The sequence below is a fragment of the Perca flavescens genome, chromosome 11 (assembly GCF_004354835.1).
Source record: "Perca flavescens isolate YP-PL-M2 chromosome 11, PFLA_1.0, whole genome shotgun sequence".
Lineage (NCBI taxonomy): Eukaryota > Metazoa > Chordata > Actinopteri > Perciformes > Percidae > Perca > Perca flavescens.
The window spans coordinates 15,263,904-15,397,394 of NC_041341.1; the positions used below are offsets into that span (position 1 = coordinate 15,263,904).

Genomic DNA, 133,491 nt, shown 5'->3' on the forward strand with positions numbered 1-133,491 from the left:
TAGGTTCTTTTCTTTACTTTGTTTACATGCACCCCACAACACGGTTTCTCTACTCTCATGCACACCCTTCAGTACTGATTCCACTGACCTCCACTCTCTGTGTGCTTTTTGTGCTTTTGTTGTGTAGCCTATTTCATTAATCTCAGTTTGTTTAATAAATTACTTTGTTTAATTTTTAAAAAACTGTGTGTCTCCCACTTTGTCATGGCCTTTATGAGCCAGGTTGTTCTTTATTCTTTATTCCTCTGTAATTGTCCAGATTTGTATCTCTCTGTCATACATTCTTATGTACCTCCATATTATTCTTGTTTGACACAGATTTCCTATGACCTTACCATCTTATTAATTCACACCCTGATGTCCTTAAATCACAATTAACAGAACATTGACTATATACAGTGTATACAACATACTTTATGTGATTGAGATTGATGATTGATGATGAATCTGCTACAGATGTACAGGTCCTTTTAGTTACTGATTAAGTCGAAAAAGCCAAACATGTCTGGGTTTCATTAAATTAAACTTACGGATTGCCTTCTTCCTTTTATTCTTTTATATGTTGTGTTTTCTCTGATCCTGCAGCAGATTCACATGATGCAATGCCTTGGTGACTTGTAATTGTGATGATTTTTTTTCAAAACAGATTGCTGAATTTTCACAGTGAATGAGGGTTTGGATATGGAAGTGGATGCAGTGCATACAGTATAACTCAAGAGTATGTGCTATACAACATCAGTGTGTGGCTGATCTTAAGTTTGTACCTCCACTGGGACCTCCACATCAGATCTATCTATCTTCCCAGATGTATTGGCCTCTCTTAATCTGATACATGGATATTATAAAAATGAAGACTGGTGAAGAGAGCTTTAAGAAGTAAATTACTAATTCATACATGCATTTATATATATATATATATATATATATATATATATATATATATATATATATATATATACAGATGCACATGAATATATATATATATATATATATATATATATATATATATATATATATATATATATATATATATATATATATATATGTGCATCTGTCATCAACTAATAGATTCCAAGCAGGCAGCAATGTATGGTCTGACATTGGCTGGTACATTAAACTAACAGAAAAGAATAGCTGAAATGCTCTTGTGTTTAAACAATAAAACACACTATTGGAATGTCACACTTTAAAAGTACGATTTAGCCACGTTTCTATTGCCTTCAATGTTCCACTATGTGGCATTGCGTATATGCGGCTGCAAGTAGAAGAAAGGAATACAGTAAGATAGTGACAAATGAGAAGGAGATAGAAGAGGAAATGAACACCAGAGAAATCCAGAAGAAAAGCAAAACAGAGAAATGGAGTGTTAGGACATCTGCTTGCTCCGGGAGCCTCCCCAGGTCTAGTGGCCATGCATGCATGTGTCTGTGTGCATGCATGTGTTTGTCCAGGCGTCAGTACACCTGCACAGACTGAGTGGGTTGGCTCAGTGGGTTGGCTCAGTGGGCTGGCGTGGAGCTCCGTGGATCCCCCTCCAGGCCAGCTCTCTGTCAGGCCCTGCCAAGGTCAGCCTCCTGCCAGGGGGGGGGGACGCTTCAGCATGACCACCAGGGCCTCTGCACACTGTGTCTAATAGCAACCGCAAAGCTCTTGCACACACACACACACACACACACACACTGTCCTAAAATGAACTTTAACGTCAATACAGAAACACACAATAAATTCCCAAACAAGCAAGTGCTGATAGACATAGAGACACATTCAAGGAAGGGGGTGCCTGTAGCAAGCCTCTCGCATTTTTTACTCTACAAATAAGACAAACGAAAAGTGACTGGAAATTAGCCGACAAAGTAACTATAGCTGCAGAGCTTAAGAGGAAGAAAGGGTAGCTTGGAAAGTAACAAGGCATCCTGTGTGTTTTATAACTGCTAGCTCCGTATTATGTCCATTCCATAGCTATTCATTACCTGGATCAGCTTACTAGGTGGCTAGACCCAGGGTGGAGCCTGGGACACAAAAGCCACCCTGAAATTCCAGAGTCACTTATGTACACACAAGAATTGCTGCAAGGAATATCATGCAAAGGCTTTAAATTAGATATCAGGCATCAGCGAAACCACCGAGTGACAATGCAACACCTCGACACTAATGTGGGGAAGGTTCACCATTGGCATCAGTGGCAGCAACTTGAGCCAAATATGTAATGGTGTGAAATATGACAATATCGATTTTCTGGTTTACTCTACGTTGCTCTGAGTTTTGACCAGGAGATACAGCAGTGCTTAGAGATAAGCTTCCTCACATAGCAATGGAGACACCTGAATTCTATGGCAGCATTGAAGCAATTATCCACTGCCACTCCTCCACATCCCCCCCCTTGCTGTCGAGGCTGTCATCACACACTGGTGTGTGTGTGTGTGTGTGTGTGTGTGTGTGTGTGTGTGTGTGTGTGTGTGTTTGTGTGTGTGAGTGTGTGGAGCAGAGGCTGATCAGCCACCAGAGCCCTCAATGTTGCTCTTTTGTTGCTCTTTTCCCAGCCAGCAGCCCTTTGGTTTTGTTGCGGCGAGACCTCGTGTTGTTCCCCTTTGGCAGCTCGACCCCTCCCAGACTCTCCCCCCCTCACCTCCTTCCTCCCCTCACCTCCCTCTGCCTCACCTCCCTCAACTCCCTCCCAGGCGTTTGGGTATAGAGGGAACAGCCAGTGCTCTCCAAACACAAGGACAGAAGCTGCCAGCAGGTAGCCATGGCAACAGCTTCTCTCTCACCCGCCACTTCCCCGCTCAGTAAAAGGGAGTGTGGAAAATTGCTGGGCCCCTCTCTCCTCTCTACGCTCTCACACAGTCCAAATTAGACGGGTCACAGTGTTTTTCTGGCACCCGTTTAAATAATCATAGAGATGGATGTGCGTAGAGGGAGAAGGAGGAAGAAAGAGAGGTGAGGCGGGGGCATGCCAAGGAAGTAGAATGGGGGTGTTAATCAAAAAGACGCAGATTGCTGCACAACAAATTTTTTTTTCCAGACATAAGACTGTGGTGGGTGTAGACAAGGATGCTTGAGATATTTGCAAGCCATGGTGCAGAACTTATCTTGCTAATGCAAGTGCAGGAGGGAAGGCTCAAGTCGTAATAATTTCAATAACTGCATCTCAGTGAGAGGATGTGAATGTCTGGGAGACAAATCAATTCCTTTTTTCGGAGCTGAAGGTTCTTTTGCAGATCCATCTGTGTAACTTGCAGTTTAGTGTCTGAAACATCGGAACAAAGTACATGAACAGTACTGCCTAGCCAGACCTCTCTAACTCTTGTTTGCTTATACATTGCCATTGGCAGATATACTGTACAGCAGAGGTCTTACACACTTTTTATGGCACACATGTTTCTGTACACTTCTGCAGCCAGCTGATGTAAAGCTCTTGGTGTCCTTCTGACAGTTTATGTATCTAGGCAGAGGTGCTGATATTAGGAAACAAGAAATTGTATGATGGAAAACCCAGAAATGTTTTCTTTTCATGAGCTCCTGCCACAGGCCTGCTCTGGCTTAATAGCATGCTGGCTTTTGAAAATAATTCAACCCTGCTTATTTTTTACTTGATTTACTCTGTGCAAACCTTCCCTCATCAGGCCAGGTTTTGATATTAAGCCAACTTCAGCAATATGTTGAGTCTGCACCAGCAGCAGAAAGAAAACTTTAGAATACAGCCACAGGATTACATCACAGCCAAACAATGTCTATTTTTATCCCAGCTCAAGTTTTTCTTACTTCCAGGAATTTCCAAAACAGGAGAAATCTGAAAGATTGAGCACAGTGCTGCAAAAATTGAATTAAACCGCAGTCATAAAAGCAGGGTCATGTCAGGGATTAAACATCATCCAGGGGTGTTTGGAGTTGTAATCTATGAGGGTTGGGACAGGGCAGGTCTGTGTAAAAACAACTAGTTCCAGGTTTTTATCCCAGAAGGTTTTATTGTTGAAAATGCTATAATACTTTTGAAATATACACTAACATTCTAATAATAATCTAACTTGAAATACAGTATTTTATTGAATTGGTTTAGTCTGTCCGGTTTGGTCCCTTATAAGAAAAGTGTTAGAAACCTTTCAACGAATGCTCTTGCTTTAACAATTTGTCAGTTTGACTGTTTTATGGTTTTATTGAGAAGACGAACGATTGATGAATAATTTTCAAAGAGAAGCAAAGGTGCAGATGTAAATGCATATGTCATTACAATAATGTTTTCATCAAATGGACATGCTGTTTGCATTAGTCAAGCAACAGACAGCTGTAGCTTACTTAGCGTATCTAAGTTGAATGGTGGAAAAGGTCTCACTATTGGGAGGCACAAAATGATGTCTGCTGTGTGTGTGGGTGTGAATGTGTGTGCTCTCACAAGCTTGCTTGACTTCCCCACATTAATACCAGATGGCCCTTCCCATCATGGCCAATTGAGGAATTCAGCTGGCAGGACCCCTTCTTGTTCATGGTCAGTGTGTGTGTGTGTGTGTGTGTGTGTGTGTGTGTGTGTGTGTGTGTGTGTGTGTGTGTGTGTGTGTGTGTGTGTGTGTGTGTGTCTCCTTGTGCTCCTCCTCTCCCACCACACACTGACCTATTTGTATTCTGGGCAGAGCAGATGAGGCTCCAGGCCCGCTGCCCTGCTCCCCTCTAGCCTGTCCCCCCGGGAGGGCATCTGTGGGTCTGCACTGGGCAGATAGGGCAGACCCAGCATGGCAGCACTTTAAAGACCACCTCACTGGTCCGCAGAGAGGTTATGTGTTTGGATTTGGGTGTGTGGGCCTCAGTGTTGGCCTGCTGAGATATCCTTCCTTCCATTTCTTTGTTTTGAGCGGTTTCTTTTTCTGACCAGAATTCTGGGGGAAAATAAATCCCCTGACTCCAATGTGAATCTTGGAAAAACTTCCATCCAGTGGTAGCCATTGCTTACTATTATCAAAAAAACATAATGACAATTAAATGTATGGTAACACATACTAAAACTGTATGATTTAAAAATGAACTGATAACTGAAAGCCTGTTGGAGTTATTGAGACTCTCCATTGCACACTGAGTAGTCACTCAGAGAGGGCACGTCTCCACAGAAGTCTCCGAGAAGATGCGTGGTCAGTCCATGAGTGTTGTGTGAGTGTGTATTTCAATTCAAACTTAGATTGGCTCATTTGAAATAACCCAAGCATCACTGATAGACCCCTATTTTTAACCCCCACCCCCTCTCCACAGCCATTCACCCTACAAACATTATTTGTTGATTTGCAGTAACACACTTAAAACCATGAACACACACTCGCACTGCAAAATTGTGTATGTGTAGAAGTCTCAGCACACGCACACACAGACAGAGGGTGCCGAGCCATAAAGGAATGCAGAGCGGTATAATCACAGCATCATCAGCTCTGTCCTCTGAGAGAGCGGGCCAATAATGCCCCTCTAATTGAATAACTTATCCACAGCTATTTCCCAGGGGGCCGAGCTGCAAGGCACAGTCGCAGAGAGAGGGGGGCAGATGGCGCTGAACAGAGCAGATCAGCATCCTCCAAGTACCACAATGAAAGGTGGAGTTAGACAAACACACATAATCACTCAGTATATTGCATTCTCGTTTACGGGCGGCAACTTTCTGTCCATTTTATTTCAAATTTCCAACAATTGACAAATAAACCAACCCACATTGTGTACATGCACTTCAAGTCAGCGCTACTGTATCTGATAAATAAACAAGCACTGAATCGTCTGCTTCTATTAAAGCACATAGCTCAGTCTTTCTTGCCTTTTTTTCTTTCAGCGTTGTTGAATCTCACTGTGTATGTCGATGAGAGCAGGGCTTCTCTCTTATGTGAGGCTGAAAAGCCTGCTATATCCCCAAGCCTCAGGGTGAGGATAATTCCCCTTAAGACCTCCCAAATTCTGGATCCTTGTTCAACCACCCTTGGGCTCACAACAGGGGGTAACTATACATTCTGTTTCCTTTTCTCCCATCAGACAGCATACCGCCCTGGGAGAGAACACACATGCTGTACATAATACTTTCCATGTAAGCATTGCTGCATTTCAATCATTACATCGCTCTGATTCTCAGTTGCTGTGGGAAGAAACTGTATCTCCAGACTGATGGGAAATGTATTGTCCGATCATTCTACAGCCTTACAGTATGGAGGCCTACAGTAAAGCTGAGCTCAGTAGGAACTATGCCACATGGCGACTCCTCATGGTGCCATTTTGATTGAACAGAGATCTTGAGTCCTGATGATTCAGTATGTTTTTTGCCGGCTAACTTGCTGAACTCCTCTCTGGTGAGCTGTACCTCATCAGCATGCATGATATCTACCCAGGTCGATACCTTTATGCCCACAAGCATAGTTGAAGTCAATGGAATTTTTATTAGGAAACAATAATGGGAGGAGGGTGTATGAGATGGAGAAATAGAAAGCGAGGTGTAGGGAGAGGTAGTACATTGATTTACCCTTCATAGTTCGTTGCACTACATTTACCCAGCAGAGTGCTCAAATTAGTGCCCTCCAGCTCTCTCCCAATTAGTTTCCACAGAGACAAGGTGTAAAGCCAGTCACTGGCCTCATTACCTCTCCTCTCTCCTTTCTCTCTCTCCCCTTCTCTCTCGCTGAGTAAACCACCCTCCAACTCTTTGTCTCTCTGTTTTTAGTTTTCCCCTCTCTCTCCACTTCAGCCTCTCTCATCTCCTCTACTTTTTTTTTCCATTTCAGTCCTCCCCAGCCTTTGTTTGTGCTCTCTCTGTCTGTCTCTCCAGTTCAACATTTGTTTCCCTGTGTTTAAAGTGCAGAGCAGACTGAGGAGAGTACATTCATCTGTAGGCAAAGGAAGTGGGGTTGGCTGCCAGAGACTCAACCACCTGATGAAGAATAGATGATGTTTTTCTTTTGCTGCCTGAAGTTTGCTGTAGTTCAGCACAGTCAAGGATACTGTATGAAATTTCCTGCTAATACAAAAGAGAAATCTTTCTAGCATATTATTGTATTAACTTTACTGAAAGATGAACATGCAATACAATAACCATTTCTGATTTGTGTTAAAGGAACACGCCGACTTATTGGGAATTTAGCTTATTCACCGTAACCCCCAGAGTTAGATAAGTCGATACATACCCTTCTCATCTCCGTGCGTGCTGTAATGCTGTCTGACGGCTCTAGCGGCATCAGGCCAGCACAGAACATGCAGGTGAATGGTTCCAACAATCCTACTGCTCCGAATAACGCCAACATGTTCCTATTTACATGTTGTGATTTGTAGAGTCACAGCGTGTACAAAAAACAACGTAACATGAGACACAGCCACCTTCTATCCCCAAACAAACCAGGAACTATATTCTTAGGCGGAAGAATATAGTACTTTGGCGGAGTGATATGCTCGCAGCAAGCCTGTCTGAGAATATAGGTCCCGGCTTGTTTACGGTTAGAAGATGGCTGTGTCTCATGTTACGTTGTTTTTTCTACACGCTGTGACTCTACAAATCACAACATGTAAATAGGAACATGTTGGCGTTATTTTGTCACTTTTGTCACAATTCGGAGCAGTGGGCTAGTTGGAACCAGTTACCTGCAGGATCTGTGCTAGGCTAAGCTAATGCTGGAGCCGTCAGACAGCGTTACAGCACGCACGGAGATGAGAAGGGTATGTATCAACTTGTCTAACTCTTGGGGTTACGGTGAATAAGCTAAAGTCCCAATAAGTCGGCGTGTTCCTTTAAGAATGTAAATGGTTCATAAAGTTTATAGATTTGTTGTTTGTTTTGACAGCCTTTGTATCCCTTGTTTTTTTCCATGTTATCCAACTAGAGAATACTTTTTATATTCTGACAGTGATGTATTTACTCTTGATTTTCTATCTAGAGGCATCTAGTGGCATTCTTCTAGTTGTCTGTTCCCAGGCTGGATTTACAAGCGACGAAACTGTCCTGTGGCCTCAGACCCCAACGTACCCAGTTACACTGTCTTTAAATTATTTTTTGGAATATACACCACTAAAGCACAATATCCACTCACATTATAGACATTTTTATAACACTTATGGATCACTGTCATTTTGTGTCATCACTGCCAGGTGTCCAATCACACAGCAGTGATTTCTTTGCATCTATAAAATGCAATGTATTGCATTGCATTTTTTTGTTCTACTTAAATTTCGAGGGTACAGTGGATCATTTTCACAAGGAGGGAGATGTAGTGCACTATATATTAAAATTAAAATATATTAAATAGGGTGTGATTTCGGACAGAGCCACAGTTGCAAGAGTGTGGAGAGCCGATAGGGGGCCGCAGCTAAACTTTGCCTTGGAGGTCCTTTGCAGGTTATCTATAGGTCGCTATCGGTGTTAATTCCAGCTACCCAACCTTTAAGCTATCTGATTTTTTTTTGTTTGGGAAGTTTTCCTTAACAAAAGGGCTTGATACTATTTTAGATATTTTACTGTCTATCATTAAAATGTTATCTAATGCTACTTTATTACCTACTTTATTTGAATAAGGACAGTGCACAAAGAACATTAACCTTATTAAAAACAAATAGAGATGTCATGTACTGGGTTTTAGCAAATTGCTATTTCTGCCCTGAGCCCCGTGGCAGGTAGGTAGAACAAAAAACAGTGAGAAAGATAAAATATTACAAGAAGATTAGACAACTCCCGAGTGGTTGACCTTATGGCTCGCATTGTTATTTCTGAGCTGAGTGTAACGAAGTTCCTCAGGGGAGGCAGAGCATTATGAATGATCTTAAAGATTAAGCACACATTTTCAAAAATTTACAGATTATATGTAGTGAGTATACTACAGTAGTGATATTGACATGTTTTTGAATCATTCCAAGAACATTTTTATTTAATGATTCAAGTGGTCATAAGCTTTTAGCTGCCTGAGACTTGTCATACAGTACATGAAAGACTCATTGCATGTAAATAGGTATGTGATGCCTCAACTATATTTGCAAGGTAAGATTTTATTGTGTTACCAAGCTTTTTAATATGCTTTTTGTGGTCAAGAGTTGGATCAAGAGTGACACCCAAGTATTTAAACATTTTTGTATTCTTTGCCCGTTTACACAGATTTCAAGACAGTTTCTATTTTGTATCTATTGGAAAAGTACATAGTTACTGTCTTTCCAACATTTAGATTTAGACAGGAGTCATTTAGGTATTCAGCAACATTTTCCATTTCCTTTGATAATTTCGTGGCGACTTCTAATGTGTTTTTCACATGGGTGTTTAGCACAGTGTCATCTGCATACATCATTATTTCAAGATCATTGCAAACAGATGGGAGATCATACTTAAGAGCAGTGGTTCTAAAATCGAGCCTTGTGGCATCCAATGGTGCAGGTTTTTAGGGGTTGTTTATCCGCACACACTGTTGTCAGCCACTTAGGTATGATTTAATCCAGTTGTGTGTAGTTATGGAAAGGTTGCATTCAGCCAGTTTGTTGAGTAGTATTTGATGGTTTACTATGTCAAACACATTTTGCATGTCAAGGAAGACTGCTTCCACCACCCCTCCTTTAATATAAGTTTACTTTAATGACTTCAAGGTAGTAGCAGCATGCAGTGTCAGTTTTTCTGAAACCTAATTGCATAGGGTGTAAAAAGGAATCAAGAAGTAAAATCCGTTGTTCTGCTACAACCTTACCAATGACCATTGAGATGGCATGGAGTATGTTAATTGGTTTATAGTTGCTTAACTCCTGTTTGTCTCCGGATTTGTATACAGGGGTTATTATAGCCAGTTTCAAAGCACAAGTGCTCTCATTAATAGATATGTTTATTATTTGAGTTATAAGGGAGGTTATGCAGTACTGTATATGTCCTTTGCTTTTCTGTTCAATATGGTTGAGCGGATTTTGTTAACCTTTGTCTCATTTGTCTGTGTCAGAATTAAAGCAGATACAGCCTAAAATAGCTACGTCTTAATTGAAAACAGAAAGTAACAAAACAAATGTAGATTTCTATCTAAAAAATAGAATAAATTTCCTACAATTACTAATGTATGATCACTCTTGGTAATACCTTGGCCTTCCCTTGGCACACACATTTTGCCTGCAGAAAAGCAAACACCTTCTCTTGCCCAATCGCAACCCCCAACATTTCTCCTCCCTTCCCTCCCTCTATGTATAAACCCAGAGAGAATCTGGGTGAGGTGTCAGGCCAATGTACTGCCTGCAACAAAAAAAATCCGCCCTGTCCACCCCAGACCCAGATGTTCCTTATTGATCCCCCTGTGGTTTTGGCTGAATGTAACCGCTATCTCTCTCTCTCTCTCTCTCTCTCTCTCTCTCTCTCTCTCTCTCTCTCTCTCTCTCTCTCTCTCTCTCTTAAAGCATGTCCAGTCAAAGCTGGAAGTGCTGTTTCCCCTCTGAAGTTTATAATGCAACAACCAGCAGTTTGGGACTTGTACTCCCCGTATTCTCTTTCTCCCTCAATCCCTCCCTCATGTCCACAATGCTGTCCTCGACAGCCCCTCTTGGCTGTTTCTGGTTACATTAATAATGTAGCATGCTTCACTGTCTGATGTTGCATTGGGTTGCTGTGGCACCACAGAGAGGCTGTCTACCTTTCTGGGAGACGCTGCAACTGGTTGCCAAGGAGTTGGTTTCAGGGAGAAGGCGAGGGAGGAGGAGGAGTGTAAAGTAGAGGTCTGGCAAAGAGAGACATAGCAAGAGAAAACGGCAAAGACAAAGAGAGTGAGAGGAAACAGACCGGGAGTAAGGGAGGGAAAAAAGAGAGAGAAAGCATATCAGTTGGAAAAAAGGCAGATTGAGCAAGACAAGCCAGCACTAGCTCATACTAAACCATTGCTAAAAACAGAACAGGTGGGATACTTCTGAAGGCAGGTTTAGTGTAAGAGGTACAACACAGGAATGCTGGTGGTGTTGTCAAATGTCCTTTGGTTTAATGTGGTTGGTACTGTGGGGTTGTGTGGATTACACAGACACTAGAAAAAATTTGACTGAGCTCACCAGGTAGTATAAAATGGCCCTTGAATTCCCAAAAGAGATGGCCAAGTTTACGTTTTAACTTTCTTTGTAAATTATGTTTTCACATGAGAAAAGAAATACCATAAAGTATTTAGTATTTAGTGTAGTTGTATACTGCATTGTGGGTGGAACATGTCATTCACTGTGCATATTTATGGCATTACAAGCATAGACATGGTTCCTGAAGGAATTGATGGATTGAGCTGCTTGTCAATTTTTCACTTAAAGGTATTTCCCTACAACCACCAGGTTTAAGGCTGGGTACACACACATATTGGCATATACAGATCCACCATAACTGCTTGATATGTATGTGAAAGCTGACTCTACGCCTTCCAGCCTTAGCACAATATTTTTGCGGTGGTTAATCTGATTCTGTAGCAAGGGTAACGCAAACAAGGGTTGTGTCAGAGATGTCTCTTTTTACCAGTGAGCTGCTCCTACATCAATGAGATTGTCTTTATCTGCCTGCTTGCAGCTTGGGCTCAGATTCTGCCCTCTATATACGGGCGCTGGGTCGTGGGAGGCATGTGGGCGAAGGTGCGTGGCATCCGGCCTAATGCACAGCCTGGAGAGAAATACTAACACTTCATATTCACTGTGACTTCAACACTGCCACAGTTGAGGCTCTCACATTTGGATAGAGATTTTCAGTGAATGAGTCACAGGTTTGAAAGATATTTCATGGGACATGGTCTTCTAATTTAGTGGTGGTGTAAAATGAAAAGAGTCAAATGCAAACCGATTGCAGGCATCCATGTAGCACTGTCAGCCGCACAAGAGAATGGTGTGCTGGGTGTCATCTATCTTAATATAAAAATACTGTTTATGAAAGTCTTGCCACAAACTGCTCGTCCTCAGACCCCAGGACTGCCTCGTGTTTGACTCAGGATATTTCCCGCTGTACCACATTCCACTGTTGTTCCATTATTCTGGACCAGGTCCCTGCTTCTTCCTGCCAAAACGCTCCCATAAACACACATCCAACCCCGAAGTCCTCACTCTGCAGGGGGCATTCCAGAAGTGTTAGTTTTCTGAGCCTTTCACCCCATTCAAAGACACACACATACACATACTGTACATGCAGACACACTGTGCTGTTACCCTTGCCCTAAAAATACAAGAAAAAAAACTCACTTGTGTTTTTAATACTGTAACCGACCATACAACAGGAATCATACACTATTATAACCCTGATTTGGTTAATTTTATACAACTTTTGGCTGCATTATATGAATCCGTAATACCCAATGCTGTATGTTTCTTGCTCTAGGACAGTCTGTCAAATGGAGATCTACTATCAGTGTGTCCGTGATCTTTTTAGCCCACAAACTATTGAAAAAAAAGACTATTCACATAACATCACATTTAGGAACAGCTGTTGCTTCACTTCTCACTTAACTTCATAAACAATGCATGTTTCCTCAACTCAGTTAATCTACACTATACGGAACTTTTATTGAGAACATTTGTGAGATTGCTTTTGACTTTTTTATCATTAAAGGGAGATATTGTGTTTAACATGTCTTCACTTCATACTGCCTCATGTCTCTTGGCTGTTTTACACTGTCAACTCCCATTACCCATGAGGTAATGGGAGGTTCCCTATTAGCAGTACACGTTTGAGTTTGGTGTCTCTTATCAGTCTAGGCAGGGGAAGGATATCACTACTTATTATGCTGTTTACATTAATTACCGTATACCCTAATTGGATGCTGGTGGTAATTTGATATTTAGTAATCAGTGACATTTTGTAATGAGCAAATCTCTGTGTTTCAAGTTTTATATAAGGTACAACAAGTCTGGCAAATGCCTGCCACCCAAAAGTTTGAACTCATACACCATCTTAACATTTTCTCCTTAAAATCTGTATAGGAGCAAGTGCACATATGGTGGTCAGTGTGTTCAGACAAACTCTTGAGGTGTTCCCGAGTGAACTCTGCACATCAATTATTCAGTTCGATCACCTAGCCTTCCTTCCTGCTGTAGAGGGACCTACTTTGCCGTACAGGCAGGCACAGACAGGGAGGATGGGGGCAGCCCTGTAGATAGCCTGACTGGAGTCGAAAGAGGGCTGGAACAGGAGCATTCATTAAAGTTGCCCCAAGAGCATAGACATAGTAGAGGATAACAAGACCCTAGGGTGACTGGTGTGGGCCCTCACTCCTCAAAAACCATAAATATATTCCCCTTCATCCAGACATATCTACAGTCTGTGTCAGCAAAAATATATACACACAAACATCCACCTTTGTTGGAACATAGACTTTTCACTTTTTGTTTTACCTTATACTTTGTTCATAACTTGAAATATAGGATAAGATAAGGAAATATTTTACAAATTGGTTCTTTTTTTTCTTTTTTTGGCTACCAATCTGATACAGTGACTATTTTACTATGCCAAACTTTTGCAAGGCAACCAAATGAGCATCAGACACACTATATTATCCAAAACACTTATCACAAACCTTGTTTTTGCTGACCTCAAGTGGTTTACTGCTTACTGCAGTGATGTAGAGATGTACCCCAGGGTGTGTCAGTACACTGTGATGTCAATCTTAAGTGATATTTGGCTTAAGGTGCCACAAAGTCAACTTCTGACCTAGTCTCGCTTTGCCAGACCCTCCTGCAAAGCACGCTGAAGGAGGGTCTGGCTACTCCACATAGCATTCAGGGATGGGAAGAAAACATACTCTGGTTTAATGGCATTTCTTTAAACCAATCAGAATCGTCAAGGGCGGTGTTAAACTCTGCACAGAGCAGCGGCAAAATAGTTGTGCGAGAGAAAACTCAGATTGGACAGATAGTCTAGCTAGCTGTCTCAATTTACCATGCAGAGATCTGAGGAGCAGTCAAACATAGTCCTCATAAATCCACAGAATTTATAATTCCAACACAAAGAAAGCGGAAGGAAACAGAAAAGACATGAATCCGGCGGAATTTCCTGCCGCACCAGAGCAATCCCGGAAGTGTAACGTCAAGGATATAAACTACTTCTGACCTAACCCAACCGCACCAATCATTGAAGGTGCAACAGATTTCAAACTTTCAATGAGGGCAATGAAACACTGCTTTTCAGTCTGTTATATAGTTCAAGATTTTGGGATATATGCTTATTTGCTATTTACCATGTCTGTATGATAATTATGTAGGCTAACTGGAGTCAGCAGCCAGTTAGCTTAGCTTAGCGTTGAGACTGAGCTCACAAACACATTATATCTCTCTTGTTTTAATATGTACTAAACGTGTAAAAAGGACAACTCCCCGTTATAAAGGGTTATGAGCTGAACTATTTTTTGGTTGGAATTAGTTGCCAAGCAACCAGCAGAGCCTTCAGAAAGTTACTGGTCCTGGCTAAGATACCAGAGTACTGTTTTTTGTTTTTGTTTTGTTTTTTACCTTTGGACAGAGCCAAGCTAGCTGTGTCCGCCTGTTTTCAGTCTGTATGCTAAGCTAAGCTAAAGAGCTGCTAGCTCTAGCTGTATATTTGATGTACAGACATGAGAGTGGTATCCATCTTCTCATCTAACTGTTGGCAAAAAAAATATTTCCCAAAATGTAAAACTAATAAGTTACTCTTTCATCTACGCACCTGCCCGACAAAAGAGGTGTGCAGAAAGCTTTCCTACGTTTGCACTCTTTCATGTTGTAAAATAACACAATGAATGTCACTTTTTACTTGCAAAGCTACTTCCTGGTTCATCTTTGTCCCTAGTGTACTTTCAAGAAGCGCAACACAGTTTCACAATGCAGAGCATTTACTCTCATTTTCGTTTATTTGGTTAAACTGGAGATTTGTTTTAAATCTGCCTGGTTTTCAGAAAACTTGTGTTACTTGAGCAATGCCAAGCCAGTGGTGTCACCACATCCCCATTTCCATGCAATCAAATGCGGTGTGTAAAATTATATTAAATTACATTTAGCTGACGCTTTTATCCAAAGTGGCTTCAAAGGAGCAACTCAGGCTTCAGTGTCTTGCTCAAGGACACTTCAGCACGGGACTGCAGGGCCAGGGATTGAACCACCAACCTTCCGATTGTTAGATGACCACCTGAACCACATCATAAATGCTTGAAATGATGGGTAGAGTTAAAACAGACAGAGGAAAGCAGACTCAGGTTTTTTCTTCCTTTTAAGCACACCAAAAATTGTCATGTGAAAAAAAATACAGCAGGCAAAACACTCCAAAGATGTTAAGTTTTTAAATAAAAATGTATGCAGCAGTTTACTTGGCGATCCAACAACCTCACCTTTGTGTATTGTGCAGATGTACAGAGAGCCATAACTAACTGAATGACTCCTGAGGGAGGCTGTTCTGACTGACGTATGCGTCTCTGGGGTCTCTGAGATCTAACTGCACAGGGCTGTTGTTCTCCCTTGTCTGCCTGCCTGGCCTGTTGGGCCCAATACCACGGCTTTCCAGAAAGACCCCCAAGCGATGCTGCATTCAGCCAAGCTGAGCAGTAAGCTGAAATTAAAGCTGTTTCACTGCGGTTAGTTAAATAGTTGGACAGTGAGAGCATGGGGTGGCCCCGAGTCAAGGCTGTCTGGGCTAGTGAGTGGAAATCTCAAAAAAGGCTAAGGGTTGGGGAGGAGAGAGGGAAACATGCAAAATAAAGGATTAGGGTACCTGGTTAGAAGGATTTCTGGGATTCTGATGAGAAGGAAAGGATAGGAAATGTATGTAGGTGTTTTCTGTAGTACTGCAAATCTACATACTGTACTGTCACTGCTCTGTTGCCTGCTTGGATAGCAGCACACTGGGAAGGAATGCATTACATAAGATGATAAGATATTTGCTCAACAGGACATACACAGAGATAGTGTTAGCATGTCCAGTGGTTGTCTAAATGTAAACAGGAGAAGGCTGAAAGATATTTGTTAATGTTTTACAAAGAAGAAATATATATCTTCAGTTCTATGTTATCCAGATCAGCATCTATCATCCACAAATTTTAATAATTGCTTTCAGTTTTTCCAATTGTTCTATAATTAGTTGGTAGTAATACAGCTGGAAATGCTGATCATGTGGTTGTCTGAGGGTTAGATTGCCTGTGGCTGGACTTCAGCCACAGAGTTGGAAGTGTTTATTGAATTATATAACTGCTTGGCATAAATCTGGGCTAAGGAGCAAGGGGTGGATCTACAAGGTCCCTCTACCCCCCATGACTTGCTGGGTTTGACCACAAGTCCAGCCCACATTCTTTGGCCTCTGTTCACTGAGTTTTGAGGGGATCTGTGTGTTTTTCACAGGCCATACTCTTAAGGGGGCTCAATACAAAAATGAATCAAACAGCAAGTTTACTTACAGATGATTTCATCCCTGGGGCCTAGAGCACACACCGTGAGTATCATGCATGATTGTAATCACAACATTGCATTTGCTTTTATTTTCTATTTTATGCATATTGGATTCTGTACAAGAGAAACATTTTCCTAATGTTTCCAGGCCACTGTGAATTGGCCACACATAATGACTGGAATGGAGGAGAGTGCATTCCTAAGCCAAGTTCCTTTAAATCCACAGGGGTTCATGCAATGTATGGATCAGTCTTCCAGGAGGAACAGGAGCCAAGACATCTGTGTGACTAGCAGGGATTGATCCCTTCTACCAGAACACTGGGAATAAGGAAAACCAGAATTATCTGGTCACATTGCATATCCCAGGCATATATACTCTGCATAATAAGTACATGCCCTGCCTCGCTGATATCCATTAAGTGCTCTGTGTAATATTTATAATGCAATTCGAATAATGCATCCCAAAGCATTACTGTTAGATGGGCACACATATTTGTGAGGTAGAACTCTTCTGTGGACAAGCATTTATAATCTTATCCAAAATTGTGTAGAAAGGGAAACTCTCAGTGAGAATGTATCTTTCCCTACAATAATCCACACTGTGTGGTTTTCATTATCCACTATCCACTGTGTTCCTGTTCAGTGGGGTCTCTGTGCCCTGTTGAGAATCCCACTAGCCTGAGGGTAAAAGGGATGGTAATGGGGATGACGGGAAAGCAGGTTTAAACTATTTCACTGCATTATGTTTTACACTTGCAATAATGCAGTAAAAGAGAAGATTATTTCATCACCGCATGATTGCGATATCCACCATGCTTGTAAATTGACTTTGTAGTATGAGTAAATCAGCGATTTGGGCAATGGTGGATGGCTATTGGGAGATACAGTGAATTCATGCCTGAAACGATGACATCAGGCAGTACTGTGCTAGTGATTTAGAGCTTTACTGAGATTTGTCAGTGGACAGAGGTTTCATTTGATATTGTTGCATGCAGAATATCTACAGTATATTGTGCAAGTACATGTGATGTGTACATGACAAGAGTCTGTTTGTACGTGCAGGAACGTACAGGAATGGAAGCTTGTGTTCTCACATATGTGACCTCCTGTGACCTAGAATATTGCCTCCACCCAACCACACCCCCGTTACACACATACACACACCGCACACACAAACACTCACACGTATTCCACCCTAGACAGGCCAGGTTGCCAGAGCTACACAAACTCCCACCCATTAGCGGCAGGATTCCAGGATAACCATGGCAACCAGTCTCTCACCCCCGGGGAGACGAGCAGTAGAACTGAAAGGCTCCATTCAATTTCCACATCCCAGTACAGCACACACAAAAGGACACACATGCACACTTTTTCACACACTAACACACACTCACTGACAAGAACACACACACTCACTGACAAGCACACGCACACACACACACACACAGACATGGACACGTCCAACGCAACCCACTTGCTCTAACAGCCTCGCAGTCACTCCAGCCTTCCCTGCCTGCCTCCACCGGGGTGAGTGGGAGCTTGTTAGAGAGACCGCACACTACATCCTCTCACCCACGGTCCTGGACTGCACATACACGGCGCACCAGTGAAGCATTAATTACACCTCACTCATTGTGATTAGACACACTTTTAGAGGAAGCCGACAGACTCTTTATTTCATACATAAAGATTACCTTCTTCTCTCTCTGTCACATGGCAGACATGGGGAGGTGAGATTGGTATCATGTAGAGTAATTTTCTTTGACACTTTTTTTACATTATCTCTTCCGTGCACAGACATTAAAACAAAGGTTTGAGAGAAATTATATAACATAGAGCAAGGCAGAAGGAAATATTGGTATATGTTAAGTGCGGTTACAGTATCGATTCAGTGGCTAATAAGGATGAAGTTATGATCGCTGGTGAAACCCCCACCATCCCACTTGAGTAAGGGCAGTATGCTCCCCAAGTCTCAAACAGCCAAATGTACTCGCTGGGTTTAACCAAGAGGAGAGAGAAAAGGTCAATGACGCACAGTGGGAAATCAACTTCTAAGTATCGCAGATAGTATCACAAGAAATGAGGTAGAGAGGCAAAGGGGTGGAAGAGAATTGGTAGAAATCGGTTATTATGAAAATGAAGGAAGGCAATGAGGAGGTACGGGCAGAAAGAGACTGTCATAGAAATATAAATGATGGACAAACAGAGCTCAGAATCACAGGGTGTTGATTATCTCCTGTTCACATTAGAGCCCACACAAACCATTAGATGTGAGCCCAGCTTGAATCAATTTGGAAATGATCTATTCAAGAAGATCTTGAATGGCAAGCACACATCATTCAGCCTCTTATCAGCACAATACTTCTGTTATCTTGGTGGCAGATAGTGAGGAGGTGAAGATGTGCGAGGGTGCACTGCAGTGTCTTGTTAAGATGGATGGACAGGTGGGAAGACTGGCATAACTTAGGTCAGCAAATATAATAAAAGGGTGTGGTGTTGTTTTGGAAACAATGCAGGGAGGGAGGAAGTGAGATCTGGAACAAGGGAGGGAGGAAGGGAGAGTGAAGTTAGGCTGGCACTAATGACGGGTGTGCCCAGGGCCACACAAGTACAGCTGTCTACCCTACCAAATTCAGCAATGTCAGATCAACATAATAAAACCCAGTGTGTTAGTCTGTGCTTACAGGAACAGCTGGGTGGCTTGGTGAAAAGGAAAAAAAGTGAGGGAGGAGAATTGTAAATCACCAAATCCTATCATCTCTGCCTTGAGCTTGTAGAGTTCCTTGAACAAAACCCGGTGATGCTCAGGGAGACTGGTTCAGAAATGAGCTAGTGGTGGGGGGGACACTTAAACCCCTGGCAGCCTCTGCTTGAACAAATCATTTTGCTTTCATCAAGTTTCAAGAGGCTGACGTCAGACTGTGTCCAGAGTGCACTGAGTCACACACATGCAGGCTCCGCCCACCACCTTGTCTTTGTGTTTGTGCCCTTAGTGGCCTTTTGAAAAGGATGTGCGTACAAACATTGCATGATGTCAAAAGTACTGCACCAACCTCACCTCACTTTAGAGAGAGTCCCTTATCACTGATATCATACACCCATGTCCTGCAGGGCTTAACCCTGAAAACACAAACAGATAAAGTCAGCTCAAAGACTTGATCTTTACATATTATTTGCACTTTTATTGGACGGACCTACATGTAGGAGGATTTCTGCCTGTCTGACTCACTCCTTGTCTGTCTGACCACCCCCTCCTTCCAGCCTGCCAGCAATCTCTTTGTCTCTCACTGTCTCTTTCTCCTCCTCTCTCGCCTGTGTTTGTCTTAAACATTGCTGAGGTGATGTGGGCCAGGCAGAGCCAGTGGATAATGTGATTAGAAGGGTCTCAGGCGCAAAGTCTCTACTCTGATCGTTCCAGTCACCTGGGACTTCAGTCACATTTGTTGAGGCTCTCCAGGTGGAAAATGTCCTCAATAAGATATTCTTGTTACTTACGGTGTTTGAGCCTCACCTCTTTCTGGCCTTTTATTTTTTATTTTTTAAGTGTCAGTATGTATGCAACAACCCTGCCCAAGATGTCTGTGAGCACGGTCATGGAGCATAGAGACCAGAGGGAATAGAGGGTTTGGTTAGCACGTCTTTGGCGATTTAAAATGCATATGTGTGTAGTATAGACACATATATTTGTAATCTCCATTTGTGTGTGTGTGTGTGTGTGTGTGTGTGTGTGTGTGTCTAAGGATGCTGAGTGTGTTTTTCAGGCCTCCAGAGGCTACACAGATGAATGAAGCATTGGATCAGGTAAGCCGGGCGATACTCCCCAGCATGTGCTATAGCTGGTCCCGGGGGATTTTGAGTAGTGTGTCTGCCAGACCGTTGGGGGGCAGGGTGGGGGGAGTGGCTCTTAACAGGAAAAAGATGAAGATGGTTTAGACATGACATGCGTGTCATTAATCACAAAATTCTCCAGGCAGTGTTTGTGGATCAACCTGCTCTCAATGGAGGGAACCAAAGGAATGGACTTGAGTAGTCATAGGAATACGGGGTGTGTGTGTGTGTGTGTGTGTGTGTTTAGTTCTGTGTTACTTCTGTGACTTCATTATTGCCAAATTCTCTATTTCTTCTTCCTTTCCTGGCTATGATCATCTACCATGAGCCCCTCTGGCAGCTATATCCATGACAGGTACAGAGAGAGAAAAGACTCTGTAGGAAGCAAATCTGTCACCGCGCTAACTAAAACATGTCAGTGCGGTGATGGTAGTGCTGTGTGTCTGGGTGCATCCTTGTGCGTTCCTGTGCAGTGTGGATAGCTGATTGGAACCCAAGGCTGCTGCAGTGGAGAATTTATTTCATAGCTTCCGAGAAGGAAGAGACAAGGAAGGAGCTTTGAAAGACCTGGAGCAGCCGGTGTATCTGCAAAGTAGGGGGACAGGGGGAAAGATGGGGAGAGAAATCAAGGCGTAGCTAAACTATGAGATGCAGTGAAATGTGTCTGTGAGTGTGTGTTCCTGGCCTCTGGGGAGCCAACTCCTCTCTCCGGACTAGACTGAGCCCACCTGAGTCTCTTTCCCACCCCTCCAGCTGTTTCCCTCTCCACCTCCAACCCCCCACCCCCCATCACCCTCTTCTCCATCCTCCAAAGTCAGTAACTCCCAATCTCTGCAGCTAAGCCTGGTGCTGCTCAAATTAGCTCATTCACTGTACAGTGTTGATGTATTTCTGCAGTTGCGTAATGTTTTTGTATTTGCATTACAACCACATTATTGCTTTGAATTGCAGATAACCGTGCTGCAAAGTAAAAGTTCAGCTGTTGCATAGATATTCCATGACCTGGAATACTTTGCAGTGACAGCTGTAGCCCAGTGTTTTCTACTGAAACAACTCCAGCTTTTATACTGCGCCACAAGCAGAGCAGTATGAATTCCCATATAAGGCAGGAGGACCCTTTCTAACCCCTTCTCCCTCCTCCTTCTCCTCCTCCACGCTCCCTCTTCTACCCCATCACTTTCAGCAACCAGCTCACACTGTCAGCTCACTCTTCCCTTTCTACAAAGGCCAGGGTCTAATGCCCTTAAGACACACACACACATATATGTACACACATATATATATATATATATATATATATATATGCAAATATGGGGCTGCCGGAGTCCTGTGTCAAACACTGGACTTTCAGTTTGAGTAGTGATATTGTCATTTTGTGTTTCCAGTCTGTCATTCACTGCAATACCTGTCTGGACATCTGCATTGCTACATTTTCATCTGTAAGCGCCACATTACAGTAAATATTATACCAGAGTTTCAGATCAAGCCTCATAATACCAATGGGAGGGATGAGGAGAGCAGGAAGCAGAGTGGGAGGTAGAGATGGATTGAAAGATGAAGACAGTGAAGACGAAGAGAGAGTCGAAAACACAAACAGAGCTGATAAGACCTTCGGCAGAGGAAGTGTCGTTCTCAGCCAATCCCCAGTGACTCCCAGTATCCCACTCTTCCCCTGCTGCAGGATGTGTCCTCGTGTGGGAATACGCAAGGAATGTAGCCCCTTTTGTTTAGTGTGCGATAGGCTCCTGGTTGGCGGTCATTTGTGTGTCTTACTGTATGTGTGACAAGCTCCAGGCTTGGCAGAGGCTGATCAGAGCAACACTCAACAGGCCTTTCTGGGTAAGACCCTCCTAGGAAAACAATGACTGGTCTTATGGCTGCTATCTTTCAAAGCCTCTCCTTGGCCGATGGAGCTCCTGCTGGGCTCTCACTGTGGTTTATAATCATAGACTACAGATTAAACAAAGGGCTAAGAAGGCATCAGTGGCTGCCAACCTTTTTTGTCAGATGTACCCCTAAAGCCATGTCAGATGAAGACTAGCTATTTCAACCATTCATCAGTTGTTTTCACCATTTATCCAATACTTTTAATGTTGGCTAACTATTTCAAGTATTTCAGTTTATCAAATGTGTTTACTATTGGTACACTTTCCATACACTTTTGCCTATTTCAACCATTTATCCATTTCTTTTAGCTAACGGTTTAGACTTGCTAAATCGTTTACTAATTTTCATGCACTCTCAAGCGCAATGCAATACATAGTAGTCTGGTTGGGAGTCCCTGATCTACATCAAAGAGGTTTTATAAAAAATTAAAAGAAATTCTGTATTTGTCAGAAATCAAGCATGTGAGGAAAATTTATTTAATTCACAACAATATGGCCAATTCAGAAATGTACACATGGTTGAACGTTTCAGATACTTTGTAAAGGGTAACATTTTACAGAGGATTTTTGTTTCCCACTGGAGACCTGTAGTTCTCTTTGCCCAAAGCGTTAACAAAGGCCTTTAAATAGACTCTCTAAAACTGTCGAAGCCTACCTTGGCCTTTTACGCAATAATACGTCTACACACAGAGACCATTTCAGCTTGAGGCAACGTCCTACACTTGAAGTGCTACCTTGTAGAGCAGGAAAGGAACATGAGTTCTTTATGAGAGCTTACTGAGCAGTAAAGACATTCAGACATGAGTAGACAGAAAACAAGGCAAGGTTTATTGAAGAATTCATGACAGTGTCTTTGTTTTTGTGTAGCCCTGATGTTGACAGAAAAACAATCCATCTATTATTTAGTGTCTTTCCTTACAACACAGTGATACAAGCACTATTTAGTAGTCAGGAGGACTCCGAGCACCGGTAAAATAAAGACCCTTTGCTAACCACAAGGATGTGCTTAACATTAGATTATTGACAACATGGTCTCATATTGCTGATGAATGGAGAATAAAGACCATTATTTATTTTTGGCACAACGGAATAAGATGAGAATGAGGAGTAAAGTCTGCCAAAGGTCTTTTTTTTTTTTTTTTTTTTTTTTTTTTTCAAGTTTTTATTACCAATATTTGGTGTCTTTTTTAAGCTTTTGTCTTAGTACAAACCTAAAGAAAGCTGAAAGGGTGTAGTGACAAAAAAAGTTATCACATTTCACATAATACATCACAGCATTTTGGATGAATTCATTCATTCATTTTTGAAAAGCAACCACATCTTTGGTTCAATTGTCAATTTATATAATGCAAAAATACTGTAGATGAGCAAAAGTTGTTTGATATGTTTCACTTTCTGAACGGTTGAGAGAACCACTGCTGTTCAGAGATGAACATTTCTCTACTATTTAGACAAAGGTTTGGTGCAAACCTTTACAATGTCACCTCAATTACAACAAGAACAGAATTCCTGCATCTCCTGTGACTTAGCAAAGGTAAGCAAATCTCTGGGTATATGCAAAGACCCAGGAGTGCTGAACGTATTGCATTGTATGCCAAAGGATATGTCTGCTTCGACTACATTTTGAGAATAAAAACTTTACAATGAAACAGACACAAATGTGTCACCACAACATGTCACCAAGGACAGAAGGCCTGATAGACGCTGTTAGTAAGTACTTTTCATCACCTTGGTTTCAATGTAAGGGTGCTATGAAAGCGGAGTCGAGCCCATGTCTGTTTTGCTTTCAATAAGAACTGGCGATGGTGAGTCAGACAAGGAGGTGGGATAAAACAAAACTAATGAGAGAGCCAGGGAACCCTCATTGAACTCATTTAAACTGTCTGTCCATACAGTCAGACAGTTCACTGCACAGCTTGTTTGTATGCAAGAGAGCATGTGTGTGTGTGTGTGTGTGTGTGTGTGTGTGTGTGTGTGTGTGTGTGTGTGTGTGTGTGTGTGTGTGTGTGTGTGTGTACACATATACTGTACATATTACCCAGCATCAGGGGAGACTCCCCCCACTCAAAAGGAAACTGATTAGGTTCTTCTTATTTTCTTTGCGGTCTCTCTACTCACCTAAACATGTGTTGTCTTGAATTCCTTAGCCAAACAACACTAGCTGCTTGTAGACCCACCTTCCAGAAATACAGGAAGAGAGGGTGTTGCTACTTTTGTCAAACCTCTGGCTGACAAAAACAAAAATGTCATACAAACTTTTGGAACAGAAGCATGTGGTGTACATTCAGATCACCCTTCTTTTCGGCGCCTCCTGGGGTTCTTAAACTCTGCCTCAGTGTCTGAACGTGTTGCTTAAACGAGGCAACACCGCGGTCAGTCACACAGGAAACTGAGAAGGCAGACGACCTCACATCCTGCCTGAGCTTTGGAAGAAACACTTCCTCCTTAAAAAGCAGCAAGTGCACATTTTAGAGACCTCTCACGTGAAGGCAGTGGTGCGGTGCAGGGGGATGAGCAACAAGATACCATATATGTCTGCCGAAATTTAAAGCCTAATATGGCAGACAGGCAGTCAGATGTCTCTGCTGTGAAAAACAGAATGTTATCACAATGATCTTTGGAGAGACATTGCATTCACACATTTCAAGTGAATACAAGGAAATGACAAAGCAATGTGATTACTCTGAGGCAGAGTTTCCATCACAGACACAAGTTCAAAAACAACAAAAACAATGGGGCATCAACTCCTGGATCATGCACACTGGTAATGGCTATAAGTTGAACCTGAAGTCCAAAGGATTGTTTGCTAACAGGCAACTTCTGTTGAATGCTTTTGTGGTGCTACAGAGATTGATAGTAACTACATCAAGGCAGTGCTCAAAAAAGATTAGCAGAGGCAGACGTATTTCTCTCGTGTCAATCTAGAAAATTCCCCCGTGATTACAAAAAAGATCTGAATAAGGAAGTGCATCTTGATTTCACCTTCAAACTGGCAGTGAAGCAGATCAGACAGAACAGCAGCTTTGATGCACTGATAGAACAGTTGGTTTGCTAATATAACTGAAACCATCCTCCCACTGCTCGGATATAAGCTGACGAATACCATGTAGATTCCCATGCAGTCTGCACATCTTAAGTCCACGTCACACATTTACAAAACCCTGCTACTCTTGTGCAGCAGTACAACAATAGCTGTGGAGCTCAGCAGCCTTCGACTAAAGCAGGCACCATTTGTTCACTTCAGTCTCTGCCTGTGCATCTGTCCAGAGCAGCCAGCCCCCTGGTTGCCATCAGGGCTTCTTGGCTGCAGTTTTGGCTTTCCCGTTGGGTCCTGTTTTGATCTGGGTCATCTCCACATCTGTCAGGGCGTCAGGGGGAAGGCATGAGCGCATGCGTTCAATGGTCTTCTGGTAAGCTGCCCTCTCCTGCTCCAGAGAGCGAATCATGTGCTTCATTTTGCTCTCCCGAGAAAGGAAGCTTTCTACACTCGTCTCCAGTGTCTGAATCTTCTGCCGTGCAGCCTGGAGGACACAAACATTGTACCTCAGTAAATACAGGGCGCACCACAAAGACAGACATTTGGACAGAGGGTAAACAAAAAGCAGAGTCGGCAGTCGGCACATGACTTTGTACCAGAACCATAGCACAAAATCTCAACAAAAGTGCTTTCAAATATGATTGCAGTTCATACAGAATCCAGGCTTTGTGTAATTCCCTTGTTAAATGCCGTAGTAACAGTTATCCAACACAATAAGTCTAAGAGTCCACTGATTTTTCTTTGTCACATCAGATATGAGAGCAGCTCAACTCTTTGAACCTCATTAATACGAGGGCCGTCAGGTATGATTTAGTATGACAAGTCCCGCTACACAGATTCACAAACTACTTATCAAAATGTTAAGAGCATTTAGAGAGAATACAGTGTACAATCCCTTTGTCTTGCTATCATTTTCGATGAATTTTTATCTTGTGTTTTAGTGCCATCTATGGGTAGTCTGAAGCACTATCAATGACATCAGTGTGGATCTCTAAAACAAATTTGACAGAGCCGTTCACCAGCCCATCAAAAGAAGGAATTAGAAACTGACCAATAAACTAAATACCTCCTACATATGACACATTAAGTCCCTTAATAATCAAGTATTCAAATAATGAATATCATTACAAATTATAGTCCAAGCATTTGCAGTTGTTTCCCAAAATTACTGACGATGAAAGGTAACAATTGAGGAGTGCGATGCTTCTCTTCCTTACCTGAAGTTTTTCCAGCAGGTCCATGTTCTGTTTCTTTAACTGCACATTGGTCTTTTCAAGTTTGTCGAGCCGGTCGGAGTCATCAGGCAGCGGCCCGGCATCCAACATCTCATCCTGCAGGACATGGTACTCCACCTCGTACGCATGCAGCTGCTTGGAGATGTCCATCTCCATTACCTGGCAAGCAACAGGTTACACAGTGAGACAGATGCCAACAACAGACAAGTCATTATAGTCTATTGATACGGTTACAACAACTGAATGCAAGGTATGTATAAAGAGTTTAAAGTCAGTGATTTGAAAGATTTACATCTTTAGGAGGAATAAATGGGCTTGGAGTTGAATGCCACACCTGCTGGGGAAGCTGGAAGTATTGACAGACGGCCCAACACACTGTTGATTTGGGTATTTTCATGACAAAATAAAAAAGGGTACAACATTGCCAACATTATCCACTTCTGTGTAATTGCTGGATATTATTTGACCACAGTCAAATCCTGAAAAAGTGACAACCAAAAGTGTATTTTCGAAAAAAGAAAACTATTGTGATAAAAGTAAATGGGTTTTAAAATCGGTTTTATTTATGACTAAACCCATGTGGCAATAGTACTTTTGTCAGGAGGTACTGTAAGAGAGAACGTGCAAGTGCTATGTATTATCTTAAAGACTGCACATCACCAAAGCAATTATACTATATACTGCAAATACACATACAATCAAAATGTTATGGTTATAGTTTTCTTTGCAGTACAATCAGAAAATTTACATTTTATTTGTATTTTTTATTTGTTTTCCTCTCCAGATTTATCTAATCCTTTACTTAAACATGTCTCATTAAGATTGTGTCTTGCATTACAGTAAGTATGAATACTGGATCTTTAACAACGTGACACCCCTAAACAGTATCAAGAAGCTATCAGCTTACCACTACAATAAAGCCTATTAAGTTGACATGCGTCATTGTCCCCAATGATCTGGAAACCCAGGACTGTATTTCATACTTTTTTTAAACTTCCTACTCTGTACCTTTGCAATGGTCTGCTCCATCTGCGTCTGAGTGAGGGCGGGAAGTGTAGTTTTCAGATAGTCCACAATGCTCTCAAAGGTGTCACACTCCACTATCTCCCCCTCATGGCTGCTCAGCAGACAGAGGGCCACTTTAAAGATGGCCCCAGTCCCTTGCACAAATACAAAATCTGAAAAAACAAAACACAGCACAATAAAAACACCAATGTTTAACAAACTTTTTCTTTAAGCTATAATTATTACAGGGCTATTTAAATGTCAACCTCTTTTGAAAAAAAACATTGTGCTTTCTGGTAAGCATTTGTTTGTCAGCATACAGGAGCCATTATTCTAAAAAAAAAATTATATATATATATATATACCAAAGACGCGGGACACAAAGTTGAGGGGGAACTGTGAGGCGAAGAGAGTGAGGAACCACGGCGCTGCGTAGAGGCTCGGGCAGATCTCGTGCTCCTCGAAGTGATTGTACAACTCGCGATGGTAGTCGTGTAACAGTCTGGAGAGCTGGTACATCTGAACCTGGGATAACACAGACAGTGTGCATGGGAATAAACAGACATTTAAACAGATAATAATGAAACAGGACAAAACATGTTGTGTTGTGCCAGAAAAAACTGGTATATCTGGATCTGCAGGGGACAGAGTACCACTGAGCAATCTGAGAATTATTAGCTGGCAGATGAACATTTACCCACGCTGGGAGCTCCTTAAAGTATGACCAGTGTTGTTTTAGAGACTTGCTCAGACACGCATCAAAACCCAGCATTTGATGAGCTGTACTAACTCTCTAACAATGTATTACAGTAATCCTGACAAGTGCGACCGTGAAATGCACAGCAGACCGAAATGAGAAGCAGAAGTTAGCTCAAGCTAAAATTAAGCTGTTATCAGTCTCACAATTTCCTGACTGTTACAAAGAAGATCCATAATACCTTAACCTCCTCGCACTGAACCACTGCACAGAGAAAATGGCACAATTTCCTTTTTTTGCTTTGCAACCTTAGGATAGGTCTAAAAAGAACAGAACTGCAGTGTAGAAAGAGCCAAGAGAGCTCTGCTTGGCTAAATGGTAACCTGATATAGATTAAGCATTACCACGCCTGCTGATGTGTTCACAGGTCAGCTGATGTTTAACAGAAGCTAACAGAGCAGGCATGCAGGTGTGGTTTAAATAAGAGGTGGAGACACTTGACTACAGTTTGCTGTTGCTAACTAACTATCTAACTCCCCCCACAAGGTATTTTATAGCAGGCAGATGACAGCTAAAATGTGAATGTTAAAGTCCATTGTGCTTGTTACTCACATACTGTTTTTAACAGGTTGGAAACATACTGTACACATTTTATAACACTTACATGTAAAGCCACTATATGTAGATTCTTTATGTGATTAAAGCCGTTTCATTATTCCAGTTATTTTACAACTAAAAGTTTTTTGATACTACCAGTGCCACCATTTCTATTCATAATGGCTTTAATGTTTAGAGGATTTCATTTCCTGCAATTCCCAATGTTCAAGTGAACACCACTTTATTTACAGTATGGTAAACGCTGTAATTTCGCTACCTTTGAGATTTTGAGCTATGGTTCTGGTACAAAGCCATCCTAGTGCCGACTTTGTGCTTTATGTTTACCCTCGACCAAATGTCTGTCTTTGTGTATTTACTTGGGTACAATGTCTGTGTCCTCCAGGCTGCACGGCAGAAGATTCAGACACTGTGGCTGGGTAAGCTCAGTTGGAAGAGCAGGCGCACATACTGTATATAGAGGTGTATACCTCGACGCAGAAGGTCCAGGGTTCGAGTCTGACCGGAGACGATTTTCCTGCATGTCATCTCCCTCTCTCTCCCCTTTCATATCTAGCCGTTCTTTCCATTAAAGGCTGAAATGCCCCCAAAAAATCTTTTAAAAGTGCCTGCCCTTTTCCAATAGTGGCTAATCAGATGGTGATGTGCAACAAACCATCTCGTGCTTCAGATTACTAATTTGGCTATAATTTGACCTTTTTGAAATTGAATGTTGGTGGAACATGTAAAATATGTCTAACGCTGTCCCCAAAATTATCTTGCAGGATATTGTAGACGATTCTGTAGGTAAACTGTTACCACATAGTAACAAGATCCCTCATATTCTAATAACATGTTCTAACATCAACATGTTCTAACATGTGGTCCCCCCACCCATTCATGTACTGACCTGCAGAGAGACCATGTCAGGTCTGAACTGCTGCCTGACGCCGAGGTCATACATGAGGAACTTCAGCATGTCAAAGGCCTGTTCTTCGCTCATGTGCAGCAGCAGCACCCCAGCCACAAAGCTGATACCCTGGCAGTAGCCAACCTGTGTGGCAAAAAAAAAGAAAAGAAAAAAAGAGCACAAAATATGTACTACCAAATGTCATGACATTTACCACACTTTGGCATTACAGTGATGCACTGTGGGGAGAAGAAACAGGATTACACTATGTACCTCTGTATCCAGCAGAGAATAGGCTTTCAGGAGGTTGTAGAGGGAAAGTTGCCCTGCGCCCAGCTGGGCTGAGAAGTACTGGTGGGTGGGGAAGGTCCGGCCTGAGCAGGTATGCAGAAAGAATATTTGCATCTGAACATTTACAACAAATATTCAGTTTCTGTGAGATTTCAATGTGATAAGAAGCATTAATAGATAATCTTTCTAAATAAAAGTAAGAAGAGTAACAACCAAACTCCTACGTCAACTACTTCCCCGGAAAAATTAAACAAATTCCACGACTTTTCTTAGTTTTTCGCGAGTGTGGGGACCCCTTTTTTTTTACAATTATGTGCACACCTAGATCCACCAGAATTGAATGCTGCTGCGCGGTGAGCTGCTTGAGCAGGTCATGGTAGGGGGTGTCCGGGGCTTGCTGACGCTGGGGCAGCCTGTGACGCAGCCGGTGCTGATGGGACAGGAGCAACCAGACCTCCCCACGCCTGCTCTTGGAAACACCTGCACACAAAAATGGAGACTACATGTGTTCATTCAAAACTTCACACGCGTACCGCTGTATGGTTATAGATACACAAATACATAAGAATGTCTTCATAACCAATCTCTCTCATCTCTTACACACACACACACACACACACACACACACACACACACACACACACACACACACACACACACACACACACACACACACACACACACACACACACACACACACACACACACACACACACACACACACACACACACACACACACACACACACACACACACACACACACACACACACACACACACACACACCTCACCTTGGCAGAGTGCACGATACATCTCCTCCTGGTCCTGTGGGACTGTTGTCCTGCCCGGGGCTGTCAGCTTTCTCTCCCACAATGCCTGCACCTCTTTGGAGCACTGGCCCACTTCCTGGTAGTTCAGCTTTATCTTGCGGATGTGCAGCTCATCCCTGCTCGCTACAACACAATCACCAGGATAAAAAGAGACAAAAGAACATATTTAACATCAGTTAAGATTCTCTTGTTGCACCAGAAAAATCAACACAATCAACAAAAGGAGGCCTGTACTTAATCAAAAATGAAACATTTTTTTTGGTTCTGTAAAACGTAGCCGATTAAACACCAGATGTGAGAGCAAGCGTGGATATAGTATACTAAGGCCTTTTGTCACCAGTTACCATGGAAAGCCTACCACGTAAACACAAGCCATAATACCCACATTAACATCAAAGATCCATCCTTATTATGTTGGAGGCATGGAGAAGCTCCATCAAGATGGAGTGGGGAGAGGCACAGCGGACAAAAGAAACAAAAACACCACCATAAAGGTACGATCGTCCCTGAACATGCAACACCCGAAGTCATGCAAAACATCCATCTGCTTTGATCCCAAGGACTGCTTTTATATTTCTTACCTTCTATTGAAAATGGTTATTCACAGTTAGGTCCTCAGACCAGCATTGGTGTCATAGTAACAAACAAAGGGAAAGAGATGTGTTGGTATAATATAATGTAATGGCTACAAATAGCTACAGCTTTTATTCCATCTCCTCACCTTTCTCTGAAAGCAAGCTGTTCATTTGTCCATTTGTTTAAGCTAGGCATCCATAAAACTGACAGACATTATGGTCTTAGACTTTATAATTTACAAGATGGGGTTTACTTCGCTGTAAACATGCATTTTTGATAGTAAGTGTCTCAAATGGCCTCTACTTCTCCTTCTCTACTCCATGCCTCCTCTTGCCACTTAACTTCCTGTTTAGACACAAGTGGTTTTCAGGGGAGGACAGGAAAAAAAGAAATCCCCCCCCAAAAAATACACCCTAAATAAGCTGGGCCATTAGATGGCAATATTCCAAATGCTATATCCAGTTAGTTTAACAATTACGGTCTGTTTCTCATATATTCACTGCTTGTTTGTTTAAGTATGCTTACATATCTGCATGTGCTCATAATGTGTGTGTACTGTATATGCAACACCAAAGCATGTTGCTTTAAATATATTGCAACATTGGACTTCTCAAAATAAACAGAAATGACGCGGAAGGAGTAGCTGAGTCTCCTATCCCTTTCCATGCTCATAAAGCTTCAGTTAGTAATAACAAGACTTTAAGTGTTAGAGTTTGTGGTGAAGGCTGAACGTAAAAAAGGGAGGAAAAGGTACAGGAATGAAAGTTACCAGTAACAAGTATCTTTACGACCTTAACAATAAGGCCCAGTGTGAGCAAATTTCAAGAAGAACAGTCCCATGATAGATTATAAATACCACCATTGTCTGCTGAGAAACAAATACACTAGACATCCAGAAATACTGAATGATCTAGCAGCAACAAGACTACCTCACTTAATCATGTTTTTCAGATTTATCATTTATGTGACCAAAGGAAGGATTCGTTTTAGGGCAATTATCATACTTTATGTGTACAGTAGTAACTGCAACTCACCCTCCAGTCTCTGGTTCTCCTTTTCCATGCGCAGAAGAAGGATCTGCTGGTGGATGGCAGTCTTCCAGAGGGCCCGGTAGTCAGCCCCCGTCCTCTTAGGCCTCTCCCCAGACAGGGGGTCACCTGCCGGTGGAAGCAGACGCCCGAAAGGATCCAGGCCACGGGGAGAGAGAGGCAACAGCTCCCTGCCATCAGAGTGGTCTGAAACACGACATCCAAAAACATAAGAAAGACACAATATTTGATATGAAAAATGTATCTAATGACTATGTGTACTAGTTTGTAATGCTTGTTGGCCAATATGCTATTAATGTCTTGCATCTGGAAATAATCTGGCCGCTACATTTTTTAAGCTCTCTTGAGTAAGCAAAGAAAGACTATGCTAAAGGCAGGAAAACTGGCAGTGAGAACAGGTAGGAGGATCACTTTCACAAGCTTTGTTATCAGTGTTTATCTGACCAGGATGAAGTGGGAAAATTCCTCTTTCATTTCAGCCCTTACTGCTTTCCCCATTTATGCAGCCAGGAATCAAATGTCCTCCCTGCCTTGTACTCATTTTCTATGCACTTTATTCATTATTCAGAGCGTATTAATTGTGCATCATGTTGCGCCTTGCCTGAACAAACTGCATGTGGGATTGTGTTACCAGACCTTGTTGCTGCATCGATGCAGATGGCTTGTTCATAGGTGAAGCGACCCTCAGGAAGATCTTCTGTCTCCAGGAGACCCTGCGTGGGGTCTGAGGGAGACTCACTGAGTCACTGCTGCAGCCCGACAGGGTCCTCTTCCTGCCTTCCCCATTGCTACGAGAGAAGATGCAGCGTCACAAACACACGATAAATGACTCAGGTATCATCTTGCACCAAAACTCTTTCAGCAAACACACATCCTTCAGTTTACAAGTGCACATACACCTAACCTCTCCACTCAGGAAACCTTATACAAGCTTCAGATCAACAAACTCTCTGAGAAATGGTCAAGATGAACCTTAAACATGACTTTAAAAGAAACATGTACCAAGCATTGACTGATTCCCAATGTCCATGTTATTAGGGCAAAAGGTAGTGTTATGTAAAATGACAACAGATATCAGCCACACAAACAGCCATAGCTGAGGCACATGCACGTTTTCTGGAAAAGAAGTTGCTTTTGTTAGTGGAGAAGAAAACTTGGTTACTGAGCCGCTGGAGGTACTGAAAAACCTCATGTTCACTGCTTCATGTTACTTGTGTTTCACATTTATCAGAGTCATAATACCCTGGCCTTGAAATTCACACCTTCCAGCACAACAATGCTGACAATGTAGCGAACATGGTAGGTACTGTACCAGATCCTAAAAGGTCCCATGTTAATGGTGAAATTGCAATAACCCAAAAATGTGCTTTGTTATATGTGGAAAGTTAACGCATCATCAATAAAAGATGGGTGGAATGGAAAGTAGAGCATAGCCCGGCTTCTCCAAGTTGGAAAGTTGTCTTAATATTACATTTTTTTTAATTTTATTTACATATATAACAATGCACTATGCAATTAGGGACTCTGCAGCACAACATAATCAGTGCAGAAGCAGGAGAAATTCAGGTCTATATTATGTTGCAAGTTGGGTTGTTTTACTTAATTTGTAAGGCTGCATTCAACTATATTTAATTATGTACAGTACAGGCCAAAAGTTTGGACACACCTTCTCATTCAATGAGTTTCCTTTATTTTCATGACTATTTACATTGTAGATTCTCACTGAAGGCATCAAAACTATGAATAAACACAAATGGAATTATGTACTTAACAAAAAAGTGTGAAATAACTGAAAACATGTCTTATATTTTAGATTCCTCAAAGAAGCCACCCTTTGCTTTTTTGATAGCGCTGCAAACCCTGGGTGTTCTCTCAATGAGCTTCATGAAGTAGTCACCTGAAATGGTTTTCACTTCACAGGTGTGCCTTGTCAGGGTTAATTAGCGGAATTTTTTCCCTTATTAATGGGGTTGGGACCATCAGTTGTGTTGTGCAGAAGTCAAGTTGATACACAGCCCACAGCCCTATTGGAAAACTGTTAGAATTCATATTATGGCAAGAACCAATCAGCTAAGTAAAGAGAAACGAGTGGCCATCATTACTTTAACAAATGAAGGTCAGTCAGTCCAGAAAATTGCAAAAACTTTGAATGTGTCCCCAAGTGCAGTCACAAAAACCATCAAGTGCTACAACGAAACTGGCTCACATGGACCGCCCCAGGAAAGGAAGACCAAGAGTCACCTCTGCTGCTGAGGATAAGTTAATCCGAGTCACCAGCCTCAGAAATCGCAAGTTAACAGTAGCTCAGATTAGAGACCAGATGAATGCCACACAAAGTTCTAACAGCAGACACATCTCTAGAACAACTGTTAGGAGGAGACTGGCCGAATCAGGCCTTCATGGTCAAGTAGCTGCTAGGAAACCACTGCTAAGGAGAGGCAACAAGCAGAAGAGATTTGTTTGGGCCAAGAAACACAAGGAATGGACATTAGACCAGGGGAAATCTGTGCTTTGTTCTGATGAGTCCAAATTTGAGATCTTTGGTTCCTTTGTCTTTGTGCGACGCAGAAAAGGTGAACGGATGGATTCTACATGCCTGGTTCCCACCGTGAAGCATGGAGGAGGAGGTGTGATGGTGTGGGGGTGCTTTGCTGGTGACACTGTTGGGGATTTATTCAAAATTGAAGGCCTACTGAACCAGCATGGCTACCACAGCATCCTGCAGCGACATGCCATCCCATCCGGTTTGCGTTTAGTTTGACCATCATTTATTTTTCAACAGGACAATGACCCCAAACACACCTCCAGGCTGTGTAAGGGCTATTTGACCAAGAAGGAGAGCGATGGAGTGCTGCGCCAGATGACCTGGCCTCCAGGTCACCGGACCTGAACCCAATTGAGATAGTTTGGGGTGAGCTGGACCGCAGAGTGAAGGCAAAAGGACCAACAAGTGCTAAGCATCTCTGGGAACTCCTTCAAGACTGTTGGAAAACCATTTCAGGTGACTACCTCTTGAAGCTCATCAAGAGAATGTCAAGAGTGTACAAAGCAGTAATCAGAGCAAAGGGTGGCTACTTTGAGGAATCTAAAATATTTAGTTATTTCACACTTTTTTGTTAAGTACATCATTCCATATGTGTTCATTCATAGTTTTGATCTCTTCAGTGAGAATCTACAATATAAATACTCATGAAAATAAAGGCAACGCACTGACTGAGCTGCGTCCAAACTTTTGGCCTGTACTGTATATATGGGATATTAATATAAATAATGTAACAGTCGCTAAAACATTGGGTCCGTTTTTATTCCTGTTTTATTCTTTAGTCTTGTTTTTTTGAATAGGATTATTTTATAGCAGTGCATTCTGCATTGCAGTTTATGAGCACCAGTGAAATGACTTGTTATACATTATGACATACTGTATATGTACAAATACATTTAAATCCTGGTACCAAAAATTTGTTTTAAAGACAATTTTTGTTAGTGAAAAATGTATTTATATAATATATATACCAAAGCTGTTGGTTCAAACTAGTTCAAATGGCACTTTTCCTCCGTTAAAGAAACCAGATTGTTATGTTACCCATTGAGGATCACTTGGTAGCTACAGTAGTTAATAAGCTTGGTAAGCACACAAGCGCCAGTCTGATCACGTGGACACTGAAAAACAGGAAGTGACCTTTATTGAGGCAAATGTCACTGAGATCACGACTTTACTCTCACAGCTGTTCTGCACATCGCCTCCTTAACAGATAAAAAATCCTCACTTGATATATAACCTCTTATTATGTTTTTCTGCCAGCAAAAGTCACAAAGAGTCATATAAAAGACATCACTGTTAGTTCACAGTACAACAGACAAAACAAACCTAGCTGTGAACAGGTTGGCAAATATTCAGATTCAAATACCCAGCAAGTTGTCTTTAAACCTGCTCTTATTCATCATCAGAGGCAATGTGCTCCTTTTGCCCCATTATCAACAAATGTGCTCAGAGGATTGGACTGTTGTCAGAGGCGAAAAACATCCTGTGGAAATGGCATTTTACAATGGTCCGCCTCACTGCATCTCATTTATAATGGAAATGTTAACCTTTACTTTCTGCCATCCAGACACCTAGTAGACCCAGTCAAGGTAGCGCTGAGAGAGAGGAGACTCTGGGGTACACAGCGGTATGTCTTGTTTTCCTGAACATACTATATTAGCTGATTGATTAGAGCAGCTGATCATCAACGGCAACCTTTCAAAATAAATAGATCACTGAACTGAGTCAGTATGATGCATGATGGGTAGCACTGGTCAGGAAAGCTAATGGCACGAGTATGAAGTGCAGTTAATAAAGGCTATACATCCAGGTTAAATACCGTTCTGCCATGCAAAAGGGATTAAAATTCACATGCAAATACAAGAAGAGAGGGGGGGGGATCAGCATCCCCTTCTACTTCTGAGAGAAACAGGAAGAGGGCGGGTCCACCTGCAAGGACGATGGGGAAAAAAAGAAACAGCTGCAAAGTTCTTTTACCAATAAAAAACTTGCCCTTGGATAGACAGAAAAAAGGTATGAATATACAGGGACAAAAAAGCTGGGGGTTAAAAGGTTTGGACAGCCAACAAGTATGCGGCATTTGCCATCCCAGCAAAGATCAGTATGCCCTTCCCACCCATCTCATCCCCTCTGTCCCTGGTCGATGTGCTTGGATCTAAGTAGGGAGGGTTTGTCTTAGCACCCCCTCTCACCTCTTGAGGCTCCCACTGTCTGCCAGGGAGCTCAGGGAGCCCAGTGAGCCCTGGTAAAAGCTTTTCAGGAAAGTAGGGGTGGAGAAGGAGGAAGGGAGGCTGAAGGTTGACTCGCTCTCCGAAACGCTGCGTTTTCTCGAGACAGCTACGGGACTGGGCGAGCCAAACATGATATGCCCACAAATAAAAAACAAAACACATTACACAAAAGAAAGGAGCTTGTGGTCAGAGCACAGAAAAAAAACAGAGGAACACATGAGGGATCAAACAGTGACAGGAAACTTGTGATGCTATTGTTGAAGGATAGTGGAGCAGGAAGTGGAGAGATTTTGGACTGATCAAAGCGCTGTCAAGAGATTGCATTGTCTGTGTGTACAAAGGTTAACTAACTATTTAGCTGGTGTTAAACCGATTAAAAGGGAAGCAACAGGTGCTGATTTTCTAAGCATAGTTAGCATTTGCCATATCTTCAAACAAAAAGCTCGCTCCCATAGAAACATTTTAGTACAGTTCACATCCACTCCTGCAACATTACCAAACAGATGCATATTCTGCACATGTTCAAATTAGGGAGGCAGTGACTGATAAGTGAAGTGTAAGTTACCTGCCCTGCAGCAGTTCTGGGTTAACAGACTGTTGTCTGCGCAGTGGAGCCTGTTTGCTCTGGCTGGCCAGCTGGCCCTCGAAGGAGATGCGTTTCTTTACAGGTGGATGGCTGAAAGTGTGGGCACGCCGGCGGAAATGCAGGCCGTCTTCCGGGTCGTCGTCAGGGAAAGCAGGAGGGGAACCTGGAGGGGAGTGACCGGGAGATTCCTCATCTTGCTGAGGAGGACAGAACGTAAAAGGGGAAAAGATGTCAGTGCATAAGTAAAAACCTTTTATAGAGATTTCATATCTCGATATTTGAGCGTGGTTGGATTTTCTGATGTGTCCGACTGTTCAACTGAGTGACAGGGAGAAATGATGAGATAATGGTAAGTAATAATAAATTCCACTCAAATATTCTGTCCTGCTATGCAGGTCAATAACTTAGGTGTAAGCAGGCAAAATTAAAATGGCAATAATCACGCTAAATGTTTTTGGATGTGAAACCATGCACAGCACAGCCCCCCAAAAAAAACTCAAATTACAGGTCTGCACTCACCTAGCCAACGTAACCCCACAGCAAGACTCGTTCCAGGTTTAATGGTCTACTCAATACTCTTGGACTCGGCGTTGCCTCATGCCTGGCAGTACAACTCCCACATCTATTGTATTCTAATGGACAATGTCCTGTGACTCACAGCATTACACACTATTGGTGGGCTCAAATCCACATGAAAACCCTCCAATCTCCTCCCTTCGTGCTTTTACAGACCTCCCTCTCTAAGATCTGACAAGACAGGAGAAATTCAGCAATGTTTGTGCTGATTTTGTTCAATACGCATAGAAAAAAACAAAAACAAAAAACAACTGCAAGGTCTAATAGAGCTACCGCTAATCCACTGTTAACGACATTGCAGATTGGTTGCAAAAGGTCTGTTTGTCTGCTGTGCATGTGTTAATTAATCACGCTAGATGTCACTGTCAGCTGAATGGCTTAATTGTGATTTGTAGATTTCAGGAAAACACTGATAAGATAAAGTGACTCAGTGGCACTCGTATAGTGCCGTGTCCTTTGACAGGACTAAGGAAGAGGAAGCCAGGACAGGCATGGCTCAGCAGACACACAACTGGACATCCTGACTTGAATTTCCTGCTCGACATCGGCATCCTGACACAATCCCCAAATGACTACTTATTTGCTTCATCGCAGGGCAAACAACATTCTTCTGACTGCCAATAATATAACAAAGAGGGGCACATGTGAGCCTTGGAAGCGAAGACACCAGATTTTCCTTGTACATCCAGAATACTCACATACAGTGTAATGACATAATGATGTTTTTGCATAGAACCACAACAGAAGAGCATCTTAATGACAAGATGCCTATGAAAATACCAATACTTGGTCCTCATGTGTAGGGTTGTTTGTGTCGTTGTGACTACGACTGATATACTTCTTCTTTTTTTAATCTGCAACAGCCAGTATAAGTGAATTTGTTGAAAGTTTAATGAAATCCACATTACTCGGAGCTGCCACTAGAGGGTCTTTTCAAATTTCTAGTAAAGCTGACATGAAATGACTGGTGCAACAGGCACAAGTAAGTCATATTACAGCTACAGTGACGGTCTATTTCATATCTCTGTGCGGTAAATACTATAAGCAGCACTAGGCGAAGGTTTTGACAAGGAAAAAGTGAGGTAAAAAAAGACAATATCTCTGGTTCTGATGCATCAATTTGGATCCATTTCTTTTAAACCGTGAGTCCAACAATGTTCCAGGAGTGTAATGCTAAATCGGTGGCATACTCTTAACTCCATCATGACTGATGGGAAGTCATAGGGACTACATCGCAAAATCACTTCACATTCTGCACAGCAGTGACACAGTGGAACAAACAACCCCAAATGATTCCCTGACAGCTCTGTAAACGCACCCCCTGCTGTACTGTTCTGTCTTTTGGCCAATGCAGCTGCATCATGAATCAATGTGGGAATAATGCAGTGCAGACTCATGCAGACTCATGTCTCCATGTGAGAAAAGAAATGTTGGCAGCCTCCAGCTACTGACACTGATGAAGTGAAAGCACATGCCTGTCACACTTGCCCTTTCCTGAGGACAGAGGTGGAATAACATGCTTTTAAAAAGCCACTGGGTAAAAAGTGAGAATTCCCAGTCCCTCGAGTAAAGTTATGGGAATTCTCGTGCTCCCCCTCAAGGACACTTACTCTTTCAAAACCGCCGATGCTTCCCATGCTTCCCAAGCGGCCCCGCATCCGGCTGGCACCCTGGTGACAGAGATGATTATACAATTTTTCTGTAGTTCCGAAAAAACAATATACATAAATGATAACAATCCGTTTTCAAAAGTGTACCAATTGCTCATGACAAACAGTGCAGTTGGGATTGTCAAGAAGGTTGTAAAACATTGATTAGCAATGAATCAGAAAATCATAAATGGCAAGAAAAAAAAATAAAAAAGGACTAATGTTTCCTGACTTGATGAAATGAACAGTGTCATTGTTTGGCTAAGTCTCTGAGACAATAACAGATGGCAGCAGAGGTCTCAGATTGCCTGGATCCCTTTACTAAGGAATTATTCTGCTGTCTCACTGGCAGATATGGGTCAATTCAAATCCCCTGGATGACAATGACACAGAAACAGCAACTGATACAAAGGGAAAGCAGAGAGGCACAAAGGTACACAGCACAGTGGCTATATTCTGCCAGGGGTAGAGAAAAACTAGAGTCAGAGACAGGGACTAAACTTAGAGAAAGAGACAGGAAAGTGGTAGATAAAATAAAAGCAGGATAATAAATTAAGATAGAGGCGGGGGCAGAAAAGAAAACGTGTTCTATAAAAAAACTCTTGTGACCCACCTTTGAAAAGATGTTCTCCAGGGAGCTGGTAAGGGAGGTGCGTGCTTTATTCTTAAGAAGATCAAGTTTAAAGCGACTGCTGGTGGCTGTGCCGTCTCCCGCGGATGAGCTGTTTGCTGAATTCTGTCAGAGAAAATGGGCAGAATGAAGAAGAAAAAAAAATAATCACAGAAATAATTAATAAAATGCAACTTTCACTGTGAGCCTTCAGTACACAAAATCAGTAAGCAGACAGTAGTAGTAAAATAATACTGATCTGTTGTTCTGCCATTTAAATGTTTCATATTTAAATACAATCCCTCAGGCTAGATCATGCCAATGTAATAATCTACAACCTTTTCATACTTTAATGTCATGCTTTTCCCGCAGCAACTTATGGAATGTAACAGTGATTCAATTGATAACCAGCTTAGGTCTTTTCTAGGAATATTACACTTCCAAATGGGAATTTATATTTAGGGAATTTATATAGCAGCAAAGAGCTAGCAGCAATAGCAGCCATCACAGGGAACTAAAATCTTTAAACATTCTATGCAACCCTACAATCACTCACAACACAAGAAAAGTTGCATCAACAATAGAAAACCCAGTTTGACTTGCTTGTTGGGATTCAAGAACTCAACCTGTCTTGTTTTGGAGTAAATAACTATGTTGATTTTTTTTCTTTACTCAATGTTTTCTGTGGCCTTTTCTATTTAAAGTTGCTACTATACCAACCCAAAAATCCAAAAGAAAATCTGAGGTCCAGAGGGCTGAGACACAGGTCTAAATTGACTTTTGTCAAATGTCGAGGATGTTGAAAGGCCCCTGTAAATGTTTTAGGCATTGACACTATACCATTTCAGTTCTTAGGTAAAGTTAAAATAAAATCTCAAGAATTAAATCTACTGTGACGGACTATTATTTACCTGTGGTGCCTCTCTGATGTGGAGGTGGGACTTCTGTTTGGTTCCACAGAGCTGTCTCAGATGGAGAATCACCAGCTCATTCTCCTCTTGGTCTGACCCGGGCTTCAATTTCTGCAGACATGGATACACAAACACTTAAAACCCAAGATGAGGAAAAAACATGGCTTTAGTCTTGAGAAATTAATCAACAAAAAACTGTCAATATGTCACACTTTTTCCAGATACTGAAGTGTGCTTTCTCTAAGCATAGCTGAACCTTACCTGAACTCGCTCAAAGATCTCAGCCTGCTCATTGTCAGTCAGCTGGGAGAGATATTTTTGGATAGCTAGCTTTGCTCGGGGTGGGTAGAGACCTGGAAACAGAAGAGGAAATAAGAATGCTCTTTTATGTTGCTTTAACTCTGAGTAACAGTCCATGCATCAATATATTCATGAGTCAAGCCAGAGAGAGTTTTACATGACTGACCTTCAATCCGCTCGCAGAGCTTGTGCAGGCCATGCATGGGGCAGGCTTCACACAACTGGATCTCGGTCTTGTTGCTCTGTAAGGCGGCTGCTGTAGTGAAGGCCTGCTTCAGGGTCAGCATCACTTCATCTACCTGACACATACAAGCAAACATAGGGAAAAGACACACACATACACACAAAAAGACAAAAACAGATTAAAATAAAAGTTTCGGGTTAAGAGCGAAAACTAAAGCAATTTTAATGCACATGTTTTGTGTGACTCACCAGGGACTCACTGGCACACTGGAAAACGTAGCACACATACTGACTGGGACCAGACTCTGATGGGTCCCGACAGATGAATCCAAAATGGTCAGACTGCTTAACACCCTGAGTCAAATTTAAGAAAAAACAGGAAACTTTGTAATCAGTCCAGCAGTACAAATCATAAAACAAAATTGTAAAATTTAAAATATCCACTTTGCAGTACAAAAAAGAACATATTTCTACATCACTAATAAAGATGTAATTTGCCATCAAATTAAGGCTTGAAGACAAAAGGCTTGCTGTGCGGTAAATACAGGCAGTGATGCATTAGATGTCTAGTAAAGAAATGCATAAAATGAGTCTCATCGCTATAGGACTGCAGAGACAGAAAAGAGAGGCTTTTAGTTTAAATACAGCAAGTAAAAATAAACCAACCTGACAGCAGGATGAGATATCTTTGAAGTTCTTCTCCAGCACCACTGTTTTGCTGTCTGGACTTATGAGATTTACTTCAAAACGGCCGACCTGTGAAACACACAAGTATATTATGGTCAGATAGATACATGCATAAAGACATAAAAAAGAACTCACACAAAACAATATCTTAATGCTGTTTGTGGATCATGGATATAAATTAAGATGAAGACAATTTCAGTGTCAAGTATCTCATGACTATTCTGAGACCCGTTCAATGACATACATAAACACACTCGCGCACTCTCAAAATCAAGGTCAACAAGTCTGCACCAACGATTTTTCCCCATAATTGACTGCTATGTGGAGTATCATATTGAGCGTTGTGCTCTAGTTTTTAAAATTAGCTTCAGAAAAGGAAATGGACATGATGTGTGAGGAATGGCAGCTGGCTCACTCTGTAGCCTGCATGCTTTTCACAAAGCGGTGGATTTACATTCACACAGAAGTAGCGCTGAAGTCACAAATTCTACTAAGGAGTTCCTGCCCTCTAACTGAGGCGGTAACACTGGACCGAGCTAGTCTGTACATAACTGCCAGCCATGTGCACATAAAAATGATTTGCAATAGCAAGAACTTTAGAACTAGATGCAGACAGGGTTTCATTGACAGATGGCCTGAAGCAAGCAAGCATTTGGTTTTGTGCTGTGACAGATGGGAGTCAAGTGAAAGAAAACATCCATCCATCTTATTGACAAAAGGGAGTATATACAGAGTTCTGCCCATAAACCAAACATCCACTACTCTTTTGGAGAGAACATGAGAGAACATTGCTGTTATGATAAAGCTCCTCAGGGCTGTGTTTTACCAACGGACTCAGCTTCTACGGTCAGCTGGACACAGAGATAAGAAACCTCTGCTACACTCATTCTAAGACCAAGACATTGGCAGAAGTACAGCACAGCATTAGGGCAGAACGATTTGGGGAAAAAAATCTAATTGTGATTCTCCTGCAAGATAAAGCGATTATAATTTTTAGCTACATATTGCACCTTCTACGAACATGTTAAATAAAGTAGTACAAAATAAATTAAAAATCCACTGAAAATAGGATCTTTCTGTAAACAATCTGTGATATGTAACATTATTCCAGCCTTTATCTTATGTAAAAATAATAATAAAAAGAGGAATAATAAATGTTAAACCAAATGTTACGCCAAACACGTAACTAAACATTTCCCATTCGATTAATCGCATTCTTTCAAATCGCGATTTTGATTTGAAAACGATTAATCACTCAGCCCTACACAGCATTATTAAATGTCCCCTACCTGGAAGAGCATAGTACGGTTCTTGTCTGAATCAGATGGCTGAACGTGGTTTGGTGCGCTCGAGTGCCTGCGGCGTGTGGGACCCATGATGACGCCTTCCCCCGGCTTCTTGTGCAGACTCCCTGCCAGGCTGCTGCAGCGCGCACGGAACTCCTGGGGCTCCTCAAACCCAGAATCCTCCAGGATGCACTCGGGGAACGCTCCTCGCAGGCTGCTCTGACTGGCACTGTTACACAGGCCTTTACCTGAAACCGCATACAGCAAAGACACATGCTGTTTATTTAGATTAACATACCGGACACTTTTAGTCACTATTGTTACTGGTGAACAGGGCCACCACACATCAATCAGACAAGTTTGATAAAGTCATCATCTAATTTCCCCATATCATACTTACATACTAAAATATGATATTACAGAATAAAAAGAATAATACAATTATAATATATACTAACTAGCTCCATACTGCAATACAAGAGCAATGTGGTTTCTTTATTCAGGATTACATCTACTACATGAATGATCAACTGGTGAGGATGCTGACTTTTTGCCTGGAAAATGAGTCTGCTGGAAAGATTAAAAATCACCAACAGACAGGGTTCTCAACCAACTCATGGCACTACTGTCAATTAGCTCGTAGGGCTGTCACTGACATGGACTTTGCTGGCCACACATGCTTATGTGACATTTAACACTCATACTTACTTGTATCTCAGACTTTAGCTAGACTTTTAGTATTACGCTATACAGGTTGCATTCAAATTAATTTGAACAAATTACATGTTAGTTAAAATCACAACCCTATTAGCTAGTTTAATGACTAGTTTCCAAATTTAGAACTTTCTTTTTTTTTTTATTGTAAATTGCATATGCCGTGCATGAACAGAAATCTCTCTTGACAAGCGTAGCAACAGTAACAAAGGGGTGCGGGGCTTAGCAAACGGTCAATCCTGTGCTGTAAACATCTGACTAAAGCTACTTGCAGATTCAGCTTTGACCTTCTGTAGTAATGTGCATATACGTTATTTCGATAAAACAGCTAATGCTAATCGTCAATCTGCATGAGGCTCTTACCTCCACCTCCGGTCATGTCCTCCACTCCAGGGCCTCCGTGGTCTTCTATACTCTCAGTCAGAACAGAGGAGAGAGGGTCTCCTTCTTCCCCTATTAACAGCTCCACAGGGGTACTCTCTGCGGACCCTCGCTGACCGTTGAGTAGCCTCAGGCGCTTGCGCTCACCCTCATGCAGACGAAACTTGTCGATGCAGTCATCGATGAGGGTGACGGGAGCCTTTTTGTGCAGAACTGTCACCTGGAATTAGTTTTAATTCAGCAACATTAATACAACTGCCCAATTAAAAACACTTCATATTTGAGGAGCGCATTCATTTCTACCTTGCCACAGTAAAGCACTTCAAACTTCTGGGAGTTGTAGAAGGCCTCGTCAGCTTCCTGTTTGGGCTTGGCATCTTCCTTTAGGGCTGATTTGGACACTTGGCGAATACTGCTGATCACCTCAGGGACCTGTAAGAAAGGAGAGTGGATCGAGTAGATAAGATGAATAGGAAGACATTAACGAGGAAAACCATAACAAAAGAGTAAGGGAAGTGAACTGGAACGCCAGAAGGTTTGCTCTGCAGCTCTTCCTACAACTGAACAACAACATCAACTGCAATTAGCTCCAAAGTCACAGTTTGCGACTTGTTTCCAGTTTCTACACTATTTAAAAATAAATAAATCACATCTCATTAATGCACAGACAGAAGTAAAAGTATGTTTAGCTGACAGTTGCAGTTCAGCCAAGAACTTGCTTTGATTGACAAATAATATGACCTTACTTCATATTGCGACTTTAAATAACTCAAGGCTAAAATAAACAACAGCACAATATTTGATCTAACTAAGGCTAGTCAACAGCAGACAGACCAAACACTATGGTAACAGAAGTAGGTGAGGAGACAGGAAACACCCACACACTATAGGACAAAAGACAAAACAAAGAGCTGGACAGAATGAGAGACTTGGAAGGTCACTGAGCCGGTTTCTGCTCTACTGTGTGAGGCACTTGCACCTTGTTCAACTCGTGCAGGAACGGCTTGTGCCATGCAAGCAGGGTAACTGCTTCGGTAACATGCATCCAGGAAGAAAAAAAAAAAAAACAAGTCAAGACATAAAATGTAAGTCTTTCAAAGCACACTCTTAAGCAATACTTGGGAATTTGAAGCCAGACCGTCCCTCAATCATGGGACACTTAGAATTGAGATGCCAAATCATTTTGGCAGACACAACGCGACTGACATCCTCGGAGTCCCAGCTCTCTAAAAAGCGAGAGTTCCGAGAACCAGGGCCGCAGCCAAGGTCAGCCAAATACCGCATTTAAGACAACAATGAGCGCTTAAACAAACAGTGGCTCCACACACTGCACACATCTCCTATCGCATCTCTGATAAGAGTTGCTCACAGACTGTTGAGCATATATTTATTTATTTTGTAGACCAGGGAGGGAAGTTATGTAACAAAAATCAGTCTTACTTCAGAGGTGTGACCAGAACAACAAGATAGAAGCGGGAGGTCAGGCAAACAGGAAAGGAATGATCGTGAATAAAAGAAAACATGAGAAAGTGTATCCCTGCTTTTCATGGAGGCTAGTTTATGTATGAGACACAGAGATCAAATTCTTGTCTGCCATATTGACCTGAGGCTACATGAGCTATTTTAAAAGTCCTATTTTCCAAGTGCCTGCCTGCCCAATGGTTGAGCTGTGGGTGGCTGGTGACAGGGGGCTACATTGAGATGAGGAAGAGGGCAGGTTGGTGGGTGGTTGGTCATACATACTCGGCCATCTGTTCACTCTAACAAAATTGACCTGTCTAATTGATTTTGAAATCGTCGGTTTATTTTTCTGGAATGCTTGAAAACTTTCAAAGAATCTTTTGAGATAACGGAAAACTTCAAGGTGCAGAGACCAATGTCTACACATAAATGTAAGCACAAAATACCGTAAAACATGTCACCCCTATTTACTAAAAACAATGTGAGATCAGGCCTGCTACCTTTCTGAAAAAAAAAAAATTGGCAAAAGCAGTGCGGACACAAGGTCAAGGTAATTCAGAGGCCTTGGTGCATCACAGCTGCACTGGTCTGATCTGTCATGCAACTAAGCCTGTGTAGGAAAGAAATAATAGCGCTGTCTTAACATTTAAAGGCACTGCTGGTTTATACATGAGTAAGATGACGCCACAGCATCATTTGAGCCGATTAATTATTTGTAGTCAACCCAATATCGAGCCAGTAAAAGGTGCTCATTCTTTGGGTGAAGACAGGCACAGACAGGCAAAAACTGTTAGGGAATAGAGAATAGCTGTGTGTTACCCACATAGACTGTATGGTTTTTCCACTGGAAATCTATTTAAAAACATAGCCTCCCACTGTGGCGGTTCTTCGAACTGGTTTTCACATCTAACCTTCACCCATCATTGCCTGGCTTTATCAAACAATATCAGCGACACTGGCTGTGATCCAAAGCCTGTCTACATAAACGGTAACAGCTTTAGAGCTTAGGAGAAAACAAACACGAGGATTGTCCCACCAGAGCTGGTGGAGTCCTCACTCTCAGTGCATGGCTCGTGTTTTGTCAAACCTCCCTACAATAGGCCCTGATAATATCTGATCAAACAGCAGCTGGCAAAGTCTGTTGCCCTTATTGGAACCATTAAGCCAAATCAGGGTGAGGGCCCAACACACCTGCACACACCATCTGCAATTAGGCCAAATTAGACTTCTTTTAGAGACACACAGATTATCAATGTGTCAATACAAGATAAGAATGAAAGCAGACAGAAACAGAGCCATGGAAGATAATTCTCCTTCATCATGTCAGAGAAGAAACAATCCAAGATTACATGCTTTTTAAGTTAAGTAATCAATGTAAGTTCTTGCAAAGTTACTCAAAAAGATTTAAAAAAAAGAAAAGAAAAGCCAATTGCAGCTGGACTTTATTTGCCCGAACTTCAAATGTCAACGTATACCTGTTTAACCCAATAAGCCACAAAAAAAACATTGAATCAGAAACCGCCTTATGAAATATAGGAAACTGATTTATATAAAAAAATAAAATAAATACCTTATTGTTCTCACTACAGCTGTGAAGTCTTCCCAGTGATTTTCCAACTGCCTAAGATCAAACTGGACACCATAGTTAAACGAAGTTCATGTCCTAACTCAAGAAAAAAAGCAAGACTAGGGCTCTTATGTCAAGTGAAAATAACGTGTCAAAACTTTCCTTTACATCCTCCCGTAAACTTTTTTTGTTGCATTAAAACAAAAAGAATTCCATGGAAGACCATGTTATGTGTCATTACAGTACAATGTCAGAACAAAACAAATTATATGTCTGTTATAAAAAATGATCAGGGGCAGTCAGTTCTCTATTAGCACAAGTTTACTCACAATCAAACAGATACATCCTGCAATTTTGCACTGTCAAAATCAATGTATTATATTACTGCTAATTAGAGAATCAACTGCAAATAATGTTAACAGTTGACTGTGTTTAGTGACCATATGGAGGTTAAAAGGTCCCATGACATGGTGCTCTTTGGATGCTTTTATATAGACCTTAGTGGTCCCCTAATACTGTATCTGAAGTCTCTTTCCAAAATTCAGCCTTGGTGCAGAATTACAGCCTTATGACCTCATAAGGAGCAGATTCCAGATCGGCCCATCTGAGCTTTCATTTTCTCAAAAGGCAGAGCAGGATACCCAGGGCTCGGTTTACACCTATCGCCATTTCTAGCCACTGGGGGACCATAGCCAGGCTGGGGGAAATCATATTAATGTTAAAAAACCTCAAAGTGAAATTTTCATGCCATGGGACCTTTAAGACATGAAAATTTTTCAAGCATGCACTGCTACTATAACTTGAATAAATTCAATGTGTTCCCAATGCACTGTTACCGGGCAGATTAAGCACTTTGTCATCTCTCATGACAACCAGATAATAATCAAAGCACTTTAGTTTTCATTCTGCAAGAAACGTGATAATGTTCGCAGTCACCTCACCTCTCCTGGCTAACCAAAACTAGCACACTTTTTTATTCTCTGCTTATGAGATGTGTTAATATACTTGTTAAGTCCCACAAGTATATTAACGCCTCTCAAAAGCAGAGAATAAAAAAGTAATGTCTGTTTTTTAATGTTACTCCATAGCACAGATAGTTTACTAAATGCTGATTTAGACTTTTATAGCCCAGACAAGTATGTCACTCTTGCCCTGACTTGGCTCATGAGTGTGTCCCACTGTCAGTACACGTCGCTTAATGATGACCAGCACCCACCCGACAGCAGAGTCACCCAGTGAGAGATTCCACTGTGGTCTAGTTCCAAGTGAGAGCAGAGGACACGTGCAGGCTCGGACTGTCTGGTGCAGGCTTGATCACGGCACAATGAAGATGACTGGAGTCACTGTTAAATTTGTGTCATGAGAGTCTCACTGAGGACGTAGATGAGTATCCCTAACTTTATCCAAGTAAAATGTTACAATTAAACTCTAAATCAGAGTGTCTGGCAAAATATGGTGTGTAGCCTTTTGTCATGGATACATCAATCAAGATTACATAAATGCCAGAATGGCTGCACCTTATGCAAAATATCCAATTACGGCTGAATCAAAAATGTTTACAATATATAAGTTAGTTGTATTTCAAGTTAAGGAAGTCAAACTTGATTTTAAGTACCCAACCTTTCAAACAAAGGAACACACACACAATGAGACATTCCATGTTTACGTACACTATGCTTTGTTCACATTTCCTTTTGTTAAAAAACTTGATTTTGTTTTCTATGCCTAAACAAAATCTAATAGGCCAACTAAGCTTCTCTGCTTGTCAAGACATCATAAGCGTCATTTTAACCTTTCACATCATATTGGGAGATGCCAGGGGTCTTTCCTCAGGCTTTACACAATCTACCTATGTCCCATCTACAGCTAAGAATAGATTTTCCAAACATGCCTGCCATTAAAAAACAAAGCAAAGACTTATTATCATGTCTTCAAACTAACTTGGAATGAATAGAAAAGTCACGGTATCACAAAAAGAAGGCCTGTATTATAAACAGAAAATACCTGGTAAATAATCAAATCATTAACAATGACTGCAACCAGGTTTTTTTTTTTTTTTTTTAACATGGCAGCAGTGCACTGGTAGAATAACCTATGAATTCCACATGGCCCACCTTGCACATGTTGCTAGCATGCTGGCTGCCAAACCAGTTCTTGTTGCGTAATAATGCTGAATGAGGCATGTTCAAGATGCCTTTCTGACTGGCCAGACACCTCGAAAGTACATCTGTGTGTTGCCTCTTCAGCTCTCAGCTTTCACCAGTAGAGAAACCGCCTGCCAGAGCCCTGCACATACCACAGGAAACATGATATAACGCAGGCGTATTTGAGATCAATGCAAAACGTGAGCATAACTGGATATCTGTTTGTGACAACATTACTTATGAAGGTGTCCTTGTTCATTTGGGAAACGACAATAAAATGTAAAAGTGCAAGACTTCAGTTTCAACAGGTACATACTCGTGTTGGCCCAACCCCAAACCACCAGATTCATAAATAAACAAACAAAACATGTATTAAGCATTTCTCATTCACTACCGCAAACTCTCACTCACACACAAGCAAACATACAGACACAGACATCAGTGCCACTGGGGTGAGCTCTTGAGCACAGTGCCTTACACATACACTATGACTTAAGATGAATTTCAGCAAAGACCAGAAAAACATGAGTGCATGTTCTTTTTCAAACACTGACTCCCACGTTCCTGATTTTGGACTGTTTACCACATTTCAGTAGATTACTCAAGAGTGGCATCATGCTGATCAGCATGTAAATGTGCTGACTCGATATTGTGCCTATTCAGTTGTTGTCACACCACAGTCACCAAAGACATTTCTGATCAAATAAAGACAATAGCACAGAGATGGATTAACTTTGCCAAAAATCCAGGGTGCTCTGTTTATTATTCCCACCAACTGGTGGCCTAAATACTTAATACCAAAGAAAACATGTTTCGACCATGGACTAATCTACTGTGCGTTAGAGATTAAATTAGTTGTCACCTAAAGGAGATTTGGATATTCCTTTGTGTTGTGTTTACATTTGGACAGTACATTTTATGATGGGTGTCCATCATAAAATGTACACAGGTGGCCCTCAATGTAAATCCTGACATCATAGTAGATTTACTGTTAAAGACCCAGATTTTTACATTATAAATATAAATACCTTTTGGAATATTATGAAAACATTACACTGAGAGGTTTGTATTGTTTATACTGGACTTTTGAGCAGTATGTGGTCACTGAAACTCACTTCTTAAATGCCTTTAGCAATATGTATTATTTGAGTGATTACAGTTCTGATCCCCTTATTATCTCTTGATCAACATTGTTCTTTGCATGCTATAGATGTACTTCAATCTTCCTGGTAAAAGTATTGTTGTCATGTGTCATGGATATTTTGACACGTGGACATGCCTACCTGGTTGGGGTCGGAGGCCTTAAAGACGTGACAGGACATCTCGGACTCAGGGTTGTCAGGCTGGCCCCGCAGCAGATAGGCAAAATAGGTGAGGTCATTGCTGTTGTGTATGAAGCGAGAGATGAGCTGTGCTTTGTGCTCGAATATGAAGACTGAAGAGTTGTTGCTGCTGGAAGGGACACATCGGACGAAGGGGGGGTTGAGGACCAGCTGAACTTCTCTTGGCTGCACCATGGGGCCGCAGTCTCCTTTCTCACTTCTCCTGCGGATCTCAGCCACCAGCCACGGCAGCATGGGCAGGGTGGTCCGCCTGTCGAGCGAGGACCAGCCGATGTAAGTCAGGGCGAACCTCCTGTCGGACTTCGGAGGGCTGTTCTCCCTCTCCTCCTGACTCTCCATGTCGACGCAGCAGACTTTCGGCTGAAGCTCGGTGACACAGATGTGGGACTAAAGACTACTTTCAAAAATGATGCCGAGCCGATCTGTACCATTTGCAACCAAGGTCAGGCGTAGTTGTGGTTAGTTTGCAACAGTTTTCATGTCCACATCCACGGTGAAATATCATACAACAAAGCGATTAGCTACATGCACACGTGCTCGCCCTGTCGATCAACGGCAATACTCCAGGTTATCAAAATCTCACCGATGGACAGTTTTTTTTTTTCTAGGATGTCAAGGAAATTCACTAATACTGATGGATTTGTAGCTTGCTTCCCTGCACTGGTTGTTCACTGTTTGCATGGGCAGTGACTTAAATGCTAAACAGTCATACTGTCCCAACCAAGCTTGCTTAAAACGTGGCTTTGGTTGGCTCCTGTGTAAACAAGTCGCCGAGAAATCGGAATTCTTTGACGCGCTACGTTGCTCCAGAGCGCACAACGGCGCGGCGCATTGATACAGTCCCAGCCCTAAAATCCTATGAGCTTAGTAGGCGTGGTCGCATTTTATTTTTCTTTCTAAAATACATACATTGATGTCTGTTTATCGCCTTTTAATGTAGTGTCCCGACTGTGATCCTTTCTTCCACAACGCCTTGAAGGCGGAGCAGCTGTGCGCGTTGATGACCCGCCCAACCATCCCATGTGCTGGAGGAGTGGGCAGGGCAGAGCCGCCGTACAAAACGTGACAGCACGAAGCTCCACCTTTCTCGACAGTGCATAATAGCAGTGGTGGAATATAACTAAGCACATTTACTCAAGTACTGTATATACTTTATACTTGAGTTTTCTTTCCATGCCACTTTCTACTTCTACTCCACTACATTTCAGGAGGGAAATTTTGTACTTTTTACTCCACTACATTAGCCTGACAGTTGAACACAAAACACATTGTTTATCAAATACGGTTTATTATAAATTAAACTACCCAACAATATAGGCTTACAAGTACAGCTGAAATGATTAGAAGGATTTCTCTGCATTAAGTACTTTGACTTGTATTCATTTATGTAGATGTTCCTGATGATATACATACTTAAGTAACATTTTCAATGCAGGACTTTTACTTGTAACAGTATTTTTACAGTGTGTTATTAGTATGTTTACTTAAGGATCTAAATTTGTCTTCCACCACTGCACAATAGCCTAGCAGTGTATAGTAATAATGGAAAGCCACTTTTATGGTAGTGTAGAAAGTGTTCCGGGCCCATAACTTTGTTTGCTGTCATCCTACCTACCTGGTAAAATGAGCGGAGGTTGTGAAGACCAGACTTGGCCAAATACTATGTTGGCAGCACAATATGCAATACTTCACTGAGGCAGTTCACAGCTAACTGTTTACAAGCAGGCTGTGCTGATTCATAGTCTTGGAAAGCTGTAATCCTATCTGATATGCTCTATGCACTAGAGAAGCTACCATCTACAGAATGCCATAATTCCAAGCACTCCTCCTATCCCCAAAATAGAAGCTGTGCCATATATAACCTCATCACCGAGGCAGTAGCCACTGGAGTTCTGCAGCCTACTAAACCCCACAGTACTGGTGAGGATTTATGTGTATACCTCTATGATGTATACATATTTAAACTGTAGACTTTTATATAATACAGGGCAGGCCATCAAATAGACCCCCACTTGATGAAATCACGTGGTTGTATTTCGGTTCTTTGAGTGTTGACATTGTATTGAATTAACTGTCTACAATGGATTGTGGCGAAAATGGAAATTAATGAGATCCATCCATCTAGAAATGCAATCAAAGACAATCGGCACACCAGATAATTAAAGCATCCCTAAATTTGCTGCAGAAACTGTGGACTCCCCACTAGAACCAATATTAAGACTACAAAACTACCCAAAGGTAGGTCAGAATTATTTCTCTCGGGATTCTACATTAGTTGGATGGTAAACAGGGACACTAAGCATTTCATTGATTTAGTGTATACATGCTTTTACTTTGATTTGCTCTAAGCTGTGAAGTTGGAATCAAATAGCCATACAATGGTTTACATTTAATGATTGTTATTGTATCATTGTTGTGTAGCATCAAAGTGGAAGTAGAAAAAAGGGCAAAGGTCTCCTCATAACCACACAGTATACATTTCAGTATTAACCGGGGAAAAAACACAAACGGCAAAAGTAAGTCCTCATAATTCAGAAGTTAACAAAAAGCCCCAGGACTGTTCAGTAAATCATTTAGGAGCTTGTGCAACCTGTAAAAAAATGCAAAGTGAAAAGCAGACAATTGACATTTGCAATAATTGGTATCCACATGTTAAACAGCCAGAAGACACACACCTGTGTCAAGCAGTTCTTCGGTTGGGTAACAAGTTAACTGGAGTGTTATTTCGACAAGCACTTAGGTGAACTTGCAACCGTCACACAGTCTCCATAACGGCTGCCATCTCCTTGAACTGCTTGTGAAAGTTCTGCAGAGGACAAACAAATAATTAACGTAAATAATTACACCAACACCACTACATTCACATCCAGTAATGCAGACCTGGAACTGTGGAATGGTCATTTCAAAAGACCTCTGACAAATCTGCCCGGAGGGCTCAACGATCTTTAGCAGTAGAGACACGTAGGGGGAGTTGAGAGATCGGCAGGTGTCTGAGCTCACGGCCATGCCGAGCTTCCACTGCATGTCCACTAACTAGAAAGATACAGCAAAACAACAAAGTCTCATCTGCCTTAATATAGACACAGTCTGTGAAATATAGAAACTATATTGAAAATGAGATGTATACATACCTGGTTGATGCTGAGCATGGCCTGGACCTCCTGCTGAGCATGGACTAATGCACCATGTTCGCTCCACAACCTGTGCAACACCTGAAGGGAAGCTTTGGGCCACTTGTTACTGCCTTCTTCCAGTCTTGACACAAGGTCATCCCCAGAGAAGTTGCTCTTCCCAGCTGACCTGATGAAAAAAATCTAAACTATTACACTTTTGGGTACAACAAAGTCCTTCTTTATGTATGATTTAACCTTTTGCCAGGCGCATAACCCAGGATAAACGCTGTTAAAGCTCTGTTACACAATGCTATAGGCATGATCTTATTTAGGGGATTTAGAATGAACATGCAACTACATCAAACTGGACAAACAAATCAATATGTTGGGCCTTAAAAAATAACAAAGAATAAATGTGGGCTACACAGGAGAAGACACATTCACCAGCTAACAAACCACATTCAGAGGCAAAATAATAAAATAGGACAGAAGATACCTGAATGTTAACAGGAGAAATCTGATAATGTCCTGTTGAGCTTCATGGTCAAGTCTGACTCCAGCTCTTTGGAATTTCTGCCCAGAAAAAAAAAAAAAAAAAGTAATGAAAGAGGAACCTGGGAAGATGGGTTACTACAAGTTAAAAAATATTCTAAGGAAATATTGACTCACATGAGAAATTTCAGCTGAATCTACTCCTTTAGTTTGTCCTTGAAGATAAATCAGAATGTGCTGACACTGTGGAGATTATACGATTCGTTATCACAACTACTAGAACCTCTATGGCAACAAAACCACATCCTGTGTAAAATGTGCAGAGTATGGCTGCTAATAGCCCTACAATGAACACTGTTATATTGTATTTAACATGCAGTTGTTAATCCCACTGAGAGGTTTGTACCACGACAACTTCGTGCTGTTGCATAGCTTAAAAATGAAGCGTGAAGAGGCATGTTGGGTTTACATTATTGTCATTTCCGAAATTAATTATTTTGTGCCTGTGGTAATTTGACAAATACTACAGGCCAACAATAACATGATGTGCGGTGCTTCTCTTCTAAGCACTTTACTCACATAAATTATAATCGTCAATCAATTCTATGCTAGAGATAAAATATACTTACTGCTTCAGCCAACAGATCTGGAGAAAGCTTACAGATGTTGTCCACAACTTTGTTGACACCTGAAGTACAGAAGTTAAGTAAGTCACAGTGTCATGTGAATCTATGTTAATCATGGCTCTCTGTTCAAGACCAGGCAAGCAACTTCAACTGCAATAGCATTTATGATGTTAATTATGCATTTATGATCAAACTATTACAAATATGGCAGTCTAGCTAGCGTTATCAGTCTTCTTTGACCTAAAGGAATCTCAGTAGAAATCTTTTTTTTTCTCAGAACTTTATTTAGTAAACATACAAAATTTAACATGTTCAGGACAGGCATGAAGAGAAGACACCAGAAGCCGCGCCAATACACAGAGAAAGAGATTTAAAAAATAAAAAATAGCAATACGTACAAGAAAAAAGACAAATTCAAAAAATGTTGGGGGTACAACATACATTTGTCAATTTAAGTGTTTGCACTGTCACAGGAAATAATTGTTTGCATATATTGGAAAAAATAAAAAATAAAATATTTAAGCACGGTTTTACCTTAAATTATAATTTTGCTCCTATAATTATAGAATGTATCCAAAATAATAATTAGGTTAATATTAGTGTTTTGACTTAATTTAAGTTTTCATATCACAGATATGAAAACCAAACAGTAAATGTTCAAAACACAACAAACTCAGGAAGGACATGATAAAAAATGAAAGCACTAACATCTGAAATGAATGTACACCAGAGTAGTTCCAAAATTAGCAAAAAAACACTTTCAGCACAAAAGGTGCATTTATTAGTCATGTCACTTACTTTTAAATATCTTTAAATAAAAAAGGTTAGTGGGGTAACATTTATGTAAAAGCTTAAAAGATGTTTTTCTCTGACAACTCCGTTGTAGAATAAAGTTAGCTATTTCCAGTAATGGTTAGAAGTATCCAGATCTTTTACTTTAGTAAAAGTAGCAATACTATAATGTAGAAATACTAGTAGTAAAGTAGTAGTAGTAGTAGTAAAAGTCCTGCATTCAAACTCTTAGTAAGTAAAAGTAGAAAAGTATTAGCATCTAAATCAAGTTAAAGTGCCAAAAGTAAAGGTGCTAATTATGCAGAATTGCCAATTCCATATTGTTACTGGATTATAATTAGTGATGCATTAATGTGCATTAATTCATTACTTTAATGTTACAGTAGGGCGGAATTTATTTTAATTAGCCTACTTGATTAAAGGTGCTCTAAGTGATGTGACGCGTTTTTTAGGCTACAACATTTTTTGTCACATACAGCAAACATCTTGACAAGAAGGAGCTGGTTGAGCCATCACTGCAGCAGCGTTAGCACGTAGGCTACTTCCACAATGCGTATTCATGATTCAACCAACTCCTTCTTGTCGGTTATTGTCTGTAACACTGTTTGTTATGGTTCGTTGTGCAGGTTGGCGCAGTTTGTTTTTGTTGCCGTTTGTGGAGCCTGAGCTGTCTACAGAGACCGCAGTTTTTTTTTACAGTGTGTTCAGGGGACAGCTGGCAGCTAGTGGATAGTGAGATGTTTGCTGTATGTGACAAAAAAATTTGTAGCTTAAAAAACGCGTCACATCACTTAGAGCACCTTTAACTTCAGGGTAGCTTAATCTACATATCATGTAGACTATTTGTCTATTAGTTGATTTATATTTGAATCTGCAAATAAACAATATAGTGACTAAAGTTGTCAAATAATGGTAGTGGAGTAAAAATATAAAATAGTTGCCTCCAAATGTAGTAGAGTAGATGTTGAAAGTATCATAAAATGGAAATGCTCTAGTAAGTGGCTAGCTAGCTAGCTAGGCTACAAGTTTTTTTTTTTTTTTTTTTTTAGGCTACAAGTTGGCCTACCTCAAAATTGTACTTGAATGTACTTGTTTAGCTAGCTACATTCCACCACAGGCTATTTCAGCTAACTTAATGACGAAGCTACCAAAGTCTCTTTTTAACTTAATGGATAAAAACATGTTCGTTCCGCTGAATAATTAAGCAGGTTTTAGGTTTTAACCAGTTTCCCCAAGGAAACATCACAAACAAAGATGGCAGAGCGTCTTTGGACAATCTGTAAATGTCATCAGGACAGCAGTGTGTTTAAGCGAATTTCTGGATGTTTTTAATAACGCTGGTTAGGTATCGCTAGAGAAACCGATGGTTGATGGTTTGTGTGCGAGAGGCACGAACTTGAGCTAGGCTTCCGTTATGATTAATGTTATGCGTGTTATTGGCAGAATAACTGGTATCGGTTGGAGTCAGGTGTTCAGCATCTTATAAAAAAAGTCAGATTGGGGTAGCTATGGATATTGTTCGGCTCAACAATCAGTTAGGGGAAACGCGTATCGACAGGTAAACAGTCACACCGCTAATGAGTAACTAATACATTTCCTGGATAGTGCCCAATGCTACCCTGCCTCTCCCTCCGTCTAGTCAAACTACAATCTACTGGAAAATGAAAAGGCTACTACGTGATGCAAGTTAAAAAACCCACCATGCGATTCCTCTGCTGCTGGCATCTTCTCTCAGTCTGGTTTGGCAGTGTTCCCTATTTAGGGACTTGCTCTGTTGGCAACCCTTAAGACCCCTTTAGCGACTTATATATCAAATCTGTATTATTATTATTTTCAAACCTCCTAGTGACAAACTGAGTGACTTTATGACGGATGTATAATAAGAATAAGACCGACTTTATTGGCAGAGAATAGATCCTCCTGTCTTTGCAGTGAATCTTCTTCTATCTTTTTTAAGGGTGGATCGTAACCATCGTAAAAGGTGCATACCGCCACCTACTGTATTGGAGCATTGACATACAACCCCGTTGCTCTGGACGGAGACTAAGGGGGTAGCGATATTACGAATCCCACTATGGCCACGCCAAGTCCCGCCCTTCACACACTACTATTGGCCAGGCGTCCATGCTTACATGTACAGGTCCTATCCCCTGAACAATCCCCTAACCCTAACCTTAACCACTCGAGGTGAAATGCCTAACCCCAACCAATCGAGCTGTTTCGTAGGGCGGGTCTTGGCGTGGCCATAGTGGGATTCGTAATTTTGCAAGGGGGTAAGCTCATTGACATAGCTATATACAATCATAGACAGTATATATATAGGTTAGGGTTAGACATGGACGCCTGGCCAATAGTAGTGTGTGAACGCTATTGAAGGGCGGGTCTTGGCGTGGCCATAGTGGGATTCGTAATATCGCGCCCCGTCTTCCTCAACTTTCTATAATAATAATAATGTTAATGATAATAATACATTTTATTTATATAGCGCTTTACGCTTTACATTTAGCACATTGAAAAACAGATGAAGCAATAAAACCAACATATAAAACAAGCATATTAAAAGCAATTAAAACAATAACTAACAGTAGATAATATGTAAAACTATTGTAGTTGGAAGGCTGATCTGAAGAGGTGTGTTTTGATGAGTGATTTGAATGTGTCCAGGTCAGTACAGTCCAGGCTTTAGCCTATAGTCAGCCTTCCTGATTTGCACATCATGTCACTTTACTTTGTCTTTAATGGTTTTTGTATAGTTTATATTTTTTAATTATTCTAGTTTATATAGCTCTTATTATTTATTTATTTTTACTTTTCCTATTTGATCTACTTATTTCTGCCTTTGTGCTGCTGCAACCAAAATCCCCCTCATGGAATCTATAAAGGCTTATCTTATTTCTTTTTATCACCTGCTATTTCATTTCCAGTGTTAGCGACAGGAATGTATTGCAAAAATTGATTCAATGTTGCCAATAGGCTATTTCTTACTGCTGAAACAGGTTTTGGTTGCTGTAATGTAATCATTCCTCCTGTTCATAGTGGCCCTGAAGATATCATTCCTAATGTGTTTTTAATGTAAGTGCTGTGGGATAAAATCCACAGGCCTCATTCCTTGCAAAAATGTATTCCAAAGTTTATCTGAAGCAAATGTGACATTCCAGCAGTCTTTGTTAGACAAATGATGAGAATATATTCCACAGTCAATAGTCTTTTAGTACCAAATTACCCTTTAACTCTAAATTCTAAAAAGTCATGCTAAACTTGAACTGAAATGTATTTTTGCACAGAATGAAAGCCATGTTAAGGCATTCAAACTTCAATAAAATAAGACTGTAACATTGTTGCTGTGAAAAAGTGTGACAAATAAGACATTGGTGAGTTTGGATCTAGTTTCAGAGCTAAATATGTATTTGCTTACACACAAGTTAAATGATTAACTGAATACAGAATACAAATAAACAATGGTCTCTTTTCAGATTAAGAGTGAGATGTCTGGCTCTATGTTTCAGTCAAGTGGCGTCTCCATGAAGTGGGGTGGATGATGAAGTTTGATGCAGCATCTTTACTCAAGGTATACATTGCCTTACACCAGAGTACATACTCCTCTATAAATTACATTAGCCCCTTGGACAGTTGGAGACCGCTGAACGGTATTCACCCAGAGTTATACTCACATGATGGGGACGGTTTAATAGAGTGCTGTCTTGGTGTTGGACTTGACTTGAACACACTTGCTTATGGTTTACTAAGACGACTGGTTTATCAAAAATAAAGGAAAACCTTAGCTTAAAAAGACACGCATATCAAGATTAAACACTCCCTGTTGAATGAACAAAAAACTACTGACAGAATTTAGCAAAAGAAGTAATTCCATCTTGCCTTTAGAGAATGATCACTAGATAGATTATTGTGCAATTACTTCAATCACACACTGCTCACACAGACCTCTTTGGTTGTCCTATTGCTGTGTGATATGGTGAAAAAAGGCTGTGCTTGCACATGTTGCTGGCTGTGGCTAATACCCTGCTTTGCACTCATTTGAACAGCAGAGTGACAAACACCTGTTGGCTGCATGTGACTGATAGCCTACGTTTGATGTCAAGTGGAGACTTATTTTTGACTAAATTAGTCTTTAATATATATATATATATATATATATATATGCTTACAATTATGTTGCCCACACAGGTAATATTGCTGATTAAGTTACATGCTGAAATCTGTAAAACACTTGTTGGATACGTTTAGACCAGGGGTGGCGAACCTGTGGCTCTTGAGCTGTATGCGGCTCTTTGCCTGCTCCTTTGAGGCTCTTACTGTGTGGCTGGGGGCTGTGTTATTGGTAGATTTTTATTTACTTTTTGAAACATTTCAGATAAGTCAAAAAAAAAGCATTTGAATGCATCTGCCGATACATTTGCCAATTATTTTAAAATAAAACATAATGCAGCAGAGTTTTTTTATGGACAGATCCTGCAACCTGAGGAAAGATCACCTCCCTCATTAACCCTTTCACTGCTGAATCAGATTGTTTGAAAGCCCCTCTAGTGACAAGTGAGTGAAAGTCGCTTCGAGTGGCCACAACTGAGTACAACCAGACCTAAATAGGATTGTGGATAACAAAGACTGTCAGGTTTCCCACTGAGTCAATCTAAGTAAGAAAAAAAACCCTGTTGCTGTTGTAATGTGGACCTGCATGTGTTGTGTGGCTTTTTGCTATGGTGCGTGTTTTTTTGTGGCTCTTAATGCTGAACTGGTTGGCCACCCCTGATTTAGACTTTTCTGTAACGGGTGTGAATGGATGTGGGTGTGGAACAACAACCACAACCGCTGATCTCTCTGAAACACGCCCATGACCCTGGAATGATCCACTGTTGGGCTGGTGGTGTGAGTTATACATTCCAAAATCCTTTATTTTGCAGACAAAGAGCCATGGCACAACTATCTATGGCAGAAAAACACTTTAATTGTATTTTCAATATATGTAAAGTGTCTATTCATATCGAAAAGTAGTTGGTGTGGTGTATGTATGGTTTATTAAAAAAAGTCAATACCCCTGCGCATCACCTAATGGTCAAGGTGCACTTTTCTGACGCGGAAGCGATTTCCAGCTGTCAAACAGATTTTGGGAAATCAGTTTCAGCTGTCGGTTAAAAATAAAATAACAGTCGACATTACTTCAAAATGGATAGTCCACGCTGGTTGCCCCTGGAGTCGAATCCAGAAGTATGTAATGTTGATAATTCTTCAAACTATATTGTTTAATTGAAGTCATTCATTCACAAGCATGTTATGGCTAGCTAGCTAGCTAACTTGTAGCTAACGTTAACAGTTAGAACAAAAGCTAGAGCCGGTGTGGCTGCTTTGCTAAATCCAAAAGCAATTTGATTCATATTTTTATTTGTGTCTTTTCATTTCAGGTCATGACAAAGGTGAGCATTTCCTTCTGATTTAATTTAACACCAGATGGGTCTGAATAATCAGCGGCAATGCGACTTGCAGAGGGACAAGGCCTACCCAGAATCAATGCTACAACCAACGTAACGTTATCATTAAAGAGTTAAAGTTCTGAAATAAAGTAGCTACTGTCTGATAAACATAACATAATACAATAGGCCGCGAAGAATTTGGCACAGCTATTAACAGAAATTATTGTTAGTATCATACTGTAATTGTATGTCCAATAATATATATTTTATAAAGTTGTCTTACCCTATTTCCCGAGTTTCATACATGAAAAAAAAAAAATTGCATGGTTAGTTACACTCCGTACAGCTGTACATTACATTTTCTCTAACATTATCCTGACAATGTAGCTTCTGACCTAAAGTAAAAATGTCCAACTTAAAGAAGCCAAAACATCTGAATAGTAACCCTAGACTAATTGCTGTCCACATTTAACAATGTCAAGAGGTTGAAAAATCCCTGTAAAATAAGGCGTTACCCATATATTTTACATAAGTATTTTATATAAATAGGGGACAGCTGTTTTTATTTTTATTTTCCAAGGATTCCTAACAGAAGTTTTAGTATGCTGGCATGCAGTGATTATTTATTGTTACAGACAGGCATTCTAGCCTTTTTTGGGGTTGGGTAGGAATTAGTTGTTCCTAATGGTAATCAGGAGCCAGCGAGCTATGTACAACCTTACTTTGAGTTAAACTTGTCTGGCAGGTATTGTTAGGTTAGCTTTCTTGTCTTTTTGTATGCATACAAATTTACTCTCAGCTTTTGTGCAGTTTGTAAATTGCTTGGGTATGAGACCAACCTGGCAATTTGGAGATGTATATGGATTGGATCCAGAGCTTCTCAGCATGGTACCAAGACCAGTGTGCGCAGTGCTACTTCTCTTCCCAGTGACCGAGAAGGTACATCTTTGGTGTAAAATGTATTAACCGCATGTTCATGAACCATAATGGCTATCTCCACATTATGTATGCACACAATGTTCAACAGATAGTTCTCTTCTCTCCTACTTGTTTCCAGTATGAAGCATTCAAGCAAGAAGAGGAGGAGAAACTCAAGGGTCAGAAACAGGAGGTCTCTCCTGACGTCTACTTCATCAAGCAAACTATTGGAAACGCCTGTGGAACTATAGGATTAATTCATGCAGTGGCAAACAACCAGGCTCACCTGGATTTTGGTTAGTATTTAATCTGTTCACGTTAGGGCTGGGCTATATAGATATATTTATATTTCTATATATCGTCAAAACGGTGTAAAATTGTATATCATATTTTTATTATTTCATTTCTATCGCAATGGCGAAAAACCAGCGGCGGAGTTGTGTTATGGCAATGTTTGTCATTTAGACGACACTTTATGTTCTGATCCTTGCATGTTATGTTCATTTTGCACTAAAGTTCTTAACAAAATGAGAAAATTCTCAGTACTTTTCATTTGTCAAGTATTTAATTCCTCTACTATGCAACAGTAAGTTGCTTGGTTTTGACACAATCGTTAGCCTATTTTTACAAAAGCGTCTGCTACGGGGCCATAACGTGAGGTACGAGGTAATGGAGCCTTTTATACATTGTCATGTTTCTTTAGAAATAAACAATGGGCAAATAGTCTTTAAACACTTCAGATGTAAAATTATTCGCTGTCAAAGTGATGGCAAAATGAATGCTAGTCAGTGAAATGCAAATGGGAGGTGATGGCTTTGTAGCATCAAAATGGCGCCATAGGAGGTTTGAGTTCTGAAGCGAAGCTTACCCCCTTGGTTGCTGCACTTCGATGGCCGCCATGTTGAATCTAAACAAAAAGCTGCTTGCTCGCTTCTCTATCGTCATCGTGTTAAACCCGCCAATAGCGCGCCAGGTGGATAAGCCAGTTTGTGATTGGTCCCTGCAAATTTGTAACAGTAGCAGGATAGAATAACGTACAGGTTTCCAGCCTGAGCTGCAGGGCAAAATCAAATCGCCGGCAGATCGGGCTGGGTTTACCCAGTCTAGGCAGTTGTATGATTGCGGAGTTGATCGAGTGTGGGTTAAAATGACTGAGTTGCCAATATAACCCTATATATCCATTAAATTTGGGTTTTATTACATTTTGAGAAAAACACAACAAAAGTCTCCTATTGACATGTCACCCAGTGTTTTGTATAGATTTTACTGCATGTTGTCCTTTCTCCTCAGAGCCCGATTCTCCTCTTAAGAAGTTTATTGAGCAAACCTCTAAAATGACCTCAGAGGAAAGGGCCACTTTCCTGGAAAAAGATGAGGTAAGAAAACACTGAAAAAGTCTTTGCTCAAGGACTGGGTGGGAAGTGCGCAGTTAAGTGTAAGTTATTTATTTATTTATTTATTTATTTATTTTTTTTTATTTTTTTTTGTCTGATTTTCTCAAAAAGGTTTAAGGGTTTGTGCTCATTGTATATTTTCCTGTTATGTTAGTCTGTGTTTTGGCCCCAGACCTTTTTATCAGTGTTGAGTGATTACACCATGGGAAACAAATCCTCTATATTTCCTGGTACCTCTTAGGCATTTACAATTTTGTATAGCAATTCTGTAGCTGTCATTTGTTTAACAATACTAGCCTTGTGTACATAAAATTCGTAAATGTGTAGGAGATTGGCCAAATTACCATGAAGGACGATACATTTAAAAAAAAAAAAAAAAAAAAAAAAAAAAAACTACCAGTGGCCACTGCTTACCCAGCAAATCATTGGCTTTTTTTCCTACTCTCCGTTTCAGAGTATACGGGTTACACATGAATCCAGTGCACAAGAGGGACAGACTGAGGTTTGTATTGCGTTTTAGACTCTCCGTGTTGTCTGAGGATGCTTGTGCCAAACCAACGCCACTATTTCTGTGTTGAATTTCAACGAATGTTTGACTGAAAAGCTGTTTGTGTTTATTTCTTCTGTGTTTTAGGCCCCAAGTTTAGATGAGAAAGTGAATCTGCATTTTATAGCTTTTGTGAATGTTGCAGGACAGTTATATGAACTGGGTGAGTTAACCACTGTTCTATCAAATGTATTGAGTAGCATTTGTGTCCTTGTTGATGGTAATTACTTTAATTCCATATTTAGTGGTTGCAGGTTTGAAGCAAACAGAAAACTACCTGATGATCTCGCTCTCTCTTTTTCTTTTTATAAACCTAGATGGCCGAAAGCCTTTCCCGATTGGCCACGGAAAAACTTCAGAAGATACTTTCCTCGAGGTAAGACATCACAGAATAAAACCGACAAATTGTCATTAAAAAAATATCTTAAGTTGCAATTTTCTGACGTGTTTGATTGCACTGCAGGATGCTGTCGAAGTTTGTAAGGTCTTCATGGCTCGCGACCCTCAAGAGGTTCGTTTCACCATCATTGCCCTTTCTAAAGATGCATACTGAGAAAACTCTTGGGTCCCCAGAAAACAAAAAACCTTACTGCCAAACATTCTCAAGTGCTGACTTTATTGGGAAATTTTATTTTTATTTTCTTTCAAAATACTTGTGGAGGAAATAAAATGTCAGGGATATCCTTCTGAAGTAATGTTCCATTGTGGTTATACAGTACATCATTTGTTACGACTTGGATGAAATTCTAAGAGAGTCGAAGTACTCCTGTGCGACTTCCAGTTCCCCACTGCTGAACCATCTCGATAACTGTAATACAGATATCAGCTGTACGACCCTGACACTGCACTATAGTTTGTTTACATGGCATGTTTGGCTTTCAATTAAGTAAGAAATGAAACAAATTGTCCACGTAACTAAGGGAAACTCACCTTCTTTATTACTCTTGGTTCAATGATACATACTGTTTGTAGTGATTTTTGATCATGCGTCTAACCACATGGTCAAATCCAGCTGAAGAAACATGTTTTGCAAGGCTTTAATTGCATTAATAGTTTTTGGAAGAAAAAATAAACAGGCAAAATGGTTTTGTATCTAGTAATGTTCTGAAAGGTTATCCAATAAAAAGTCTCCAGTAAGTGAGGCTAACTGAACGAAACGGACTGTGTGGAAGGTGCCTACATTTTTGTAATAAGAATTATAAATTCTGTCAAATAAAAGGCAAAAGTATTAAACATTTCTCTTGTGGTTCTTCTCTGTAACACCAACATTTTCGTTACAAGTATTTATCTATTTACCTTTTTGTATAAATTTTAACTTTGATGGGTTTATTGTCTGGTGTATACAACTTGATCAGGCATACTGAAGAGAATTTAAAAAAACAAACATGACAAACTGAATTGGCAAAATGAAATACTATTAAGAAATCAGAAGTGTGAAACATGCCTCTCCCGTGGAAATGCAAAATATAGATTTTGAATGAAACCAGAACCTGCACTAAAAGTTGCCAAAACCACCCAAATCTTGCTGAATCTCATTTTCATTAGTATGCCACTCTACTAATGTATGCCAGACAATGGAAAAATATTCAAAATACCTCCTGTTAGGAGTATGCTTTTTCTCAAAATGTAAAGGATATGTTCACTTTTTTTTTTTAAGTCTCTTAATACAGAAGGTGACCATATGATAGTGATTATCATTTCTTTTGTTCATATTGGGCCCATACACCTGATGAGTTTCTTTTACATTTTACAGAAAAGGTTGACTTTTGCAAATTGCTCATGATTTCTTTGTTATATTCAGTCAAAGCCAACTGTGTGCTCCACCAAAGGTGGACTTCTTCAGAGGCTACTCCTTAGACAGTTGTGAAAGAAGTACTCGGATCCTTTTAGGGAAAGTAAAAATACTAATATAGAAAATGTACTCCATTAGAAGTAAAAGTCCTACATTCAAAATGTTATCCGCAAAATATCAGTAATATCACTTAGTTAGGGGTTAGGTTAGTCACTTACCAATTGATGGAATTACATTTTTCACTAAGTCAGTTGTTTTCCAGGCCCTGCATTGCACTCTAACCGCCGCTGCGTGGCGTTGCAGGAAAGAGATTTGTTTTAACAGGAGAGACTAACTCCTTCAAGTAGAGGAATTTATCCAGGGACGCAAACTTTTTTTTTTTAACATTTGGTTAAACAGTTGCTACTCAGCAACCCACATATTTAATACTATTTTGACCTGAGGAATAGTAATGTGAGAATATGTTGTAGCTGGTTATGATCCAGTGTAGACTGTACGGGCAGCAGTGAAAACCTGGGATCAAAATAATCTTCAGAGAGGGAAATAGCCAACTTGTTTTCACCTGGAAGCCGCTCAAAGGACCCTTGGGTGGTCCTCGGACCCCATTTTGGAAACTCTCCTGCCACAGCCTAATGCAGCTTAAACTTCACGAGAAGAGAATCCTGTCAGTGCCTCTACCAGACGAGGTCGAGCCCGGCTCGGATTTTGAAGACTCGTTAGACCGCTGCATAGCTGCGCGTAGAGTGTGAAAACAGCCCTAAGAAACTAACCACAGGTGTGTCGGATGAAAGAACAGGTAAGCAACAGCAAGGTGACGCAAAGGGAATGCATAACTGTTACACCTTGCTTTCAATCAGGGATGAGCTGTTGGACATGAACAATAGGAGGCATTTTTCCTGAATGAGTAGTGTGATTACACGTTCACCTGTGATGCTCTAGATATTGCTTGACGAGTTCTGAGTGCGTTTTATTGAGTCTGCTTGTTTGGACTGGCCCACATTTTATGTCGCTGGACTTTAAATGCGGGCCACTAGGAAGCGATTTGGCCCCAGCTCGGATAATACGTGTTTGTGATGGAGTGGCGTCAGCAGTCCACTGTCAGCTACGACGAAGCCTACTTGGAGGCGCAGAGATGGATTGAGGTGAGTAGAAACTATCTCAACACCTTTCTTTACAACAACTGACAATAATATTGGAAATCATAAGGTGTAAATCAAATTGGCAACTGCTTGTGATCACCATATTGCAATTCAGGACAGATTTTACCCTCATATACTATATGATAGTGTTTGGCTACTATGATACCTGACATGAGCCTATTCAGGTGTAAAGATGAGTTTGACTATCCAATAAATGTCTGATTTAGAAGTATGTTGCTTGGGTTTCACTCAGCTGCTTAGCCCAAAGTTTCAGATAATGGTAGTCTGGACCAATAGATGCATGGATGCATGTGTCACCCTTGACGTCATGTCTCAGGTAACTGGTAAAATAGAATCAAGTCTATTATTTCAGCCACTAGAAATCATCCAAGCATTAGCCATGCCCCTCTATTTTATCCGTCTCAGAATACAAGTACATTGATTTGAACGCATTCATCATTATTGTTTGCTTGCTGCTTCCTTTGTTGGCTCTTGCCTATACCAGCTTATCGGTTTGTTTCCCAGGGTTTAATTTGAGGCTACAGTTTCAAGCATGTACTGTAGTGAGAAAATAACCATAGCAATTAAGAAAAACAATCTATTTTACCACACACCTGCTCTAACCACAGATCAACCCAGATTAGAACAGACCAATTGACTGGGTTTGAGGTTTCCACCTTGTTTATGACACTTGCTATAAAATGTAATACTCGTAACCATACACAGAATATTCATATTGCTATTTCAGATGTCGGAAATGAATCAAAAACTTAAAAAAGGAATCACACGCTATGGCTCCTGTGATGTTTGTGACAATTTCTTAACAATATGTAATAGTAGTAGAGGTTTCAACAGGTGATTCCTTTTCTGAGGCAGAAAAAGTTTATTTTTATGGTCATAATGTACCCAGTAATCAAAATACAAAACAGCTACCAACTCAACAAAAACCTATCCACCAGCTCTTTTATTTCCAAAATGTCAAATTATTTAAAGTTTCCATCCAACCTCCAGCCAGACTCTCATTCCTTCTTTTCTTTTTACAAGCGGGTACAATTATGTTTTCCCCATCTCGCAAATTCTCTTCCGAGCAGGGTGGCGTGGATCTGCTGCACGGCTGTAACTAAACAAATATTGTTCTAATTTCATGAGGGGTGAATCTGAATTCTTCTGATGTGACATCAGTGTCTCTCCCACTTGCACACTGGCCCATTGTAGTGGCTTACCTCGTGGATGGTGGTGGGGGCATGTAATCTCAGGCAGGGTCAGGAATATTAGTGAGAGAGAGCAGGAAGCTGAATAGGTAAAGGTACCGGCCATGCTACGAGTATATTTACTGTGTAGGTATGAGAGATTTTGCCGTAGGGGAAATACAATAGCAATCAGAGACCAAGTTCTGGCACGAGACAAACACTTTCCCCTCAAAGACCAAGTTTTGTGGCTATTGGATTCTGCCACTGAATGATTAACAAGCTGCTTGGCTTCATAGCACTTTAAACAGAGGCATGTGTGCATGGCGAGGTTGGTGGTATTGTTAAAAACTAGAAGAAATGGTCTGGAGCCTGTCACATGGACACATTCCGGCATTAGCTGCCATGGCTGTGATCATAGTCCCCTCAGAGCTGGCCTGCTGTCAGCACAGGGCACTGTGTCCTACAACCACAGGGCTGAGTAGAATAATAGAAGTCCTTGTTAATTGAATAGAAAGGCTATACGTCTGAATGTTTTGACAATCGAGAACAAGTGGCAGTGTTTATGCAACTTACAGGTCAGAAGGTCACGCATATGCCCGTCTTGTAAACACAAACACAGTCTGTTATGAGTAATAATTAAGTTAATTTGCTTGTTAGTAAACTAATCAATGCTTATTTAATAGATGTGATCTGTTCTAGTGCTTTTTATGGTTTCACTGATGGTTTTAGCAAATATAGCTTGTTGTATTAAAGTGCTCATATTATGCTTTTTGGCTTTTTCCCTTTCCTTTATTGTGTTATATATATTTTTTTGTGCACGTTATAGGTTTACAAAGTGAAAAAGCCGAAAGTCCATCCCAAAGGCACTTACCATCTTCCAGAGAAAACACTGTTTACAAACTGCTCCAAACAGCTCTATTGTAGTCCAGCCTTTACTTCTGTGACGAACGTGCATCACTTTGTAACACACGTTATAATGCTTGCCTAGCTTATACTCATACTCTGCTAAAAAATATGGTGTTATATTGAAAATTAAACCATGTAAACCTTTTCTCATATAACCTCTAATTACAATTATGAACCTGAAAATGGGCATAATATGAGCACTTTAATACATCACAAGCATAGTGCAGCAGTGTCAGACATGTCATGCTAGTTTTTCTTTTGTTAAGGTTCTAATGGATATTATTATTATTATTATTATTTTCTCAAAGAGCCACTCAGGAAGGTGTTACCCTAAATACTTAGAATACCTCTTTAAACAGGTTTTAGGTAGGGCTTCACTACAGCCATTGATTTGCTTTAAGGTCATGTAATAACCCAGGCCATAATCTGTATAGGATTTCAGCTCTAGTTTTGGTTTTACTCCCCTGCGTTTGTGTGTGGCTGGTTGAAAAGGACTGCATTGTGTTCCTCACATACTCTGGAACAAAGCAGTCAATCAAAGGTAACACGATCCGGTGGATTTCTTGTAGTGTTGTTACTTATCTTCATCTTGTTGTTGCTGAAGCAACTCCAAGCATCCTTATGGTTTTGGTGTATGTTTTTGGGGAAACAATGTAACACAATGCCACATTGGCAATTGACATTGCTTGAATGCATTATTTTCATTTTCAATCAATCTGCTGAATATATTCTCACAATTGATTGTTGTTGTCCATAAATGTCAGAAAATAGTGCGATGTGCCCATTTTAATAACCCAGAGCCCATGGTAAAATCTTTAGATTGTTTGTTTTGTTCTATCAACAGTCCAAAACTCAAAGATATTCAATTTGCAATGAAATAAAACAGAGGAAAGTAGCAATTCTACTTTTTTTTCCCCCTCTTTCCTTGAATTTGTGTTGTGTTTTTCCCCACTTATCTATTTCTAGTAACTTATGGTGGTCCTGCAGCCAATACTCATGAATGGCCTTCTGTGACCATTGTTTCTGTGTTGTTTTATCATACCATGAAGTGTGTGACTGGACCGGATCATTAGTCACCTCACTGTAGTGCCCTTTGGGTTTTTTGACTGTTTAGATAAAGAGCAATTAGAAACTAGGACGCATGCATTCAGATGTACTCACGTGAAACAGGACCTCACACATATGCCGATGTAGTTCTATGTTTCGGATATGTTAATGGGGTTGATACTGATTCCTTCTACAGTAGTATATTTTCCTTGAGTCAGATCCCTGAAATATTTGCAGAAAGTCCCAGTTGCCCTCTGATGACCCATGCCCCTGTCCTCTGCAAAAATGTTTTAGGAACAATTAGTGGAAAGGGGGGGGATACTTCAATACTGGTTTGACTCAGTGCCCTGCATGAATAAACAATAGTTGTGGTCACAGACCCAGACCAAAGACTACTCAAATCATCTGATCGGTTTTGTTCTACCGAGACACAATTTTTGGTTCACTGCAATAATAATAATAATTTGAATTTTAATAATTTTGTAACTTTAAGAGCCCGTAATGAATTCTGAATACCACATTCTATCTTTTAATGTCGGGGTGGGGGTGAGTCGTAACAAGACCCAGTTCTTCAACATGTTTAGCAGCACATTCTTAAGGGGAGCGATGGTTTGGTTTTGCAGGAAGGCAAGCTGTTTTTGAAATTTCTGCTCCTGCTTTAAATCTCCCGTGTTAAGTCAGAGTAGCAGTATGTTGTTGCAGATTAGAGTTGTTATCCCACATGGCGGATTCAACAAGAGAGAGAGGGCACAGCAGGCTGGATCTAAGGGGAGTTAATACCTCTAATGATGACGATCGAGAGGAGAAAGCTATTCTGTTACAGCCAGCTTAGTGCAAGCTTCAGTGCTAGGGTGGGTCCCACCTTCCACACGCCAGCTAGGAGATAATATCTTAATTATCACATTCATTCTGTTTCTTTGTTACTTTGATGTTTTTTCTTACACATTTTCTTATCAAACATCTTAAGTCAGCACCAATATAGATGTAATCTATGATTGGTGCTGTGATTGTGCTCTTTCCATCTGCATTGTTTGTTTGCATACATTAATCCTAGCGGTTGCCCCTGCTTACAGAACAGCAGGGGTCAGGATTTCATATGCCAACTGCAGCACCTGACTGTTTATACACTGTACTGTGAAGTTTTTTTTCTGCGTATGTGAATATGTTTGCGGCTTTGCTTGTCTGTGTGCCTGTTTATTGTGTCTGGTTATGATTTTATTTTTGTCAGTGAAGGAGGAGTAGGCCAAGATTCCATTATGTTTTGTAAACGAACAAGTATTTCCCAACCATAGCTTCATCGCATTGTGCGTTATTCATCTATCACAACATGGTCTAATTCTCTTGGCATGATGGATATTTAAGCCTATCTCAGGTTACCCAGGGTGCGGTCTTAGGTGTAAAACGACTTTGTGTGAAATAATAACAGTGTCCTCTAGGCAGTCTATCTAATTGCTCTGGTTTCTCCTGCCCTCCACAAAATGATGGCCTGTGCTTAGCTATGCCAGTAATTGTCCCAGCTTTGGTCCCTTTTCCTTGAAAGGGAAACGGCACATCCGACCAATTTGGTTTGTGCGACCCATTCGACTTGTTTTGCCTTCGGCGTAAGTGTGTGCTTGTGTGTGTGTGTGTGTGTGCGCTTTGGTTATTGGCAAGCTGTCTTATCTTACTGGGTACTTACAATATAATATGTGTTCCTCTGCCCTATTGGTAATGTTAATTAATGAATTTCCATGCAGTCAGTTTCAATAATATTAATAATTAGCGACTGTTATGAAACTAATTCTGCAACAATGTAGCTGCCAGTCCTCCCAGTTTGTTTCTTTTACTGGGATCATTTAGCACAGGGGTGGCGAACCTGTGGCTCTTGAGCCGTATGCGGCTCTGTGCCAGCTCCTTTGAGGCTCTTACTGTGTGGCTGTGTTATTGGTGGATTTTTTTTTTTTTTTACTTTTTGAAACATTTCAGATTGGTAAAAAAAAAAGCACTTGAATGCATCTGCCAATTATTTTAAAATAAAAAATAATGCGGCAGAGTTTTTTTTATGGACAGATTCCGCAACCTGAGGAAAAAAAGTGGCCACAGATCACCTTCCTCATTATTAACCCTTTCACTGCTGAATCAGATTGTTTGAAAGCCCCTCTAGTGACAAATGAGTGAAAGAGTGGCCACAACCGAGTACAACCAGACCTAAATAGGATTGTGGATAACAAAGACTGTCAGGTTCCCCACTGAGTCAATCTAAGTAAGAAAAAAACCTATGAAAACTGCTATGTATTATGACTTTCATTAGATATGGAAGTCACTGTTGCTGTTGTAATGTGGACCTGCATGTGTTGTGTGGCTTTTTGCTATGGTGCGTGTTTTATTGTGGCTCTTTATGCTGAACTGGTTGGCCACCCCTGATTTAGCAGGATATCTCAAAATCTTGTCTAAGTGAAATATGTTGGAGAGTTAGGCCATGGGCCAAGTGATTAGTGTTTGATACAGATCCAGGATGTTTCAGAAAGTTTTCTAGAGCATTACACAGCATTTTTGAGCATTTTTGCTATTTACTCATGAAGTACTGCATTTACTAGAATGCAACATGTATACATGTCTATGTCTATAAAAAACTGAACATTTTCTAAAATAATAAATATAGAGGATTGTGTAGAATTAGTAGAAGTATGCACTCCAATTGCTTTCTAAGGTTATGATTTGTGTTGGATATAGTAGCTTGGGTACTGATTGTTTAAGACGTTGATGGTGGAGACATTCCAGCAAAACAGAACAGGAAGCTCTATTAAGGTGTGGACATGAAAACTTTAAAAAGCATACCAGTGTTGCCTTTTTGCGGAAATTCAGATTGCCTATATGAAAGGCTACAAATTGTGGATGTAATAAAACTACAGATGAGGAGGTTGTTTGTTTCTGTGTGTCTACTGTATATGTTCATGCGTTTAAGTGTGTAAGCTTGACGTCACGCATGCAGTGTGTGTATGTTTTCCTGCATAATGACTCTTGGTGTTCGTGCAGTGGTGGTTTGAGATCATGGGAAAGGCATGAGGCTATAACACAGCGCTGTGTCCCTCCAGCGCTCCAGATGCTCCCATAGCCTTGCGGCTTGGGCAGCCTGGCTCCAGCACAGTTTTAGCACAGCTCTCCCATTTCCCAGCAGCTTTTAGCGTTAAAGTGAGAGGAACGGAGCCACTCGAGAGCCCCTGGGGAATACCTGAAGAATTGTGCTCAACTCTGTCCCACAGACACTGTAGTAACTATGGAGGAAATACCTCTGACTTCCTCTGCTACTGTTCTCAACATCCTACCTTTCTTCTCCAACCTCCCCACCCCACCACACACACACTAACCCCCGCCTCCTCTCCTCACCCAACCCTTCTCGCTATTTTGCTCACTGTTTTTGTATCCCTTTTTTCCAGGCAGTAACCAAGAAAACATTTGGGAGCGACGACTTCCGATCAGCGCTGGAGAATGGGGTTCTGTTGTGTGAGTAAGTACTGTGCTGTTCCCAGGCACCTCTCTTAAGCCACTCATTCATATGGAAGCCCTCTGCTCTCCTCCAGGTCTGCGCTCCAATGTAAGTGTTACTGATATTTCCCAGCCAGACCCCCTGCCGGGTCACTGTTTGTTTGTCAGCCACATAAAGTGAGCCAGTGTTTCCAGACAGCACAATAGAGATTGTATTGTGTAGTCATTTGATGTTTCCAGTGTCAGATCTGCCCTCTGTGGTCTTGAGAATATGAAGTGTGATCTATTTCAAGAGGAGTTGGGTTGCCTGTTTGACAGATGTTATAGATCTGTGGATGGGCAGAGTGCCATCCTTTACTTTAATGAGAGCTGTGAGAAGCCGTGTAGTGAATGGAAAGCCTCCAGCTGAAACCACATCGGAGAGCCAGGGCACCCTGCTTTCTCATTAACCCGGATGCATCAAGAGTTTTGATGAGTTAGAGGAACAAATTTATTTAGAATTGGTTTTTGCATTGATTCACCAACTGCTCTTTTAAGACTTGTGGTGTGTGTGTGTGTGTGTGTGTGTGTGTGTGTGTGTGTGTGTGTGTGTGTGTGTGTGTGTGTGTGTGTGTGTGTGTGTGTGTGTGTGTGTGTTTGTGTGATGTCCCTCTTATACATGTATATGTGGGCAGCCCTGGTGTATGGACACAGTGATGTGATTTGCACGAATCAGCAGGAAGCTGTAATTGCCAGCAGCCCATGCAGAATCTTCCAAACCCCTATTGGCATCGTTTCAAAGAAGAAGCCCATCGTTCTGCTGATTTGAGCCTGACTCCACTGTTTGCTCGCTCTCAGAACAACAGTGACACGTTCATTCAGGGAGCTGTCCATGTTTTCTCAGCGTGAGGAACAGGAAGACCGAGATCAAATCGCTTTCACTTAGAAACTCAGCCTCCATTCCCATTGTGTCGTGGTTATCACAACTGCTTGGAAGGGAATGTTTAGTGTGGGTCGCACACATGATTACATCCTACTTAGGTTGCAGTGTGTTATCTGATGAAATATTACCGCTTTCTATTGTTTCACCACTAAATGAGTAACTTAAATTCACATTCCTTTTGCATTCTTTCTCTGCATCTATTGTCAACCTATTCTCAAACCCCCCATCCACCCTCAGTCTGTCTGCTGAGAGAGCAGAATATACTCACTGCAAACACCCTAACTCATTTAGTCTCATGTTGAGCAAGTATAAAAAACAGTTAATATTAGCTTGACCAAGTACGACAGTAAATGCTGTTTACTTGTTAGTGCATCCATCCATCCATTAATATATGTGAGAATATAGTCGTTCAATCTGCAACAATTTTGATAATCAATTAATCAGTCAATTGCAGCCCTACTCTGAGTATACTGTATTATAAAGTATGTAATGTGAATGCAAGACCTGCACAACAGAGTATTTTTTTTACACTGTGGCATTGTTTGTATTATTTGGGGAATTTCTACCTTCCCTTTTTAAGACCCTTTGAATAAATGCATCATCATCTATCAAAACCCATTACTGTTAAGTTAATATGTGGTTATTGCAGGTTTGTTTGGGGTTGTTCCAGTTGAATAGGGTATGTTTTAGGAGAGTGTTTACATCATGGTGCAGCACTAACCATTTACTAAACTGAAACCAGGTGGCCATCATTAAACAAAGTCGTAAACACAAAACACCAAGACTTTGCAACACTTTTTTTTCATTCCTTTTTAATTAGACTAGCCTAGCCAATGACAAAGTGCTTTCACTTACCCTCTTCCTTTCCCTAATATTCTCTCTCTCTTTCTTTTGCTCGCAGTCTGATCAACAAGATCAAGCCTGGTATAATCAAGAGGGTTAACAGACTGCCCACACCTATTGCTGGACTGGTAAGTCTCTTTTTTATTCAGCTTAAATGTGGGACATAGGACATTGCATGTACATTTTGTCAACAGCTCCTTCTAGTTTTTCTTTTACACAGCTTTGTGTCCTGTTATTACTGTTGTAAACATGTCTGTTGGGTTGAGTATGTGTTAAGATGTGAGGAAACAAAGTGAGGTGCAGCAGCAGCAGTCGACCCAACTGGTGACAGGTCTGAGGCATGGCTGCCAATGAGGGAGAGGTGTTTGCCTCAGTGACTTGTCGCTCCTCATAACCATCCACACTAATAAGTTCAGTGAACGTGGAGCTGCTTGAAAGGCCACTAGCCGCATTTGAGTGCATCCTAAATATGATGTCTACCATGCTTGAGGCTGCGTTCAATCAGTCATTTAAGACAAAAAGTCTTTGTACTGGTATATAATTAGGTTTTTGATTGAGTGACGGGAGGTCAGAAGGGGGCAGAGTTTTGGTTTACTTAATAACCTGTTATTGAATCACAAACTTCTTCACCTTTTCAGGCCTGGCAATGTCTTCAAATTGAAGCAGCTTGTGGCAGAGGCCTTCTGGGCCACAGTGGCTCAGTTGTTTTGGGAGTGTCTGCATGCAAGTGCTCGGGAAGTAGAGGTTTGAAAACCCTACCTTAAACCCATCCCTCACAAAGCTCTCTCTTGTGGGAGTAATTGAGTCCAGCTGTCTAGGGGAATTATGGAGAACCCCAACCTTAACCCAGCCAGTCTGAGTGTATGTCGGTGGGCTCAGTAACACTCAACATGTTTGGCAAGACAATGACAAGTTTGCAGTAGAAGAAACAGTCTGGCATTCATGCTAGATGTAAACAGCAAACATGGTATTTGCTGTACCAAACACTGTATCATCATATCTGTGTTATGACATAAATCAAATGTCCTGTCAGTTTGTTTTGGACTGTTAGTAATTTAACTGGCTGGGCACCTGCTGAGGTAATGAGGTAAAGTATCTCCTCCATCAGTAGCGCTGGTGTGGTATTTCCGAGACTTGGACACAAACCTGAAACCACCTGATCATAAATTCTCCAGCAAATGTGAAAGCTCTTGGTTGGCCAGCGGCTATCAGTTACTGCCAACCACATGGAGAAAAGTGGGGAGCTCTCTAAACAAACATTACTTACTCTCACTCTGCTGTGAGAATAGAAGTCAAGTAGTGTGCTAAGATTGTCCTCTATCTCTCATCTCTATAAATAGTAACGTGTCTGTTCTTTAAGTGATGGAATTAAGTAATTGAAATTTTCTAATTGGATTTTAGCTGTGTTCTTTGAAATTGGGAAATAATTTAAGCATTAAATGTATATGTTTAGCCACTTTTGTCTTCATGTATGCTATTCATCTCCCCTGAATGTTGTCAGGGAAGAAGAAACTGGTAAAATGCTGCTTTTCTACTAGCCTATGCCTAATTTCCAAAATGTTGCATTGCATGTGGAAGAAGGACAAAGAACAAGAGTAATGTTGATGGTGCCTTTAAAAAGAAAATTTAGATACAGTATCACTTGAATCTGTGCTGAATGCAAAGTTCTTTGCAAACATGCCTCATTGACACTCAAATATGAACATTTCATGTCATAGTCTTGCTATCTGAAAGATTTCAGGACCCAAATCGTTACCAGGCTTCAGCTCTGGTGGAATAAACAGCCCAGGGAGGGAAAAAAGGGGAAGAAAATGGAAATCTCTGGTTTTTCGGAATATTTAGCAACATTGGCTTCAGACCTGGGCTTATTCTTTGGCTTCACTTGTGTCCAAGGGAATGTTTCCCATGTCAGCACACTTCTCTGCCTGTTGCCAATCAGTCAGTGAATTGTGGGTTTGGGTCAAGGCACCCTGGTTTGGTCCCGGTTCTGCTTTTACCAGTGCTGGGCAGGAAGCCGACAAGTTGTGTGGTGGGTCGGCCAGCTACGTGAGCGGGGGCCTGGATTTGAGGCCCACTGGTATGAATCCAGAGGGAGGGAGTTAAAGATGACTCCATCAGCATCTGCCCACCGTAAATACATTGTAATTGACATGGTGCTGGATGTTCCCGCATACACCAACTCCTTGGTGAGTTGAGGTAGAAGTGGGAGGAGATAAACAGACAGTCTCATGACCCTGAGTGTGTCTTTACTCATCTAAATGCCTGTGTAATCATACATGCAATGACCATGTTTTGTTACTGTATTTGTATGTATGGGTGCATGTTATGACTGGATCTGTTGGGAAAGGAGGGTATTTTATAGGGTCTGTTTCAGGAGACGCAGCATTTCAAGTATTCTTCTTGGTTTATTTTCACAGGACTGAATGTGTAGCCTGATATTTTAACCATAGCTTTGCTTGGTGTTTGAAGGATTGCCAAGGGTCAGTTGAGGGTAATTGTAGAGTATGCCCATCTTAGACAAAGAATACAGTGGAAGAAATAGCGTGACCACAATGTGACCAGTATGGACGGAGATCCTTTTTAAAAAAAACAAATCCGACACCTTATGAGTCAAATCTATTTGTCTCTCGGTGTGAAATGCTTAAATCAGGGTCCTCAAGTCGGCATGAGAGGATTAGAGGCTGCTGGATGGTTTCAGCATATTTAGCAGGATTATGTGCAGGCACAAGTCAGCATAACATTCCTTCATCATTATCTCTGCAGGTTCTGGGACTGGTTGTTAAGGTGGGGGGAGGGCTTTAATTGTGTTCATAATGCTCTTTGAGGTTAAATGACATTCATACCTACGTAAGTGATATTAATTATTATTTTCATATAGGCCATGATTACATTAAGGTGGGTTTTAGGCTAACGTCCTTTGTGAGATTTTCATCTACATTGCTGCAATAAGGCTCAGTTGCCTTTTATGGCCTGCATTCTTTCAGAGTATAGAAATAGTTGCCTAGTTTGTCCACCAGAGAGGACTGACAAGTTTGTTATTACCTCTGCCAAGGAGATTATGTTTTCAGTTTGTGTTTGTCCATTTGTTTGTTGGTTCATTTTGTTTGTTTGTTTTGTCTGTCAAACTTGGTGGAAGGGTATAGCATGGGCCAAGGAGGAACCCATTCAATTTTGGAGCGGATCTGAATCATGGGGCGGATACAGAAATTATCTTTCACTTTCGTTTACATAGCGAGATGGTATACTTTGAACTACATGTAAACTATTTTACACAGACAAGTGAGAGAGATAAAGGTCTGTATGAGATAACCCAAAACCCATGTAATTAATGTCAGTTACTCAATCCTATTCTGTATCAGTCTGGAAAATTACATTATTACGTATATTGCCAAGACAAAGAGGAAGAAGGGAAGATCTCTTCTGTGTTATAATGAATAAAGGGAGGCCCTAGCGACTGTATACAGAATTGGGGTGTTTGATCCTTGGCCTGTAGGGGCCCACAGTGACCTGTAGGGCCCGTCAAAGTGCCGTTCAGGGACAAGCAAAGCTGTTAGTAAGGGATTCCTGCAAACAGAGGTCAGCTCTGTCCTACCATTTGCTAATAAGCATGTTTGCCATTTAAATATAGAACTAGCTACCCCTTAATTATTCCAGCCCATGTTGAAGCCATGTGTCAGATCTGTCCCAATGGGAAGTGCAGATTTACAAACAAGACAGTTGGAAATACAGCTGGAAAAAGTCATAACCCCGGATAGAAATTGTGTTTTCAAGGTTGAAGATTACTTTGAAATACATGAGATGTGTGTATTTTTATAGATTTAAAAAAAAAAAAAAAAAAAATATATATATATATATATATATATATTATCTTTTTTGCTATTGTGCTTTAAACTTCCACATCTGTGCAAATCATGTGCACACATATAAACTTTATGCAATATGAAATGATTGACATAGTGTAGGACGCTCCCATGTCCTCTTGAGTTGTTTCAGGAGAAATATTTCTCAGTTTCTGTCACTCGACCAATGTTTCATAGCAACGAAATGTCTCCAAAATACTCCACCGCCCCACAGATTCCACAGGTATTCTCGACTAAAGGGCATGGCAGAGAGGGGAGGGGACAGTTTCAGGGTGTGAAGAGAAGGAGACTGCAGTAGGCATTGTGCTCCTATGTGTGTCAGTTTTGCACTTGCATGGCCGGTTGGGTGGGACTTGTGCAAAACTCTGATGACATACTTCCTCGTTTTGGTTTTGGTCCCCATCCTAACCCAGCCCACAGGTAGCTTTGCTGCTGTCAATCTGCTCCTGTCACGCAGCCTCTCCCCCCTTCCATGTGTGTTTGTGTGTTCTGCGCTGGATCACTCCTTATTTGCTACACACATGCTCCTCCCCGTCCCTCTCTGTTCTCTGCCGATATGAACTTTGGAAGCAATGAGTTGCAGGCTGTGTCCCTGCCAGAAAATTCTTGAGTGACTATTCTTTGCCTCTGCCTCTGAAGGTGGACAACCCTCATCCCTGCTTTGTTCTTTGTCCAGGACAACCTTAACGTCTTCCTCAAGGCCTGCGGGAAGCTCGGACTAAAGGAAGCACAGCTCTTTCACCCAGGAGATCTTCAGGACTTATCCACAAGAGTTACAGTCAAGTAAGTGTTGAACTTGTGAGCGTTGTAATATATTAATACTACTGTGATGTTTTGATACCTGTCCTTGCCATTCACAGAGTTTAGGTCCTTCTGTAAGCTGAGTCCAACTCATGTTTCTTCCTTGATTGAACAAATTCTCACCTTCTAATTATGGTCCCATTGAACACAAAAGTATATATGACATTTAAATGTAACTTTCAAACTATACTGTATTTCAGAGCATGTGTCTCCTTATGTAAGGGATGATTTAAGCTGCAGTTAAAAAAGGTCAGGACTATTTTCAGTGTGTGTGTGTGTGTGTGTGTGTGTGTGTGTGTGTTCTTGTGTTGGTAAGCACTTGGTTAAGCACAGCTCTGTGTATTTCTTTAAAATATGACAATTGACTCAGAAGTTTCTGACAGTTGCTCTACTGTTAGTTGCGTTCCGGCCAGAGCTGTATGAAGTATGTAGAACAACCTGTTCAGTTTTTACACAGGTCTGCCCTCAGGAGGGAGTGAGGTAAGGCAGAGCCTTGAGCACAGTCCATCCACTGTGACACAGCACCGCTGTGCAAGCACAAAGAAAGGTGCTTTAGCAGCAATACATGCAGGTTTTTAAACTTAAAGTAGATAGGCACCTAAAAACAAATACATCACTTTTGGTGTCAAAATAATGCAAAATGATGTCATGAAGTTGTGAGCTTTTTCACAATGCTGCATACCAGTGGTGCTCCTGTTTGTTTCTGCAACTCTATGTTACTTAGTTGTGCAATTAAAGTCAGTTTGGATGTTCCGTTAAGATGTTGCCACAACGTCTAGGAACATTTTTCCGATGACCCACCCACTCATTTATTCTTCAGTAACACTGACAATGGTTTCGAAACCACAGCCGTCTCATAAACACACGAGGCAGATGCACTGTACATTGGAATATGAACTCTAAATAAACAAATCTGCCTTCCTTTTATCAATACACACCCTTTACCCACAGCAGAGGATATGCTGCCCTTAGATACAGCAATATGATTCACTAAATGTCTCATTCAGTGTCATAAATATAGAGACAATTATTTTATGGACCTGTGGGTTATCAGACGTTTTCCCTCTTGCATAACCTTTTCCCATGAAATTGAAGGTAAATAGCTGTAGTTCTTAAATGACACAACATGATTTAAAACACTTTTTGCATGAACTCCTTTAAATGTCCCAGTCTTGTTCTGTCGGAGCTGAGTGTACTGTAGCTCAACTCTTTGCCACCATGTCTGTCTGTGTACGGGGGTTTCGGGGTTGGGGGGGGGGACTCACTTTCTATTTTTAGGACCTTGGGGTCACTTTGACAAGCAGGATTGATTGGAATGGTATCAGGACTCCGAGGAAGAGCTTTTAATAGTGTGTTGGCTCCTCCCAGTACATTCCTCCTCTGCATGTTGGTCTTTACAGTACACCTGTGTGTGTTTGTGCACTGTGAAAGTTTGAATGAGGTTTGCAGTTGAGGTTGTGGTTTTGTCCCTGTATCATCCAATATGGGAGTCTGTTCATTCAAAGGAAAAGACAGATATTGTTATTTGTGTCTTTGATTGCTGCTGCAGCACACTGTAGCTCACCTCAGATGCTCAACAGTTGTTGGTTCTCAGTTTTTTAGATGAACCTGCAACTGCTCTGACTGTTCCAGCTGAGTGTTTTTGTACACAAGTTAGTCATGATGAATTGTACAAAGGGAATCTCTTCTTCAAATAGATTTCTTAGTCACTTTTGTTCTTAAATGCAGCATCATTTCATCCCCAACTGCAGTATTTATTACTCATACTGAGAGAGATGGCGCACAACATAGGGAAATAATCCTAAACAAGGCTGCAGTAAAGCAACCAATGGGTTTTATTCCACTGTTGCTTATCAGAGCCTATGTTGCAAATGAGCCCCAGAGAGCAAAGCACAGAGAGAGAGAAAGTTGTCCCTATCAGCTGTCTTTGCCCCTTGTGTGTGTCCAACCTTCACTCCCTTTAATCCAGTCTGACAGGTGCTTTGCTCAGCTTCCCTGTTCTCTGTTTCAGCAGCAATAAGGTTGTTATCCTGTTGGTGCGGTAAGTTTCATTTCAACTACTATTTTTGCAGCACACCCCTTCACTGATACATAAGGCAATCAGCTGCCTTTTAATTCTTTCTCATTACTATCTTTTATACATGTTTCAGTTTATTTAATTTTACTTTTATATTTATTCATATCAGAAAGTAACAGTTACACACAGAGTGAAACTTTAACTTTTGTATGTGCATTAGGTTCCCCATAGTTTTGTATTTGAACTAGAGTTGCAAAGATCGATGATTGATCAAAGTCGACCAACAGAAATTTAATCGTCAACTATTTTGATGATTGATTAATCGTTTCAGTCATTTAACGAGTAAAATTGCCAAATATTTTCTGTCTATAGCTTATGGAACATGAGGATTTATATATATATATATATATATATATATATATATATATATATATATATATATATATATATAAATATAAATATATATATAAATATATATATAAATATATTATTTTTTTTTTTATTCAACACTAGTTCACTGAAAAAGAAACTTCTCATTGACTTCAGATTGATTAGTATTATTGAGCTCCATGAGAAATGCTAAATTTCACACATTGATAGTGTGTGCTTGAACTCTAGTTATTAACCAGGCCGGTATTTTTTTTTACATGAATCTGGAGTGAGATATTGACTAAAGCAAGGTGTGCTGAGAACACCGTTTAATTTGTACTGGTCTGTGTTGTCACAGCAGCCATAAAAGATTATTGGATGTCTATTTTGACCTTTGGAGCTTTGCAGTTGTTGTAGTATTGGCCTTAGCACCATCTGAGGTAGATGTTGCACTATTGCCTCACAATGTTGTGAAACCTGCTTTCTGACAAAGATGTTTAGTAGCTATAAAGACAATCACTATCAAAATTTGTCATATATGATACATATAACATGACAAACTGTTGTAATAGAGGAACAGACTGATAAGAGATTGTGTGCTGTTGAGTGATGTGTTCTGGAGGACGTCATCCACGTGTTGTTGAACTATAACCAAGTGCACACACCCAGAGGTGTAATACTGACCAGACTGAATCTGATTCATTGGAGGATATGATTCAGTGGCTACTTTAGACCAACTCTGTCCGTTTCTAACAGCTGCCCAGGAAATGAGGGCTAAGGGCATTAGAGTGCTTCAGATGGATCATGGCATCTGAAAGTGCTCTCTTTAACTTCAAGCACTTCCTTTAGACCCTTAGCTGCCATTTGGAAAATCAGCAGCATGGAGTCAAGGCTGGACGAGGACCACAACTCTTGAGTTGACATAAATAAAAAAAGCTAGAACATGCCAGGATTTCCCTAATGATCAAAAATTTCAGCTGATTACTGTTCTCTTGACCTCTTTGAATGTTTTAACAAGTGCCATGTGTCATAGACATACTTAAACAGGATATCTGCCTTAGAAGGTGGACATTGCAGTGTGTGGAACCAAGAATGCACAGTCATTATACTGTAACATTACACACTGTGCTGATAGACTGTAATTGCTGAGGGACTCCCATGCCTATTCAGCTTATTGTTGTTTACCCCCCTTATACCTACTGTATATCATAGTAAGTCTAAGAGGAATTACAGCATATCTGATCTCATATACTGTAGATGTTGTAAAACTCAGATGCAGATGTATTTGCACTGAACGTTAAAATATCCTTTTTTCGCCACTTTATACACTATATCTAAGAAGGAAATATTGTACTTTTACTACACTTACACATTTATTTGACAGCTATAGATACTAGTTACTTTGTCAATATCATTTTACTGATAAAAAAAAAGTGATTCACTGTTATAGATTAAGGAGGTATAATTACCGTCCCCTAAATCGGACATTAAACTTCTGTTTACATGTTAACATCAATAATAATAATCAAATAACGTAATATACAGTATATATGTTCATATATAACATATATACATAATACTCTGCAATGTACCTCTATGCATAATCTACTTTTGATACTTGTGTGGCTATAATTAATGTTTTTTATAATAGCAATGTATCAAATGACAACGTTAAACCAACTGAACCCACAATGATGTCCTGAATCTTCAGCTTTATTTTTTAGCGAGTGTAAAACATATGGCTATGAGTCTAGCTTTTGCTCCGTGACCTCCAGTAACTGAAAGAACAAATCCCCCACTGAGAGGAGTCCAAAGTCTCACTTGTCGCCGCCGTTTGATTAAGCAAATTATTGACAAGAGTTGACTGCTCACCAAACCGAAAAAAAGGAAACTGCACTGGATCAGCAGGTACATCAAAATACGTTGTCCTTTGCGGAATGTCAATTACCCTTTTTAAACAATAAATAGAGGAGTGGTTGTGTGGGGTGACATGATTTGGATTATGCAATGGCATCCCTGGCTCTAGATCAAACCAAATGTTTGAACTACCTGAAGGAATGTGCTGTTTCCCAGACAAATGGTGACTGACTACAGAGCCTGTTATCAGAATTTATTCAACACCAACTTACATTGAACCTCATGCCGTGTGTGTACTGCTATTAGTTTAATACTCACTGTGGCAAAGTCTAAATGTTCCTGAGTGAAGAAGGGCAAAAAAGTGCCCTGTGTGTTAGTATTCCGGGTGTGGTTCAAGGGAGCTGGCACTGCACGTTCTGGTTTCTTGGTGTTATATATGGCACTGCCGTCACTTGTAGCAGTATTGTGTGAACTGTGGGCAGATTGTGAAACCAAACGAGCGATGATGGTGGCAGGACAATAAAGTTTCTACACCATGGACACGGCCCTGGCCAATACAAGGGTTATATTTGTGCTACGTAGTTGACTTGGAGAGAGAAATGCCAGCCTCACCCTGTTGCCTCGCTCACAGAGGCTGCAGTGTGTCCGATAACTACGCCACAATGATGCCCGACACTGTCTAACCCACAGCTGATTTCTCTATTCAAACTCGCCTTGTGTCTACATTTCTCAGGACTCCTGATGCACGAGAGTGGTTGGGTGTGTCTTTAAATGCAAAGAATTTCATTATAATGAAAGAACATAGATGAAGGATGACATATGTGGTGTTGTTGAATGCTGCAGAGCAAGTGATCTTCATTGCAGAGGTATGCTCCTGATCACACATACACACCCATTTATTTAAGACTATGGTACTGGGTTTTTTTGTCTTTTGGTTGTCTTTTGGTTGGATGTCTCAAATAAGCAGAGCTGCCTTGATCTAATTTGAGGCTGTACATGGATTGAGACACATCCTGTGGTCTCAGTTTGTTCCATGAACAGTTTTCACCTGTATATGTTTGTCTTGCTAGAGATTGAGACATAATTTTGCCTCGTTTTGCAGGACAGGTAAGTGATTAACTGAATTGGAAAGATCATGGACTTTTAAGTAGTCGTTCTTATTTGTCTAATATTTGAGTAGTGGCTCATGGGTTCCTCAGTTGTATGTGTTTCTTTGTGTCTCTGGTTTGTATTCTTCAACTCCTTCAAGTCAAATGAAATAAATTGCATGTTTCGGTACAATAGTGTCACGCAATACTGTCACAGTTTGACAAGATAGAAGTCAATCAGGTTCATTAAAAATATATAAAATAGACACCTGTTAAGTTATTATATAAATATGGGTTTGAGTAGTCTCAAATAATCGTTGCATCTATAATTTGTGCAACTAATGTTGATTGATCATGTAGCAGTTGTCCACCTGTGTTGCACTGCGTGGTTGATGATTAGCCCCACAGTGAGTGGCTAACTTTCAAGTCATCGCCTCTTCTATCTTTGCATTTCCCCTGGAAGTGAAAAGAAGAATGATGTCTCTCACCCTTCGACCTCGGCAAGAGAGTGGTGATGTGAAAGTCTCTGTAAGCATGCAGAGATTGAGGCTTATGGCTGAAATGGCTAGCTGGTGGAAGTAATGAGAGCGTCCTGTTAATTTGTCAAGCCGGAGGGTTTCCTGTCAGAGGACTATGTACTTACTGTATAGCACGTATACATTGTCTGATAGGGGTCAGCCGCTTTAAAGACCCTGATGTGTCCTGTTTTATCTCGTAAACCAGACCATTTATTTTACCTGTAACATAAGAACCAAACCTAACAAAAGATTTCCACTCTAAAAGACAACACTTTATCCTAATGTCATCTGTTTGACATGGTATGTATTGAATTTATTGTCACATTTGAACGGAATGGAGTGTTCATAAAATTCCTCAGAGAAGCTATTCCTAGCCTCTGTGCAGAACTAGTGTGTTTCAGACTCTGATGACGTTGATGATTGTGCTAACCACATGAGCACTCATCTGATTTTGCTGAACAGTCCTGAGGCTCTGGAGGCCTGAATATAGCCCTTTAATATATTTCCCTTCAGTTCAGCTTTTACCACTAGCCATAAATAAGCATTATGAGAAGCAGTATGGTGGCAGTTTTGGTATACAGCTACTTTTTTTCTGAATCTGGCTACCACTGCTGTAATCTTAGATTTTGTAACTGTGTTCCAAGCCACACAAGAGATGGGATTATTTTCTCCCGCCTCTTTTATTGGGCCTATAAATTTGCAATATGCCAAATTGGCAACCGTCCATTTCAGTTTTCACTGTTGGCCTCTGTAACATGACGCATACTGTTGAGAAAGTTGATCTTCTTCCCATCCCACTGGTTTAATCTTTAACAGTTCATGTGTTTTATAATAAAATCCAATTTTTTTATGTAAAATCTTAATCTGACAAGTAACTATAGCTGTCAGATAAATGTAATGTAGTGAAATGCAGTGAAGTAGAAATGTAAAGCAACAGATTCACATTTGTACTTAATTACAGTATGTGTACCACTGAATGCTATATTGGACAGTCAGTGCTCATGTCTCTGTTTCCTTTGTCCCCTGATTTTAAAGAATTTAAATGATGTGTTTAATTATACATCCTTGCTTTGTTTCCTCACCCTAAACCAAGTAACCTATATGAACCCGAACATGTAAGAAATCCAAGTGCTCATGGGTAGATAGGCATGTGTGACTATTGCATTACCACATGATAGCAGGAATGTGTAGCATGCACATGAGATGTGAAGCCGACCGTACTGTATATCTTCCTCTGTCACTGTTATGATTAATGTATGTACTATAGCTGTTTTTATCTCTTTATTGACCTCTCTAAATAGATACTTTAGTCACATTAGGTGACAGGTACATCATTTACATAATAAAAAAGGTTGACACTGAGTTTTGTTTGGTTTCACAGGAGTATGACATGAGCTGAAATCCTGTGAAAGTGATCTACTGACTGCCAGGTCAAACTGTCAAACCACAGAAATATGACTACAATTCTGTATGATCTGGGTAGCTTGTGTGGGGCTTTGTTGCCCAAACAGTAGAACCCTGTTTGATATTCAGATGTCAAATAATCAGTTAATAGTTTATCATTATCTGAAATCAGAAACAAAAACCCCTTATGTGCACATAAACGTTAACTAGATGTTTTTACAGCTGCTTGGTTGTGTGATTAGTGTAAAAATAGACAGACACACACACACGTAGAACACTTTACTTTATGGCTTACAAATATTTTTCCAGAAATGTGTGTTTGTTTTTCTCTCAGCCTTTGTGTTGCTGTGTAAGAGTGAGTGAAGGGCTGGCAGTAGTCTGGATTGTGCTCTCACTTTCCAGCTCTTTCACTGCCCAACACAGAGACCCAACAAGCATGCCCTCTGTTCTTTTATTGTCATTTTCTCTCACACATACACCTCTGTTTTCTGCTCTTTCTCTCACAGGCATCAAGAGACCAACAGGAGGCTGAAAAATGTGAGTGGAAAAATAAAAGCAATGTTTTTTTTCTGAGATCTTGACCTGTTGACTGTTGTCATTCAGCAATAATAAAACATTAATTTAGTTGTGGTCCTGTTCAGGTATCATTGAAGAATATAATCCCTTAAAGGAGAACTCAGATTTTACACATCAAAGTCTTTTTACAGGTGTTGGCGAGTACTACAGACATGTGGGAAATAAATGATAAAGTTCTGTACAATATCTGAGAAATTGCCTCAAGTGATGTCATTTAACTCAGGGATAAAAAAAAAAAAATCTTGGTGTGTGAAGTTAGAAAGTAGTGTTCTTATCAGACCTCTGTAGCTCCTCATCTCTGCTTGAGGCCACATTAGCCACTTCTAGCATACACACACTCAAATCTCCAACCAAACTTTCAGTGGTCAAGTTGCATTGTGGGTAATGTAGGCGCCAGGTTTTGACAAGGAAGAAGAATTTCAAATATGAATATGATATCTTTAGTTCGGCTGAATCCACCAATGCTACTCTTTTAATTTTACAGTTTAATACCATATAGTCCCGTAATTATGTGGTACCGTTGTTAAGATGACATTTAATGCAATGTGTAACTTTTAGTGATAAAACAACAAAATAGTATGTGATGGTTACATAACATAACATGCTTTATTGCTTACACTCGCTTTTTGGTGGCATTTTTCTGACGGGAAATAAAGGGAGAGAGATGGGGGATGATGACAGGCACAGCCACAGGGTCCACAGCCAGACACTAACCAAGAAGATTGCAATTATATGTCAGCATCTTAAACCTGGACACCTCTATACACATTTTTAGGTTTGTTTAAATTTGATTTATTTATGGATCTACATCATACAGACAGACACTAAACATATAACACAAAATCAATTAGTTCATCCTTACATTAATCCAAGACAAACTTTGGCATATATTTTAAGTTCTTGCCTAATAGTAGGAGATGTATATGTTTAAATTGCTATTTTTGAGGGAATGTTTGTCCCATAGATTTAATATTAGTCATACATTTTGATTTTGATTATCAAGTACAAGTGGAAGCAGAGTATTTACTCAACTTGGCTTAATTATGTTTGATCGTCCTACATTATTTTCCTGCATCCGGCCACATGGTATAAAACCAAAGAGCTGACATGTCAGTTTGAATCGTGTTGTGTAATAGGGGAGCAGCATCGTTGATGTAGCGATGATTGTTTGCTTTAGTGCAGCACATTTACCTGCCCAGCCTGATAATGCACACACAAACAGCAACAGAGTATTCTGGATGAGCCTGGAAACCAGAGCAGGGCATCGGGTGATATCACCTTGTGTCAGTGTTGCAACTATCATAACAATCACCGGCTTTAACACTGCACAAAACATTTATCAGCTAGGGTAAAGCTATAGCTATAATCTGATGTATTCTAATTATTAATTCCCACATATATTCCACATGTATGGTTTGTGTAATAACCTATTTGTTTTCTTCTCTCCAGGTACTAATCACCATTTACTGGCTTGGTAGAAGAGCTCAGTGTGAACGTTTCTACGATGGACCTTACCTGAATTTTAAGGCATTTGAGGGCTTATTAGGAACAGCGCTATACAAGGTAAAACTGGTGATCATTATCCCATTGTGCACTCTGAGCTGTCTTATCTGTATCATCGTGAAACAAAAGCTTAATTTTCTTGTGAAAATGCAGAAATAGCATGAATGAAATCCTCTTTTAAACCCGCTGCCAGGAACATTTCTGTATCCTCCCTGGTATGTAGACTATGTGCGGAAGAATGACTGTTAAAGGCCAAGGGGCTTCAGATTACTGGCCACTAAAACCAAAGTTACGTTAATCATAAATGACCTGATGCCTTGACTTGGCTATTTTAATCTTGTTTACAGCACGACACGCAGATGGCATAGTTTGCATGTAAAAGTTGCTTCTTTTTTGGAAGAAGCCCGTTTCCCCTCCCTTGCTCGTTCTGGTGTTAAATTTGGCACTTTGCTTTCACATAGATTTATAGGTGGCGGTGTGCCTAGTCCTATAACTCAACCGACTACAGGGATTTTCAGTAATAGCATTTGGTTACCATGCATCTTGTACGTTTAGCTATGATAATCCAAGTTCACTGGCGTGGGATTAGGTTGGGTTTAGTTTGTGGACTTGTATTGTTTAGTAGGATTTAGTGGATTACAGATGAAAATAATTTTCTTTTTAAAGTGGCTGACAAGTTTTTGCTTGTTTGTAGCCACGCTGGTTGAAGTGGCTCCAGGGCTTGCTTATGTGTTTACATGTCTTCATGCAGTAAACAGTCATCAATGGTACATCGTAGATAGCACTGTTTGTTTTGACAGAGATGGTAGTCAAAACAGTAAGGGTTATTTTGTTTACATTACATCATGTATTGCCCCTTACAGACCGTATAGGAGTGTATGTTTAACTGAGTCTGCAAGAATGAAAGGCCAGACAGTACAGACTTCACATTCTACCCGGGAGATCTCCCGTGCACCACACACACAGTGGAGCTAAATATTTTAATTGGCATCCTATTATCTGACTGTGTGTGTTTGTGTGTATGAAAGGCTCTGCAGGAATCGTCCAGTCAGAAAGGCAGCAACGTCAGAGACAGCGGTTTTGGAGATAGCTGGTACTCGGAGCGAGAGGAGCTCTTCCATCTGAGAGAAGGAGGAGGAGGAGGAGGAGGAGGAGGAGGAGGAGGACACAGGAGAGACAACTCCCTTGACAGCTTGGACTCTTTGGGCTCCCGACCCCAGAGCATCTCATCTGAAACCACTCTTAAAGGAAGCAGCGAGGGTAGGAGACGTCATGTCATTTGCATCTATACACAAACATTAACATTTTTAACCTTCTAAAGCTTCCTTTATGGCCTTTAAGAGGTCAGAGGATGTTTTCTTTTATTTTTGTGATTGTTTTTTGTGTTATCCCCCGCCACACCCTAGCTGTAGATTGCCATTAAAGAGTTCCGACTTTTCCAATTCAATTTCAAATCAAGTTTATCCGTCTAGTCTAGAACTTCAAATATTTGTGAATAGGGAAGATATGCTGCATCAGAGCCAGAATGTTGCCTCCCATTTGTGAAAACAATTATTGCCATCTAGTGGTATGCTTTTGTAAGTGAATATTTTCAGTGAAAAGTCCCCAAAGAAGGGAGATTTTATATATCAATGCTAAAGCCCGTCTGTGATCTTGTTGACTAAAGTGTAGTATGCTTTAAGAGGGGGGTGCTGGTCAGTGATCTCAGAGTGGTCTCCCCCCTGTAGGAAAGGGCAGTGAGACATTCCACAGCCGTCCACACCGGCTTGTAAATGAAGGGGCCTCCGTTCCCCACCCGGCACCCCTCTGTTACTCCTTCAAAGTCACGCCAGAACACACAACACACTCCCCTCACTCTTTTCTTTCCTCTCACCCAGTTTATTCTTTTTGCTTCTTCATTTCCCTTATCAGACCTCCCATGTTTCTTAGTTCTTCTCCGACTTTCTTTATTTACCATAATCTTTTTTACACCTCTTTGCCCCCACCCTCTCCCCCCCCACTGTTCTGTCTATGCTCCAGGTTGTTGCAGTGACACTGAGGCAGACTCTGTCTTCAGGATGGCTGACAACAAGGACAGTCTGAGTTACCGACGGTCAGTAATCATCACACCCAAGGCCACCGCCCAGTTTAACCAGTTTCTGCCCACTAAAGACAAAGCCTCAGGCTACGTGCCTGCTCCACTAAGGAAGAAACGGGCCGAACGCAATGAGGACAGCCGGCGCAGCTGGGCCAACCCCATTTACACAGAGGATGAAGGCACACTCACCAGGTACGGTTACACTCAACAGGAAACACTTTGATCTGTTTGAAGGTGCTGTTTCTCGCTTCAGTTAATTCATTTTATTCTTTTTTTTTTCTTAAAAGCAACATAACACAAAGTGATCTAGAAGCGCTGTGTTCATACCCAAATCCTTGGTTTGTGCTTCAAATGCCTGAAGTTTACATTGTCTCCTCTCCCATCATGTTGGTGTTTGTGATGCTTGTTGTGTTGTCTGCGAATGGTCCATGGTGGTCTGTACTCGTGTTGTGTTTCATTTAATGACTGAACGACTTCAGCAAAACAAGGCTTTCCTCTGACTGCTGTGACAACAGTCGAGTATCCCAGAGTGCCTTGCCTGAGGCTCATCTACAGTGGGCCTTTGAGTATGAAAGTGGCAGCGATTCGGACGCAGACCGACCGGACCCTGACCTCGTTCTGGATGACCTGGCCAGCAGACGCTTCCACAGCCCCTCCCCAGCTCCTCTCACCAACTTTGCCGTGCCCATCAGTCCCCTGGCAGCAGGAAGGGCGTCTCGGGGTAGCGGGGGCCCCTGGCCTAAGGTCACAATGACTCCCAGTGTTGCCCCTCAGCAGAATGTGACCTGCCTCAGGTCAGAGAACATGAAGCAACAGTGTGACTTTGATGTGCCTGCCTGATGAGATCAAACTAGAACGCTTCTCTGACCCTCAGTTTGCATGGTTAATTGTAACCATGAGCAACATCCTTGGTTGTAGTATGCTGCCTTTTACTGTAACAGTGCTCTATAGTCTTCACTTTGTTGGTTTCTGTTTTTTTTTGCGCCTTCTGAATTGTATGAGCTTGGAGGAGTGATTTGAGTTCATAACGTCTCAAATCAATCTTTGCCTCCTTTTGCAGTTTGGTTTTGAGCTTGCATTGGTTTGCTAATCCTTGCGTCATCTCATTTGAGGTTGTTGTGCTCGAGGAATGCGCTCCTCTTTGCATGACTGGCGTGCTGTGCTGCTGCTGAAAAGAAATGTTTACACGTGTGATTGGCTGTCTCTCTTGAGCAGCAGCGGCATCAACAGCGGGGAAACGAAGCCCGTCCAGCAGGGCGCTGTGAGGATGGACCACCGCCGCCCTGTGTCCACGGACAGCCTGTTCAGGGAGATATGCGATGACTCTGAGGATGAGGACGATGACGTGGGCTATGCCGACCCCATTCAAGATGATCTCTACTCCCGCAAGATGGGCGTCAAACCCCAGCCGGTTGCCAAAGTATCTTATGACAAGTTCTTACCAAAGTTCTGGACGCCCGAAGAAGACGTTCACATACAGAAGATCAAACTGGGCTCCCAGAGGAGACCCTGGTACAAGAAGATGCAGGGCGTCAGGTGTGTGAGGGCATTCAAATCCAGCATAATGTGGAATTCTCTCATATATATACATACTTTAAATTACTGTATTGCATATTTTACAGAGTAGCAATATCATGGATATAATTTATTCCCTGCTTCTCGCACAATATTTTCCTTCTTTTCTACCTGACACATTGGATTTTGACATATTTAAAAAGAAATATTGCATGCCAATTTAACCTTCCTACGATTCAGAATTTGGTGTTCTGTCATTCACTGAATTTTCTGTATGTATTCCTCCTACTTACTTTTCTTTCTCTTTCCCTGCCATTCCCTGCCATCTTTAACCTCCCTTTTACCCCCTCTCTGTTTCTGTCCATTTTCCTCCGTCCACCCTGCTGTCCTCGGCTGTAGCTATAAGAAGTCGGGCTCTTCGTCAGATGATTCAGACTGTGACATCAGTCCTTGGCTCTCCTCTGCCCCCTCTCCCTCTGGCCCCTCTCCCTCTCACTCCCACACACACAAGGCCTCAGCTCACACCACCCTTGTTGTGGGGAAAAGGTTGATACAGCTGCATGATTGTGACAATGAAGGAATGATTTAGAGCATCCAGATTTTATAGAGAAATATAAATTGGCTCCTGTTGGGGATGAGTTTCTGATGATCTGCTTTCTAATGTACTAATAATAAAATACACTATGAAGCTACTGGACGTTGCCCTAGCACGCTTTATAGAGCAGTTTGCTTGAACTGACCTTAGTAGAAAATAGACTGTGTCTCAGCATTATCCTATTATTATTATTATTACAGTCTATTCTAGTGAAGACGTAACTTTTTTTATAGCAACTAGCATCGCAGTTTTATTTCATAGCAGAGTGATTGTAAAAATCCCGATTTGATCAACTTCTGTTTGAATCAAATATCACCACTATGGCTGCTTGATGTATCTCTTCCTCCTTTTCTTGCTCTTTGATCCAGTTCACATGCATGCACTCATCACCTCTGTCCTTTTCTCTCCTTTTGCCCACCCTGCAGTCCTCATATTCAAGCACACACTCTCCCACAGCTCCCCAAGATACAGCCCCCTCTGTTAGAGAACCCCCCTCTGGTGTTTGCCCCAGTGGACCCCGCCTCGGGTCCCAGACTGGTCAAATGTGAGAGGTGGCCCCTCCTCGGGCGCCAAGACCCCCGGGAGCCCCCAGACCCCTTTGATTATGAGAGCATTTCCCCTGACTTGGAGAATGATGACATGTTTACTAGGCGAACCCTTGCCTTCCAGTCCAACCCAGACTTGGCTATGATGAAGACTCAGCTGTCCGCCAAGCGTCGTCTCTACACGTCTGAGCCGCAACTCAACATCATCACCCAGCGACACAGCTGTGTCAGCACCGATGAGATTGATTTCCCTGATATCGAGCAGGACGATGTGGTTTATCGTAAGGAGAAAACCCAGCAAGCTCAGCAACAGCGGCCTCTCTCAGGAGCGCCTGACAACTATGCCCCTATGCCCATCCCAGAGCCGTGGGCTCTGCCTCCTGATCTCAAGGCCAGACTCCTGTGCCCCCCATGTCCTCTGACCAAGGAGACGGCAGCAGACAGACAGAATCAGGTTCAGAACGAGACACATCCTAAAACAGATGACATGCTTGTTCGGAAACTTGGAGTTTGCTCCGATCAGAGCCAGAGCTCCATGAAAGGCCCATCAGCCAGTCAGATGACGCCCTCAGTACCTTCTTCTTGCAGCGAAGGTGACCTGCAGAGATGGCAGGCTATCAGGGAAGCCAGTCAGTTAAGATATAAAAAGAGGCTAATGGTGGAGAGGCTGGCTGCTCTGAAGTTGTAAAAACATTGCTGTAACAGTGCCTGTTAGTATTCTTTCTTTTTAGACTGTGAAAACTTATTAGTGCCATTTTAGTCTTGGAATATTTATATTCAGATGGTAAAGTGGTCTAGACTGCATGTTTATCCAACTTGTAAATGCTTGGTCTAAAAGCCATCACAGTCATAGGTTCTATTTATTTAAGGTCTTCTTTATGAAAACTAATAGGTGCCTTCAGCATTCACTGCGTCAGTCACACAAACCGCAATGAAGGGGCAGCAACAGCTCAGAACTTTTTCCTGTTTTAAATGTTTGTTGTTACCTCAAAATGGAAAGAAACCGTAGTGAAAGTCCCTAAGACATTGTCATCATAGGGCTGTTGTTTATGGTTTTCTACATGATGGCAATATGGTTGATTTTACCTGAGCAACATTTGGTATGTACATGCTGAGTGGATGGCGAGAGAGAACCTACTGCTACTGTGTTCCTGAAGTGTGATTTTTGAACAAAATGACACAAATCTCCAACATCATTAACCAAATTGTTTGGTACATCATTAGCACTGTTAAACAGACCCAAATTCTGCATTTTAGTTATTGTTTTCCTATCTGACCGAGTTTGCCTGTGAATGGAAAAATATGCAACTTAATAAAGAAAATAGTAGACTTCATGATTTTGTGATGCAATTAATGCATTGAATTAGCCATTTCTTGACCTCACCTAACATCTACAGCAACACGGATCTTACCAGAGTTCAATGCTGTTTTTCTCAGCAGAGGGAACTTCACACTGACATGTAAAGCTCAAAGTCCAGCAGCACAAGCGTGTGGAAAGGTTCAAGCCTGAGTTATAGCCAAACATAACGTCCTGAACACACTGACAGCACCAAGCAGGGCAATTAAATGTAGTCTTGTCTGTTGAGCAGAAATGAAAGCCCATAGAAATTCCCCATGGCTCTGAAAGAAGATGTGACCTGTGGACTCCATAGTAACCTGAACACAAATCTGCACTTCAGTGTTTGCACATGAACTGACACACACACAAGCACTCACAAAGCAACCATTTAACCTAAGTCAAGGCCATCTGGATTTACTTCACTTCCATATGTAAAGCCATGTTTCCAGTGACATCATGCTGGAGTCTCCAGAAAGGCTGCATTGTTTAGAGAAACATAAATGTCTACACACCTCCACATACAAATGTCAGGGAAAGGAATGGTGATACTGTGCTGTAAGCCCACTATATACACACCTTGAACTCTAATCTCTTCAGTGTATAAATTACAAATCAGCAGCATCAGGTTTTAGCTAGGTTTACAGCGCCCACCAGCTGGGGATGAGCTGGTCTGAGAGCCACTAATTGGCCTCAAGCTTTTGACCGGACCGCTCTCACACTCAAGGCTCTTCTGCAGTAATGTGACTTTGTTGTGTGTGGTTCTCTTCGGTTTCCTAGACAACAGCAAATGCAAGAGAGTATCGACGGGTGAGTTGATGCGGGTTCCCAGGAATGTGGCACGTTTGCATTTGCTCTGGCCTCTTACAGTCACACCTCGCTGCTCCCTGCTTTTGTGCTGCTGTTCTCACTCACTAGCTGCTAAATGCTGACACACAACACAGTGTATTGTATGGCACAGGGCCAAGTTTACGGTGGGGCGGGGGGGGGATCTAATGACAAAGCAATATGCTGGGTCATCTACCTAAACAGTAGTGTGTCCCTGTGAGGGTTAAATGACTGTGCACTAGTCTGAGCACCCTAATAGCAATGTGAGATACATGTAAATCTTAACAGGTAAGTGGAAACTAAGTGCATTTTTCTGAAGGCTGTGAGTGACTTTGGTCTTTTGCATGACGGTGAGTGCTGTGATTCATTTTACTAACCCACTGAGCTTACATCACTCAGTTTTCTGCAGTTGACCCGTGTGCTGTGTTTGCAAACTAACACTTGGTTACAGGTTAAAGGTCTAGTCCAGCTTATTTTCAGTATCTGCATCCAAACATATACATGGTGGAAGTTATTTTGACTATTTTAATTTTTCATGGTGTATTTTTCTACAGTTTATTCATGGTTGGTAACTTATTTTTTTACCTTGTGTAAAGCTTCTGCCAGGATATGCAAACTAAACGTCCCCTCCACACTGATGCCCAGGGTCTTTTTTAAAAATACTTTTTAAACTCTTTCTTTCCACAGGAGTAAATCAACAAGCGATATCCAGGTTGACCCCACCGTCATCCAGCAGGTTCGCTTCGAAGAGCTGCAGAAGTATCGTGAGCGGATAAAGTCAACTGAGGATAAGTGGCAGGATGTGAGTACAATTTATTTATGGCAACTGCACGCTAACGCTGGAGGGTATCTGTATGCTTACCACCATTGTTGTTATAAAAATCAAGACAAGCTGACTTTGGCAGAGAGAAGTTTTGTTCCCAACCCAGAAGTGAAAGGTGAGCACATGATCTAAAGGATCAGTGCGGCAATCAGGAGAGCAGGTGTTATGGTGCAGTCTGTGGCCACAGGGTGAAAAGAGAGCTGTTTAGATAGAAGCCACAGACAGAGGCAGACACTGATTGGTGCAGCGCTGCCCTCTGGCAATGGACTGTCCTCATTTCCAAATCAGTGTCTGTTGCAAGAAACGCCATATCCTGTAAATACTAATAATATAATGAATGTGTCATGGTGCAATATAGACAGATGATGTAAGATAGAGACCCTGGAATGAAAATTAACTAGATTAATCCATGTAAAGTTGACTTGAGGGTGCAAGTTATTCCTGGAAAATAATTTCCAAAGTGCAGTGGTGCTCCCATTTTTAAACACCAGTGATCCATCACAGGTGCTCATTCTTGGGTAGGTAAATCCAAAAGTAATAAAATGCTATCCACATTTTATGACTTTCTGTGACAGTGGTGTGTCTGTCAGCAGTCTGATTGGTGTCATGGCAAAATAATGGAGTCTTAAAGCAGCATTTAGGTCACTCAGTCCCCAATACACAGGGGAATGAGCCGGGAGGAGCCTAAAGCACACAAATAGAACACCTTCAAATGTAGCCCTTTCTGTTTTTTTGTCTTTCTCTCTCCTTCCCACCTTCACTCCCTTCAGCCGTACAGCCAGCCATGCAACACAACCAGTCTGTTTTATCTAGATCTGAGCTGAATTGTTACAAAATGGTGCATCAGGTGATCTGGGCTTACTTTTGCTGCAGGACCTGAGCAAATGGAAAAACCGGCGCAGGAGTGTCAACTCTGATATAGTGAAGAAGAAAGAGGAACGGGAGAAGATAGAGGAGATCACATACAGCGGCAGAAGGTCCAAGACCTTCAAGGAGATGCAAGAGGAGAGGTAAGAATTAACGTACCTGATCAGGTACTTTGGATAGTGCAGGGATAATGCATTATGTTATTGGTAGATTTAATGTTATAAAATTTCTATTTTTATTTTCTGATCCTGGTTTTTGCCTAAAAGCAACAGACACTGATCTTGTTCCTCTTTTACACCTTTTTTACCCTCGGAGGGGGATTCTTTGCTAAGTTAATAGAAGAAATGGTGTGTATGAGACATTTTGCGGTATTAAACACAAAGACAAGGGGATTATTTGTGCAGGAGTGAATGAGTAGACTGTAATTGTGGCTTCAGTCAGTGTGAAAGTGTAATCTAATCATGGCGTACAACCTGCCTCCCCTTTTTCGCCCCACCTCTCTCTATCCTCCTCTTTTCAACCTGTGCTTTTCTTTCTATTTTCCTCCCTGTCACTCACTCCCCTTCATGTCCCCTAAATTGCAATCCTTTCCATCCTCATCTTTAATTTCACCCATCACTGTCCACTTTTTTGATCCTATTTAACTCTTTATCCAATCCCCATTCTCTTCCTTTGTCCGGTCCACAGAGAAAATAAAGGAAAGAACAGCATTGGCGGTCGTCTCGCATCTCTGTCTTACCTGGACGACGAAGACGTATTTGATACACCTGTCATTGCCCCACGTACCCGGACCTTTCCTGCCAGGAGCTACACTATTGACACTCCTTACTATTCCTCTGAACCCCTTGAGCCTTCTCGGAAAGAGGCCGAACCCCCTGCTGCCTCCCCAGCGACTGGCAGGGCCGCTTCCCCTCCCACCTCAATTGAAGTTGACATTGTGGACAGTCCTGCAGGCAACGACGCCACAGCCACCATCACTTCCACCATCACTCCCACCAGCCGCAGCTTTTTCCACAGCTCCCACTCTCCAGCAGCAGCAGCAGCAGCAGCAGCACCTTTACAGAGGAGTCCAGTCTCAGAGCGCACCGGCACAGTCAAGACAGAGGAGACCACAACCACTGTCTCCTCTTCTAGCTCCCTGCAAAAGGTGCCTGAGCCAAGGCCCTCATTGTCGCGCACACAGACTGAGGTGAGGGCCCCCTCCTCTGGTTCTTTGTACAAACAACAACCACAGCCCAGCTCAATGGAACCCAAGCCTCCTGGGGTGTCTCGGGTTTCCGCATCCCTTCCCAGGAGCTACCAGAGATCCGATAGCGCACGTCTGACCTCAGTTATCGCACCAAGGCCCTTTGGGACCCAGTCGTCCCGCCTCACCTCACTTTCCCGAGCCGCTACAGTGAGTACTAGATAATTCTACAACTAAATACAAACTACCAGTGCAGAACAAATGGGTTGACTTACATGTAGAGGGCAGGATGAGACAGTGTTTGTTTGGCAGTAAGAAATCTTTGCCTATGTTGGTCAGGTACAATGTTATTTGTTTTGAGTGCATCATTGTTACCCAAGAGTCCGATTTGATTACTGTGTGAATAATGCATGAAGCTGGTGTCTTTATAATGCTAACTCAAGTACCAGAGCTGCTATTTTCAGTCTCCCTCACATTCATTACTGCTACAGTTGTATCAGATCAGCCAGTGTCTGTCAGGAGAAGATTGTGAACTCTAGAAACAGTTTCACACTAAAGAGTTGACAACATATTCCCCAGTTGATTCCCCCCCCCATTCTAAGATCTCTTATACAGTTAAATGTATTATTTTGTAATCAACAAATCTGTGTTGTTCAAGTTCATTTAACATTATGTCATTTTTAAGTATTAAAGTCTGCATTCTTTGACAATCTGCATTCACCCCGGACAGACGGACGACTCTCAGAAGCGTGTCAACGGCGACGCCACTGTTTCTAAGAAGTCGTCGGTGCCGAGCCGCTATCACCAGTTCATGACCTCTGAGGACGAGACTCGCTCTCAGTCCAGCTCAGCCCACAGCAGTGAGGACGAGGACGAGGAGGAGGAGGAGGAGGAGGAGGAGAAAGAAGATAAGACCACAGCGAAGAGCATCACCTCTACTCAGAGTGTCTCACCTGTCCCTCCTCAGATCAAGAGTGAAGCCCCAGTCAGTGCTGCTCCAGCCAAAGAAACCAGCCAGGTATTTAAGTTACCCTCTGTTGGTAAAACTGATCAGCTTGTATATTGAAGTGTGTTTGTTACACAGATTTTATTTAATGCTGACAATTTGACTGAAACTGAATGTATTTCTAGCTTTGTGGTAAATATTAAGTGAACCCAAATGCGTCATTAAATCACATTTTTGCTTCAACCTATTTTCTTATGTAAAGGTGATTACAAATAATAGAGTGCTGCACTGCAGACATTAAAGAATAGCAACAGGTTGGCATTAAATCAACAGCCATAAATGATTAATTCAAGGCTTTCTTGCCAAAGCACACAGACACACAACCCGACAGGCGGATTTCCAGAGTCTGCACTAAGCTGTTTTTTGTGTGGTTGTGAATTTGTGTTGGTGTTTGGTTTTTTAGGAGAACTACTGTGAGATGCGGATCAGCCTGAACCAGAAGCCCAACAGCAGCAGAGACTTTGGCTTCCAGGCAGCCTGGGACTCGACAGGAGCTCGCATCACGTCCATCCAGCTAGGTAACAACAGCAAAAGATATTTTAAAGAAATACCTTTAAAGAAAGGGATTTTTTTTGGCAGAGCTGTATTCACCTTCAAATGTAATGTGTGATTGTCAGCTAAACTGGCAACCTTAAACTCCAACATTCCCAGTGGTTAAAAAAGCCAAACAGGCATTGGTCATATTTCACTCTCACTAAAGTTGACTGATGTATTCACAGATACAGTACAGCGGTATTGTTGGAAACCAGTGCCCAGGCACTGTTTTACAGCCAGGCACTGCTGGATAGTTGTCAGCAGGTTTTCGAGTCCATTGCAGTGGCGATGCCAGGCCTATGTAGGGCAGCATCTATCTGGGTCAGATTTGCCGGGCCTGAGCCTCTGTTTTTCTACTGAAATTTTTCCACCTTCATATCTCTGGTAATTTAGTAACGTTTCACTAGTACTTTTGACACCCGACATCAGTGCATGAACTCTAGCTTTGTCACATCAGCTTCAGTAAGTTTTGGTTGCAACACTCGTGGTATGGATCGTGTCAACCCTGTCAAAGTTTCATTTCAAAAAACGAGATGCTTCATCTCAAGGGGTTATCCTCTTAAATAAACAATTTCAATTTCAATTTCTATATTTATAAGGAGAATGTGCATTAATCACCATTTCTGTAAATGTGCCAGTTTTAGCCAGCTGGCAATTTTTCAACAGCACTCCTCCAATATGTTGCCCTCCTCCAATATGTTGCAAAACCAATACAATTGTAGAAATTACAACAAAAGCACAAACATCACCATGCATAAGACATAAATCATGCAAAGCAGCAGGAAGAAGCTAAACATTCATGCAACAGTACATTGGATGTTCAGCACATGCAGCCATGCAAAGCAGTATGGAGCAACAGGACATAGATAAGCAGTACTGTTTACTACATTATGCATGCATTAGCCATGCAGAGCAATGAGACATAAAATCAAATGGTAACAACCAATAGTCTCAATAGGATGTTAGTTAAAGTTTGTAAAATGCAGTATTGTATAAAGTACTTGAAAGCAATACTTGAGTACAAGTATCTTACCAGAAAATGACTTTGGTAGAAGTTAAAGTCACCTTTTAGAATATTACTAGAATAAAAGTCTTAAAGTATCTGATATTTACTGAACTTAAGTATCAAAAGTAATTTTATATTAAAGTATTAGTATAAAAAACTTTGATGATCATTATTGTGGCTTCTTTATAGTGAAGCATAATATTCAGAGTTTCCACACCTTCTTAAACATCAATTCTGATAAACAATAAAGAGAAAAACAAACAGAATTTTATTTATTTGTGAGAAAGAATCTTTTACTCCCAACGTACGAAAACATTTCTTGCAAGTAACAAGTAACAAAGACGCTGAGGGGAAATTTTTGTTTTTTGTTGTTGATACAATGTTAAATTATTCAACTGTGGAATGTATGTGGCGAGGATTATTCTGGTGTAAATGAAAACTGTAATTAGAAGTCAATCCCATATGTTCTCATATCAGGATAATTTCTTTCAGTGATATAACTAAAAGGACCACTGCAAGAATAATAGCTCTTAGGAGTGATAACCAACCATGTCCCTGCATTGGTAGACTAGACTTGTATACTTTTTTTGTTGCTAATGACATGTTCCTCTGTCCCGTGCAGGCAGCCCGGCAGAGATGTGCCAGCTTCAGGTCGGAGACGAGGTGTTAACGGTAAACGGGCACCAGGTGGCAGAAATGAACTACCCAGACTGGAAGTCCTGCATGGAGGAGGCTCTGCAGGATGGCAGTCTGATTATGGATATACGCCATCATGGCAAGAACAGTGAGTCACCTGAACGCTGTGTGTCTGAGAGTGTGTGTTTGTTGGAGATTGAATTTAACCACTTTAAGGATTGCATTCCTGGACTGACAGTGCTGCTTATGCTGCGTGCGTTGCTAAACCGTTTTGACACTTTAAATTGGTCCGTAAACTATTGTGAAATCATCCATGAATGATATCATGACAGCCAAGCGGTAAAGGACCTGTAACTTTTTTTCCCCTCATCTGACGAGGGAAGACTGTTATTGTGTTGACCTCTGTGGTTCTTATTTCTATTTTTTTCCTGTGTGCAGTTTTCTCTTTTCTTTTTCCTTTTATGTTTCTACTGTTTGTTTCTTCTTTTTTCTGACTTTTCTGTCTCATCAGCATTCCTCTCTGTATCCATGCAGTGTTTTCCTTGTGGGGAACTAACCCAGCTCGGGTCCATGGTCCTCTGAGTGTGCTGTTTTCACAGTGTTAGTATAACAGGCTTACTTATGCCAACTACGTCAGCGTCACCTTCCAAAGATAACAAAACTACCCAGAGTAGCTCACTTGAACTAACACACAGTACCTGTTAAAATAGTTTAGTGAAGCCCGGTGGTTGTGAGCCTTTTAGAAACACTGTGTGGGTTTATGTAAGCTTTAATAGGCTGCATGGCTGGGGAAGGTTTCTCTGTCACACCCTGCTGCTCTCTATAATAACACCACAACAGCAACCTTATCCCATTCTTTTATAGTGTGCTTTATGTAAATAGACAATTCTGTGTCAAATGTTGGGTTTTACATATACACAACTACTGCACACACATACACACACACACACAGAAATCATGGTTCCATGTGCAAACGCACATCCTATTTTTTGCCCTTGCATTGTCTGGACGCAGACTGGGACAGAGATCAACCTTCCCTGCCATTTAAAAGCCATAAGACCATCAATCTGACCAGTACGGATCCAATACTTCTAGGTTCCCCTGACAAAAACACTGTCAGCTCCAGTCTGGATTTCACCTCACGCGCTTCCATGGAAAAGCTGCCGTCCAAAGAGGCCCCCGCCCATCCAGTTGTCGTAAGTGACCCAGAATGAACTCAGGTTTGATCAAGTTTTATTTCTGTCTTGTGGCCCTTTAATGAATGGACACCCTGCTATGTCTCCCTGCAGGACGTGGCTTCAAACGGAGTTAATGGAGGTTTCCGTGAACAGTCGGTGATGATGAGGAGCAAAGGTAAAGAGCAGAGCACACAATCAGGAAAGTTATGGAATTGATCCTGACGACTATGAACACAAAAACACACCGATGGGGAGGGGTGTCATCTTGTAGACTTAGTTTTGGGAGAAACATTTTTGCAAACACTGGACTATTGTGAATAATATTGATGGACATTTACTGTGTTGTGTAACAAAACATTATTATTATTGATTATCACACATCCTCAGCAACAATTGTGTAAATCATGTATTGGTATTATAAGATGGTATATTCCCTTGTAAAACATGTTTCTCTCCTCGACTGTCCCTCACTGTATACTTTTTTTCATTTCTCATGTAGAGTCAGAACCCATATCTTTGAAAAACTTAAAACGGAGGTCAGAGTTTTTTGAAAAAGGTAAAAAAATAAATAAATAAAAAAGCATGGGCCAAATCGGGGTTGGGTCTTCATAATAATATTAATGACTTCTGTGTAATATGGTGGCTGGGTTCTCTGTGCTTTTGTCTCACTGAATTCCTCAGATTCCCAAAGGATTTTTGCATGTTTCTTATCAGTCACATCCTCATGTTCAATTGATAAATAACCTATTATCAATTGATTATGAGCTTTTCGGGGATTAAATCTCGGGATAAAAATAGATTCCTCCATGGCTTTGGTGCCAGAGCTTAATCTTTGTGCTGTGCCTCTTCCCTCCTTCAGGTGGTTCAGGGTCCAGTGTCAGTGCGCTGGTCTACCTCTGTGGTAAACAGGGTTGAGTGTGCAGTGAACTCCTCACCTTTGCTTGGTACACTCTGGGACACTGACATGCTTTTCAAACCAAGGGAGCTAGGGCGTAATTTTCCACTGGGGACATGGGGGACATGTGTCCCCCCTCCCCCCCAAAATCAAATTTGTGTCCCCCCCACTTCCAAATTCGTAATATTATTTTATTCATAAGTCTCAGTGATCAGCCTTTATTTTTAACAATAAAGATAGTAAGACATCTTTTTCTTATACATTGTTTAGAACTATATTTTCTGAGAATTTATCATTACAATCAACTTAACTATTTTCTGGATTTTGTATCATCATAGTCCCTAAACTTATGTAAAAATGCAGGGAAATGAGATTCAAATAGAAGAAAAAATGATTTGGCCCCACTGTTTTGTGTCCCCCCCACACACACACACTTCTCAAACCAAATATTATACCCTTGCAAGGGAGTCTAGTGATATTTTGTGGCAAATTAGAGAATTGTCTCCTCACAAACCAAACAAACTCTGCTTAGCTTAATTATTTTTAAGATGAAGGTGAAAAACCATCAGTTCATTATCACAAAACGTCACAACATATTGTATTGAAGAAGAGACCCCATAAAAGAAAAATGAAAAGAAAACGTAAAACATTCTGTGTATAAAAGCAACACATTCAAGCTCCAAAGGCTGGACAGCATGTCAGACAATACGCCAGCGTACCAACCACAAATACAAATCTTTGACTCCGTGTTTGTGGTGTTTTTTTGAGTGGTGTCCAGGTTTAACACATGGTTACACTTTTCACTTTGCTGCGCATGAAGTTCAAAGAATTCCTGTTGACATGCATGTATTGAACCGTATGTTAGCCTTTTCAGACTGGCTGCGCTGTACTTGTGTGCATCTTAAGTACGCATGCTGCTCATATGTGTGTGTCTTTCTTCCAGTGTGTTTGAGCCTGTCGCAATTAGTTTATTGATTTTCCTATTCAGAACTACTGGGCTGGTATCCAATGTAAATGTCAACAAGTGGATGATTTTGAATTGAGAGAATCAATAAGTCATAGTGGGTGAAATTTAACCTTTGTTGCTTGAAGGCTTGTTGAAAACATCAATTACTGTTTGTGGTTTTAAATGTCATTTTCAATGATGAATTGGCACTTTAATAAGCCTGTCAACTTTGTGTTGCTGCAGTATATGGCCTCAGGGTTAACTTATATTCTATTGCTCTGCCGGTGCATGCCAGAAGTATTGACTGGACGATTTTCTTTCTTTTCAAGGAGGATCAGAGTCTGCAATGCCAGATGTGAGTAGTATAATCAGTGCATATAGGGCAGTTTTTGTCTCTTTTATGGTGTTTGCTATAATAGCAGGACAACATCTTTAAAAGCAGATGGCACAATTATTATAAAACACTAGTTCACTTCAGACACTGGTTCACTCTGCTTCTTAAGCAAAAAAAAAAGTGGCCCAATCACTCAACTATGATTGCTAGGGAATTTTTATAAAAGTAAAATGAAGAGACTAAAAGAGTCTAAGGAAAAATGTTGTTGTATGTTGTACGAATTGTAAAGCCCTCTGAGACAAGCTGCGTAGATACAATTGACATGACTTGACTTGACAATACCATAAAGTCAGTTGGGATGTCATACAGTTGATGGCTGATGTGATGCAGTTGCCTCATACGGCGTGTCTGTCTTCTCTGTCTGCAGATACCTGTTCCTTCAATCATTCCTTCTTCCAGCCGCTGGTCCTGGGACCCAGAGGAGGAGCGCAAAAGACAAGAGAAATGGCAGAAGGAGCAGGAGCGCCTCCTACAGGTACAAAAAGGCACACTCATGGAGCAGTGACGTTATGTCACAGTATGCATTCCGTTGCCAGTTTATTAGGTACAGCTAGCTAGAACTAATGCAGGGTGATAAATCAGCCCTGAAATACATCCTAACTTCAGGAAGGTTACAATGTTCTGTTTTTGTTAAGTGTACTAGAGAGGTGCTGATTTTCTTTGTGGTGCTGTTAGATTGTGTTGTGTTAAACTTGAGAAAGCAACAATTCAGATAAATCACAAAACAATGAATTAAGGACACTCAAGGAGGAAGATAAGAAAACAAATTATTATATATATACTATTATAGCCATCAAAGTTTTCTGTAATGCAATGTGTATGTTTTTGCTTTTGTTTTTATATTGTGTGTATCTGTGTGAGACAAATTTACATTACAATAATGCTTTTTTGGTATTCTAAGACTAGGACCGTATTCTAATTTGTATTGAATATAAACGATATTCTAATATTTGGTCTGCACTCATTGCTATAAACACAGCGGACAATATATCACAGAAGTAACAAAAGTAACAGCTCTCAGTAAAACCCATTACAATTACAACAGCAAAAACTATACCCACTAAAATAATCATGAAGCTGAACAACCCGTCTGAATCAGTTTCAATGAAAACTAAACTATAACCTTCGTAGGTAGGATTTATTTCAGGACTGTTGTATTAGGCTGCATTAGTTTTAGCCAGGTGTACCTAACACACAGGGAACTGGGTGTATAGTCCATTAATAAAACTGAAAATAACAAATGAAGCAATATCACAATCTATTTGATCTAAAATAGCTGACAATGAGTTGAGGCACAGAGCTTGAATGACAGCCAAGGAAGTCCTCACAATCAACGACTGTTCCTAATAGGCTCCAAACTGAAACCTTTACAGAGCGCTCTGGCAGCTAAAAGTAAAGTATCTGTCGGGTATCCAACTTGTAGTAGAATCCTATCAAAACATTTTTCTGAGGTTCTATTTCTGGATGGAGATCAAAGGTGTCCAAGCAGAGCGCTGTAGCCAGGAAAGCTTGTTACTCCTCCAGTCTTTGTTCCCTGTTGGATACACGGCCTGATTTCATGATGTGCCAGGGAGACTTCCTGCCTTGGGCAAGCTTCTCTAGGTTTATCAACTTTTCAGGATGGTTAGATAACATGTAGTTGAGCTTGGAATATAATACAGCTAGAATATAATACTTTTTCTTCCCACTATTCTGTGCAATATTGTCAATGCTCGCCGGGAGGAGTTGATGTCGTCAGACGGTGTCCAACGCTTGGCTACAGGGGGACACTCCTATAGCCACATGTGACCATGGTCTTTAAAAAACACAATGTGCACGAAGCATCATCAATAACTTTCATTACTTTCATCTCGCACAGCTTGCGAGGGGTCAAATAAGATCTTTTTGTTTTCTTGTGTGTGACTATGTGCATGCATGTCATTTCATTTGGATGACCTCTTGACTGCTTTTCCTGCTTTTTCGTCCAGGAAAAATATAAGCGCGACCAGGAGAAGTTGCAGGAGGAGTGGATGAAGGCTCAGCAGGAGGTTGCCGAGAGCCTACAGCAAGAGGAGGTAACATTTTAATTTGTATAAATTATGGCCTAATACCTAGAACAGCCGGAGGGTAATTAAAGATGGCAATAACTTCTGATTCATAGCAGTAAATTATCTAAATGTATCCAAAGAGCGTTGTTGATTGAAATTGATATAATTATGCAGCAGTTACGTGCCTAGGAGCTGGTATGTCTGGCTTTTAAAGCAGACGTCTGTTTTACATAGAAGATGGGGAAAGTGAGAGCAGAACAATGTCTAGTCATGTGGATATTCACATACAACGTACAACATGTGGGGCTATGCTTCCCATCAATGACAGGAGTCTTTTCAGCTCATAGTTTTGCAACAAAAACTCCCCTTTGATTGGAATTTCCAAACACTTGCTGGTTTGTCACCTCAGGGGATGACATGAGTTTCTCCTCTGTTGTTGCAGTTGCTCCTGTAGGTCAGATTACTGAATGCCATAATTGTGGTAAATGCTTTCTCTTTTCTGTGCTTCCTTCTCTCTGGCAGCCTGGGAGCCTGGAGGTGATCAGACACAGCATCAGCCCACTCTTGTCCCTCTCTACCGTCAACCAGCCCACCTCTCCTCTGTGGGAAGAGGAAGAGAGAAAGAGGAAGGAGGAGCAGGAGCACCAGAAGCAGGCGGAGGAGCAGGAGCGCCAGAGGCAGGCGGAAGAGAGGAGGAAGAGGGAAGAGGAGCGGGAGCTGCAGCGTCTCCAGGAGGAGAGAGAGTGGAAAGAAAGGCAGGAGGAGGAGGAGGAGAGGAAGATGAGGGAGGAGGAAGAGCTGAGATGGCAGAGGAGGAGAGAGGAGGAGAGGAAGGAGGAGAGGAGGCGGCAGGAAGCTGCCGAGCAACAGCGCAGAGAGCAGGAGAGAGCCTTCAAGCAGCAGCAGCAGTGGTCAGTAGAGACACTGCTCCTCCTATTACCCTCACACTTTACTCACACATCTTCCTCATCTGTCCATCATGTTGATAATAACACATTGAAGTGAAAAACATAACCTGCTTTGTTGTCTGTGCATTAACATAAGTGCAACTAATGTGCTTGCATGTGCTGTGCTCCACCATTGTGTCGTAACTCTCGTCGCACCTCTCCCTACACACTACCCTTCACCAAAGGGCTGATGGCTCCCATGGCTTTGCCAATGTCCAGTCGTCACTGTCCTTTACAGACAGGTTAGTACAGGAGGGATTGTGTTTGCATTTCTCAAACTGCATCTGCAGTCATACTTAAAAGATAATGCTTCTTGTTTGTATTGAGCTGATCGGCTATTGGCACTAATAACACCTGCTTGCTTCCTAACCTATTTTGATGAGTAATTGTATGTAACAACAATGCCTTACAGTGATTACAATTTATTATAGTATTTAGGAAAATGAGTTGAATAGGTTATATTGGCAACACGTTATTTTAAGTTCCCCAATTTAGTATTTATGTATAGTACAGTATATGAACAATTGATGAACAGTTTATAACACACTATAATGTAGTTGTTTGCAGATGCAAGTGTTTATTAACGTATTTTCCCACAACTACAACTCCCTTCCTGTGGGCACCCATAAGTGGAGAATAGGAGATGTTATTAATTACTGACGAATACTGCACTTTAATACGCACCGAAACATATCCTTATGTCTGCTTACAACTACATTATAGTGTGTTATAAACCATTTATTAAATGTTTGTATACTGCGTATAAAATAGGGGGAAATAGGGGGAATTCCAGTGTTAACGTTTGTATTGGATTGCTAAATTAATAAATTCTCCTTTCACATTAGCTTCCCCACATTTTCAGCTCCAAGACCACATTCTCTGAGTTCTTTGTAAAATTCTCTGCACCAGGAGTTATCTTGGCAACACAGTTTGTTCTTTCCTCAACGAAACTGCCAAAACAGTGTCTCATAAGCATACAATCCTGCCAAACACCAACACCAGTTTCTAACAAACAAGAACAATTTGTCACTCACCTGAAAACATATAAACCAGGTACATAATTTAAGATCCTTGTATGTCTTTGAAGCAGGGAATCATGCTTTTCCTTTGTTATATTGTCAACAACAATTTCTCAGTACAAAATATCAGTACATCATTTTTCACTGTGGTATTTCACATATCAAAATACTACTCAGAATACTTGTATTTCATAGCGTTAACAAAAATGGTTGTAAAATATGTGGCTTCTATAAAAAGAGCTACTCTGAGTATGATTACTTTCTTTTCTTTTTTAATCAGGCACTAACAGGTAGTTTATTTTGTTTGACAGGACAAAATCTAAATCATCTCCCCAGCTTGATGAAGAAGAAAAACCTCAGAGAAAAGGTCAGTTTTCTTGATTTTTTTTTTCCATTAGCTAAGATCCATTATAGTTTACCTTTAAATGAAAATAAGTGATGGATTGAATGACTGTGAATGCAATAGCAATAGGAGTCCAGATATATTAGAACATTTAAATATTGGCTTGTGTTTTTATAAATGACTCAATGTACGCATGTTGTTGCATACACATGTGGGCTGTACTCTACTGTAGGAGTGTATGTGCGGCCGGGGGGCATGGTTCACTGGCTGCTGGAAGAGCAGCTGAGGAGTGCACGTGACAAACAGGCCCAGAGTCAGCGGGCTGCATCAGAGCTGGAGACGGAGAGGAGAAACATCCTCAATGCCATGAGATACAGAGAGCCAGAGAGAGGTGGGCTCGGCCCCTGATCTGCTCTCATTATGACAGCTTTGATCAGCCAATCAGTCAATTGTGAAATTTCACCAAATCAAAACTTACAGCTGCTCGATTAACAGCTGACCAATCACATGGTAAATCAATCAGTAAGCCGAGCAGGAAATGACATGCAGTTAAAACAATTAACTCATTGATTGCAGGGTGATTTCTCTCAGGTCCCTTCTATAATTTCATTGTACTTTTCTGTTTTTCAAAAGTTCTAATCAAGACTGAGGAAACACTGCTTCTACATCATCACAGTCTCATTCTTTCTGTCCCATTTTTTCCACGTTCTCTGCCAGTCCTATTCTATTCTTGACTTCCCAGAAACTTTTCATTTCACCAAGCATAATTTTGAGTTTATCTCTCCTCTCTGGGTGCAGTGACGGGCAGTGGATTGGGTGATAAAAGGAGTCAGCAGTCCGTGTCGCAGGCAGAGCAGGAGCGGCAGCAGATCCTGAACGAGATGAAGAAGAAGACTCCGCTGCTGAGGGACAAAAGCTGGATCCGCGAGCGCTCCTCCACCACCACCACCACGATCCAGGAGTCCGACGTGCCACCCATGCGCAGGTACAGTCTACCCAGCATGAATGAGAGTAAACTAATATTATCTCTGTTGTGTGATAATGGTGGTTGGCTTTTCAAACGTACTAATATCCTGTTAACTTGTGTTGCATGCTGAAATTAAAGCATTTATTAGTCTGGCTACCAAACTTGACAAATTTGATTGAACCATTGGTAAATATTCGAACATAAAAACAACTGCCGCAGGTACAGTTGGTAGCCAGACATTTTAAATGCCTCTTACGGGCTAACGTGGGTGTGGTGTGGGTTGGCTTTGCAGAGGTGAGTCTCTTGACAACTTGGACGCCTCCTACAACTCCTGGCGCTCATCATGGACACCCAGAAGCAACTCTCACATCCCAAACTACACTCGGCCTCACTCTGCCCTCTCTGGCAGCACTTCCTTTTACGGTGGTGGGTTGGGGGCCCAGCGGACCGGCTCCTCCACTCTGCCTTCCTCCTCCTCCATGGGCTCCCTCCGAGGCGGGGCAGGAACCCCCTCGTCCCCTTGGTCCCGGCAGTCGCCTTCCCCCTCACCCTCCTCTCAGTCACCCACCACCTCTCCAGAGCCCACGTCTTCGGAGTCTGGCGCCCCCGAGCAGCGGAGCAGGTAAAATCAACAATGCTGCTTCGCTTAACACCCCCAACAAGCTGCCTCTAACCTCTCACTGGTGTACTGGGTTGCATTATCATAGTCCAGGTGGTGTTGTTAAACCATAACCATAAGTGGTGGTGGCAAAGGACAACTTTTGAATGTATTATAATATAATGTTGTATATGATATTGTTTTTATGTAACATTCTCCATCCGTTCACCCTCCATTTCACAGCTGACTCCGACTATTCAGTCGTTTAATTGTTTTTTCTTTACAGATTTCCAGTTGAATTCCACTTGCACATTCGGTGTTGTTTTGAGTTTGTGTGTCTCTGTGTCCATGTGTTTTGAAGCAACACCCTGGCACTGATCTTTTAAGAGAGTCAAGCTAATACTTATATTGTTACCAATATTTTTTTAGTTTCCATGTCAACATTATATGATCGTTTCCTCATTATTTTCCTCCTCTCGTCAGGAATAAGAAAAAAATGGATGCTTTATATGTGACACAAAAATGTTTAATTAAAACTCATCATTAAAAATATTTTACACAATCTTTTAAATGGAGCTTTGGTCATCAAGGAGCTTCTGCTTCATTTTAGCAGGAGACATAATTGGCTCCCATCCAAAATTAATCAAACTAAAGGCCAGCATTGGCAAACAAATTACTTACCAGTTTGACCCTGTTGTATACCAGTGTGTTTTGTGTGTGTACATGCTTGCATTTATGCGTTATGCATGTGAGTTTAGCTCTTGAATCACAGCTGTGCGTTCTGTAATCCAGGTCAGTGAGTGGCAGGAAAATCTGTACGTTCTGTGACACCGCACTGGGAAAGGGAGCAGCCATGATCATCGAGTCCCTTGGGCTCTGTTATCATTTGGGCTGTTTTAAGGTGAGAGCTGGGCTCGTGTCGGGCCCCGAACACATCATCAACACACCTCGGCCGATCCTCAAAAGCTAATCTGATCACTCCAGACTCTTTTTCTTTTATTACTAACCTAGTCAATCCTGGGGAGTCTCAAGGTCCTGTTTTCTTTACAGCTGAGCAAAGTTGATTTGTGCCAAAACCTGCACGCCAAACTAATCAACCCGTCCCTCACTTTGTCTCTTTTCACCAATGCTTAATTGTTGATCCTTCCTGGAACTTGGGTCTTCACTTGAGTTTGGTCTCCTGCATTTGAACAGTGATCCATCCTGCTAATCTTTGTTGTTTGACTCTGATTTATTCTTTTCCCTTCATTTTTCTCTTTCTATATGTACAATCAAGGGGCTTCTGTCTGTCCTCATTCCTCCGCCTTTGGACTTGGACACTTTGTCTAGCTTTAAACACCGTTTGAGTAGCTCTTTAACTCTTCCTTCTCCTAAACTTCCTCAGTGTATTGACTGTAAGTCGGACCTGGGAGGATCGGAAGCCGGGGCTGAAGTCAGAATACGAAACAAGCAGCTGTACTGTAACACCTGCTACATGCGATTCAAAGGTGAGTACGTGATCAATCTGATCAGCATGATGATGTGTTGTCTTCTGCTTTCTTTAAGTGTAATATTGCTGTTTATTTTTTTTTTTCCAGCTGGCCAGCCAACCTCTATGTGACGTGACGGTACTCCAGCAGATTGATGAAGAGACTACTTGTGACAACAACCCATGAGCATTTAAGTGAACATTGAAGCCATTGCAAATAGCTGGGACACTTGGTTTGGACATACTTCCATTTATGACTCTAGAAAATCTCAGTTGAATCACTGATGATAATTATATTTGTGGTTTTTGAGAGGGTTTGCTTGCAAAGACGTTATCTACTTTACTGCGTTTATATCATATTAAGTATTACAGTTGTACAAAATGTAAGGGTTCTGCATGCACCAGACTTTTATGTTTTAGCCACGAAACTAGTCAAAACGTTAAATTGTCTATAAGATTATTGAGGCAGATCTTTGTAATGTTCTTCAGTGAGAAAGATTTTAGAGATCTTGAGAGAGTTTTCAAGGTTTCAATCTCTTCTTACTCATGCTTCTTTTTCCAGTGAGTCTTGTGGTATTGACACGTTTGTCGACCAATGTATTCCTATCATGTCTATGTGCCTTTTCGTTTGTAACAGGGAGAAGTAATTAAGATTATTAGATATCTTTCAAAACATATTTAAAACGGTTTGCTTGGATGGCACTTACCTGGAGTTTTCACTTATAGATGGAGGATTGTACACACAAGCAGGTTTCCTCGTGAAGATTATATCATACAGAATGGCATTGAGGCAAACAGTAACATTTGTAAATAAAATGACTAAATGCGCTCATCTCATGGGGTTTTGTTTACTTTTTTCAGCAGATTGCATTATTCTTTGTAATGATATTCCAGTACATGATGCAAGGCTTTTCCTGCCTCTCTGTTCAGAAATCACTATACTCTTCTTTCTCTATCCGTCCCACTCATTCTCTGTTTCTCTGTAGTGCCACAGTCATAATGAAAGGAATTTCAATGAGCTTTTGTGCAAAGGTTCAGAGGACCTGCATGCTCTGTGTTCTCTGAAGCCAATTTGTCATGCATATTTTATTCACATGCATTACAATTTGATTACACTTTGATAAGCTATTTTCTATTTTCTTTGTCATTTTGGCTGTTTCATGAAATAATATCTGCATAAGCATACATTGAATATTCATACGAGCAGGGACGCTATTGATTGTTCAGTCTGCAGCTCCCAAATGCATTTAAACATTAAGGTAAGACATTGTCCTCATTTCCTACGAATGGAATATGCTCAATTGAAGCAAAATATGGAAATAAGTTTGGCCGAGCATAAATTGGCTCTGTATTCTTGAGGTGAATCACAAACAACCCCTGGAGGCAGACATCTCATATTCTTAGATTCCTTTTTTAGATTTTCCTTGCCGCTCTTGTGGGAGAGAAACATTTTAATCCTTATACTTAGAAAAAAAAAAACCCGGCCTGAATGGCGCCGAGCAGAGTCGAGTGGCTGAGAAATATAAAACCTTTTAGGATAAGTATTCCATCTTTTTCCTCTAAAGCCAAGGCCACAACCAGCCTGCTGGGTTTACAGAGAAACAGTATGCTTGGCTGCTCAGAAGAATAAGGCCTGTACAGAGATGGAACACAGATGTAAGAGCTTAGCTATGCTTGCTCTTCACTTCATCAAAAACCTAATTCCTAACTCAACAACTCACTGTGAGCTTCTTTTTAATGCTCTCCCACTGGAAGGAAAAAAAACACTTAAACGTTTTTCAGGAGATTTCCAGTCAGGCCCATGTGGATTGTTTTTCACCTTCCAATCAACACATTAGAGTGAGTCCAATAATTGTGCTTCATTTCCACACCACATGCTTAGGTGTAGATTGAACTCACCAGAAGGGGGCACTGTGATCTAAGATTTTTACCATGAAAGACTGAAATAATTCCTTCAGCTGCAGCTGGATGTTAACCACTGCTGTTTGCAACTATTTATGCGAGGTAGTGGTGCTGTGTCCTTTGAATTTTGCATAATAAGTAGAATGCCTTCTGGAAAATGTCATAAGATTGTGTGGTTTATTTTGTAAACTAACCATAAGTGACACCGGATTTAGGCTCTGAGCATTATCAGCTTGGCTGTCACACTGGGACAATCTGTTATTGCATTTTTCAGTAGAAAACATATTCACTCAGTTTTGAACTACAAGTAGAGAGTAGATTTTTTGTTTTAAAGACATCCTACACTAGCAGCACCTCCTGCAATTTGCTACTTAGAGGGAATGCTTTTCACACTTTAGAGAAGCCATCAGGCACTAATTCACCTGCAGCTTTAACTGATGCTATAATTAGTCATGTAATTGCAGACGTCTCACTAGACCTGTTGCCATGGCTTGCAGGCACCATGCGTACGTTTTCAAACGCTGTCGAAGTTCAATTAAGTACAGGGATTAAAGAAAATGGACTTTAAGTAAACATAAATTCCCAGCACCTCGGGATGAATCATAGTATTTAATTCTCAATGTAGAATCTTTAACCTGAAAAAGGTGCAGACATGTTGTAAATGATGGCTGCACTGGATTGATTACATTTTGCACATATTGTGACAAACATCTCCACCCTGTCTGCATGTTACTTGATTTGTGTGGCTGCTTTCTTTGCAGGTACTGAAAGTGGGCATAGCAGAGAGTCACCTGCAAAAACCTGGGAGCTCAGTTGCTGGCTCTCTGTCTCCTCCCTGAGACACACATTTTGGTTTTTGGTTGCTGTTTTGGCTTGTGTTGCTGCACCATACAACATTGCACTTACACATTGTTCCACTCATACACTGCTGAACTCACTGTTTACACATGCCACTGTTAATTTAAGTTTTCCTTGTATGCGTTTCTTTAAATTAAGAAATGATTTGTTAATTGGCTTGGTTGTGTGCGTCTCCTTCTTTTGTCATGGCATGCAGCCCGGCTTGTTACAAAATCAGCAGCCCAAATAATAATACACATGTTATTTTTGCTCAGCAGCATGTCATCTATGCATCTCACAGTTTGCACAGGTATTTATTTCAATTCTGTATTTTAGAGCCAATCTTAAAACTGAAAGGTTTTCCATTAAAAAAAAAGGTCCCATCTTTCAGGTATCCTGTTTTTGACAAAAACATTTTTTTTTATTTTTGTTGGTGCTACCTGTAGTAAATATGTTGAAATAGTAGTGTTTATCATGGTTGGGTGTCCTTCACGGGTGGCACAGGTGGCTAGCAATTGTTGATTATCAACAAATAATCACCTCTCATCCACAGACATGAAATCTTTTTTTTCAAACTTGTAAAGAGATATTGATCTGCGACCTTTTGTTTAATGAGGAAATGATCAGCCTAGATCCCTACTTGTCCTCATTACAAATGCTGACTCTAATCCCTGACTCACAAAAGGGCAAAGCCCAAGGGACTCCACTTTAGAGCAGAGGTGTGTGTTTTTTTCTTTTATAGGATGAGGACTAAAGGCTAAAAAGTAAATATTCCAACACAAGTGTAGTAGTTCTCTGTAGATGATCATTAAACATGATTCATCATGAACAATGCTGTATTCTACTCGGATGTTACCGTTTTGACTTTTTTTTTCCTGTTTTCAAAAGAGCTGTGTCTGCAGGGAAACAGTCCAACAACCAACATAATTATTCATCCTAATGCAGAAAAGAAAAGAAACTAAGAAAAGCTTTTCTTTATCTTTCTTTCTTCCTATGCGTGCAAGAAGACTCCATGCAGCCATGTTACAATCAGGAACAAGAACATCTGTGATTTCTCTCCCTGACCTTAAAGAGCACTCCAATTTATTTCCGTTCCTCTATTTAGTGTCTGAGAAAGGAAACGTATCACTGGCAACAAGATGCATTGGAGTTTCTTTTCCAGTTGGCAGGGAAGAGCAAAGGAGTGTAGAAAGTGTTACATGGCTCTCAGATGATAAGACTGCACGGTCACAGCTGGGACACCCTGATATGCTTGAGACCGCATTATACCAAGGGTGACAGGGGACCACATTTTCAGTCCTCATATTAATTCATCCCGCTTCACTTGTATAGCAGAGCATGAGCTGGAATACTGATTGTCAGTTAAGCATTCTCCACTCTTTATCTGGTGGTGTTGTTGTGTGTTTCAACCGGTGGAAGATGAACGGAGGAGAGCAGTAATTTGATGAGACTGAATACCATCAAATTTATCAACATTCCTGAAATTACACACTTATTTCTATTTGCAGCACTACCCATTCATTAACCCATTAACTCATCCTGTGCTGTTTCTTCTGATACTTTCTCAACTGCCAAATGCAATGAATATGCATCATTGTTTAACAACAAAAAAGCCACAATACTCCAATTACTAACATGACTGCTAACTATTTAGCTTTAGTTTAGTGTATTTGTTTCACAGAACATAAAAAAAAAAAAATTACATTGAAGAAATACAAAATACATGTGAGGGTGTGGTAGAAATCTGTAACGGCTTATGTATAAACCACAACCAAAGTACATACACAAATGTAGACATCAGTGCTTGAAGTGGGGAAAAAAAGGTGCAATTTCTACAGTGTAAAACAAAACTTGGAGATATTGCTGTTACTGTTATTTATTAACAACATAAATGTATGTATTCATTTAAACAAGTTGTGTGTGTGTGTGTGTGTGTGTGTGTGTGTGTGTGTGTGTGTGTGTGTGTGTGTGTGTGTGTGTGTGTGTGTGTGTGTGTGTGTGTGTGTGTGTGTGTGTGTGTGTGTGTGTGCGCATTGATGTTTCTGATTATTTGCAGATTTTAGCAGTTTTTTTGTTTTCATGTACAGCACTCTGGACTGCTTTTGTATGATATGGTGCTATACAAATAAATTAGAAAGCAAAGTTAAATAGAAACTAAAGCAGCAGTAGCCTACCTCACACTCCATCTGCATCTGTTCAAACATTATCCTGACAGAAGAAAGATGTGTGATAGAAGAAAATGCAGTCTATATGGTTTCATGTCACTTCCAGTTAGTGCTGGGCGATATGGAGAAAATCAGATATCACGATATTTTTGACCAAATACCTCGATATCAATACCGCAACGATATTGTAGTGTTGACTATTGGTGCTTTCACAAAATATTTACACAATAAGATTTTTGCTAAATAATCATCACTAGTGTGGATATAAGACTAAGTGGCTAAAGGCAAATAATAGAACAGTTACAACAGTCTGGTAAGTTCAGAAAATGACATCACTTTACTGTAATGCAGCCTTTAAAACCAGGAAAAGACAACACTTATGCCATATCACGATATTAGGATATCCAAAATCTAAGACGATATCTAGTCTCATATCACAAGATCGATATAATATCGATATATTGCCCAGCTCTACTTCCAGTTCAACTCAATCACACTAAGCAAAGTACTATGTACTTTATGAGTTGCAGCAGCAAGCACATTGGTTGGCTTGGAAAGGTAAAGAGTCCAAAGATGGGAACTGCAATGTATGTCTGTCACAAACTGCCAGAGAAGGCAACTCATCGTTTATCGCCTAGTCCCAACCATTTATTCTCATTTGTCACCCAGGATTGAAGTTAATTAGAATTTTATCTAAAATTTAAAAGAGAGGGCAACCCTATCTAAAATCTGCCCTTCATTTGATGTCAGGGGATTCACTTTGATGTTTTCACTGCACACATTGCTTTGAAGACAGACAGGGTGGCATAATGGAGGTCCTATTTGTACTATCACTCACAACATCCACCGTTATACTCACATTAGCTGACATTATATAGCTGTCATTTGGCTTTACAAAATTTACACCAGCTGCAGTGACAACTTATTGATATCAAAAGTGACATAACCAAAATCAGATTGCTACCATGCACCCCAACTGTCTCTATTGTACATCACCTCTATTTTTCACCCACCGCCTACAGTATATCACAATACCTAATAGTACACTGGTAATTATCTTACAGCACATATAAACCATAAAAAGAATCTGCCAGAAGTTCTGTTCCAGAATTAAATAGTGACATGAGATATTTTTTTAAAGTACCATCCAGGATTGAAAGAGGTCCAGGCTTTTCAGAAGATAATTCTCTTTCTAATATATAGTACTGTTCACTAAACCTCTCCTCCAAACAGCTTGCTTTGCTTCTATGCTTCCAAGGCCAAGCATTCATTCTAACAACAATGTTGTGTTTCTGTTACAGGCTATGTTTAAAAAAAAAAAAAAAGACTCAGGTTTGACAAATCCCCTGAGTGATGTGAATATAATACTAGGGCTAACTAGCTCTGCAACGGGTGCAGAGAGACATTGAAATTTTGTGAATTAAGTACTTTAACAATGATGACCATGTTGCAGCCAGCAGCCTTTAGAGTTAAGTGTACAGTAACTGTGAACACAGCAAATCGGACATGCAAATCCACATTTTCTCTGTTTGGAAATTGTATGTATGTGTAGGTGAATTGAAAAACTGTTCTTATTTTTACATTTCTGGTCAAAGTTAGTCTGGTCAGTGTGTGTGTGTGTGTGTGTGTGTGTGTGTGTGTGTGTGTTAATATGCAGAGAAACAGAGTAGACAAAAGAGAATCAGAGCTGTTAAATTAATCTCTGGCAGGACTCTATGTGCCTTAGGGAGCTGGAGAGTGTTTGTGACTGTGCATGAGTGCTGCTCATTCACCAGTGGATGTAGTAATGCCAGGACCCAGCTTTGCTCCACTCGCTCTCTCTCTCTCTCGCTGTGTCTTTGAGTAGCCATATGGGCAACTCCGTAATCCTCTGGATAGCCTAAAGCCAACCTGAGGATGAAACTGCCTGATTAACACACACTGACAGCAAAACCATTGACTGTCTTTGTTTCAAATGGTTATGTAACACATGAGAATGAATCATCACAGAGACTAAAGAATGTGTGTGTATATATATATATATATATAGATAGTGTTTTGCTAGGCTGTGTTATATGTTTAAGGATATGTACTTTTGAATAATTTCCAAAAAAAAACAAGCTCTTAAAAATGTTCCCTGAACAGTTAATTTGTGGATTCACCTACTTTGTTATAACCCTACCTTTTATTTGGCCTAAAATAGGACCTTGTTGTGGAACCACTTTAGGCAGAATAGTCTGTTATGCGGATCATTTAATGGAAACTGTTGAGTTCAGCGTAACAGACAATTTGGTTGCCAAGTTTTGATAGCCCAGAAAATGCAGTAGGTCATGTTACTGGTTACATGTTACACTGGCGCTGGCGCATTTACAGAAATGTTGATTAATGTGCATTGTCCTAATCACATAAACTTACTTACAAGTTTACTCCCACCACTGTCCTTTTCGGCAGCAGCAGGCAGCTGTTTTCAGCAAAAAAAATCTCTAAAAACTCATAGTACACCTGCTCAGCAACTAACAGCAAACACAGTTAGAGACTAGCTCATACCTGTCAACATTGGGATTTGAAAACAAGGGAAATTTTCCAGCGCCCTGCCACCTCTACTACTGTCCACATACCCCTTACATTTACTTTACAAAAAGCTTGACTTTAACCAACTATGCTTGTCGTCAAGTACAGGTAAACCTCGATTTGGTGAGATACTTGCTCAAACTTTTAGCATTTTCCCTCTCATGTTCATCTATCTGAATCCTTGCATCCTTCTTCTTCTTCTTTAATTGGCGGTTGCCATTTGATTGAATGGCTTCTTGTCAATGTATAAAACATATCAAATGGGAGGGTTGACCAGAATGGACTATAGTTGGTGAACATAGTTGAGCATTTAGCAGCTACAGGGCCAGATACAGTATTTCCCTAGAAATAGAGAGAATATCGGATTTAGCTAGAAACACAACTCCAAATTAACATAACATTACCATAACATTGCTTCCTAAGTGCTAGATGTGTAAATAACTGTTTGCAAAGAAGCCATTTCAGCTTAAAATAGTGGCCGAAAAAAATCATTTATCACAGGTTCAACATACAGTAGCCACATTCATTCACACAAGCACAACCCACACTCCTGCCTCTCTGTTTCTTTTATACTGCCTTAAAAAATATATTAAATGGAGTTGGCTGCCAATTCCACCTAAGAAGAAAAGTCTCAATCGTGAGTCAGATGCCTTTTTTGACAGCTCAATTAGACTAGCTTTCAGGATTATCCCTACAGCTACATTCAGTGAAAGATATTGCAGTACAATAAATGACATAAGACAAAATAGAGGGATTATTTTTTGGGGATTTACTGTTGAAGTAGGAAATATATCAGATTGTATTTCTTCCTTTCTCTGGCCCAAAAAGCTCTTAAAAAGCAAGTTTCTTTTGCTATTTTTCAAGATTCTAGTTTGTGTGGAACATCCCTTTGATTATGTGGAAAGACCAAACTGATGACACATCAGTTTGAAGCTTATTTTTGTCAGTGCATCTTTTCAGAGCTGCAGACACTTACACAAAGCACCACTTTATGTGCCTGACTCTGCTGTCCAAATAGTTGTCTTGCATGTGTGTACATTTTTAGACAGCAGTATGTGTACCTAAGTGTGTTCTTCCCCTACACTAGTGTGCAACACAAAGTACATCAGGTTTTGACTTTGACTGATGTCAGGCATCTGCCCCTTCATCTCAGACATTTGTAACTCACATTGATGCTTTCAAAGTGTATTTTTCTAACCAATGGTTGGTCATGCTGTATGTCAGTTGTACTTTTTGAAGCTATATCTGCTGCTGCCCCTCGGGGAAAAGACTTTTCTTGCTCTGACAAATCAGTGTTTCTTTTTTATGCTGGCTGTCTATCTTGTGGGAAGATCCGACCACCAAAACAGGAAGTATGTAAAGCTAAATTCTTGTAAATAGCAATTATGAGTTCCTGTTTATCGTCAATGTCCTTGTAAGGACTGGCCTACTGCCTACACAGTTTATGTGCATGGGAATCATGGATTTCAGACCTTGTTAATTGTAATAAATCAAAATGGAGAAAAAATTATTGCTGTAATAAATGCTGTGTGAATTACGAACAGTCTGTTATGCCATTATACGAAGAAAACAAGTTGTATTGCCATTTATCAAATTCAGTACAAATTTCACAGTGTAGATAAGAGCACAGATTCTTCTGACGTGCTGAATTTACCTCTCGTTGCCCTGACCGTGAAGAAACATGACACTGTGGAGTGAATAGATTCCTGAAAAGGCGGCAGGCCAATCGAAATGGGACTTTATTGTTGCCACTGGAGCGGGCATATTTCATCTGAAAAGCACGACTAGAACATGAAGCTGTAAGTCCAGTCTTTTGTTTGTGGTCCATTCAACATCATTATCTCCCTTGCAGAGCTGTAATTACTGTATGGTGAATAGCTTTCCAGAACCCATCATTTCCTGCACTGTAAGCTTCTTGTTTTGTTCGTGCTACAACAGAGGAGCTGAGCTATTGTCAATAAAATGATGTTAACAATTTTCATGACAGCAACACTGGAGAAGTTTTTATCCCTGTGCCATAAAGAATGAAATTGACATCAATAAGAACTTTGGGGATGAAATAGGCCTGACATTCACTGACGTATCAGAGAATTGACATCAGCTACACTTATTGTGAAGGAGAGAGTGTAAAGAGCATGATCTCATCAGTACGCTGTACACCTATGGGGTTGATGTAAGCCTTAACAGTAAGCAAAACACTTGCTTTAGTTGAAACATCCTATTCTTTAAGGCTGCAAATGGGTGGGTTCAACTTTTGCTCTGAAGTCCCAGGGGTATGGAACATTGATACGCCAGCTGCTATCTTCTTCATACTTGACTGCAGGTCCGGGGGGGAATAAAGCTGGAGCTGGAACAGGGCGCCCTTCAGGGATTTCTTCCAGGGCCCTAGCTCCTAAATCACTGTTGAACAATTTGTTTTGTCTTGGTTGAATGCTCATCATTTATATTCACATTCTGAAGGCTCTCTGTGGAGATAAAAAAAAATTTCAATTTCAAATTCCTCTCATATCCTTGTTAATTTAATATACAATATACAAAACATTTGCCATTGCTCCAGTGTACGCAAAACCAAATAAAAGACTTTCCACCTTAGGGGCAAAGGTACATTAAGTGCTCTCTGTTGTATTTTATTAGCCAAATGTCCATTTTGTCCTCTCAATTTAAGTGTATATTTAAACTATATTCTCTGAAGAATTCATGTCCCTTAGATTATGTTGTCCTAATTAAACTCTGCAGCAATGCAGACATTGATTAACGTACAAACCTCTCTCTCTACCAGGTTTGCTTTACTGTTTATAGACTTGAGCACAAATTCCACGGTTGGGAAACATTGATATACTCAGCCCCCCAGTGGCCCCCTGGCTGTATCTTTGTCTGTTTGCAATCCAGCCATTACCTCGCTTCATTATTAAACACTGTAAGTGCTCTGGAGTCATACACAAGGCAAAGAGAAAAGCTGAGCTTATTTGTGTGTTTGGCTTGTTAACTTGCTAATGGCCTGGGTGTTTGCTCTAGGTTGTCATGAAAAACATCACTTGCACACATTTGTCTTTAAACTCAATTTCATGCTCTCCTGAGCCGATACTTTATGTCCTTAGGAGGAGAAGATATGAAGGGGTCTGAGCAGAGTGGATCATCCCTGTGTTGCGCACCATACATGTGCCGATCCTGTCTGTTCAGGAAAAACTAAACGAATGAAAATGTCATTGTAAACTTATCTAAGAGTTCTGCTGCTGTGGTACATATTTTTCTTCTTCCACTTGTAACTTGAGCAATTCCAACTGAATATAGTGTACCAGGGGCAGGCTATATTTAGAAAAGATGTCAGAGTTGTGCACATCATGTGCTGTACTAACTACCTGTTGCCCACTTAAATGAATGGGCATTTATGTTGAGATCAATACAAATATGTTTCAGTGACATTGTATGTCTTTATTTTGTATTCAGTTGGAAGCTCTTGTTTCGTTACACTATTTGTTGATTTATTAAGCTGATCTCTCTATAAAGGCTCCAATAGATTACAATAGACAATTAATACACAATAATGTTCCTCTACCTGCTTGCATTTTGGAACAAATGTCATACATTTTACAAACATACAAAAATATGATTGATTGTATTGTATTGATGTATACACATTCTTCATTCTTTTTTTTCTGACACTTAGTGACCTTAGTGTTCTGCTTTTCTGCTCGTCATTAAATGTATGCTGGTACCTACCACAAGCCTCATTGATTTTCCATATTTTGTAAGATATTAACAGATCTTTTCTGACTCTTTACAGATACCCCCCCGTCTCTCCACTAACACCATCTACAGTATCTTAGTTGTCTGGCAATCAGCAGACTAAAACTTCTTCTAGCAGAATTCTCTTCTTGTGATATTAGTGCAACATTCCCGTGGCTATGTTCAAATTATTTTGGAGAATAATCCCTTTTCTTAATTAACAACGCCACTAAGCCTGGTCGGTTTCTGATAAATAACCTCTTCTCATTGTAATGCAAGCCACTTGAGGGTGTTATGAGCATGTTTCTCTAAACCGCTGATTGATTTCCAAGGGCTTCACATGAATCATAGTGGCTAAAGCTTTCAGATCTCACTGGTAGTGGAAAAAGAATTCAGCCAAGCATGCTTGTTTTGTATTTTTCTGCTTTTGTTTGAGTAACTTGTGAGTCCTGTTAAAGGAATTGTTTAACATTTTTAGAAATACACTTATTCACCCTCCTGCCGAAAGTTAGATGAGAAAATTGATTCCTGTGAAAGTGGGTGAAAGTCTGACAAAATCAGACTACAAGCGCCTCTAAAGCTCACTAATTAACATGTTATATATCACTTGTTTATTTGGAACAATAACTTAAGTGTAAATACAAAAATGTGTGGTTTTACAGGAAGGTTGTGTGTCTGACTGTTTTTTGGCTGGGTGCAGTAACTTCCTGAATTATTCAGTGGTCATCTGGAGTAGCAACCTCACAGTGACAAAATGTTCCAAGAATTTACCTCTCCTGGCCAGGAAATACTCCAGTACTTTTTGAAATTGTTTTTTGTTTGCAATAAACATACAAGATAAAAGTGTTAACTAGTGAGCTTTAGAGGTGCTTATAGGCGGACTGTGTTACCTTCGGATAGAGCCAGCTACTGTAGCTGTTTCACCCTGTTTCCAGTCTTTATGCTAAGCTAACCAGCTGCTGCTGTTACATTGCACAGATGTGAGAGTGGTATCAATATTCTCATTTAACTCTCAATGGGGAAGCACTTTTTCCCAAAATGTTAAAACACTAAAAGTTGTGCAAACCATTAAAAATAATTTGTAAGTTAGATTTACAATGATTATTAAGCCAAGTAATAACAGTAAAGTGACTTCATTAAGCAGAGCAGGAAACATGTAAGTGTGTGGTTGATTGAAAGATAGTGTATTGTTGTGTTTGTACGCTCATCTCACCACTTTTGTTTGTGCATTTGTTCTCCTGTGCCCTTTTGTAATCTCTCCCAGCCAGCCTGATTTCTTGACTGAGGAGTGGCAGCTGTTGACCTCTAGTATGGAAATAGATTTAACTTTGAGTTTTGACGGCAGATTTTTTTTAACTGATAGGCTATGCCAAAGCAGCTATTTGCAGAGGATTCACCAGCTGGAACACAGCTGCTGCAGGCTGTATTTCCTCCAGAAACACCACCCTCTGTCTTCCTGACAAACCCTCCTCAATCTAATAAGTAATCAATACCACTAATATGCTATCCCATCTGACCTTATCCTGCCTACTGAATGTTTTGCATTGGGTCAATGGCTACCCAGGTAGGGGGAGATTAGCTGGCTAAGTGAGCAGGATGAGGCAGAAGATCATCCCTGGGTGAAGCGAGTTGCTTCCCTCAGTCCTATAAGGGGCTGGTGGGAGGCTGATAGGAAAACCTGGTGCCCTGCTCTTCTTCTAGCCTTGGAGATCAGACCACAGCTAGGGTTTGAATGTACCTAGACACATCTGCGCTCTGGTTAGAGTGAAAAAGAGGCAATAAAATTCCAGACAGAATAGATCTTTTAACCACAAGTAGGATTTCTTTTATTCAGCTGCACCAACAAAATGTTTTCTTCTTTCATCTTTTAAAGGTTTTGTCGCTCAATTAAATCCGTCAATATCCTGATCATTCATGTTCAAAACAGGCTACGTAAATCAATCTACAATATTCAGTATGCGTAGATAACACCAAACTGTACTTTAACTGCTCTTAGGCTCTTAGAGTGCCAATTTCCTTCCTCATTTGCTGGCACTACCATTAGGCCATTACATAATGTCTTTATTATATAATCATTCTTTTTCCATAATGGCATCACAGAAGAGGAGCCAAGCTGACAGCCAAGTATCAGTCAGCTCTTATTACCTTTAATTTAAATTAGCATGCGTAAATGTCCCCACATCCAATGAAAAGCTTATGAAGCAGGATTTGGTCCCGGATGACCACTTCACTGTAAAGAATCTTAAGCCACATCTGCATTTCAAAGTCAAATCTGTGTCTTATCACTCTGCTGTTTTTAATCAATATTTCATGGCTGAAAGTACGAAGGATCAAGACTTTTTCCAGTTGAAACGATTCCTTGTAACAACCAGTATCCTGGGAGACACAAAAGCGATTTCCCCTCCCATAATACAAGTGCTCTTGCAACTTGCTGAGTTTCATATAATTACTTATAGATTAACTTACCTCTTTTAAGAAGAAAAAAATGGCATATGTGCAGGACTGCTAAACTGACCTTGAATTAACAATGCTAACAAAACATGGCCTCTAATATTTTAAATAAAGCTACTAGGACAGCACTCCAATTTGATAAAATGTACTGCCACACAACTGACGTTGAGCAGCGTGTGCACAGGCAATTCCAAACAATAGAAGGCCACCAGTAATATTTTAAGACAGAAATATGACTGAAAATAGCAATTGGAAAAAAGAGGAAATTCAACAACATCACCTAAAACACTCTGAGAGAATTGTACTCGGAAACAGAAGCCGGTAATTAGGTCCCTGTAAATTCAATTGACTTCCTTGCCAATTTAAGCAAGCATTAATAAGGGTCGAACTGCACAGCACATTGGTAAGTCCGTTAGAAATGGATATTAATTTGGGTTGAATTACTAATTGTCTCCTGTAGTTGAGCTGTTGTCAGCATTTAAACAGTGCCAGGGTGCAGACAGTACCTCATACTGTGAAGAGCTATGCCTATAGGAGCTTCATACACATTCCAGTGCCAAACAGACAGACAACAACAAAGGAGGTTGACAGAGTGCTTAGCATCATCAAAGCAGGTTATGGCATACACAATTCATGGATATACACACAAGTGCACAAAAATGAAATACAGAATACATACTTACCCATGAGAGTTTGTTCCTAAACACATTAAAAAATATTAAAACATTAAAATATCTGGAAAAACATATTAATCATTTTACAAATGTTCTGTTTAATTATATAATAATAATAATAATAATAATAATAATAATAATAATATTATATAATTAAACAGAAAATTTGTAAAATTATTAATATTTTTTTCCAGAAAACGGTATACTGATATTTTAACTGAATGTTTTAATGTGTGATTCAGTTAAGTTAAACATATTTTTTAGCGTGTACAGTATTTGTTTACATTTTGGCAAATTGGTACCATTAACAGTATGCCGAATTAGCAATTAGCAGTTCTTGTTTGCAATGTATCCATGCGTACAGACAACTATTAGCTGTACTATTACTTCAGTACAGAAGAACATTTTTAAACGTGGGGATTCTCAGGCATGTTCTGGAGTTATAAGTAGCGTCTTTTTTCTATGATTTTACGGATGTATGGACGTATATTCACGACGGGGTATACATCGAACCTTAAAATCCCAATGTCACCTCTTTCCTCTGCAAAAACGGGCAAATCTCAACAAGCCGCCTAGTTGACGTCAACTCGGCGGCTCCTCCTCATTTGGCTCTAGTCTCTATGTTTGTCACGCCCCAACATTTACATAGGCTACACAACTGATCTGAGGTCAGCTTAGTCTTCTGAATAGGTCGCGCAGATCTCAAGGAGTTCAGCGGCCGGTGCTGCCTGTGTTGCTGCCTTGCCGCCTGGCCTGCCTTCCTTCACAGACCCCGGCCTGCTGTGAGGCAGATGGAGCTCCATCACAGCTGGCAGCCCACAGCACTCCATACCCGCGCAAAGTCACAGTTTTTGGGGTTAGTGGACTACCAAACACCGCTGCTCTGACAGAGCTCCAGGGCCTGCAACTCCCCTCTTCCTGCTAGCTAAATGGCCGGTGTGTAAGTGAGAGCGCGGTCAGCGAGCTTGTTAAGCCAGCAATCTCTTACCACAGGTTCCAGTTAATCTTTTAATGTTTGTAATTATAATGTGTTGAGTTATTTAAACAAACAATCGGGGAAATAAACGCCTCTTGTCTGCGAGTCTCATTGATAGAGCCTGCGGCTGGATGGAGCTAGCTCTATCAATGAGAGCTAGCTAGCCTCCTCTTAGAATTCCTCTGAAATGCACAAGAATTCATTAACTTGAAATTGGACACCGTTGTTAGCTTTATAAGACCTTGAGGTAGATGTTATATACGTGGCGTGAGGAAATTCAAACTGTAAATATACTCTAATTACGCTGAAAATGAAGCTAACTATCCGTGATTTGTAGCTACACATAGCTAGGATTGAAGGGACAGTTGCAGCTAACGAAACCCCTAATGTTCACAAATATTCATTAACTTGAAATCGGACACCGTTGTTAGCTTTATAAGATCTTTAGGTAGATGTTGTATAAGTGGCGTGACAAAATTCAAACTGTAAATATAGCTACTCTAGTTATGCCGGCAGCTGGCAGCCAGACAAGATTAACTGGAATCTGTGGTAAGAGATTGCTGGTGTAACAAGCTCGCTGACCGAGCTCTCACTCACACCGGCCATTTAGCAAGAAGAAGGGAGTTGCAGGCCCTGGAGCTCTGTCAGGGCAGCGGCGTTTGGTAGTCCATTAGCCCAAAACTTTGCGCGGGTATGGAGTGCTGCGGGCTGCCAGCCGTGATTGAGCTCCAAGTACCTCATAGCAGGCCAGGGTCTTTGAAGGAAGGCAGGCCAGGCAGCGAGGCAGCAACACCGGCCGCTGAACTCCGACACACAATCTTACCAAATTTGCAATTAGCCATCAATTTTCGTAAAACGGTCCATATTTGAGCTTTATATAGTTGATTTCTCGCTTTAAAAAGTCTCAGAAGTGAATTTAATAATGAAATAGCCCGACAAACAATGTATAACTTTGCAGTGTCTGAAATATGAGACCTGCTGTCAAGTCTCCAATGTGTTTCTGTGGTTCGCTCAAACCAAACAGCGCGCAGCTCATTCTAAATATTCATGAGCATACCATATTTGGAAGAAAATCTCTTGTTCCAAATAGAGCCATATTCACAGGGTAGTTAAAGGCCTAATAAAATAGCATTCTAGGGGTGTCGTGCCAAAACGTGATCATCTGCCAAAAAACTGATTGCCGTCCGTGGGAGAGTGTTTATGTCCACAATTTAGGCTACTTGGAGAACTGTGGGTTACTGGATGTATTGGCCCTTTTAAATATTATTTAATTTCAACAGGTAAAAAGTTCTGGGTGGGTTATAATATGTCAGATATAAACTTAATGAATGAATTCAAGTCATTTTGAGGCAGAAATTACTTTTCAGTGACAAAGTATAGGAGCTACAAATTTCAATGACTAAACTGAACTGAACTGAACTGAACAATTACTGCTTGGCAAGTGAAAAAACTAAAACTAAAAGTATAGATTGGTTATTATCTAGGGCACAGGGCGCTCCTGCAGACAGCCATCACTTTTTTGCACAACACTTGTCATAGTACAATAAGTAACTTCTGTTGTTCCTGTGTACCTGTCTCCTTCACCCAGTGCTCCCCTTAACTCACAGAGCTGTCTGTCTATCATGAAGGGTAAAATGTACAATAATGTTTCCTCCAAAATGCATGCATGCTGATGATGCTTAATGATTAGCCTACTACTAAATCCACCCGAGCTCTGTCTGTATCTCTCCCACAGGACAATGATTTTCTATGTAAGCAGTTATGGTTCCCAGCTGTCGGTGAACCTTTCTGTCCATCGTTGACTAGAACAACAAAGGCAAGACCATAGGCCAGTTGTAAGTAATTAAGAAAAGAACATCCATGGTGGTGTCTTATTAGTAATTCATTGTATGGTGTAGATTATAAAAACCTGGTCCAGCATTGACCTAATGGACCTGAAAAACAGTGGCAGCTGACAGACACAATTGATACCCAGTAGGGGTTAAAGAAGCAGCGCAGAGAGAAGAGCAGGTCTAGGACAGTGGATCCCAATCTTTGTGGCTTAAGTGAGCTTTTAAAGTGAAGATGTACGTGTGTCTACTCACGGGTTGCATATTATGGGGCCACAAAACTCACAAAAGGCAGTGAAGCACACGTAAAACAAATTAATCTAATACAGTTGGATAAATAATTAAACTGCAGCGTAAAAACGTATTTATTGGAAGAAGAAAAAAAAAAGGCACTTGGCATATTGGTATATAATCTCCTGGCACCCATCATGACCTTTACATTTCCAGAAGAAGGTCCCTAAATGTCACCTGTTTCAGTGTGATCTGTGTGTGATCTGTGTAAAAAAGGAATGTACTTAGTGCAACTCTTTAGACCACCTGTCACAGTGTCGTCATCGGCCACTATGTGATCTGTGTGCAGCAGTGAGAGACAATTATTTACAGCTAGGCAACGTCTTCATGGGCCATCTAATGCTCATGCCATTAAACCTGGACTCAAGATAATTGGTGCACTGAGCAAAATAATCTGTACCAAAAAAGGTTTGTCAAAAAGGAAACCCTCTGAAGTATCGTCTGAGTGGCAATGCTTTCTTACAGTTTATCAGGTAGCACATGACAATTTAACTATTTTCCAAATGCTGTCATTTGCATTCAGTATAATTAGATTTCGGAATACTTACTAATTTAAAAAAAGAAATTCTAAATATTACATGAAGGAATGGCTGAACCCAAAGGTGTTCAATCTCTTTAATTAAAATTGCTGCTTTTATTTTGTTAAAATTTCCAACAAATATCACACAAGACAACATCTACGGCAACAGTACATCATTGTTGAGCAAATAACACAACAAACAGGACCAATATGGACAATGTAGGCAAATAAAAAAGGAGCAATAGATAAAATAAATTAAATATTAAAATAAAAATCATACGCATATTAAGAAAATGAGGCAACACATTCTAATCATGACAGTAGTTGAGACCAAATCTCATATATTTAACAGAAATTCAAACTATAAAATTAGGATCTAAAAATGCCAATGTCTAATCTTAGTATTTCAGCAACCACTAAAGGCTTTTTTTGGTCTAAATATAACATATTCAACAACATTCACCTTGTTATACCACAACCAATACTTTTAAGCATTTAATGTTGATATAGAAACTGAAAAGGCGGAAATGCATGTGCACATGTGTTTTGCAGGATTGTGGCAGCAGTTTCATGTAACATGCCTCCCAAATATATTTTTAAAAAATTGTTCACTGGTATGATGCCTTCTTGCATCAAAATAACTCCACTGATGCTTGCCAGAACATGCAGTCTAAGCTTTGCCTCGAGGTTGAAGCTCCAGTGGCAGAACATTTGATTTGGATTTTCAAACAGAAACTCGTCTCTCTGTGTCTCTATCAAAAACTACATGGCTGATGAGTTGATGGATTTGAATTTCTGTTTGAGCGTGTCTATGAAAATGTTTTAAGGCATATGATAAGCTTTTACATCTTCATCTGTATTCTTGGTAACCAATATAAGCTGTGCCATATATGTTAATTGCCCAGACAAAAGAAGACTCTTATGTGCCCTTGCTTGTATGTCATGTGAAAATCAAAAGCTGTCTGCGGTAAAGGAAGTTTATTCAACCTAATTATCCAATCAAGCTGTAACATGTAAACATGTCCTGCAGAGGAGGCAGACAGCTGTCGGAAAAGAGTCAAGCAGATGTTAGATATTTTGTGTTTACCAAGCCAGTACTTTATAGCTCTCCACACTACATACATGTAATCACTTCACTGTACTCAATCCTGAACATGGGAACAACAGTCATTGCTGTGATCACACATATTACCCTGTGGACTTCCTGCTGCTGAACACATTATTCCCTGTTTGAATGTTGGCTTTGATGGAAATCACCTGTCTGTCTGTCAGACTGTCGGCCTGATTTAGCTCCCTTGAGGGAAGTGCTCTTTCTCTCGTAATATAACTGCAAAAATGAAAGGGAAATACCACCCAAAAGATGCATACTGTAATGCACCTGTATTGGTTCCCTGTCAGGTGGTATTGATTTAGTGTGTGTTACATAATATCTGTAGGGACTTACATCAACTCCTCCGGTGTTTATTCTCGTGCTACAAATAGAGGATTGTCAGACAGCCCAGTGTGTAGATGAACCATGCAGCAAAGCTAAAGCTGGATGAAATCACCTGTGAAATGCTGTGTACAGAATATTTTTCTATCTGCCAGTTCTTGCTTTGAATCTGATATGACAGATACAGATATTGTTTTTCTTTTTTATCTGATCACCACAACAGTCTTGGTAGTTGTATCAGCTTTTGAGAGCGCTGTTGTGATTTGTAACCTTGAGACTCATATCCTCTTACTGTAATGTTTCCTCATTTTTATGTAGTTTGCAGAACACGCGAAACCAGTGCCTCTTGGTTTAGAGTCTTTAATAATGCAAATTCTAGA

At 40.8% G+C, this 133,491-nt stretch overlaps 4 protein-coding genes and 1 long non-coding RNA gene across 13 annotated transcripts; 3 read left to right on the top strand and 2 right to left on the bottom strand.

Annotated features, from left to right (window-relative positions):
• Positions 1–24,013: 24,013 nt before the first annotated feature.
• tbc1d4 (TBC1 domain family, member 4) lies at positions 24,014–52,447 on the bottom strand. Of its 4 annotated transcripts, XM_028592044.1 has the most exons (24): positions 51,358–52,447; positions 45,206–45,334; positions 44,885–45,122; positions 43,811–44,055; positions 42,501–42,590; positions 42,084–42,188; positions 41,818–41,950; positions 41,613–41,704; positions 41,352–41,462; positions 40,444–40,566; positions 39,792–39,851; positions 37,585–37,802; positions 36,981–37,133; positions 32,883–33,034; positions 32,232–32,432; positions 31,203–31,205; positions 30,583–30,744; positions 30,113–30,271; positions 29,774–29,874; positions 29,501–29,644; positions 27,665–27,824; positions 27,303–27,472; positions 26,277–26,453; positions 24,014–25,543 (listed from the first exon to the last, which is right to left on the bottom strand). In XM_028592044.1, exons 1-24 carry the CDS (start codon positions 51,754–51,756, stop codon positions 25,313–25,315), a joined length of 3,756 nt encoding a protein of 1,251 aa, XP_028447845.1. In that variant the 5' UTR covers positions 51,757–52,447; the 3' UTR covers positions 24,014–25,312. The 4 variants fall into 4 exon arrangements, with proteins under 4 accessions (XP_028447845.1, XP_028447847.1, XP_028447846.1 ...); XM_028592046.1 differs by lacking the exon at positions 36,981–37,133 and having other exon boundaries at positions 51,358–52,446; XM_028592045.1 differs by lacking the exon at positions 31,203–31,205 and having other exon boundaries at positions 51,358–52,446.
• LOC114564612 (uncharacterized) lies at positions 51,383–60,510 on the top strand. Its single transcript, XR_003693786.1, has 3 exons — positions 51,383–51,859; positions 58,398–58,491; positions 59,947–60,510. It is a non-coding gene; the product is annotated as an uncharacterized LOC114564612 (long non-coding RNA).
• On the bottom strand, positions 52,800–58,464 carry commd6 (COMM domain containing 6). Its single transcript, XM_028592048.1, has 7 exons — positions 58,141–58,464; positions 55,652–55,710; positions 55,200–55,265; positions 55,027–55,103; positions 54,549–54,717; positions 54,298–54,450; positions 52,800–54,223 (listed from the first exon to the last, which is right to left on the bottom strand). The coding sequence occupies exons 1-7, from the start codon at positions 58,163–58,165 to the stop codon at positions 54,173–54,175; spliced, it is 600 nt and encodes a 199-aa protein (XP_028447849.1). The 5' UTR covers positions 58,166–58,464; the 3' UTR covers positions 52,800–54,172.
• A 999-nt stretch (positions 60,511–61,509) lies between the features above and the next one.
• Positions 61,510–65,882, top strand: uchl3 (ubiquitin carboxyl-terminal esterase L3 (ubiquitin thiolesterase)). Its single transcript, XM_028591062.1, has 9 exons — positions 61,510–61,663; positions 61,858–61,869; positions 62,677–62,805; positions 62,924–63,080; positions 64,075–64,160; positions 64,633–64,680; positions 64,813–64,888; positions 65,043–65,101; positions 65,189–65,882. The coding sequence occupies exons 1-9, from the start codon at positions 61,622–61,624 to the stop codon at positions 65,276–65,278; spliced, it is 699 nt and encodes a 232-aa protein (XP_028446863.1). The 5' UTR covers positions 61,510–61,621; the 3' UTR covers positions 65,279–65,882.
• Positions 65,883–66,876: 994 nt separating this feature from the next.
• On the top strand, positions 66,877–114,595 carry lmo7a (LIM domain 7a). Of its 6 annotated transcripts, none has more exons than XM_028590550.1 (30): positions 66,877–67,313; positions 67,552–67,659; positions 74,216–74,286; positions 76,088–76,157; positions 80,566–80,672; positions 88,450–88,480; positions 89,969–90,082; positions 91,051–91,282; positions 92,042–92,291; positions 96,871–96,900; positions 97,606–97,720; positions 98,615–98,751; positions 99,296–100,004; positions 100,525–100,812; positions 101,204–101,318; positions 102,963–103,124; positions 103,991–104,172; positions 104,266–104,329; positions 104,654–104,710; positions 105,014–105,055; positions 106,325–106,350; positions 106,757–106,864; positions 108,357–108,443; positions 108,939–109,327; positions 110,694–110,749; positions 111,524–111,710; positions 111,985–112,314; positions 113,083–113,191; positions 113,675–113,777; positions 113,868–114,595. In XM_028590550.1, exons 2-30 carry the CDS (start codon positions 67,591–67,593, stop codon positions 113,888–113,890), a joined length of 4,263 nt encoding a protein of 1,420 aa, XP_028446351.1. In that variant the 5' UTR covers positions 66,877–67,313; positions 67,552–67,590; the 3' UTR covers positions 113,891–114,595. The 6 variants fall into 6 exon arrangements, with proteins under 6 accessions (XP_028446351.1, XP_028446355.1, XP_028446354.1 ...); XM_028590554.1 differs by having other exon boundaries at positions 104,072–104,172; XM_028590553.1 differs by lacking the exon at positions 113,083–113,191.
• The last annotated feature ends 18,896 nt before the right edge of the window (positions 114,596–133,491 follow it).

Bases quoted from the DNA above. Each gene is read 5' to 3' on its own strand.
- lmo7a (XM_028590550.1), top strand. From the start codon at position 67,591: ATGGAGTGGCGTCAGCAGTCCACTGTCAGCTACGACGAAGCCTACTTG. The intron at 106,865-108,356 runs GTACAAAAAGGC...TTTTTCGTCCAG, and splicing joins AGCAGGAGCGCCTCCTACAG to GAAAAATATAAGCGCGACCA. The intron at 109,328-110,693 runs GTCAGTAGAGAC...TTTGTTTGACAG, and splicing joins TTCAAGCAGCAGCAGCAGTG to GACAAAATCTAAATCATCTC.
- commd6 (XM_028592048.1), bottom strand. From the start codon at position 58,165: ATGCCAGCAGCAGAGGAATCGCATG. The intron at 55,104-55,199 runs GTGAGTCAATAT...TTTTCTGGGCAG, and splicing joins ATTCAGCTGAAATTTCTCAT to AAATTCCAAAGAGCTGGAGT. The intron at 54,451-54,548 runs GTATGTATACAT...GTATCTTTCTAG, and splicing joins CCATGCTCAGCATCAACCAG to TTAGTGGACATGCAGTGGAA.
- tbc1d4 (XM_028592044.1), bottom strand. From the start codon at position 51,756: ATGGAGAGTCAGGAGGAGAGGGAGAACAGCCCTCCGAAGTCCGACAGG. The intron at 33,035-36,980 runs GTGAGAGGGGGT...CTTCTCTCGTAG, and splicing joins GACAGTGGGAGCCTCAAGAG to CAATGGGGAAGGCAGGAAGA. The intron at 26,454-27,302 runs GTACAGAGTAGG...GTTGCTTGCCAG, and splicing joins TGGAGCAGACCATTGCAAAG to GTAATGGAGATGGACATCTC.
- uchl3 (XM_028591062.1), top strand. From the start codon at position 61,622: ATGGATAGTCCACGCTGGTTGCCCCTGGAGTCGAATCCAGAA. The intron at 64,889-65,042 runs GTGAGTTAACCA...TTATAAACCTAG, and splicing joins AGGACAGTTATATGAACTGG to ATGGCCGAAAGCCTTTCCCG. The intron at 65,102-65,188 runs GTAAGACATCAC...ATTGCACTGCAG, and splicing joins CAGAAGATACTTTCCTCGAG to GATGCTGTCGAAGTTTGTAA.